General features: G+C 43.4%; 6 protein-coding genes, 1 long non-coding RNA gene and 1 pseudogene across 10 annotated transcripts; 4 read left to right on the plus strand and 4 right to left on the minus strand.

Annotated features, from left to right (window-relative positions):
• Positions 1 to 2,574: 2,574 nt before the first annotated feature.
• GLYATL2 (glycine-N-acyltransferase like 2) lies at positions 2,575 to 8,431 on the minus strand. Its single transcript, XM_006214908.2, is given in 5 exon segments — positions 2,575 to 2,983; positions 5,546 to 5,726; positions 5,820 to 5,946; positions 7,149 to 7,256; positions 8,354 to 8,431. Coding segments are annotated over 5 exon segments (903 nt in total).
• Positions 8,432 to 9,675: 1,244 nt separating this feature from the next.
• Positions 9,676 to 22,796, plus strand: LOC102543924 (glycine N-acyltransferase-like protein 1). Its single transcript, XM_072970727.1, is given in 5 exon segments — positions 9,676 to 9,691; positions 21,934 to 22,075; positions 22,187 to 22,193; positions 22,382 to 22,633; positions 22,635 to 22,796. Coding segments are annotated over 5 exon segments (579 nt in total).
• A 12,809-nt stretch (positions 22,797 to 35,605) lies between these two features.
• Positions 35,606 to 46,470, plus strand: FAM111B (FAM111 trypsin like peptidase B). Of its 3 annotated transcripts, none has more exons than XM_006214907.4 (4): positions 35,632 to 35,719; positions 36,555 to 36,605; positions 37,470 to 37,579; positions 44,220 to 46,470. In XM_006214907.4, the coding sequence occupies exons 3-4, from the start codon at positions 37,505 to 37,507 to the stop codon at positions 46,338 to 46,340; spliced, it is 2,196 nt and encodes a 731-aa protein (XP_006214969.4). In that variant the 5' UTR covers positions 35,632 to 35,719; positions 36,555 to 36,605; positions 37,470 to 37,504; the 3' UTR covers positions 46,341 to 46,470. The 3 variants fall into 3 exon arrangements, with proteins under 3 accessions (XP_072826110.1, XP_006214969.4, XP_072826109.1); XM_072970008.1 differs by having other exon boundaries at positions 35,652 to 35,719; positions 37,473 to 37,579; XM_072970009.1 differs by lacking the exon at positions 36,555 to 36,605 and having other exon boundaries at positions 35,606 to 35,719.
• A 7,989-nt stretch (positions 46,471 to 54,459) lies between these two features.
• On the minus strand, positions 54,460 to 56,317 carry LOC140698786 (uncharacterized). The gene is made up of 3 exons (XR_012076743.1): positions 56,178 to 56,317; positions 55,891 to 56,045; positions 54,460 to 55,075 (listed from the first exon to the last, which is right to left on the minus strand). It is a non-coding gene; the product is annotated as an uncharacterized lncRNA (long non-coding RNA).
• FAM111A (FAM111 trypsin like peptidase A) lies at positions 54,940 to 67,065 on the plus strand. Of its 2 annotated transcripts, XR_012076742.1 has the most exons (4): positions 54,940 to 55,045; positions 55,897 to 56,057; positions 58,430 to 58,546; positions 67,009 to 67,065. XR_012076742.1 is itself a non-coding variant. In XM_072970010.1 (3 exons), exons 1-3 carry the CDS (start codon positions 56,519 to 56,521, stop codon positions 62,451 to 62,453), a joined length of 2,112 nt encoding a protein of 703 aa, XP_072826111.1. In that variant the 3' UTR covers positions 62,454 to 63,449. The 2 variants fall into 2 exon arrangements, 1 of the variants encoding a protein (XP_072826111.1); XM_072970010.1 differs by lacking the exons at positions 54,940 to 55,045; positions 55,897 to 56,057; positions 67,009 to 67,065 and adding exons at positions 56,519 to 56,752; positions 60,693 to 63,449.
• A 10,847-nt stretch (positions 67,066 to 77,912) lies between these two features.
• Positions 77,913 to 110,770, plus strand: DTX4 (deltex E3 ubiquitin ligase 4). The gene is made up of 9 exons (XM_006220302.3): positions 77,913 to 78,158; positions 86,179 to 86,902; positions 93,057 to 93,118; positions 93,485 to 93,646; positions 95,408 to 95,469; positions 96,386 to 96,538; positions 98,688 to 98,849; positions 103,211 to 103,300; positions 106,931 to 110,770. The coding sequence occupies exons 1-9, from the start codon at positions 77,948 to 77,950 to the stop codon at positions 107,162 to 107,164; spliced, it is 1,860 nt and encodes a 619-aa protein (XP_006220364.2). The 5' UTR covers positions 77,913 to 77,947; the 3' UTR covers positions 107,165 to 110,770.
• Positions 110,771 to 111,006: 236 nt separating this feature from the next.
• LOC102531256 (macrophage-expressed gene 1 protein) lies at positions 111,007 to 115,198 on the minus strand. The gene has a single exon (XM_006214906.4). The coding sequence runs from the start codon at positions 115,105 to 115,107 to the stop codon at positions 112,954 to 112,956; it is 2,154 nt and encodes a 717-aa protein (XP_006214968.2). The 5' UTR covers positions 115,108 to 115,198; the 3' UTR covers positions 111,007 to 112,953.
• A 13,022-nt stretch (positions 115,199 to 128,220) lies between these two features.
• On the minus strand, positions 128,221 to 129,268 carry LOC116285515 (NADH-ubiquinone oxidoreductase chain 5-like; annotated as a pseudogene).
• Between the last annotated feature and the right edge of the window lie 3,428 nt (positions 129,269 to 132,696).

The following is a 132,696-nucleotide window of genomic DNA, read 5'->3' on the forward strand; positions in this document are numbered from 1 at the left end:
TGGGGGACTCTCTTACATCCATCTTTCACTGGTTACCTTAGATTTGGATGGCTTATTTCAGTTGTATTCTCTGAGAATCCAGAGTGTCTTGGAGTTTCTAAGGTGCCCAGATGAAGATGTGATAAGTGTCAACATATAAATCCAAATGATCTGTCATCTCTTATATGGATTGAAGAAGGATTATGGGAGATATGAAGGAATTTCTGCTTCCCTCTCACTTCTACATCAATGCGTACAAGTCTATCCCCGTCTTGGTTGGTCACAGAGCCAGGATTCCAAGCCAAATGAACATAAGGAGATTATAGAGAAAGAGCTTCTCTAAGGAGGCAGCATGTCTGTTCCTGTGTCCCCAGGTCCTAAAACACAGCCTGGCACCTAGTAGACATCCAACACATTTTTATTAAATAAACTTAAAACATTTACACTGATATCAATGACTGTCACTTATTAAGAACTTGTCAGGTACCAGGCACTGTGCTGAGCAGTTCATACACCAAACAACACCCAGGGCAACGTGACTGCTATCTCACCTCTGAGAAAACTGAGACAGAAGTGGCTTATTCAAAATGATTAAAAACTAGGTCAAGGCTTGCAAATGTAGGTGACCCCCCGCTCAGTCTAATATAAAGAACTCTCCTCCACCCTGCTATCTCCACACAGGCTCTAGAAGACATTTCCCTCCTTCTCTTGAAACAAATTCCTGCAACTCTTTCCCTGATAATCAGCTCTTTTCAGTTCCCTTGTGGTTCCATTTTTCTATCATATCTAGTTTTTCTTTGTCTCTCTGTCTCTGCTTGCTTTTCTTCAGTTTTTAAAATCCTTGTCTTCAGCAACAACAAAAGTCTCCCCTTAACTCTGTCACCCTTTCTAGATCCTTTCAAAGCCAAAGTCCTTGGATGGTTCTGACACAGTGCCCCACAATTTGGCTTCTGACCCCATTGTTTTACTTAAACTTGTGTCTGGGATATTAATCCCTAGAACTTTCCTATCAGTTCTGTGTATCATTTTATAATTTGCCAAATAGTCTGAGAGACATTTGGTTAAATTCTCCTTTATAGGCCTTAAATTTACTCTCTATTTAATGATTTTCTCCCTCCTCTTTGAAAAAAAAAAACACAACTCTGGTAAGTTGTCACTGTTATACACCATTTTTAAGTAAGTCAAACAAAATTATCTGTACCCCTTTCATGAAATAAACACAAAGACACACAAGCAGTTCTCCTCAAGTTTGTAGGAATTTGCAGATGAAACACCACGTGATCGTATTAGGCGATGGGGTCTTGAGGGTTAAGATGAGATGAGGTCATGAGGGTGGAGCACTCGTGAATGGGATTTGTGCCCTTATGAGAGTCACGAGAAAACTTGCTGTTTCTCTCTGCTCTCCACTACAGAGCACACTGTGAAAACACAATGAGAAGTCAGCAGTCTACAACCTGAAAGAAGGCCCTCACCAGAACTTGACACTGATCTTGAACTTCCAGCCTCCAAAACCGTGAGAAATAAATCTCTGTTGTTTGTCAGTTGCTCAGTCTATGGTACTTTGTTAGAACAGCCCAAAAGGACTGAATTCCAGCAATAGGAAGCTGTTTATATCTCCACACAGTTTTTCAATCACCCCACTTTTCAAATTACTTGAATTTTCAAATGTAATACCCACATATGCGTCTTTCAAGGGTCAGCCAAGGATTTGGAGGGAGCTTGATTATAGACTGTGATACTTCTGCCAGATGCCTTCCTCCTTTCGGGACACTCTCATTCAATATGCAGTGGTTAGCAGGCATTTGGTCCTGTCCATAACGTCCCTATGATATTTGGTCCACACCAAAAAGTCCTTGATATTCGGTCCTGTCTAAAACCATTTGGCATGGACCAAATTCTTATGGGCACTTTGGACAGGATCAAATGTCCTGCAAGGGTAATGATAAGTTTCTTTGTAAAAGGGAGGAAGAGGAAGATTTGAAGACATAAGACAAGGCTATGTGAAGATGATAGAAGTTGAAGGAGAAAAGGTAGTATGTGATGCAAGGCCAGAAGCCAAGGAATGTGGAGAGCTTCTGTAAGCTTGGAAGGCAACGGAATGATTCTCCCCTAGACTCCAGAAGGAACCGGCCTTGCCAAAACTTTGATTTTCATCCCATAAGACACATTTCAGATTTCTGACTACCACAAATATATATATTTTTGCTTTAAGCCACTAAATTCATGGTAATTTGTTACAGTAGGATACCAGAGGAGACAATTTTCAAAGCAGACTTTTTATTTTCAAATATGTCTTCTTCAAAGAAGAAAATATTACTTCCAGAGGGTTATCTTGGCACTAATGATTGATATTGGGTAATTTTAATTCTGAGATATTTGTCACCGCAAAGGAAAAGTATGACACCGAAGGGTCAAGCTTCTAATTTTCTGTAATATGGAGGAGAAGGAAGACCAAAATATTATACAAGTGTGGGCTTAAGCAGTGCATAAATCCCAAATCATTGGATGGTTTTTGTGCTAATGTAAATTACTACGTTTGTCTGCAATGATGTTTGTTCACTGATAAGAAAGCCTTGAAATGGACAATGGCGCCAGTCAGCAGTACTTCTCTGGGGTGCATTTCCACTGATGCCAGCCACAAAGACAAACCTTCCACCCAAAACTTCCTACTGCCTCTTGAAGTGTTTCTTTCCCTTCTGCCACATGTAAATAAAATGGCATATTTTTCTGAGCAAGATAATTTGCATAGTGATAACCTATTTGAAACATGTTGCCCTGGCCTCGATATTTTGGCACAGTGTAACCCATTCTCAACTCACAGGACTGTTCCATCACAATCCAAGAGATTTGGTGCCCCTCTGGACCCAGCACACCTAATCCTGGAAAATTCTGGAGACAGTGCTCAATATATTTCAAACTTCTCTCATTTTTTCCAAAGTCCCAGTGCTCATTTACAAGCTGTGCATGTGAGACATCCAAGAAGATGTTCGTAAAGTTTCCTTCCCTGTCCAGAAAAAAAAAGTGCATTTATTCAGCCAACATTTACAAAACATCAGTATTGCAGAAAGTGAATATGAAACCATCCCTTTCCTTAAGGATCCCACAGCCTAGAGAAGGAAACAGAGGCACAAACACACAAAATACAAACACATGCTACTATTTATAAGTCTGCTTCAAAATCTTCCCAAATAACTGAGAGAGAAAAAACCCTATGTACTTTATGATCCATTTCATAGCAGAGAGTCAGCAAGATATAGTATAATATATTTCAAAAAAGTCCAACCAAATACCTTAAGAAAGGAGACAATGAGCATATGTTCCTAAAAGAGTGAGGATTACAGGCAGAGCAACCCTCCACATGGCTGAATTTTCTTTGAAAATCCATGTATGAAACATGAGAATTTTGTAGGTGATTGAGAGGTACAAACTATGTATAAAAAAGATAGGCTACAGGGACGTATTGTACAGTACAAGGAGATATAGCCATTATTCTGAGGATCAATGAAGTATGATCTATAAAAATGTTGAATCTCCATGCTGTACACTTGAAACTAATAGGATCTTGTAAATAAACTATACTTCAATTTTTAAAATGTGGATTTTGAATTCTACTCCACAAAACATACAAATACGCAGGATAATATTTCTTTCAACAGATATTTCAATCAAATGTACATCACAGGCAGATGAAAGCCATGTTGCTCTCCTGGCTTCATCTGTCTTAAAGCCCATAACCACATAGCTCTACAGAAGCACAAAAATGCAGTTTAAGAAGCATGAATATAGGAAAAAGAATATTGGGGGTTTTGGTGGTAACAATCAGGGTTTTAGTCCTGATTCACTCCTTGGACAAGTCGTCTGACTGAGTTTTCTCATCTGTAGGAAGGGGTAGAGGGGGTTGGGGCAAGGGGAAGAACTCTAAGAAGTTTTACACCTCGTTGAGGAGGAAGCGTTTTCAGCAATTTGTCAATTTCAGAGTCACTCCATGTTTGCTAGTGGTGCCATCACCGGGTGCTAAACTGTCTACTCATGGGTGAGGCATTCTGTTTTCGCTGTCTTGAATGCTTGATCCTGATCCTGGCCCGACTTCCTCAAAGATCTTGAGCAACCTCACCTGCCTTCTTCCTGTAGTATAGTCAAACCCAGAGTGACAAGACATCAAGATATGCATTTGGGCTTAGAGGAAAGAAAGAATCATCTTAGGACAGACACTTCATTCCAGATTTCCAGAATTATAGTATCAAGTATTATTTAATTTCCATTTAGTATTTTTCCCTGTGCATATGTTTCTCTTAAGATACTTGTAGGAACACAGTTGAACCAAAGCAGGATTTGAATATTGTTGACTCTCCTGGCTAAGTCAACTGTATGTATCTGAAGTGTATTTAGATATTTTTTCTGAAGTAGTGAAATAATTATAAAGCATAAATGGATATTAATGGGAAATAATTATTTCTTTTTTCTCTGGTCTCCTATTACACAGTTACCTTCTCTAGAGGTAGCTAGTGATGCAATATATTTATGTAACCTTCCAGAGGCATTGCATGGAATTTTTCATGTGCATATACTATGATGGCATACTGTATACGCTGTTCTATCCATCTTGTTGTTTCACTTAGCAATATATTTTGTAGTTCTTTATTTATCGGTTCACATAGAGCTGCTTGTTAAAGTCTTGTTAATGACTGCATATTATTCCAGTGTTTGTATTGTACCATAATGAATCTATCCATGTCCCTACTGAAGGACACTCAGGTTTTTTCATGTTATACTATCATTCAATTACGCTTACCATTCAATTTGGTGATATATTTCATTTAATACACATATTTTTATCCAACCATTTCCATTCTAAGAATCCATCTTTCAGTAATATACAACTTGTATAATGATCTATTTCTGAAGACATTTATCACAGAATTTTTGTTATTAGGAAGAACTGGAGATAAAACAAAAGAGTGTTAACCTGGACATACATAATTGTACAACTCCCTCTTATGGAAATCTATGCAGCTGTGAAAATAAATGAAACATACCTGTGTGAGCTTACAGTGAAAACGTATATAACATATTGCTGAGTGAAAAGAGTAAGTTGCAGTACAGTATGTGCATATATTGTAGGAAAAAAACTAACAAAACAGCTCACACATACAGAGTGCTAGAAGCATACATAGCAATGTTAAGAATATTTACATGTGGACAGGAAGATTGAGGGCAATCCAAGTGGGCAAACTTTCACTTTTTGCTTTGTACACTTGTATACTTTGCATAGTATGTTGTATTTTTGTGGGGAAAAAATGAACTGTTTCAGTAAAGATGTTTTCAATGCCCAGTATCTTTCCAGGAGGACTCTTGTGAGGTCTAAGGGAGTTAAAATATGTCAAAGGACCCCCTTTAAAGAAGTCCCTGCCCAGGCTCAGCCAACATTAGCTAACATCATTCTTTTCCTTTACCCAACTTCATACGCCATTATAATTTAGTCTCAAATCCTACATTTGCAAGTCTGGCCCTTAGGGCAACTGAGTGATTCTATCAGGAATTTAGGGAGCAAAGGGTAAAATCTCACCTTCTGTCTTCCTCCATGTTAGGCATTTTAAATAACTTCATCCAATCCAGCTTGTCATCAACTGATGTCTTGAGTTTCACTGGTTTTTCTGCCATAAAGAGCATGGTCTTCATGTAATCCACCTGCACTGATTTTGAAGCTGAAACTTTTCGTATTGCGTGACCCAAGCTCTCTTGGCAACCTGGGGGGAGAAGAAAGACAGGCATTGTGTCACTCCTTTCATATCTGCTATGAATTAACCAGGATGTCTTTGCCTTTAATTCAGACCAGTTACCTTGGATCGGGAAGGCTTGTTCCCAATTGATAACCTGGGGGCATGCCAGGACTTCCTCTAACTTGTCAGGAGCTTTGGTGAAGATGTGGTAAGTGTTGGTGTAATAATCCAGATCATCCTTCATCTCCTGATGTAACAAATATCAATCATATTTAGATTGCACTACAATTTACAAAATGTTCTTGGACATGTCTGGAGTACCAGAGACTCATTTGTTTGATACCCTATTTTTTTGGTGAGAGGTGCAGAAAATGTCCTTGGAGTCCCTGATAGAATATATCACTATTGACACACTAAAGGTTGTTCCTTTCTGATGGTGCACTAAAGTCAACCGCCTTTGGGAGGGTGGGCCAGTAGCTCCATTGTCTGGGATGGAAGGTACACCAAATATAGTGTGTACTAAGGGTCTAAAAGAGAGGAGGCTTAAGGTGTGGAGAGAATTACAGGAGACAGGGTTGGGGTCAAGACTGGATCCATGAGGAGGTGATGCCTAAGCTAACACTGACCCAGCACTCTGGCGCTGGCATAGTGATTGGTTCTTGGTGTGCACGTGAAAAAGGGGGACTTTTGGAAAGAGCCAGAGCTCACCACAGCTCCTGGAGTAGAGGGTTCAGTCTGCCACCACAGGCCTGTTTCTCTTCTGCTGCTGACACTCCTCTGGGGGTGGTCACTGCAGGTGATGGGTTCTAATTCCCCAAATTACTATGTTAATGGATAAGTGGAGTGGGGTGCTATTAAAATATTCCTACTCCAGGAAGTAAGGGATTCAGTGCTTATACTCTGAAAGATGGAGAAGGCATTCTTATTAAATATACAGGACTTATCTATTGTTTAACAAACCTTTGACATAGTAATTTTTGTCAAAGTCACTTTTTTATTGTTAAGAAAGCAGCAGTCTTCCCAAGGTCATACATCCCCAAGGTCAAACTAATCATTTGGCAGATGTAGATCTCAAACCCAGCACTGACTCAGGTATTACTGGAGTATGTTTATTTAATCACAGGGGAAGAAAAACTCTTCCTAACCATTTCCAGCCATAGGCATCTCTGTTGAGGTGTATGCCTATGATCAGAATCTTGATGGAAAAGAACTGATCAGGTGGGATTCCAATTCTGTTTACAAATCTTGGATTATTGTCTATGTGGTCTACCCCCATGCCTTATCTCCTAGTCTTGCCCTCTCCCTAAAGCAGCCTCCCAAGCCGCCCTTCCAAAACCTGTATGAATTAGAGGTGTCAAGGGTCTTCTCCCCAGCCCCCCACTTCAGTTCCTGCATTCCCACACAGAGAACATCCTGGGGCATTCAGCATTCAGTAGCTAGTGCTCTCACCTCTTTCTGAGGTCATGTAATGACTATCTGATAATCTGGCCAGGCATCCACCAGCACCTCCATGTTGAATGGGTTTTTATTTTTAATGTTGAAAATAGCACCATATACCTACAAGAGCAACAGAACAAAACAGGGGAGGTTGAAATTTTCCTTTGAGATTGAATCTTAGACATGGCATGGAAAATAAAGCCAGGAGTTAGGAGGACTTGACAGGACAGAACAACACTTCCAGGATGGGTCACTGGACTATTCATTGGAAGACATACTGCAAAACAGCCCAGGAAGGGTACACAGAAATCCAAGCTAATGACGAATCATTACACATTGGCTCTCCTGACATTCATTCATTCATTTTTAAAATTCATACAATTTTCCCTATTTCCAAATTTAATACCATGCCATTTATTTAGCACCTATTATGTATCAGATTTGTGTTAAGTATGGAGAATTCCAAGGTGAATACGAAATGGCCACTGCCTTCCAGTTAAATGTAGATGGACAAAGAGATGCATGGTCTAATCATAGCTGGGCACATGTTCTGATAGCTGTATGCATATGGTGGTGTAGGGTTCCAAAAAAGAAATGTACCACCTGCCTAGGAAGTGGTGGGAGACTTAGAGAAGAAGCAACCCTTAAAGCTGGTCTTGAAGAAGTAGTCTTTTCCTGAGGAAATAAAGAGAGGAGAACAAGTAGTTTCAAGCAGGAGAAAAAGCAGGAATGCTTGAAGGTATTGGCGGTTATAACACAGCTGCTGAACTGTGAGGGGCTCAATGATTGTAGCAGGTGTTATCTGGAAGGAGGACGTTGTGAGATAAAGAGGGATTCTGTGATAAACCTTTGTATATCCAACTAAGGAGTGCAAGATTTATGCCTTGGACATGAATTGCTATTAACATTTTAAAATGAGGGAGTGATACGATCATATTTGTGTCAGATGAATGAGGCTGGTCGCCAAGCTGCAGGTGACCAACAGCCTGGAGCAGATAAGGAAATCTACTTGAGATTGCAGTAGAATTGATTCAAAAGATGTTGAAGAGCCCAAAAAAGAAGCAAGGCAGTGGGCTGGATACGGATATTAAGATTGTCCCTGCGGAAGGAGTCTGACTTCAGACTTGTACCTCCATCTAGCCAGGAAGGTTCTGAGGCCTGAATCTATCTTTTTCACACCTCAGCCCTCTTCCCCAGGTCTCCCCCAACTCCCTCACCTTGGTGGACTCAGGGATGCTCTTTTCCAAGGATTCATACAGAATCTGCAGCTTCTGGGGTTCCTGAAGCACAGACATCCCTGAGGAAGATGACCTAAGGAAAGAAACACATAAACAAAACACCTGTAGAAATGAGGCAGATGATGTCCAGGAAGAGAAGGAAGGAGAAGTCACCTAGGACGCCATACATTGCCAGAGACAACGGCTTTTAGAAATTATCTAATCCAAACTTTTCATTTTCATACGTGAGAATCTAAAGCCCAGAGCTGCAACTTGACCTCAGGGCTCCTTGGATCTCTTTACAATTTCACAGTAAAAAGTTCCATAGCATATCTGGTGAACATAATCTCCCCACGCCCATCTGATTGAAATCAGGCCAAGAATCTGAGAGGCCAATGTCTTCAGCTCTCCATATGCAAATGAAGAATAATATATCTCTTCAGAAACGTCCTTGGGGACCCTCGAGGCTCCCAGGCATTAAAACTCTTGCTGGAATGTTGCTATAGCATTAGTTATATTTCCAGCCATCCTGAAGGAATACAATTTTCTGGAAAAGATCCTAAAGACCATATCGTATGTAGTCTCTTTTTCCTAAGGACCAATCATAGGAAGAAAAAATTGTTGATTAGTGGCGATACTACCCACGTACAAATTGGCAAAATCTAGGAACTGGAATTATATTTTAGCAATCTTAAAAACAGAGTAAACTTTCTTATTCAGTAATTCCACTTTTAGAAACTGATCCCAAGGAAATAATAATAGATATCTAAAAGATGTAATTACCAGGAAATTTATTGTAGTATTATGGCACTGTAAACTTAGAAATGATGCAAAATCCATTATAGAGAAGTCATTAATGATGGCATTTCCAAATAATGGATTACTAGGCAGCTATTAAAATGATGTCTTCAAAGTGTATTTAATGACACAGAAAAATATCTGTGTTACAAAGCCGAAAATATATATAATCCCAAGTTAGTACCCACCTCTAATTCTTTCTGAAGCAAAGTAATATATAAATGATACACATATGAACTTTCTTCCGGTCTTGTACACATAAATATCTGACTATATATAAAATTATATAATATATATTTATATTGCATATACCAGATTAAGGTGTATATGATACTTAAAGACATTATATGAGTAGCCATATTTTCTAAAACTCAACAAATACAAGAAATTTCAAGTAATTTTGATGGCTTATAGACGAGCCATCAATTTTTTTTCTATTGTAACAATCCTGAAAAATCCAACACTCATTGTGTGTTTGTATGTGTAGCCAAAATCAAGACAAAGGGAACACAATGGTTAAGAACATGGTCTTTGGAGTAGGTAAGTAAGTCACTTTATTTGAAACTCTCTGAGCTTCACTTTTATTTTTTTTTGAGCTTCATTTTCTCTATCTATAAAATGGGCATAGTAATACCTCCTTTTAGGCTGTCCTGAAGACTACATTAAGTCACAAAATGTATATGAAATGTTTAGTACAATGATAGATTTTATATATATATATACACACACACACACAAATATATATATACAGATATATATATATACACACACATTTATATTTCTGAGGGAAATTCTGGAGACCCTCAAATCCAATCCAGGGGACCATTCTACAGGACAGGAACATAACTGAAGAAAACTGCAGCTCCAAAGAAAGTGCTATGTAGTAACTTGCCCAAATAAAACTATTAACACAAAGTCAACATTTTGAGGCAAACCACAGCTCTAGAACAAATCAGTAGTTTGCAGTACTGTCTAGGATGATGGGTATACTAATCAAAGGGCAGATATTTATTTTGTAGGATTTTTATAGCCTGTTTCCCCAGAAGAATGTCATATCCTCAGAAAGTGGAACCATGTCTTATTCTTCCTTGTAGTTCAAGCATCAAGCACTTGACATGGCAACGAACTTTTGTTCACTGAATAAATGAATGAATGAAATCAATGAGGCATGAAGATGGGGCCCTTGGGAGACTTTTTCTTGAAGACTGCTTATCAACTTTGCTCTGATTCCAGGCTCAGTCAGCTTTCTGAGGAACGTGTGGCTACTAATAGATGCATTCAAATAAAGAAGAGAATGTCCAACAGTGTGTTGCACTGAGCACCTTATATTAGATATATAAGATGTATGGGGATTTAAAAGGGATAGGAGAAAGATTGTGCATAAATTTTGTTCACTGCTGCCACTTGCCATCATCCATTGCACATGCTCTCTGCTGTATTAGAGTCAATTGCCCTCCATGGCAGGACCCTGGCTCTGCTCCCACCAACTGGAGAGCTCCCACCTCTTTCCAACTTACCCTGAGGCCTCCAGGCAGTAGAATCCTTCTGGTTTAACATGATCAAATAGATACTCTATTATAATCATCTATAAAAACATGTTGAAGAATATAGATATTTAACAAGATCAGAGAGGAAGAAGGGCCAACAGAAGAGACTGGGAGAAAGTGGTGAAAGAATAGTGTGAAAAATGAGAGAAGTATCTTGGAAGCCAAATGGGAGAAACTGTATTTAAAGGAGGGAGTAACCAGAAGAGTCAAATATTGCTGAGAAGGTAAGAGAGATGAGTGCTAAAAATGCCAATGCATTTTGAAGTTAGAAAATGATTATCGATTTGGTGAGAGATATAACATGGGATGATGGAGAAAGAAACCAGGTCAAAAGGATTAGGGATTAAATGAAATGTGAGGAAATGAAGATAGATCTTTCAAAGAGCTTGACCACAAAAGGAAGAATATGAAAGTATTGAGTGGGGAAGAAGGGTGCAGGAGCTCAAAGGAAGACATTTCTTATTGTGTGAGAGAGTTAAGCATATTAATGCCAATTACAGAAAACCAGGTAAGATGGACAGTAATTGAAGGGTCAATTGATATGACAGAAGATGGTAAAGGGAAAGAAAAAGAGCTAAATCCATTGACCAGGCACTGTTTCAAATCTCTTATGTTTATTAATTCATTAATCTTAAACCATATCTCTCAGTGTAGGTGTCGGGATTAGTTTGGACAGGAGAAATATCTCTTCTACAAGAAGGGGAAGAAAGATTTTAGTTTAGATGTATGTATATGTGTGTGAGTACTTGGGGTTAGAGAAAAGAGCAAGAAGATGACAAGTTATCTTCAGATGTCTATTTTATGGAAGAAGTAGATAGAATAGCAAGTCATCTTCTGGAGGTGAAGAGGGTGAGGGTGTGTCAGGAAAGTGTGGAGAGAAAGAACAGGGTGTTGTGGGAAATGGTTAGGGTTTGAACGGCTTTGGATGTTAGTGGGAGAAAGTACAGACCAGGAATACATATAGGGACCAAGTGCAAGTGGAAAATTATCACTTGGGTGTGGCATTCATCCACATGTATGAGCTCAGCCTCCAGAGACTAGAAGCGGAGAAGACAAACTGAAACAAACTAAGGTTAGATTTTTCCAGGCTTAGAGTAGCGGAAAAGATAAGCAGCAAATTATTTGAGAAAAAGGAATGAAAGACTTAAAACTAAATGTGTAGGATCTAGGAGAGAGAAAGAAGGGAGTAAAGTAGGAGTCCAGTCAAATGGGAAAAGATGGAGAGAGTGTAGGTTGAAACTACTTTTTGAGGTCAAAGAATAGCGATGGCTGATGGACAGGGAGAGTGTATTCAGAGACTAGGAGACTAGAATCAGAAATTAGGATTTCAGTGGTAGATTAATTCTGGAGAGATGGCTATTAGTTTTCAACTTCATGTCAGTGGAGTAGGAGCCAATATGGGACCGGAAGTTGCAGGTGTCAGAGACATCACCAGGATGTGGCAGGAGTCTGATGGAGACAAAAGTCTACGAGTCAGGTGCCAAATCTATCAGTAAATAGAGGAAAATTTGCAGAAAGCAACTGGAAAAATATAACATCATCTTAGCCACATGCCCCAGCACTCAAAGAAAGAATTTTTCTAAGCAAATGGACAAGTAACACTTTTCAGAATATGACTGAAGACCAGGACAATGCTAATTCTTACTTTTACTCACAGTATTACTTTGGGTGTCTGGAGGGTGGCGGGGAAAGCTACTTGTGTTATCAATAAGTTATAGTTCAAGGAAAGAATCTGGAAAGCTTATCAGTTCAAAATAACTCACACTGGCTTTGTAGATTTTTAACGTATTTTCCGGATAAGGGACCTACAGTTTCTTTGAGGAATTGGTTCTCAGCACTGACATACTGGTAAGCGCTCTTTCCAAAGGTTTGCAGAGGGAAAAATTAATTAACAAATGCAAAGTATTTAGCACCAAGATCATAATTAATTGAAAGACTGAGAAAAAAACCACAAGACTTGGCTGTCCAAAACAATTCTGCTTACCTGTCTTTGTAGACTTGACTTCACACCACCTTCTGCAGCTAGTTTGGCAATGGAGCAGCTTCTGTAATCACCACCTTATAGTTAGTTCTAGTCCAGACTAAACCCCAGCTGATTTAGGCTGTCACTGTTTAGCATAAAGCTCCAAGTTGTGGGTCCCTATAGAGCAAACTGGAGGTTCTGCCCATTGACATGAACGAAATCAGAGACTTTCTGGACCAGAGGAAGACCCTGAATGTGTTCTGTACTGAACAGCTTCTACAATTATAAGGAGTTTCCCACTGAAGCTTTTGATTTATCCAATATCGTTTGTAGCTGATTGGTTATTCCAAAGCAATAATAATCAGGTAATTTAACGAAGTGGACAGAAATGGCCCAGCTGCAGCATTATTCAAATAATATGTTTGGGGAAACAAAAGACTTGGATAATTTGACTTCACTGTGAAATGCTCAGCCTCGTACCATCAAACCTTTGTGACCTGGGAAAAGCCAAAAATGCCTCAGGCAACTGAGCTTCATACACCTTGTCCTTGTTGTTGTCAAAAGTGAAAGGGACAGATGAGGGAAGGGGGACTTTTTAAGTGGGCACAATAAACAATTATTGGACATAAGTTTAGGAGGGAATGGAATATGTTTTGGAGAGGAATAGACGTGAAAATTTTTCCCAAAATGTGCTCCTCACACCATCCACATCAAGATCATCCGAGCTTGCTTGTTAAAAATACAGGAACTTCCCCAAATCAATCAAACCAGGGTCTCAAAGAATGCATGAGAATGTGTATATTTTTTTTAAATTACCTAGAAGAGTCTGATCTACATTAACATTTTGGAGACATTGAAATAGAGGAAAGTGACAATAAGTTATCAAAATTTTACCCACTTTCTGGAACGTTATAAAGCAACTTCACAAATTTTAATCATTCATGAAATGAGAAAAGCAAGAGTTAATCGCACACAAATAAAGAAGATACTGTTGAGAGAGAATAAATGCCTTCCTCGGGGTCACAGAGCCAGCCAGCAGCAGTGCCTTGAGCTGAAGCCAAAGACCAGATTCTTTGAACGAAACCACGACTGTTCAGTGAGCAATTCCTTACCCTTGGCTAGTTTATATTTTCTTACAAATCTACATTCGCATCAGGCAACGTATCAAAAACCACCAGTGAGAATTTAGCACTAATTAACATGTGTTTGTTATATAAGGCATTGGGTCTTACAGTTTTAGCAATTCCATTTTTTGAACCAAAAATGGTTCACACAATCTATGAAAGAATTTTTATATATTCGTGATTTTATGTGATTAATTTGTTTACAAAGTTGCATATCATTGTGCAATCTATTAATCCACCCTCCTTTAAGAAAATGTTTGTCTATGCCTAAGTTTTCTTACATGGTTAAGATCACCCTGTGAGTAGGTGAGATCACACAACTTTGTATATGACACTAACTATTTTCAAAGAGGTACAACCACATTTAAAGCCACCAGCTTCAAGTTCCTCCGGTTGAGCAACCCTCACTGAGTGTTCAGAGGTGCAGGATCTGCTTACTCGCCGAAGCTTCTGAATTGATGCTCCTTTGGACCATCAAGAGAAACTTTGTTAGGAATTTTGACAGAGAGCAGATATTTTATGAGGGCCCCAAGCCATGTGTCCTGCTGTGACAGAAGCCAGCAGAGAAGACCCTGGCCCTTGAAAGACTCTCTATGTAAAAACTGTCCCCAGGTTTGAGCATAGGAGGATGTCTTGGTGAATCCACAGTGAACAGAAACCAGAAATTTACTGCCATCTGGAAGAGGTGTGCAAGCATGCAGTCAGTCTCAAGATAATTCTTAAGGAGTTAATTTTAATATAGGTCAGGGGTAGAGTGACCCTATGACTTTTAAGTCCCTCCAGAGTCCTAAGAGATCTCACAAGAGCAAGTCATCTCAGGATCCTTAAGGATTTTATAGGCGAGTGCTGACTGCCATCAGATGGGCACTCCTTCGTAAGGCAGCTACTGCATCCCAGTTTCTCATTGCTAAGGGTCCATGAAGGACTTCAGTATGAAAGGAGAATCCCAGAGGCCCCTGAGACATTGTGCAGAGAATGAGGCTACACCCGCCTCCCACAGTCACCCAGCCTTGCAGTCCCAAAGCTCCAAGAGAGTCAAAGCCTCCCAGAGGTCCAGAGCTGGCCAGTTCATGGCCATTCATTGTGGTACTAGGTATAGTTTAAAAAGATACAGACTAAAACTTGGTTAAAAATTACAGTAGCTGTATTATATAGCTTTAAAATGTGTACATCTTATAAATTCATGCCTATGCAACAAAAAACACCGAGTGTTAATAATATGCAGTGCCACTGTTCTGCTCACAAGGTGAGCACAGGAGTTGTAAAACATTCATTCAGAGTGGGCCCTCGGCAGCATATAGTTTATGGTGAATTTGCTATTTCAGGTCCATCAGAGCCCCTGTGCGTGTCACCTTATTGGGAAGTGACTCGAGAAAACCAGCTTTGGGACCCTTTGTGGAAGCAGGGCCACACCCACCCTCCACTCCATTATCACCCCATGATGGCCCCGCAGAGCCCCAAAGGTTGGAAGGGAGTTCAGGGCTGGCCAGCTCTGAGGGACCAAGAATCAGAGGGGAGAGAGGTCACCTGGGAACGCAGCCCAAGGAGGCCCAAACTGAGTAGTACGGACGTGGCACCTGTGAAAACAGAGTCCACTGCCACCGCTCAGAGGCTCTGCATTTTTTCCAGAGGCCAGGCTGCTGTGAGTGTTTCAAAAAGTTGTCCTGTGATGAAAAGCAAGTAGAATGGGACAGATATTAGAGCCACACTGGGCGCAGAGAGCCCTGAGGCAGGGGCACAGAAAGGTCCATCCTTCTGTTTTGACCCAGAGGATAGAAAAATGCATGAGGAAGGTTGAGCTGGAGTCCTTCGGAGTGACAACTGACTGTCAGTTGGCAGGCATTCCTGAGGGAGGAGGCTTAGGGGTCTGGGTTGAGCCCTAGCCCTCTGTACCCCTTGGGCCTGGGCTGAGCTCCAGAGACTCCAGAGCTGACTAGAAAGCTTGGTACGAAGGAGGCTGGTCGGGCCAAGTGGTCAAAGGAACTGAGGCGTTCAGAAGCCCTGCAAATGGGAGGGGAACCCATAAGGAAGCTGTTCTCCTGGCCAAGATCCTGAGACAGTGTGTGGAGGAAACCCAGGCAGCTTTGAGGCAGTTTGTAGGTACTGAAGTCTTTTAGACAAGTCAGTGATGGGTATTTGCAGAGTTCACAGTAAGAGTCATTGGATTCTGAATATATATTGAAGGTAGAATTGCCAAGAATTGTGAAGGTTTAAAAATTTTACCCTACTTGCAAGCAGTTTTCTTAAGAAGTTCACAGTCTACAGAAGAAAAAGGACGAATTTGTGAAAAGCAATGACTATCACACAGGCAGTAGTCACTGAGAAGACTCTTCTTCAGAAAACTGCGTACCCCTTGAGTTAATAAATAAAAATGCTAAATATATGAAAGGGCCATGGTACATGCATATGACAAAAATTGAGAAGATTGTAAGATAGTGCAATTTATTTTGGGGAGTACATTCATTTAGCCTAATTCCATAGGATCCCATGTTCCTTTTAGTATTAAAAGTCAATCCAATTGTCATGAAATTATGACTGTTCTTTTAACCAAATCAGCCATTATACATTCCTTAAATTTTCCTTCAAAGTATAGAGCAGATAGAAACAGACCCTGCTGCTGTCACCTTTAGCCCTAAGCTTTGATTCCAAACTGTATTTTAAAGTTGGGCTATCTTCCTTTATTCATGTGACCAAATTCCACATTGCCTTGTAGTGCTACAAAAATTTAAGTTTGCACACGGAAATTTTACTCAGAGGCTATCCATGTAAGTGTCCCACAAACATTAGGGATATTATCTAAAAGAATGTCAAAATTCTCTTGAAATCTGAAATATTTAAGGATGAAATAATCCATTGGTGGAAGTGGGATGGTATCGATGAAACAAGACTGGTTGTACGTTGACAATCTTTGAAGCTGGGTCATGGGTACTTTGGGGGGGTTATTATGCTTTTTTACTTTAGTGTAACTTTTACATTTTTCGTTACAAAATGTGAAAACCAATTAAAAGAACTAAAAGTTCATTAACTTCCTTACAACTTTGGAGCAGTAGACTAGAGGAGACTAGAACTAACACTGGACTAGTCCTTATATTTAACTTGGCCACTTACTAGTTGACTTCAGGGAGGCATAGTCTTTCTACTGAACTTCAGTTCTTTCATTTGAAAAATAGGGGGTTCACCCTGCATCTAAGTCCAGTGGGAAGATAATTTAAAGTACAGGTGTTTAGATTTTACCCAGGTGTAATAAATAAGAAACTTTAGGGGTGGCATGCAGGAGAATTTATCTAGACAAGATTTAAATATTTGTTAATTTTTAATCACAAAGGTAATATATGCTGATTATACAGGTGGAATGATCTAGTGTTGTTTTAAGAAGGTAATAACCTCTCACCTTCCCTCTTCTCTTTTCCCACCCCTTGAAGTAATCAGGGTCCTTGCCTATACTAACACATACAGGGGTATTTGTTATCTCTTCTTTCTTAAGTTTTTGATTTGCCTTTAACATGACATGGACATCCCTTCGGATCAATTAATATGGCACTAACTCATTCTTTTAGAAAAAGACTCACAGACATAGAAAATAAACTTATGATTACTGAGGTCTGTCGGGGGAAGGGATGGGAAGGGATAAATTGGGAGTCAGAGATTTGCAGATACTAATATATATAAAATAGATAAACAAGTTCATACTGTATAGCCTGTTGTTATTTCAAGATATCTAAAGATATTGGCTATATCTTGAAATAACATGGTTGAAAAAGGATATGAAAATGAATGTATGTGTGTTCATGTATAATCAGAGCATTGTGCTATGCTCCAGAAATTGACGCAACATTATAAACTTACTAGACTTCAATAAACATATATATATATATATACAAAAAAAAAACCCCAAGTAATATTCCATAGAGTGAATGCTCTGTAATTTAGTCAGCCATTCTCTGACTGTGGGATTCAAATTGCTCCCAATTCTTTGCCACTACAAACAGTGCCTCAGTAAACATCCTTGTACACACAGATTTATATCCTGAAGCATTTCCTTAATAGAATTGATTCCCAAAAGTGGTATTACCAAGTCAAAATACATGTCAATTTTAAAATCCAGTAGGCAATGTTGGATTGCTTTTTTGGCCAAAACATGGACAAAATTTTATTTCTATTAGCAGTAAATGGAAGAAATGTTTCCCCACTTTCTCACCAGTACTAGATGTTATCTTTTTTTTACATTTATATCAAACTCTTGAATAAAAAATGGCATCTTATTACAGATTTAATTTGCATTTCCCTGACTGGTGAGATTGGACATATTTTCCTATGTCTACCAGTCATTTGGAATTTACTCCTGAATTACCTGCTTATATCTTTTGACCCTTTTAATACTGAGTTATTGTGTCATTCTTAAAATTATATAAGAGTATTTTGAATATTAAGGATACCAACATTTGCAGGTATGCTACAAATTTGTTCCCCAGTTTATAATTATTTTTATTTTATCAGAGAAGCTTTTGAAAAACATAGATTTTTAATTTTCATGTAATCAAATATATTATCTTTTTCACTATGATTTTTGAGGGGTTTTTTTAATTAGGAAGATTTTTACTACTCCAAGGTTATACAAATATTTTCTTATTTTCTCTTACAGCAGATTAATTTTTACTTTTCACATTTCAATATCTTTAAATAACATTAAGATTACTTTATGTCTTTCTTCCATGTGGCTAGCTAATTGTACTATTTATTAAATAAATAATTCCACTGAAACTTAAAGACCTCTTTTGTTATATGACACATTTATATTTTTTTAATCCATTTCTGTATTTGTTTCTAGTCTTAAGCTATTTCAGTGCCTTTATGGTAAGTTTTAATATTTCAAAAAGTAAATCTCCCTCCACTGTTCCTTTTTTCTTAATTTCCCCTTTTTCCTTATGGACTTATGAGCTCTATGGACACACACTAATTTCTCCAGTTCCCTATCAATTACACCAACTACCTATTGCAATCATGATTGGAACTGGATTCACTTTTTTTTTCTTTTTACATTTTGTTATTGAGTTATAATCATTTTACAATGTTGTGTCAAATTCCAGTGTAGAGAACAATTTTTCAGTTATATATGAACATACGTATATTCATTGTCACATTTTTTTTCACTGTGAGCTACCACAAGATCTTGTATATATTTCCCTGTGCTATACAGTATAATCTCATTTATCTATTCTACATTTTGAAATCCCAATCTGTCCCTCACCCCCCCACCCCCTTGGCAACCACAAGTTTGTATTCTCTGTCTATGAGTCTGTTTCTGTTTTGTATTTATGTTCTTTTTTTTTTAATTTTTTTTTAGATTCAACATATGAACGATCTCATATGGTATTTTTTTCTTTCTCTTTCTGGCTTACTTCACGTAGAATGACATTCTCCAGGGACATCAGTGGTGCTGCAAATGGCGTTATGTTGTCAGTTTTTATGGCTGAATAGTATTCCACTGTATAAATATACCACATCTTCTTTATCCAGTCATCTGTTGATGGACATTTAGGCTGTCTCCATGTCTTGGCTATTGTAAATAGTGCTGCTATGACCACTGGGATGCAGGTATCCTTTTGAAGTATGGGGACTGGATTCACTTTTAATTGAAAACAATTGTGGAAAATTGACATTTTCATGCTATTAAATCTTTTCATCTGGAAATGTGATATGTATCTCAATTTTCTCAGTTCCCACTTCATACTGCTTGGTAAAATTTTAGCATTTTCCCTTGGGTAAGCCAAATGACTTTCCATTAAGCTTATCCTTGGATATTTTAAACTATTTGTCCCTACTGTTGGAATAATTTTCCCTTTTCCATTTCTGAGTATTATTATTTTGTTATTGATTTTTATTTGTGTTCTTAATTTTCAAACATACCACAAGATTCTTTAAGATCTTGCTTGTTTATGTGTTTTATTTTTGTAAAAGTCTTTTGGATGCTGTGAATACATAATACAGACATATCTCAGAGATATTGCAGGTTAGGCTTCAGACCACCGCAATAAAGTGAATATCACAATAAAGCAAGTCACATGAATTTTTTGGTTTTCCAGTGCATATAAAAGTTATGTTTACACTATTCTGTGGCCTATTAAGTGTGAAATATCATTATGTCTTAAAAATGTGCATGCCTTAATTTAAAAATACATTATTGCTTTTTTAAAACATTTTTATTGAGTTATAGTTATTTTACAATGTTGTGTCAAATTCCAATGTGTAAAAAAGAAGGAGGGAAGAAGGAGGAGGAGGAGGAGGAGGTAACAAAGTCCCTAAAAAAAGAAATACATTATTGTTTTTAAAAAAATGCTAATCATTATCTGAGCCCTCAGCAAGTCATAATCTTTCTTCTGGGGGATGGTCTTTCCTTGATGTTGACGGCTGCTCACCGATCAGGGTGGTAGTTGCTGAAGGTTGGGGTGGCTGTGGCAACATCATAAAATAAGACAACAATGAAGTTTGCCACATTGACGGATTCTTCTGGTCATGAGTGAATTCTCTTTAGCATGCAGTGCTGTCTGATGGCATTTTACCCACAGGATTTCTTCCAAAATTGGAGTCAGTCCTCTCAAATCCTGCCACTGCTTCATCAACTGAGTTCATGTGATATTCTAAATCCTTTGCTGTCATTTCAGCCATAGTCACAGCATCTTCACCAGGAGTGGATTCCATCTCAAGAAACCACTTTCTCTGCTCATCCATAAGAAGCAACTCCTCATTCTTTTAAGTTTTATCATGAGATCACAGCAATTCAGTCCCATCTTTGGGCTCCACTTTTAATTCTAGTTCTCTTGCAATTTCCACCACATATGCAGTTACTTCCTCCACTGAAGTCATTTTTGAATGATTGACTGACTGATTGATTTCCGCTGAAGTCTTGATGAACACCTCAAAGTCATCCACGAGGGTTGGAATCAACTCGTTCCAAACTCCTATTCATGTTGCTATTTTGACCTCTTCTCATGAATCATGAGTGTTCTTAATGGCATCTAGAATGGTGAATCCTTTCCACAAGGTTTTCGATTGACTTTGCCCAGAGCCAGCAGAGTGTTCAAGTGAAAGGAAGAGTCACATGCTTCTCAGTTTAAATAAAAAGTTAGAGATGATTAAGCTGAGTAAGAAGGGCATGTTAAAAGCTGACGCAGGCTGAAAGCTAGGTCTCTTCTGCCAAACAGTCAGCCAAGCTGTGGATGCAAAGCAGAAGTTTTTAAAGAAAATTAAAAGTGCTATTTTGGTGAACACAAAAACTATAAGAAAGTGAAACAGCCTTGTTGCTGATATGGAGAAAGTTGTAGTGGTCTGGATAGAAGACCAAACCAGCCACAACATTCCCCTAAGCCAAAGCCTAATCCAGAGCAAGGCCTTAACCCTCTTCAATTCTAGAATCGGTAGCAAGTGATCCAGAAGAGCCAGCTGAGATGATTAATGAGGGTGGCTACACTAAACCACAGACTTTCAGTATAGATGAAACAGCCTTCTTTTGGAAGAAGATGCCACCTAGGATTCTCATAGCTAGAGAAGAGAAGTCAATGGTTTCAAATCTTCAAAGGACAGCCTGACTCTCTTGTTAGGGGCTAATGCAATTGTTGGCTTTATGTTGAAGCCAATGCTCATTTACCATTCCAAAAACCTTGAAGAATTATACTAAATCAACCCTGCCTGTGCTCTATAAATGGAACCACAAAGCCTGGATAACAGCACATCTGTTTGCAACATGCTTTACTGAATATTTTAAGCTCACTGTTGAGAACTACCACTCCAAAAAAAGAGAGAGGGAGAGATTCCCTTCAAAATATTACTGCTCGTTGACAATGTACATGGTCATTCAAGGGCTCTGATGGAGGATGTACATGTCTGCTAACACATCTCCCACTCTGCAGCCTGTGGATCAAGGAGCCATTTCTTATTATTTAAGAGATACATTTTATAAGGCTAAGCTGCCATGGATAGTGATCCCTCTGATGGATCTAGGCAAAGTCAGCAAGTGCTCTAGTTGATTCTGATGTAAGCTCAAGTTTGAGAACCACGAGACAATTGTACTGAGTTATGAATCAGGTGGGAGCAGCAGACACAGAGAGCTCTGAATCACCAACAGTGTTGTTTTCTTACCTCTCTTTCCAGGTTGTCAAGAAAGTTCAGATGAAGGGACAAGAATAGTTGCATTTTCAAAGTCAGTGAGAGCAAAATATCTGAACTTAATCCTCTAAGGAACAGAAGATATCCTGAAGCTCAGTGTCTCCAGTAAGAGCAAACCTGGAAGCGGGCCGCCCAGCTGCTGAGTTTGAGAGGTACAAAAAAACATGGGATCATCAACCCTGTGGCTTTTCTTTAATATTGCTACTTCTTACACATTTTTGTAATTCTCATAAATTAGTTTCAGAGTGAGGAGAGGACAAATTCATTCACTGGAATGAATAAAGGTTGCCAAGAGTCCAAATAAGCAATTTTGCAAAGGTGGGTATTTAATCAAGGAAATGAGTGCCGGGAGCTCTAGTGTCTGGATGGTGTCCAGAAATGACAAGAATGATGATGACAGCTTTGTTTGTTTTGTTTTGTTTTGTTTCCACAGGACCTGAACTTGAAGCTTTCCCAGCTGGATGCCTCTCATCCTGGGCTGGTGAGGGACTGCTGGAAACCAGGTCACAACAAGAGGAAGTTGCCCTACCTCCAGGGCTGCATTCAGACCCTGCTTGCGTGCTATCACACGGGCCACCACAGACCCCACTGCGTGCTGACCGTGGACCCCGCTAGTGAAGCGGGGGTGGCCTACTCCCTGGATGGGTACCAAGGCGAGGACATCCTGAGAGAGTTGGTGGCGCATTAACATAAAACATCTGCATCAGGAGATTATTCTACTTTACCTCTCTGTGCTGGCAGAGAATGAAAAATTCCAAAGGTCCGTGATGTGGTCTGGTTTCTTTGTGGCGGCCTGTGTGTGGCACCAGTGGACCTGCTATCCATAGAAGTTAGTTCCATTTGTTTAAACGATGAAGCTGTTTGGCCATCTTGGGAAGGTCCTTTCTTAATATTGAAGCAGATGTCACAAAATAGCCTTCTTTCACCCACAAATGTTTATTGGGCGTTTATGGTATGCCAGGAACTCTTCTGACACAAAGATGTGATGTAAAAAGACTCAGCCACAATCCTGAGGTGCTGTAAGGTTTGCAGGGATGTTGGTGGTAACATAGTCTTTCAAAATGTATGACATTAGGAAGGATGGGGTTACCAGCAAGCAAGTGACTGTGAAGCCTGGGCCAGTTTTTACTTCTGAGAATCAGAACTCTTTATGAAACTGGATTGATAGACTCTACGATCTGGATGATGAGTGAAGGACTTGGATAAAATGGTTGATAGGGTATCCTTGGTCTGTGTGGATGGTTTCTTGTAAATCCACTTGCTGTTTGTGGATTTTTAAGACACAACTATATCACAGAATGGAAGTCAGCCTCATAGTTTGTGACTAGCAAAGTATAAAAGGTGAAATCCCAAACCAGTGGCTTCTGGGAAATAACTTGACCCACTCACACAACTAGCTGTCATCATTGCCATGTGGGAAGTGGAATCCAGAGGATGGAGTCTGATGGATGCCGGGCCTCCCAATACAGAGGTGTTGTTCTCTGTGATTCCTTCCTGGTCTCCTTCGCTGGTCATCCCTGAACCATCGTGCTGGGTAAGGCGTTTCCTGTGAGTCTGGGTGTTTGTTCAGCTCCACATGTTTGCATCAGGAGTAAGATCTACTATCAGGAGAGTTCTGGGAAGAAGTAATAATTAAGGTGAGGGCTGAAGAGTGAAGATGAGCGAGCCAGGCAAAGAGGTGGTGGGAAATTCCAGATGAAAGGAGAGAACGTGTTCCAGGCACAAGCAGTTTATAATCAAAATCTTGTGTTACTGACTCAAAATCTCCAATCCAAAAAGATAATAATAATCCACTTCAGGAACAGCACAGACATAACAATGGTCTCTTTTGGCTTTTCTCCTGCCACTGGAACATGAGCTGTTGTGGACAATGCAACTATTGCATAAAACAAGAAATCTTAACAGAGTTGGCTTTCAGGGATTAACCAATGCCAACCCCCATCTCCCTATATAAAAGTAAACCTCTACAGAGTTTAATGCTTATATTTGTTATGATTGTAAAGGATGCAGTTCCAGCAATTAAAGAATCATGTAAGTTAAGTAGCTTTTGTAAAAATTTCATTTCACCTTAGAAGAATGTGGTAGGTTTGTCACTCACACTTTAGTATAAATCAGTCCAATCAGATTGTTACACTCCTAAGACCTGGCTGATTGTTATACTGACTAAATGAAAGTATGGCCTGAGAAAAAAAGGAAATATATCGTTTTGGATTTTGAAGGGTAGAGAAGTCTTTTAATAAAAAAATAAAATAAAGTAAAGAGATTAGTGTTATATGAAAATAACTCTATTCTGGCACTCAAAATTCAGGAAACACAGAAGATGAAAGAACAGAAAGCAAATAAGATTTGCCTATTTTGAAATGATCCTTCAGGCAGGTCCTTTATGCAGAAGATGATATTCATCTAAGGCTTGAGGCTCACACCACCTCAGCACAGTCCAATTAAGACAGTGATTCCCAAACTTGATTGTGCATCTGAATTAAAGCAACAAAAAAACCATGGGTAACAGGAAAGAGGTCATAAATGTGGGAAAAATAAGCATATCATTATCAATAATCACAATTAAAGTGAGTGTGTTAATTTTCCTATTAACATGCTGGTCTCTGATATATTGAGTTAAAAACAAAGGCAAAGAAGCACGTATTAAACTGCTCAGGCTACCATACAGAACGGCACAGACTGGGGAGCTTAACAACAGAAATTTATTTCTCCCTGTTCTGGAGTCTGAGAAGTCCAGCATCAAGATGCCAATGAGGTAGATTTTATTCTGAGGCTTCCTCTCTTGGCCTATTGGTGACTGATATCTCACTATGTCCTCACATGGTGGAGAAACAGAAAGAAGGAGAGAGAGGGGGCTCTGGTGTCTCCTATTCTGCTCAGAAGGACCCCAATCTCATGGTGGGGGGGGGTCCACCCTCATGACCTCATCTAAACACAATCACCTCCCAAAGGCCCCACCTCCAAAAATCATCACATTGCAGGGTTAGGGCTTCACCACATAAACCTGGGCAGGAGAGGTACTCAAACATACAATCCATTATAAGGTACATGTGAAACAAGCAGCATGTGAGGGTTAAAAGGGTGGAAAAAGATACACTAGACACATGTGAAGCCGAAAGCAAGTTAGTAACATCAATATCTGGAAAAAGGAATGAACATCAGATAAGTACAGAAACCTCCTACAGGAGAGGCTGTGGATCTTCCTACCAACACAAGACAAAGAGAGATTAGTCTATCCACAGTCACAGTGCGAGAAGTCAGGGCTCTTTCCTCAGAAAGCAAGAGATCAGTTAGTTTTTGTAAAAAAGTCAGATTTATAATGTAACATTTTTTATGAGTTCTGATTATCTAGTTATCAAGTGTTTGAAGACTGTTCATCTGTTTGTCTGTTCATAGCTGATCTACAGGGACCCTGGGCAAGGGGAGGGATGTGGGTCCACAAACTGAGTGCTGGAAACTTGTTTCTAAGTCTTGTTTGTGCTCCCTCCTTGTAGCCATCAGCTACCTATTGGGCAAGATCTGTCCGTCAGCCCTGCGCAGACACTCACCTCTTTAGCCTGTGGATAAACGCCAGCACATGCATGCTCCTTAGGACAAGCAGGGGTGTGAGGATGGAGGAAAGACAGGAGTTTACTAGATATCCTAAGCCACTTCCCACCGACTTCTTACTTCTGTCATGCCCAAGCTTGAAGTATTGTTTTGTTGTTCTTTACAGTTCCTATGCCCACAGCAATCTGCCCCCCTAAGTGTTTCCTCTATGTTTACCTGTCTACTTAAAATTTCTGGCCCAAAGACAGTATTTTTTTTTGGAGATTTATTCTGTTTTTATTTCTTTCTATTTTTCCCATTATTTCGTATAATTATTGGCGTGAAGAAGACAGACTCGTGTTTGGTTCACCACTTTGATCTTCCCTCTCTGCTCTTTCTCCCAGGCTGGTCCCACCCTCAGTCCTTCGTGTTTACCTCCTACCCCTGCCCATGCAGACAGGTGACCCTGGGCCAGTCCTGCTTTCCCATGGACTTGAATTCCGCTGAAATAGTACCCGAGTCTCAGGCTTTACATATCAATCTTCCCCTGACATAGTGAGCAGTCTTCTCTTTCGCCTTCAGCGAAGACCTCGGCCCAGGAGGTGGGAAACACCAAAACTGATCCCGGTGGACTGCCTCTGTGCGCCCTTTCAGAGTCCTCTGGACGGGGAGAGGGAGTAGGTTACAAGGGACCTTTCCACCCCCTTTCCTTACCCTGGAGGAGCACCTGTTCCCACAGAGGAAAATTAGGGACAGTCCAGCAGAAGCTCTTCACAGCCAAACCATGCCTCACCTATGTGCCCCGGGCGGTGGTGATGGTGGGATATTTTTAAAAATTTAACTATGATGCCCAAGAGCAATAATAAAAATATTTAAAACTGGTAAGAGCGTCAGCATTTTAGAGGAGTTTGTCTTCCCAAGGGCTTACTCCAGACCTGGAGATCTTGACAACTCACTAGTAGCCTAATGGCTTCCCACCTGTCTCTGCCCCAAACCACACACATACATACACACACACACACACACACACACACACTCACACACTCTGTGCTAGCCTCTTTTGTTCCTGATCTCGTTCAAACTTAGTTCAAATTTTTAGCTCTCTGTGTCCCAAACTCATGTTTTGTAGGGTTTTTGTGAATCCCTTTTTGAGAATACATGGACCTCCTAAAAAATGTTCATGAGAAAAATATCTAAGGTAAAACTTTTCATTTCCAGCCAGATCAACCAATCTCTCATGTATAAACACCAAACTGCTTAGTTGCTGGGAAAATACGTTGAACGAGAGTTTTTATGCTTGTTTAGTCTTAGATTATCACTGGAAAAGTCTTGAGAATGAGGTGAAAATTAACTTATTCCCCCTGTATATGCCTTTTTCTTTGAAAATTGTACCTTGTATCTATTCAGAAAACATTTTTTCAATGGGGATATTGCCTCCACAAAGGAATCTTTTGAATTCACTTATTCATCATATTCTTTTTTTTTTGGCTTTTTATTTAATCAATAGTATTTTTCCTAGTGCTCACACTTGAACACAAATTCTCTACTATTATGTATAAGCAAAGTACCAGTTGTTCTCCCTCTGCTTCCACTTGCATCCCAATAAGAGGACGTCTTTCTAAAAGATCCATCCTCCCTTTCCTCTCCCTCCGTACATCCAGAAGGGTGTGATGGGTGAAACAAAATGCCTCTCCTCCTCTACCGGTGGTCTCCCTGAGCCAAACCTTGGGTGTTTCAGCTCCAGATATCATAGAATTTCCCTTGCAGTCAGTCACTTCCATTTAAAGAATCCTTCTTTAAAATCTTTATTACATGTTCCCAGAGAGTCTATCACTGCCCATTTAGATTTAACTAAATAGATCAAATCAGCCAGACTTCTGTTCACCAGTTTGCTGTCCTTTTTTTCCCGTGTTCCTATCTGAGATCTCTCTATCTATTTGATGTTTGGTTAGAATTCTTAGTCTACTATTTTCTACCTATCAGTATGTTAATGATACAATTTCCAAAGTCTTTCAAATCCACAGTATCTGTCTTTGACCCTCGGGGGATGGATGCCCTGTGACCCCATGTTTTAGACTGTCCAAATTTTTTATTTTTTTACATTACATAGGAAGAAACAGAGGATCATAGAAAAAAAAGGTAACCTGTTCAAGGTCACACAGCTAGTAAGAAGCAGTTAACTAGCAACTGGGGTGAAAGAGGCTCAGATTGGGATTAACAATTAAAATCATGGGATGAAATAATAATTAACCCAACTTCGAGTTTATACAAATGTAAAATACTGTGCAGAGCTGGGCAGAGGCAAGGCTGGCCTGGCTGTGCTCCATGTCAGGATAGGGAAGTTGTTGTATGTCTGTGCACTCCACTTTATACTTTTATATCCCACTTCTACTCCACTTTGCTGTTCACCCTAGGTCTTCAGGAGTGTGTGATTGGTTCCCATTCTCAGGGCAGCTGGAATCCACTGATTATAACACATATAATAAAGATTCTCTACATTCTGGATAGGTTTCTCAGTATGCTCTTTTTACATCACACAGAATCTGGCCACCGTGCAAGACTGCTCATTTATCATTAGTTCAGAACACAGCTTGGATAAGAAGCTCCATCTGAGATCAATTCCTAGGCGTCCTTGGCTCTGGTGTACAGGAGGAAAGCCAGAGACTGTGGGGACAGGGTGTTCAGTCATCCCATTCCTCCTTTCTTCAGAGGCAAATCCAGTTATGGAGATTAGGTCTTCTGGCACCTAGCCCAGAATACGTTCTGCAATCCCACAAATGTCTAAAGTGAGAAGGTGCTGAGAGAGACAAAAAGCGGAGTCTTTCTCTGATATTTCACTGAGTCTCACTGGAGGCCTTTGTGGATCAGAAGTTTACCTTCGCTCCCTGGTGAGGGGAAGGGACTGAAAACGTGCTATTCCTCACTAAAAACCAGGGTCAAGAGAAGGGTGCTAGAGATAACCTGGGGAGAGGGAAGCACTGGGTATCCTAGCCCTTAAAATTGCAAGAATGTAGAACCCCAGAGAGGCATGAATAAACAGTCCCCCATCTCCCCTCTAAGCCCATCCCAGTCCCAGGGGATGGCAGGGCAAGGCATGTTCCCTCTATCCCCAGCCCTTTGGCTTTGTTATTTCCCTTTTGAGGTCCCCTTCCTGCCCCTCTTGCAGCTCACATTCTAAAAAATAATCCTATTTACTATATGGTGAAATGTAGTATATGAAAAAATGGGGTCAGGGGACAGAAGATGACAAAGGAGAAGAGGACAATATTTTATCAAAAGCAGTCAGGGAAGGGTTCTCTGAAAACCTGGCATTTGACAGAGATTTGAAGAAGGAAGAGGGAGAAAGTCAGGCACATACCAGTGGTGGAGGCTCCAGCCAGAGGAAGCCCTCCAGAAAGTGTCCCAGATGGTCCACTGGGGTGAATGAAAAAAAAAAATTTCAACTTTCATTTATATTTTTATCTAAAACATGAGAAATGAAATGTGCCTAACATTTAGTATATTAATTATAAAAATATATATATGCATATATAATATAAATAATACATATGAGGTGGATGATTAATTTGTTAAAAATTATAGGGGTGAGAAATTAAAAGTTCAGAGACTGCTATGGCCTAAGGTCTCCAAAAAGGCAAGGGTAGATTTTATCCATATCTGTATCTTCAGACCCCGTCATATTATCTGGAACAAAATAGGTTTCAATATTCTACGTATATATGTTTTTTAATCTCCTGTGAATAGTTTTTCTATCTCCTTTACTTTTTAGCGGAGTCGTTTTTTGTTTTGGTGGTGGTGGTGTTTTTTGGTGTTTGTTTGTTTGTTTGTTTGGAGGGTTTTTTGTGTGCATTTTGAAAAGCAACGAGGCCTATGGCTCGCAGGTCCCTAATAAGTGACTAGACGAATGGATGGTCGGATGGATGGATCCACATGGGTAGAAGTGGTTCCCCGGAACTGCAGCAGCCGCTGCACAATAAAACACCTTGAGCATTGATGTCTGGCAGGAGTTAAAATCACCCAAAGACTGCCCTTGGGCAATTTATTCACTTCATTTCCTGATCTGTGAAACAGGAAATGGATTATATAGAAGGATGATGAAAGGCGGCAACCCTACCCTTCCCACCTGTTTTCTCTCTACTCTCATCCCCACGCAGTCAGCCCGGGAAAGAGCCACTAGGACAATGACAGGTAGCCCGCTGGCCTTGCCCCCACGATGCCTTTTACCAAAACTACAAGGACCCGAGTGATGGAGAAATGAGTTTGCCAGGTACAGGTGGAGTGAGCCTTGAGAGTTGGGGAAAAAATGAGCCTACATGAGCTATGGCAACCTTGGACTAACAGGGGTACCCTAAGGGGGCACGTGACGCAGCATCTGCCACCCCCACCTCTCCATTCCCTGCACAATTGCAGCCCCCTAAAGGGATGGGAAGTTCTTAGGGGCCAAAACACAGAAGTTGGGCAAACCACGACATGCTGCCATTGGCCGTAATGACTGTCAATCCTCATCCAGCTCCGCTTTTCCCCGCCTCCTTATCCCTCCCTGTTCCTCAGGCTTATGTTCTAGCGCCATCTGCAGGCAGCAGGCGGAACTTCATCCGCCCTGGAGAATCCTTCACCCGCAGAGTAACTCGCCGCCCCCGGCCCAGCTGGGCGAGGTTCTTCCCGGCTCAGCTCGCGGGCCCGGGCGGCCCTGGGAACAGGCCGCCTGCGCGGACCTCAGTCCCAGGAGCTGTGACGGAGACTTACAGAGGGACAGGCTGGGGCATCGGGGAACGGGACTGGAGGGAAGCAGGTCCGGGAAGTGCTGGGGTGAGCTGTGGTAGTGGAAGCTGATTAGAACAGCAGGGATGCAATGCCTTGGGGTTAAGGTCACCGTGCCTGAGTGGTTGGGTAGTAATCCCGGCGCTGCTAATAGCTATGTGTCTTGAAGCCAATTGCTTGACGTCCCTGTGGCCACAATTTCCTTTGAAATGGGGTAACTGTAGATGCCTCCTTTGCTTGTTACGAGGATTAAGTTAATTAATATTTGTCAACTACTTAGAGTAGTTTTGATCAATGAGAAGATGGTCACCAGCAGCATTGGCATCACCCCTTGAGAAATGCAGCTTACCTCTCCCGCCACACGCCAGCCTCCCGGGAATCAGGCTCGCACGGGAGTTCAGCAGTGTTTCCGACCAGTTCTCCAGGGGATACTGACGCTGCACAAACTGCGGAGCACTGGCCTGAGTTTCTCAAGCAGGTCTGTGGATGCCTCGACCTGTTAAAAGGCGCAGATTACTGAGCCTCACCCCAGACCTACTGAACTTATTCTGGGATTGATTCCCAGAATCTGCGGCTTTTAAAAGATACCCGAGCAGTAAGTTAGAACACAGATGGACGGGGCAATCACAAACAGGCAGGCCTCTTCAATTTACAGATAGGGAACCAAGACCCCCCAAGAGGCAAGGGAACTTGCCTAAGGTCTCCCTGAACAGTCCTAAGAAGCTGTGAGGCTCTGAGGTTAACCTTCTCCTGGACACCCTTACCCCGGCCCCAACTAGTCCTGTGGCCTCTGGTAAACTCTCCTGTTTCCTAATCTGTGAAATGAGGGCCAAAGTCACATCTGGCTTAAGGGGAGACTGCGAAGATCAAAGGAGACCCAAATAAGCCCCCACTGGGTATACAGATTGAACCTAAAGTGTTCATCCATCTCCAGGCCCTAAAAGCCGAAATTCCTACAGGTGCCTGGAACCCTGTAGGTCCAGTTTTCTTCTGGGAATTCATTTGATAAAATAAGTCTCCTTAGAAACGTGAGTCACCAGAGGAGGGAATTCTGGAAGGCAGTCGTATCTCTAGGTCTCCTAGTTTGTCCTGAGTCCAGCTCAGTGCAGTCAGGAGCCATCCCCTGAGCAGAGAGATGCGCACTGCCCCGGGTTTCCGAGTCCAGATGTGCGATTGAGCTTCAGGCCACATCCACCTGCAGCACAATGTGTATTTCTTTTACTGGAGAGAGAGAAAAATCTCCCACGTTGCTAGTGGCATCTTTCTGGAAGCTTCTGGTGTCCCAGGAAGGAAGGCTTTACCCTCCCGTGAGCACGTTGTCTTCCTGGTATAGGGTGGACCAAGGGCCTCCGTAAACAGGTTAGCTGCTAGGTCTTCAGAGATGACCCTGTACGGTTGCTGGAAATTTAGAGACCCCACTCCCATCCTCTCCTAAAAAAGGGGGACAACTTCCAAGCAGAAGTGAGGTGGGCCCCCTGTGAACTCATGGGAGAAGAGAAGCAGACCATCCCTGCTGTGTTTTTGCAGATCCCAGGGCCAGATCTGGAATAGGATCCCCTGGCCCTTATCCCCATCTCCTTCCTAGAGGCCAGTTCTCTAGCCCTCCGTGCTGCTTTTGCCTTTGTGCATCTGATGACAGTTCCCCTCTACTCTTCCAGAAAACTCCTACTCATCCCTCATCCACAAGGTCAAATCTAAATCCTCCCCCACCCCCTTACTCTTCCCATGTAGAGGCAATGGTGTCATCTTTGCTCCCAGAACATGCTGTTTGCAACTCTAAATATAGAAATCAGTCCACTCTGTTAGGATTTTGGGGGAGTGGTAATGGGAGGAGAGACATCTTTCAGGGTTCATGAAAGAGTCACTATCCAAAAGCACTGGCCTTGTCCCCTGACTCTTTCAAGGCTTGGCTTTAGGATTTGATGAATTCCCACCTCTCCAGAATATGTGAGTGGTCTTTACCTCATTCTGGGTATGACAACAGTAAACTAATCCAAACACCTGTGACTTGGCCAAAAGTATTCTTGTCACATTTATAATAAAATGCAGACTGCTTACTACACAGGGCCAAAAAGGTGCTTAATTCCAAGGGACTGTGCATTGTGTGGCCTTTTCAAGGGCAAATGCTCTGTCCCCGGGGATGCCAAACAATTTCAACAGCATCATTCATCTAAGCCTCAGCTGAAAATGAAGTTTCCCTGATGGCTCAACAGAGTCATTGATCACTCCATACTCTGTCACTGCTGCCAAGGCACAGTGGGTTTGCATCAAAGCTCTCAGCACACAGCCTTAAAAAGGAAAGCAATGCTGGACCTCAGTCATGGACCTATAGATCCTGATTCAGCCAGCTCTAGGTTGTTAGTTGTGTGTGTGTGTGAAGGTCAGTTTTACACTTTACACAGAAATGGAAGACTGAAGACTGCCACCTAAAAAGGCATCATGGCAGATAGTCCAAGAATACGGTCCAGTTACTGTTCCAGTGGCCAGTAAATGAACAGGGAGCAGAAGCATCTGCACTTAGCTAGACTCAAGGTGCAGGACACTCTAGGATTCACAGGAATCGTGTGCTGGTGGGATGCCATTGCAAATGGGCAAAAGCCCATTGGGAAGTAAAAATACAAACGTCACCTAAGAAACCGAGGATCTGGGGAAACAAGGCAGGCTTTTTCTTTATCTTCTGCTGAGATATCTCCCTCTGAAGTATTTTTTCCTTTTCACTTTCACTGCACCTCAAATATACTTCCCAATTAACGGCCAGCACCATGACCGTCATAATGTAATAGGGAAGAACAAATCTGACTCCATACTGGACCTATCTCTTTTACTTTAACCTTTGTATTCTACTGTTTTTGCTACAAGTTAATCACTAAAGGGATGTTGTCTATAGATTAAATTACACATAATGGCCCGTCTCTGGGAACTCTGGCTCCCAGGTAATGAGTGTTCAGCTAAAATACCTTTGTTTAGTTCACAGGAAACATCCTGACCAGGCCCACATGTGAATGGCTGCAGGAAGGAAGAAATTAACACTTCCCCTCTGAAGACTGACTGGAAACATGAAATGTTTGACTTTACCCCCTCCTGTTTTAGTATAAAAGAAGCCTGAATTCTAACTCTGGCAAGATGGTTCTTTGGGACACTAGTTCACCATCTTCTTGGTCTGTTGGCTTTCTGAAAAAGTTTCTACTCCTTGCCCCAACAACTCATCTTTCAATTTATTGGTCCATCATGCAGCGAGCAGTAGGAGCTTGGACTCAGTAATCACAAGTTCAACCTTCTCTGTCTCTGTCTCTCTCTGTGTGTGACTCTTTCTGTCTCTATGTCTCTGCCTCTCTCTTTTCCATTTTGTCTATGTTATTCCACCCATGTTCAGTCCCATGTCCCTTCCTGACCCTCCCTGGGTATTCACTATCATTTGTTGAATGTGACTCATTTCACTTCACTCCTTATCATTCAGCTGGAGTGAATTAGTATTGCTAAGTCAACATGTCCAAAGTAGAATTCACATACACATGCACGCGCACTCACACACACACAGTAGTAGCAGCAGCCTCAGCTCCAGCTCCTTCCTCAGATTTCCCATTCCAGTTAACAGAGACTCTATCCTTGCTCAAATTGATCAAGTCAAAAGCCCAGGCATCATCATTGAGCTCTCTTTCCCTCCTGTTTCCCCATGCATAAACAAAGCTCATGAGATTGCCCTTCAAAATAAGTGCAGAATCCAACCAGCGTTCACACCTCCACCACTACCACTGGAGGCTGGGCCTCCCACATCTTTGGAAAGCTGGGCTAGCCTCCCCCCAACCGCTTTCTCCTCTTCCATCTACTCATGTCTCCTAGAGTTTTTTGTCCACAGAGCTGCCAGTGATTTTTTCTTTTTTAATAGTTGGGTTATGTTACTCCTTTAGTTCAAACTCTCTGTTTAGAATAAAGGTGCTTAGAGGCAGTGGCAAATGCACGTACTCTTAAAGGTATGTTCCTTAAATGCCAGGCAACTTCAGTAGTGCCATTTTCTACTGTCTCTTGCTTTTAGTAACTTTTTAACATCTCCAGAGTCTGCAAAGAAAAGAGAATCAGCAAGCTCCTTGTGCAGTAATTTGTCCTCCATCTGTGTATGTTGGTACCAGTCACGTGTACCGCTTAAGGATGACTTGAGGAATAACAGTGATTTGATAAAACTATCATAGTTTTTCTCTTCTTTTCTTCTCGCTTTTTAATAGTTTTTACTATACTTCTAAAGTTTCTCTCTCCACACCCTACAGAGCACCTGGAATTTAAGCCGATTATTGTTTCTCTGTATATATTTTACATTAAGTCAAATGAGGAAAAGCTTTCATGATTATTCCAACACCATCGACTTTTACATAAATGCTTGTTTTTTGCTATTTCAAAAGAACTGTCACCATCACAACATCAATTATATTGTCCCCTTCTTTGAACAGCTTTTCAAAAACAGCACCCAATACTGAAGGCATCCTCTCCTCTCCAATGTCTTAAACAGTAAGATGTTTCCTCAAGCCCCTCCTTTGGTCGTCAGTTTGGAGACCCCCAAATCTGCAGCCCTCTCCTCAGGACTGTAAAATTCTGCGTATATTAATGCGCGTCCTGGGAACCAGGAGTGCAGGTCCTGGCCTCTCCCTCCCGGCTGGAGAACCTTCAATAGCCTCTAGGCGAAGCTGGCTGCTTTGCCGAGGGACACCAAGTCCGCTGCCTGCTTTGGACCATTTCACGCTCTGGAGCCTCCGCCGGGAGGCTCACCCCACAGCTGCCGCTCAACTCACCCTGCGGCGGCTTGAAGGGCTGCAACCGCCGCGCACCCAGCACCCATGCCCGGGCTGTTCGCCCTGAGGCTCGGGCTCGGGGGTGCGCTGCTCCTGCTCGGCGGGGCCGCCGGGGAATCAGACCCACCCCACCCCCACCCCCACCCCCACCCCCACCCCAGGGAGAGGCGAATCCTCCGGCTCCTCTCTCTCCCGCCCAGCGTTCCCTCAGCTCCTCTCGTCGCGACAGAGGACGCAGGTGGGCGGGAAGGGATGGAGGGGAATGGTTGCTCCGAGTTTGTCCCGGAACGAGGAATCTGGCTGTGGACCGAGTGTGGGGAGTGCGTGGATGCGTGGGACCGAGGCGGGATCATCGCGACAAGTAGGGCGGGTAGGCGGGCATCACAGCCCCCCCCCGGGGGGCTGGCCTTGCGACCCACGGGCGTAGTGGGATTCACATCCATCTTTTCCCGCGGCCCGACTCGGCCAATCGGCTTCTGACGCGAGTGAGTCAGTGTCCAATGAGAGCAGACAATGAGCCTCCTACCTCGCCGCCCATTGGCCAGGTCCTTGGGAGGATGGGCTTTCCTTCTTTCCGATAAGATTTCCTGAAAGGGCCCGCCAAAAGCCGTCATCGCCGAGTCTTGAGGACTTTAGTTCGGAGATCTCCGGCACCGGCACCGGCACCGGCACCAGCACTGTTGGGCAGATTCTCCGCTTCTGTGAGTGGCTCCTCTTTTCTCTAAAGAGACATGGAGTTTTTAGGCGGTGGCTGTCAAGGGCACTAGTTAGAAGGATCTCAGCCCAGAGCCAAGGCGGTTTTGGCGGGGAAGGAGGCAGAAACAGCTTTCCATTGTAGGGCGCTCCCTCCCTACTCCCAAGATTCAAAGGCCAAGAATTTTAGCCCTGGAATGACACTTTGAGATAGTCTAGGTAGCTGTTCCAACCAACGTGTTGTGCACCTTTGGTGGGAGAAGGGTGTATAGTAAAAGTACAAATCCCATACATGCAACCCCAGACAACCTGAATCAGATCTTTGAGGATGGGAATCCGATATCTTTTTTAAACAAACTCAGAGAGGGCCATTTTCAGAAACAATCAAATTTTGGTCTAAACCAAACTCTTTAATTTACAAACGAGGAAAGCGAGATTCCTAAGAGGGCTATAGGGAGATGGTTTGATATTTCGGGGTGGGGGTGGGGTTCTTTCATGGCCCTAGGTAGTTCTTCCACTGCTGCTCTGATCAGGTCCCAGCTGAACACCTAAGGGGAACTGTCTTCATATATCCCGAGTTCTCTCTCCGAGCAGGTCTCTCCCTTCTGTATCCTTTAAACTCCTGCCACCTGGATCTCTCGGCTCTCTCTCTTCCAATCAGGAGTTCTGCTGGCTCTTCTTTGCTGCCCACTCCTTGCACCTTGGCCAGGAATCTCTCAGGGCAGTCAGGTGGAGGCATCACAGGGTGCACCTCATTTGTCTCTGCCTTTAACTGCATGATGTCCAGTTCCTTGCAAATTATTGTTTATTTATTTTGCCTATTTTGTCTTGTTTTGCTTTCAGACTGGAGGGGTAAATCTGGTCCCTGTTACTTTATTTGGGCAGAAATCCAAGGTAATGGCTGTTTTAATGTTCTTGTCTACTAGTCCTGTCCTCTGTGTCACTTCTGGATCTGTTTCTGGTCATTAGTTTCTCTCCTCATTATGAGTCATATTTCCAGCTTCTTTTTATGCCTGGTAATTTTTTATTGGATATCAAGCTTTGTCAGCTTCACCTTGTTTGAGTGCTAGAAATGTTTATCTTCCCATCAGTATTCTTGGGCTTGTTCTAGTGTCCAGTTGTGTTCTTTGGAAACAGTTTCATCCTTCCAAGACTTGCTTCCAGTCGGACCAGAGCAGCCTTTAGTCTAGGGCTAATTTTGTCCCACTGTAGAGGCTGAACACCTGATAGGTTGTGAATTATGAAGTTTTCTAGTTTGGCTTTTGGGAACAGAAACTATTCTCAGTCCTGTATGAACCTCAGAATTATTCCATTTTCTCCCTTTGGGTGGTTCTTCCCCTGCTTCCAACATCATCACACTCATGCACTGACTGAAAGCTGAAATTTCAGGGTTACCTGCTACAGATCTCTGACACTCTCTCCATCTGGGTAGCTGTAGCCTTCTAGTACTCAGCCCTACAAACTCCAGCTACCTAGGTCTCCTCTGACTCTTAACTTGTCTTCTCAACTCAGGGAAACTGCCAGGCTCTGCTTGTGTCTCCTTTCCCTGAGATGTAGCCTGGAAACACTTCCCAGACTGTAAGCTAGATGTTCCTAGCTTACCTCTGATTTCCCTCTCTCAGGGATCAGAGATCACTCTTCTGCTCTGCCTGATAGCCAGTATGTGAAAATTTATTATTTCATATATCTTGTGTTTTATTGTTTTAGTCATTACAAGTAGGAGGGTAAATCCAATCCATGTTTCTCTGTCTTGGCCAGCAGTGGAATTGAGTTACATTCTCTCAGAACTCATTATGAATTCCGTGAAGGCTGAAGAGTCATCCAGTGCTATGGAAAATGAACAGAGTACCAGACCTGAAATTTCAGAGGTATGTCCACTTCTTAACGACTCTTTGCTGGAGCAACACTTCAACCACAGTACTATATTAGGATCCTGGAAGGGGACAAGTGCATAAAGTATAGCAGTTATAACCCCTTCTCTTGTGTTGTTTAAAATACACTTTGGGAGATCATACATATAAGTGTTTGTCTAAAACAAAATGATAGTGTATGAGTTAACAAAGCAAAATGTACCTTGTTAGACAACAAGGTGACTAAGAGTATAGACACTTAATAACATTGGAAATAGAGATGGGCAAAACTAATAATGTAGTTAATGTTCACTGAGAAATTACTGTGGACCTGGAATTCGGCTTGTCACTTCCTACGGATTATCTCATTTAATATTTAATACAACTCTGTGCAATAGATATTATTATCATCCCTACTTTACAAATGAAGAAACTGAAATTCAATTTTCTTAAAGTTGCAAAAGTAATGGACTTCAGAGCAAGGATTTGAAAACCCAGGCAATCAGACTTTAAAACCCGATTTGTAACCAACACACTGTTTTACTCAAAATATTCAAAATGATGATACTAAATCAAGATTTAAACAAGTGCTTTTAGCACAGAGAAGAGTACAATTAAGCACTCAAGAAATTAAGGTCCTGTCTTTTGAGAAAGATCTTAAAGAATGAACAAAATTTCACCAGGTAGATGAATCAAGCATGAGGAATAATCTGAGTAAGGCCATGTCACATGAAAACATATTTGAGGAACAGTAGAGCTAGACTTGATGGTATGTAAGGAGAATTCAAGAATGTGGTAGGCAAATTACTCTAGGAAGATAGTTTGGTACAAGATCACAGTAGGCTTTGTATCAGTGAGAATGTTTTATTTTGTCAGGGGAAAAAATCCTATAATTGTGAAATAACAAAATGTATTCATTAGATTAAAATCAAATAAAATTTAAAATTAATTTTCTCTGTGCACTCTCCATATTTCAAGTGCTCAGTAGCCATATGTGGCTGATGGCTGCCATATTGGACAAAGCAGATATAGAACATTTCTGTCATTGTAGGAAGCTCCACTAGGCAGTGCTGCTCTAGATTAAGGAACTCTGTGGCCTTGCTACTCAAAGTGTGGTCCACACACCAGCAGCACTGATATCACCTGACAGATTCTTAGATCTGCATGATCTTCATTTTAAGATACCCGAGGGATTCATAAACACATTAAAATTTGAGAAACACTGTTCTAAAATAAGGTTCTACTGATAGAGTCTGTGTGGTGAAATTCATCAGGCTTATCAACATTATTTGCTAATATTTATTTAGTTTGAAAAGCTTTGTTTCAAAAAAAAAGGCATTTTTAACCCCTTGAGGAAAAATATAGGGATTCATCGGTTCACGCAGCTGGAAGGTGCAGAGTACAGCTGACCTTTCATTTAGCAGGACACAGTATTTTCAAGGACTTGTTTATGTTTTCAGTGTCTGTTGCTGTGCTTCCCATGTACCCCTCTGGCTGGCTTTCTGCATAGTGACATTACAGCTGCAGTAATTTCAAAGTTCATTCTTCATTATCCAAATAATGAGTCTACCCTGTTACCCTGAGGCAACTTCTCTTTGCTATCTAATTTTCTTAAGTTGAGTAGCTCAACCATTCCTGTACAAACCTTGTGACTAAGGAGGCACCTAAAGCAATCAAGATCTATTCCTGAACTGGCATGAATTCATTTTTGTACACATTTATGACTGATAAAAAAATGGGAGAGAGGAAGAACAGCTTTTTGGAAAATAGCTGCTGTATCTTTTACTTTCTTGACCTCCGTGTTTAGGTATTTGGATTTTATTCTGTAAGTAAAGAAGTATTTAAAATTCTTCTCGTATTATTTACAAGGAAAGATTTAAATTAAACTTTAAGTTAAATATTCATGTTAAAATGTCTAGGGCTATGCTGTTCAATATGGTAGCTGTTAACCACTTGTGGCCATTTAATTTCAAGTTCAGCTTAACTAAAACTAAATAGTGAAAAAAGTGAATCCTCAGTTGTACTGACCACATTTCAAGTACTCCATAGCCACATGTGGCTTCACTTGAACAGCGAAGATGTTGAACTTTTCCATCACTGCGGAAAATTCTATTAGATAGTACCAGTCTAGGCCACTCACTTATAGAACAGAACTACAATGTAAAACTTCCAAACTGTCTGGAGGAAAAATGGAATGATGTGTGGAAAAGGGAATCTAAAAGAAGCAATAAAAAAGGAGAATATAAATCTAGGAAAAGTGGAAAAAACAGAATGTACACCAAAAGCCAATAGAAATGAATACCAAAAACAAAAATTTGATTATCTTTAGTGGTTGCATGAAACACTTAAACTTTTATCATTATCTTTTAATTTGTTTATTTTATATACAGTAAAATTCAGTGTGGTTTTTTGTTTTTTGTTTTTTTTGGTGTATAGTTCTGTGGCTTATGACAAACACCTACAGTCATGTAACCATGGCCAGAATCAAGAGACAAAACAGTTCCATCACCTTAAATACTTCCCTTGTGCTCATCCTTGTCCTCCACCTACCCCAACCCCATCCATATATCTTCTTTGGTCAAGTGTTTATTAAAATAGTTTGCTCATTTTTATATTGGTTTGTTTAATTTCTTATTGTTGAGTTTTGAGAATGCCTTATGTATGTTGGTAACAAAAATCCTGCAGGAAACAGTTTGTTAAATAATCATTAGAAACATTTCTTTTACAATCAGTGAGAATAGAGGAATGCTCATTATTACTGACTCTATTTAGCTGGTGATTACATAATCATCATTACATCACACTATACTGCTGATTCTAGCCAGTACAATAAGATAAGAAAAATAAATAAAAATACAGTTAAGAATTGAAAAGGAAAGAACAAAACATATTTGTAAAATAGTCACAGAAAATATGATTGCCTACTTTGAAAACAAAAAAGATCTATAGACCACATATAGAAATGATTATAATTTAGCAAGTTGGCTAGATTTTAAGGTTGATATTTACAAAAAGATGGATTTATCTTGATCGGTAATAATCAGAAAGCATATATCACAAAAATTATTTTATGATGTCTAGAAAAATACCCATTACTTAAGAATAAATGTAAGAAATGATTTGTAAGTCCTTTATATACAAAATTATAAACTTTTGTTAGAAGATATGAAAGGAGACTTAAGTCAATGTCAAGATATACGATATTCATGACTAGGAAAACTCAATATTATTAGAATGCCAGTCCTTCCCAAATTCATTTATTGATTTAATATGAGCCCAATTAAAAGTCCAAGAGTTTCTTTTTTTTCTTTTTTTAACCTTTCTCTTTTTTGCATATAGGAAAACTTTTTTTACTGATATATAGCTGGTTTACAATGTTTCAGGTGTACAGTAAAGTGATTCAGTTTTATATATACATAATATATAATATATATATGCATACAAACACCTATTCTTTTTTAGATTCTTTTCTATTATAGATTATTACAGGAAATTGAATATAGTTCCCTGTGCTATACAGTAGGTCTTTGTTGTTTATTTTATATATAGTTGTGTGTATATGTTAATCCCAAACTCCTACTTTATCCCTCCCCTCCCACCCCTTTCCTCTTTTGGTAACCATAGTTTGTTTTCTATGTGAGTCTATTTCTATTTTGTAAATAAGTTCATTTGTATCATTTTTTTAGATGATGTAAGTGATATCATATGATAGTTGTCTTTCTCTGTCTGACTTATTTTACTTAGTGTGATAATCTCTAGGCCCATCCATGTTGCTGCAAATAGCATTATTTCATTCTCTTTTTATGGCTGAGTAGTATCCCATTGTGCTTGTTTGTGTGTGTGTGTGTGTGTGTATACCAAATTTTCTTTATCCAACAATAATCTGTTGGTAGACATTTAGGTTGCTTCCATATCTTGGCTATTGTAAATACTGCTGCTGTGAACATTGGGGTGCATGTATCTTTTTGAAGTAAAGTTTTCATCTCTTCTGGATATATGACTAGGATTGGGATTGCTGGATCATGGGTAAGTCTATTTTTAGTTTTTTAAGGAACCTCCATGCTGTCCTTCATAGTGGCTTCACCAATTTACATTCCCACCAATAATAAAAGGGTTCCCTTTTTTTCACACCCTGTCCAGCATTTGTCATTTGTAGACTTTTTGATGATGGCTGTTCTGACCAGTGTGAAGTGATACCTCATTGTAGTTTTGATTTGCATTTCTCTGATAATTAGCCATATGGAGCATCTTTTCATGTGCCTGTTGGCCATCTGTACAACAGTTTATTTTTCTGGTACCTAACAAGATGACCAAAATTTAATGGAAGAGCCAATAGCCAAGACATTTCTGAAGATAAAGTGTAAAGTGAGGGAAATTTGTCCTATGAGACATGAATGCTTACTATAAGGTTGTAGTAATTAAGATTATTTGGCACAGATGTGGAAAAATGTACCACTGGAACAGAGCAGAGAGAAGAACATAAAATCTATGAAAATATATTTGTATTACTTTGTTAGGGCTTCCATAACAAAATACCACAAACTGGATGACTTAAACACAGATGTCTGTTGTCTCACAGTTCTGGAGTTTCAAAATCCAGAGTCAAGTCATTAGTAGGGTTGGTGCCTTGTGATCTTTGTGAGGGAAGAATTTGTAGGCGGTCTCTCTCCTTGGCTTGTTGATGGGTAACTTTTTCCTGTGTCTCTTCATATTATCCTCCCTCTGGATGTGTCTATCTCTGTCCAAATGTCCCCTTTTTATAAGGACATCATTCTTATTGGATTAGGGATCAACTCTATCTCAGTATTACCCCATCTTAACAAATGACATCTACAACAACCCTGCTTCCAAATAAGGGAATTTTCTGAAGTACTGGGAGTTAGGACTTCAAAATACAAATTTTGTGACAGGACATAGTTTAGCCCATGATCTTATATGGCAAAACTGGCCATACCAATCAGTGGAGAAAGGATGAGCAATTCAATTAGTAGTCCCTGTAGGAAAAGCAAGCCACAAACTCAGAGGATATATGTTTAAAACATATAGTGAATAAACAATTTGTGTCTAGAATATATAAAGTACTTTCAATAATAAAAGGAAAACTAATCCTTATAGAAAACTGGGTAAAAGTCATGAACAGTCAGAAGTACGAAGAAAGGGCTCAACCTCATTAATAATTCAACTACCAATAAGATACCATTTCACACTCACAAGATTGGCAAACACTAAAATGTTGAGCAATGCCAAGTTCTGATGAGGATGTAGAGGCATGAGAACTCTCATTTCCCACTGGTGGAGGTGTGGGATGGTACAACCATTTTGTAAATAACTTGACAGTATTTAATAAGGGTGAGAATGCATATATCTTAAAGTTGAGCAATTCAGCTCTGAAGTCTGTACCTGGGAGACCCTCTTGCACATGTGCACCAGGAAACACATTCAAGGATATTCATAGCAGAACTGTACCACTATTTTTAGTAGGAAAAAAAACACTTTGGAAACAACTGACATGTGCATAAGCACTTAATTTCTTCAATGGATTCTGTTTAACTGTGGAGGTGAATGTAAAACTCCATCAATGAGAATGAATCGTAAAAGAATAGTGAAACAAATTGCAGAAGACACAGTCAGTAGGATGTATTTATGTAAAATCAAAAACAGACAAATCTAAAGAGTGTGCTACTTACACTTTTACTACATTGTATGTATGGCCCTAAAGAATGTGTTGCCATCAGATTATCAAAACTTTTTCCCAGGCTATTGCCAACTGATTGTGTGCACGTATATGTTTTGAATATACATTTGTGTATCTACCCAATCCTGTGATTTATTAATCACTTCAGTATCTTTCCTTAGTGCTGTTGAAACCATGTACAGGATAGAAACTAAACAGTAAATATTTAATGGGTCTTTTTGAAAGGTAATGTTTTATTTTTTTTTTAATTTTTAAATTGAATTACAGTCAGTTACAATGTGTCAGTTGCTGGTGTACAGCACAATGTCCCAGTCATGCATACACATACATATGTTTGTTTTCATATTGAAAGGTGATGTTCAAAATGTCCAAAAGATACATTAAATAAGTCCAGGTTTATTAGTAAGTAAATAAATGTAAATTTAAGAAACAGTCAAACTAGATGGCATTTCCTCTCTCAATTGCCAAACATTTAAAATACTAGTACTGAAATCCTTTTGAAGAATTAACCATAATGTTGACCTCCTTGGGCAACAGGGGAGAGCAGGGAGGATGAGTTGATGTGACTTTCCTAGAAAGCAGTTTGCCAGTATATATGCTGTGAAGTGCATTTATAATCTTAGTCTTAGTATTTCCACTGCTGGGAATCTAGCATAGGGAAATATTAAGACTTCAGACAAAATGTCTTATGTATAGAAAAGTTTGTCATATTTAGAGTGGTAAAGAACTGGAAACAATCTAAATAACAAAAAAATGGATTAGGTATTATTGTATAGTGGAATATCATATAGCCTCTCAAACTGTGTTTTCCAAGGTTTTTTAATAACATGCAAAAGCACCAGCAGATTGCTCAGTGAATAATAAACTCATGTGCAGCCCAGCATAATGTAATTTTATAGTTAGAAAAACATGAAACATTATTAAAGCTGAATCTTATTAAATTTTAATCTTTCTTTTTTGAAGGATATTCTTATGAGGCAGACATGTTCTGGCACACCTGCTGATACATCTCTGTCCGAAACACAGGAGTGCATCAGCACCATTAAGCTTGAGAGTGAAGTCAGTAGGCATGAAACATCCCCTGAAACTCAGAACCCACACTGGAGCACCAATGAAAAATGTCATTTCACCTTTTCTTTGGAGGAAAGCTCCAGGAAGGCAGACCGTAGTGTGTTTACGGCACGTGGTGGACTCAATGAGAATATCTACTCAGCTCTGAGAGATAATGACTTCTTCTGTGAAAGGATGATGAATCATTTAAATAAGAACATTATTGTTGATGGAGAAAAAAAAATACAAGGATATGTAAATTTAGGAATGCCTCTCAGGTGCCTACCTAGAGATTCCCATTTTAAAATAAGGTTTGGTCAGAGTAGGAATAACCAGGAAAATGGTGATCAGATATTACGCAAATGTGAAAATCCAAACAATGAATGCATTCTTTTTAATGTTTTTGCCATTGGGAAGACCCTAAAGAAAATTGTTCAGATCAAGGAACTTCATGAAAAAGGAAGTACACTTTGTATCTATGCCTTGAAGGGTGAAACCATCAGAGAAGCCCTGTGTAAGGATGGCCGATTTCGTTCTGACCTGGACACATTTGAATGGAAATTAATAGAAGATTATAACAAAATTCATGGAAAACAGTCCACAGTGGATGAAATATCTGGAAAAAAATTAGAAATGGAAATTTTTAGAAAACGATTTATCAGGAAAGATACCCATAAAAATATTAAACAGGAAGACGAAAATGCCACTGATGAAATCAGTCCACAGGATTTGATACAGTCTAAAAGCAAAGCCCATGAACCAGAGAAAGATGGAGAGACTGAAGGTGTAGGACACAAAACAGAAAAAATTCTCCCACTTCAAAGTCTAGGGCATGATATTAAATATAAGACTCATCCAACAACTTCTAAAAATAAGCATTCTTATAATAATCGTTTCAACAAAAAATGTAGAGGGGGGACCTCACAAGTTAGGCAAAGGCCCCATCTGCATATGCAATATGTTATTAATCAGTTTATCCAGAGGAAGGCAACAAATCTCTGGCTAAAGAATTTACAAAAGTTGGACCAAGTTATAATGCAACAATATCCAAATTTTAATCAAGATGCATGTTGGATGAGGCAGTATTTTTGGGAAGAACGGAGGAAAACAAAACAGTCAACGTTTAAACAATTCAATTGGTATAAAAAGGACTTTGGAAAAGTGACCAAAAATTCTACTTCAGTCGTAACCTGTGAACATCTTATTCATCTTAGTAACTCAGTTGGTTTCATGAAATGGGACAATAATGGAAACACAGGCAATGCTACTTGCTTTGTCATCAACAATGGTTATGTTTTCACCTGTCGACATGTTTTACATCTCATGGTGGGAGAAGGCACACATCCAATTCTGTGGCCAAATATCATAAGCAAATGTGCAAAGATAACTTTCACTTATAAAAAGTTCTGCCCTCCTCATGTTGATTGGTTTTCCATTGAGCCGTGGTTTGCTGTGTCGGATGAAACTCAAGACTATGCCGTTTTAAAACTAAGTGAAAATGGAAATGGATTTCCTCCAGGCCTATTTGGACAAGTTTCCTCTGAACCATCTAGTGGTTTGATCTATTTAATTGGTCACCCAGAAGGTCAGATCAAGAAAATAGATGGTTGTGCTGTGATTCCTTTCAAGGAACGGCTTGAGAGGTACCAAGAACAAGGTCCAGATACGGTTGCCGCTTCCAATGCTTGCCCTATGTTTACCCAGAGAAGTTTCCCATCTGCGGTTTGGCGCACTGACACACTTAGTTATGATACTTGTTTTTCTAGTGGGTCCTCTGGCTCCCCAGTGTTTAACGCAGATGGTAAATTGGTTGCTATGCACTCCTTTGGGCATTTTTATAAACGTGGAGGTTGGGTTTATGCCCTTATTGAATTTGGCTATTCTATGGATTCAATCCTTAGTGATATTAAACAGAATAATGAAAGTTTGTACAAAGAATTAAGTGAAGAGAAAAATGAGAACCACAATGAAGAGAAAGGTAACACACAAGAGTCGTCATTCCAAGGTCATCAGATTGAACCCATGGAACATTAGGGAAAAGATGCTGCTTTCAAAAAAATATGCCAATAATTTTAAGTATTTGTGACTTTCTTTAACGTATAATGAATATTACTTCTTAATCAGAAAACTTTCAGAGAATCATGTAGATGTACAAAACACATATTAGAGCTCAAATAAATATTGATTTTTTTTCTCATTGGCTTTTTTTTTTTAAACGATCTCAAGCCTCACTTAAAATACTCAGGTTGGGAGGTATAAACTACTGGGTGTAAGACAGGCTACAGGGATGTTCTGTACAACACAGGCAATACAGCCAATATTTTATAATAACTGAAAGCATAACCTTTGAAAATTGTATAAAAATGGAAAATAATCTGAAAAATATATATATATAACTGAATCACCTTGCTGTACACTGAAACTAACACAATATCGTAAATCAACTATACTCAATTTGAAAAAGAATAAATATTAAAAAATTGTATTAAAATTATAAAAAAAATTTAAAAAATACTTAGGTCACTTCTACACATACAAATAGTTGGGTATTTGCCATTCTAAATGCCTAGGATGGTACATCCATTCCCTTCTTATAACTGGTGAAGTGATTATTGTTCTCTGCATAACAAGATAATGGAGAAATAAACCTTTAGAGTTAAGGAAAAAAGATGTATCCTTCTTCTACAACCCCAAATTCTTTGGCAATCATACTTTTTCCCCCTGCTAGGCCACTGTGACATCAGCCTCTAATGTAACAGAAAAATAGAAAATCCAGATTTTCAGTTCTTTCCTCTAGTGCTTCCTTTCTCTGGCAGATATAAATGACTTGCTTAGTCTCTATTCTCAGCCTCTCATGTTCAAAGTCTAGAGAGCTAACTGCTAAATATCTCCATCCATAATTTGCAACCAGATTTCTCAATAGAAACCAGATTCCTCTAAATAGATGCACTTGCATGGTAGTTGGAAGATAGAAATAAAATGGGGGCCATCTTCTGCTCCATCTTCTGGCAAACAAAGTCAGAAAAGTGAGTGTCTAGAGGTAGTAGTGCTGGCCACAGTGTCAGTATCTAGTCATCAGCTTCATGACAGCAGGAGTAACTGCAGCAGAATCAGCACCCAGAATTAGCAGTGCTATGCCTGGTCATTGACTTGGATGGGGTGGAGAGGCATTTGGAACAGCTTTCTGATTCCTGGATGGCAGCCAACAGGTCGTGTCCTTGAACTCAATAATTCTGATGTTGGCCCCTTGAATCCTACTGCTTTTATCATCCTAAAGGTTTTCCAGCACTACCCCTTCTGTTAAATCTCTGATATACCCTCCATACCAACTAGCAGTTGATTGAACTGTCCAAATACACGATGGTCTCTCAGCCATGCGAAAGCCAGAAATCTGACTCAGAGATATTGTTGGTTCAGAAACCCTACATCTGCCTGTCTATTAGAAAGGATGTAGAAACAACTGCTGAATTTCCAAAATAAACTAGTAGCTTAAACGAGAGAGGCTTATTTCTCTCTCATGTGATAATCTAAACATATAGTCTTCTGGGGTTGTGGGAGATGTGGGTTGTCAAGATACTAGGTTTCTTCCATCAAGTTACATTACACCACAATCCTCAACATGCTACATGGTCCAGGATGATTGCTAAACTTCCAGCCAACATGCCTACACCACAGCTGGGGGTCAGAGGAAAAGTGCACGAGGAGCGTATACCTCTTTCTCTTAAGAACGCAATCTGGAAAAACTGCGTTTATCACACATGTTCAGACCCATTGTCTACCAACTTGGTCACATAGCTCACTTAGCAGAACATCAGGCTGTGAAATGTAGCCCTGATTCTGGATGACCAGATGCCCAGCCTAAATTCTATTACTTTGGAAGAAAGGGAAAACGGATATTGAGTGTTGGTACCCAAGTAGTCTTAACCACGGTCCCACCCGTTTAGCCCCTCTATTATCTATATATATACCCTTCTTTCTGCATATGAAGCACACCTACCCACTCCCAAGATAGTCCGGGATTTCTGGGTAACATGCACTTCTCTGCATCACATCTGAATGCAGCTCTTCATGGTCCAGAGACATATCTGCCCATTCCCTCCCCCAACTTATTCTCACACCCAATATACCATAGTGGCGTATGGCCAAAATCCAATAACACATTTTCAGTCGGAAAAGGGGAGAGTGGAAAATACAGCAGTTACAATCCCACAGCAATTATCAAATCCTGTTCTGCAGGAATTGCTGGGGTGTCCTATTCTGGCAGGGAGGACAATTTATGGTTAACTCAAGTTGAACTCTTGGTTACAGCTCATTGGAGTTCAAACTGCCTTGACTGGCTCTCAAAGCCATAGATTTGGTCCTTCAAGGTGTTCTTTTCTGTCCATTGTTTCCTGTGGCAATTTCCTTCTCTTTTTAATGTCTAGTTCTATTAAATTTGGACTTAGGTACAGTAAAATACATCCTTCTTGGTGTACAGGTCTGTGAATTCTGACTAACATATATTCAAGTAACTACTACCCAGTCAAAAAGCGAAGCAGTTTTTTTATATATATATATATATAAAATATAACTACACCACTGTCAGCATGCTTGCAAAAATTTAATGATAATTTCAGTCAGGATATATCTTTCCCTGACTTCTCTATAATTTGTTTTAATTTTTGTTTCGCATCTGGATCATACAAATCACAATTCAAACAGTCTCCACAATGTATTTGGTTGTGTGAGTCTCAAGTCACTTTCAATGTGTATGAGCGCCCTTTCTCTTTATTTTTTCCAGACACTTACTTTTTGAAGAAAGTGGGTCATACGTGTCCTGTAGAACAGTCTACATTCTGGACTTTGCTGTTTCATCCCTATGGTGTCACTTTATGTGTCGTTGTAGTCCTTGTATTTCCTGTAAACTGGGGTTAAGTCTAGAAGGTTGATTATGTTCAGTTCAGCTTTTTGCCAAGAATACTTCCCAGGAGGGGCCAAGAGGTGCTGGGGCTTCCTCTTTCATCTGATCCTTTCCGGGGGGCCAGTATCTGATCCTTGTTTGCATTAGCATCTTGAAACTTAGTGTATGTCTCACTGGCTTCCTATAACTGAATGCTGAAGGCAGACTCTCTGCCAAGTGTACCACTTTAAAGAACTAAGTCAAAATCATTTTCCACCTCTTTTTATTAAGAATCTTTAATATCCACTCCCACAAGTATTCCCTGGTTTTTGACGGCAGAGTTTAGCAAACCACAAGTATTCCCTGGTTTTTGACGGCAGAGTTTAGCAAACTCTAAAAATTCTTTCTGCATAAAACACTTTCTCACATATTCTGCAAATCACCCTCAGATCAGAGTAAATGTGTGTGAACCAGTGTGATGGTTCATGTTTTTTGTCAACTTGATGGGGCCACAAGGTGACTGGATATTTGGTCACACATTATTCTAGGTGTTTCTGTGAGGCTGGTTTTGGATAAGGTTAACATCTCAATCAGTTGACTAAGTAAAGCATATTGCCCTCCCTGGTGTGGGTGGGCCTTGTTCAATCAGTTGAAGGTTTATTCAGGGAAATACACACTCTGTAGCAGAGTGCCATCCATCTCACTCAGAAGGCAAAGCAGTAGATACACATTCTATTGGCAGAAGGCAGGCCATCTCGAAAGGCCAAAGAGAGCAATGACCAAGAGGTGCAGGGTTGTTCATTTTTATGGGCTCGGTAACTTCATAGGCTAACAAGTGGGAGGATTATTCCAGCTACTTTGGGGAAGGGGTAGGGATTCCCAGAAATTGGGTCACCGCCCACTTTTTGACCTTTTATGGTCAGCTTAGAAACCCTCATGGCACCTGTGGGAGTGCCATTTAGCATACTAATGTATTACAATGAGTGTATAATGAGGCTCAAGGTCTACTGGAAGTCAAATCTTCTGCCATCTTGGTTCTATCGCTGTGGCATTCCTTCAGTGATTGTGCCCTCACTCCTTCCTTCCTGTCTCACCAGCAGGAGCATGCCCTTTTCCTGGCTAGGGCCAAAGCCCAAGAGAGGCAAACAGAAAGACACAGTGGCTTCTAGGTCCAAGCCCAGCACGTTTTGGTTCTATGTACATTTTGCTGCCCAAAGCAAGTCCTGTGGTCCAGCCTGATGTTAATCAGGTGAGGAGGAACTGCAAAGTCACGGGGCAAAAGGTGTATATACAGAGATGGGTGGAGACTCGAGGACAATTTCCCACACTCAACATCCAGTTCTCTGAGGACATTCCAAAATAGATACGAAAAATAGAATTAGGGTTCTCCAAATCCCCAGGAAATCAAAACAAATGTTTTCAAAAGCAAAATTTCATAAAGCTCTACAAAACTTTCTTTTTAATCTAGAAGACTTTTTTTAAAGATTTTATTTTTTTATTTTATTTTATTTTTATTTATTTGTTATTGGAGGTACTGGGGATTAACCTAGGACTTTGTGCATGCTAAGCATGCACTTATCACTGAGTTATAACCCCACCCACCAAAGTTTTAACAGCAAACATGTATATTTAATGTGGAATGTATGTGCATTTTAATGTATTGAATAGGCTATGAAATGTGTCCTAGAAAAGCACTCTGCTTAGAATCTACATTGTATTAAACTGCTCTGGGTCCATGAATGTGTGCATCATATTCATCCAACTCTGTATCCCCAATTTCCAGCACAATCTCTCATACAAAGCAGGAATCAACATGTATTCTAAACAAATGAAAGTGTGTTGGAAATTATATTATGTGTGGACCTTTTCCATCTTCCCTGTTTGAGAGCAGGGCTCTTGTCAACATTTCACCTTTTATAAAGTCCAGCACAGGGCCTTGTAAATTGTAACTGCAAGTTTATGTGTTAATAAATGATTGGATGACTGAAAAAAAAAAAGTAGAATGAGGTGAGCCACTGTGACTTTTATGCAGTGAAATATTAAAAGCAACCATGTTCCAATAAAAAGACTTTGGCCTTTAGTTTCAGATGGGAGTTTAAATCTTCCTAAGAATGTTTCTGGGCAATTATTTGCTAATCCTCTGATTTGTGAAGTGAGGGATACGAGATCAGACTTTCCCCACAGGGTTATTGAGAATATTAAGTGAAACAGGCACATACATGTGCCAAGAATAAGTGATGCTCCCAGCAGTTCCCCAGGAGATGATATTTGCCTGTACATCCTCTGGACTCCTTTCATGGACAGACTGTAAGCATCAGCCTGTCAATCAAAGCAGTCAGACAGCCAAGGTGGCCTTTGCCAAAGAATCCCACATCTCTCTCCCCTTTTAAAAATTACAGCATAAGTAATTAACAAGAAAATTTTAAGTGCCAAGAACAGTTGTATTTTGAACTTGATCACATTTTGCCTTATCAAACAGGTATTTATTCACAGTGCTTTCAAGAATTAAGAATGAGTGAGAACAACAAGAAACTTGCATAGGATGCACATGGAATTTTTGTTTACTTAATTGTTGTTGTTTTTACAGAACAGTCATGGCTTTTTAAAATAAACTCTGAATTAAAATGGAAAACAAGGATCTTTCTGTATGATACAATCTTTTCCTACAAGAAGGCCTTGCCAAAATAAATAAATGAATAAATAACAGTAAAAAATACAGATAAGGTTATACTTTTGCATTTTTTATGTAATTTCTTCTATGTTATCTAATTAAGATCTTCTAGCCAGGGTTTTCTATTCAAGAGTGGCAGTAAAAAAAAAAAAATGGCAGTAAACATTCTACAAATAGATCAGTTATCAAAGAATAATTATACCCAAGGGTATTGTTGTTGATATTTTTCCCATTTTAAAATTAGCCATAGAATATGACTGATTGATTAAAATTAATGTTTATAGACCACAGAGTCATATAAGCCTAAGAAAAGCCAGATTGGAGTTATATATACATGTTTTCCAAGGAGTCAGATAAGAGTGTAAACTTTGACATAACAATAGGATAAATTTCTATAGCAGAATAATAAACACAGGAATTATTTATACAAATCGTACTGTATTAAGTCCATTCTGCTCTTAACTGTTTAACTACATAAAAGCCAGAGGCAAAAAATAAAGTGGTATATATGAATGTGGATCAAAATTCATCTCATTCGTTTTATGTTTGACTTTGCCTGAAAAAATTAATTTCTTCCCATCAAGGAAGACGTTTCCCCCAAAATAACTATTTTCTGACTGCATATTAAATGTGGAGGAAAATAACTCTTTGGGGCCAAATTTGAGAAAGCCTTGTCCTCTGTAGGTCTGGTCTAAGAATTTTGAAATAGCCTGTTTGATGAAGCATTGTCAAGGAACCTAAACTACTTTTTTTTAAAATAGGAGTATCATAGTAATTATAAACATTCTGGTCTCTAGAAAACAAAACCAAAAAAAAGTCAAATTCAAATAAATGTAATAGTCAAAAATAGCTTTTTAAAACTTGTTTGGTTTGTAGTCTTGAGAATGTGAAATTTCTTGATTTAGATCTCTCTAGCTATGTTTTGTAACTTTGAAATTAAGACTTCACTTTGTCTGAAACTTGAAGAAAAAAGCAATAACCAAAGTTTGCTACCAAAAATGAAGTGTCAATCTTAGTTTTTTTAAGGTAAAGAACTTCAGTAATATAAATCAAGAAAATGGAAAAGATATAGGGATAATGGGGAAAATGTGACAGTAATTGTTCATCCAAAAAAAAGTTTATTTTCCTGTTACCTGAAGCCAAAATGCGTTTTATTGCAAATATATTTAAGGTTTAAGAATTATTTATTTTATATCCTTTTCCCAATAAGACAACACATAATCTACCAAATTTACATAAATTACATTAAAAGATTTAGGGGAAAAAGAAATCTTGCTACATAGTAGGTTCGATTGCATAGATGTTAAAGGAACACATTTTATACCCACTGTAACAGTAACTTTTTATTATCTTCTTGGGCACTAATATTTCAATAAACAAAATTTATGAGCATGCTGAATTCTTAACATCCATGTCTTAGAAAGTGTTAAGCCTATTGTCTGTTAAATCACTACTTTGTTTATACATTGAAATATACAAAAGGGGAAAAAAAAACCGAAGAAGAAAGAAGGAAGAAGGGAGGGAGGGGAAAACCACAGGAAATAATTCACATCTGCACAAACACATTCTCACTTGACTAACCACTTGTATTTATTGCCATCCTTGGTCTTACTACTCATACTAACTCCACATGCAGTGGCTTCCACAATACCAGTGTCTGTTCCAAAAAGGATGATTTCACTTTTCTTCATAGCTTTCTGAGATCCACTTGTTAATTTCCAAGAAATATCTCACAAGTCTATCAAATATGAATAAGTCAGATAGAATGATAGGATGCTGTTCAATGTTTGCAAGTCACCAGGATAGCTCTCCAAAACAGGATAACTCAGATTGTTCAGCATTTCAACTCTAGTATTCCTTACTACCTTTTACATGTCACTGAAACGTTTGCTGCTTCAGAATCCACACTGAAGAAAAAAAAAAAGAATCAGCCAAATACTAATTGTCTGGTGATTATTGCATGCACTAATCTTAGGGATGTAGAAACCTCTATAAAGATTGAGAATGATAGTAAGTGCTGAAACTTCCGTACAATTTTTTTTTTTTGGTCGTTGCTGCCTTTTTAAATCTTATGCTGTCCAAACTCAGAGAACCGACGTTAGAGGAAGCAATAACTACTTCGGATGTATTGTTTTCAGATTAAGGCCAGTTCCCCCAAATTACCACACATATTGTAGTTACCAACACGTTTCTCAACCCTATCACTTTATATACATCATGTATTCCTCTGTCAAACTGCATAAAAGTTGTCACCGTTGAGACCTCGAGCCCTTCTCAAACACAGCACGTAATACTTGCACGTCTGCCCTCCATGCAGATCGTTAAACAGCGGGTTGCCTTTGCAAGCCCTTTCCAGTCAAGTTCTTTGATTGTCAGCTTTGAGATGCACATACCTGGAGTTCACAATATTTCCTTTATCTGGATTGTAAACTTCTGCGTTTGGAGAACCGATTTATGACGAGGTCGTTCACTCGGCCTGCATTCGCGGCTTCTTCCTAAGTGTCAGAGTGGTAGGGCCAGTCCCAGCTGCTGGGAATGCCGCCCCTCTGGGAAGGGCCCAAGTCGCCCCAGCCCCTCCCTCCCCACCCACCCGCAGTGCCTCCTCTGCGCGGGAGCAATGCAGAATGCCGGGCTAGTGTCTCCACGCCTCCTCCCGACTGCTGGGCACCCGGGAGCCAGGTTTCTGCCCGCGCACTCCGACTGGTGCAACTGGTTCCCGCGCTCGCGCGCGCGCAGAGCTCAAACCTCTGCAGCGGCCCCGCCTCCTGCGTTTCTGGTGTCTCCCGCTCCCGCGTCCTCTCAAAGCCTAGATCCCCGACTCCCCTTCCCCGCGCCCGAGACCCTTCTTCCGGAACTCTTTCCCTTATTCAAGACTAGGAGGAATGAAGCCGGCACTGTGGGCAGTGCGCAGCCTGGTAGCGAATCCCGCTCTTCCCGCGTCCAAGACCTGCGGCGGGCAGGTCTTTGCACACTCAGCGTTTCCCGCGCTCCACTCCGCGGCTAGAGCGCAGCCAATCGGCTTCTGCGGCAGGAGAGCTGCTATCCAATGAGAGCAGAAGGACGCCAAGATCTCTGGCCAGATGCGCAGTTCCCCCGGCAGTTTCCCCGGAGCGCGGCACTGCTGGAGGCTCCCTTAAGCCGCAAGCGCAGACCGGTGACGGCTCGGTTCCGGACGGACTCTTGTCTTAGGTGAGTTTCACCTTTAGTCCTGGGGCTTATCTGGAGTTTTGGGAAAATTCAGTGGCTGAGGCACAATTCGAAAAAAACTTCAGGATTGGGTAGAGGGGGTGGGGAAGGAAAAAAACCAAAAAACAAAAAACATCGTCCTGGATACTGTTGTTCCCGAAAGGGGAACTGAGATCTATCCCTGGACGTGTAAAAAGAACAGAGTAAAGTAAAAGGACGTGTATTACTTTTGCTGTGCCCAAGGTTAGACGTTGTAATTTTAAAAACTGATGGGTCTTGTAAAACCCAACCTTAACTTCGTAAAAATGTGTCCTAAGATCAGCCTCTCTCTCTGAATTCTGTGTATAACAAATCATGTCAAATGTGTTTTCCTGGGTGAGCCTCTTTCCAGGATAAAATATTCAAAGTGGCAAATGATTATGTTCTCAGGCAGGTTCACATAACTTGCTAACTACATTTTATTCACTGTTTTCATCAAGGTTAATTTGCTGTTTCAGGAAACTTTTACCCAGTGACATAAAAGCTGCAAATATCTTTACTGTTTATTCCAGTAACTTATTCAAAGACCCAAACATTCTTCAAGAGAAAACATCAAAGTACAGTTTACATACCAAGACTTCCTGAACCCTTGCCTAAGCATCCTTGCCCTGTTACAGGCACATCCTAAACTGTCACCCAGTACTTCCTTTACCCTAACCAATCCCCCACATTAAAGACACAACTTAAACCGTACTTCCGAATCTTAACAAATAACTCAACCTTGCTGTCCCCTCTGAGACACTAGCAAAATCCTGTCAAGTTCTTGCTCTCCATGACCTCTGCAAGCATTCCTCTTAGCTTTGTCTTACCAACAGGTTGCTCTGGTGATATTTCTGGGAGCCAACAGTTGACACTTTTGGAGGTCTCAGCAAGACCTAGGCAGTTTCTGCTGCTGCAGCAACACCTTCAAGCCAGAATCACTGTGTGCCTCTGAGGTCCCTGCAACCTTCTCTTCCGGCACTCTCTGAACGCAAAGGTAGAGGAAGTAAATCTTATATTAGGTTGAACTCCAGTTTCTCTTTGTTAAACTCCCCAAGTGATGAGTTTATTTTGCCCCTGGGAGTAAAGAAACCTTTTTAGGAATCCTTTTGCTTACCTGATGCAAATTTTTAAAGCTCTTATGCTTGGTGAAAATCTGCCTTAGCAGCAGCACTACAGAGTGTCCCTATCCTTGTCACTTGTGGTTGTACTTGTGTAGAGGAAAAAGGTGTACGCTCCGCTAAGTCGGCTTCTCCAGCCAGTCCTGGGGACGAAGACGTCCATAAGGTTTTGTTTCAGGCTGGAGGGACCGTCCGAAACAACCGCAGCATGAGTATTTCACTCTGGAGTCCCCCCAGCAGCCAGGTTCCTGCGTCCCCAGTTGTCCGAAGAAAAGAACCCAGAGAGATGGCGGTGGGGAGGAGTGGAAGGGCGTAGGCTGGAGGGAGCCGGGAGAAAATGAAAACGAAAGCCTCCAAAGGGCCAGAGGGCGGGGCAGTTCCTAAAAGTCTGGCGGGCTTTTCCAACCTTATCCCCGCCTCCCTCCTGCCTGGTCGGTCGGAGCCGAAGTGGGAGCGCTCTCCGTGGCCAGCCGTGTGCGGAGCTGGGAGGCGGGCTTCGCTGCTCGAGGGCTCGCGCGCGCCGGCTGCACCTGGGCTGGGCGCTGGCGGAGGGCGAGGCGCGCGCGGCGCGGTGAGCGCTCGGCGGGCGGGTGGAGGAAAGGGGGAGGGGGAGGAGGGAGAGAAAGAAAGGGGGGACGGAGGAGGGGGAGAAAGGAGAGGAGGAGGAGGGAGGGGGAGGGAGCGGGGAGAGAATCATTTCTCATTTTACAAACAGGAAACTAAGGCTCAAACAGGCTAAAGTGAGTTCCCTGAAAGCTCGTTCCCAGGAAATGACGGAGACGGGGCTCCTGCTCCATTGTCAAATTGTGAACTGAATAGGCGTAGTCTTTAGGTAACTAACTTGACTAGAAATTCGGGAACTAGAGCTTATACTGAACAACAATGTGCAGAAGTAACCCAGGAGGTGAACATTCTAGAAACAACTTCTCTGTTGTTTTCAACAAATCAATGATTTTTCTAGAATAGAAGAGACTCAAAAGACATAATAAATAAAGACAACGTACGTGCTTCAGTTGGATCTTGGTCTGAATAAATTAGTATTGTGATGGTATAAGAAAAAGTCCAAAATTTTTAGAGGTGGAAAGTGATAATTAAGCTTAAAATGGCATGATGTCTCTAACTGTAAAATAATGTAGTAAAATGAAAAGATGGTGTAAATTTGCACAAGAAAAAAAGAATAAGCACATTGCCCATGTAGTAAGTGATATGTGATAAGTATATGGAGGCTCATTATACTATTCTCTTTTTTCTCTATTTGAAAACGTTCATAATCAAAAGTCATCAAAAATATTCTCTTTGGATCTTTGTGACCTTCAGTGAATAGTGTAATCTGTCTGGGTGTTCAAATTCCTTATCAGTGAAATGGGGCTAATAATATACCTGTCTCCCAGGGTTGGAAGAATTATATGAGGTGGTTTATGAAAAGCACTTAGAATGGGACATAATTCCTCATCTGCACACACCATTCATTCACTGAATGTATCTTTGCGGAGGGCTTGCCCTGTGCCAGGCTTTGTGTTAGATGCTGGGATCCTGAAGACAGATGGGTGCTACCCTCCACGGCTTTCGTTCTAGTGGCATTTATCACTGTTGAAGATTTCACTCTTTTATTGACATTGTTCATTCTCTTCTGGGGAGCCATCAGAAGAAAGATAGATGGGGAAGTACCTCTTTAAACAAAAAACTAAAGCTGCAACTAAAGTTTCTCACTGTCTTCCCACTTAAAGTTTATTTTGTCTTCATGGTCCTACCCAGTTCTTTTCCCATCTGTTTCCCTATAATTATATCATCCCTGTATCATCTCCATCTTAAATGGAGGCCAGATTTTCACATCAACGTATCTAGAAAACATTTTTTGAATTTTCCAACTGGTCGATCCATCTGTAGGGTATATATACCTGCATTTGAATTGCATCCCTGCCATGTAGCCCTGGCCTTGGGCAGGTCACCTATTTTCTCTGAGTTATACTTTGCCCATCTGCAAAATGCCGATATACCTACGTGGTATATAAGCAAGCACTGGAAATTAGAGGTAATTTTTGTAAAGTATTTAGTATACTGATCTATATGGTTCAGATCATTATAATTAGTGGATAAACTGTCTACATGCTATACTAACATCTCTGAGGAAAGCGATGCTGGAGGGGAAGGGGAAAGGCAGGCTATGGGGTCCCTGTTAATCTGATCCTCTGTACAAGTAATGGTAGCTATGAAGATACTGCTGTAACGTGAACCTTTTGGAAATTAGTGTTTCAGCCAATACACAGACGTTCATCTTCAAGCCATCATGAGCTCTAAGAAGCAGAGGCCACAGAAGGACTCATATGAAAAGAATAGCAAGAAAATTGAGCACTACTTTTCTAAGGTATGTTTATAAATACTGTTTATGGAAGATACCAGTATTAGGCTCAGCCCTTCTTGACACCGGGCTTTACAGTTCTTCCTGTCAAGAAATTATGTCATTTTTCTTGTAGGGAAATTACATAGGGAACAGTAAATAAGTTAAAGTCTGTCTCATCCATTTTATTCTTCTTATTTTGGTGGGATGATGGTACGGAGGAATTTTAATAAAATTCTTAGCCATATCAAAGCAGACTTTGATAAAATCTGTTGTAACACCTTCTGAACAACAACCAAAAAATCAGATATAACATATTACAGTAAACTGTGGAATAAAAGCAAAATTAATACTATTTCATGACCTGAAAATATATACCATCCCAAACATGGCTGATCTATTTATTCAGTAACAATAATAACCTACATTTGTATGGTGCCTTACAGTTTATAAAACAATTTTTTTAATGTTTTTTCTTACCATAACCTTGTCAGGCAGTTAGGGAGGGTTTTATTCTCCTCAATTTGTTTACAAGGAGAGAGGGGGACTGAGTTGCTGCTTAAGGCAGAAGCGGAATGAAGACTTGGACTAGTGTTGACTGACATTAAGTTGGGGCTCTTTCTACTAATGGGGCACTGTTATCCTATCAAACCAGTATCTCCTTTCCTGAGTCTTAAAATACTCCTTGAATTAATCAACAAGAAGGCTGAGAAATGGTAAGCACTTGAAAATGCAACTTAAAAGCCTTTAACTTTTCTCTTACTCTAGTCCTAACTAGAACATGTGAGTATTTAGAAAAGCCGAAACCAACCTAGTTCTGTTTCCCTCTGCCCTACTCCATGACAGAGCAAGCTAATTGCCCTGGTCCCTCTTGAAAGTGTCTACATCTGCCCGAGAATCTCTTGACTAGTCAGAAATCCATTACAGTGTTCCGATGGGGTGTGTGACACTTCTGACAGCCTTAGGCTGAAAGGATGGTTTTCTGAGAGTCTGTGTGTATGCCCAGAGTACATTTATACTGCCTTTTGTTCCTTCTTCTCTTTTGTTTTGGCGTTTCGGGATCCAAAATATTAGTACCGTTATGAAGAAGGAAAATAAAAGTTAACCTATCTATGTGCCAGTCATTGTACTAGGTGTTGTCACACATGATGTTACACTTAATCCTTACAAGAATCCTGGCATTGTTATTCCCATTGTAGCAAGTGTCCTCGCTGGCACATGAACCCGTATCTGTTGATGCCTGTGCCATAATGAATATGACTTGGGGAAAACATATCTTTTAGACATAGGAAGCAGATGCTCTTAAATTTTTATTGAATTTCTGCTATTCGATTAACCCTCCCCTGTAATTCCTCTCCCTTCCCCTACTCCTGGTTTTTAAGATAATGCTCTATAAAAATAGGAATCATGAGTATAAAACTTACAAAAAATGTTATATAGTCTAATGGAAAAAATACTGGAGTACTGATACTCAATTTATTCATTGGTTATTATGTGACCATAGGGAAGGCACTTATAAGAAAAACTTTCTGTATCTCAGTTTCTCCATCAAAAGGACAGAGACGCCATATTTATTCCTCCTCACTTTACAGAATTTGGGGATTAATTAATATAATAGAGAAAATAGAGTTCTTTGCCTGATAGATGCTAAGTGAATCAGAGTTTTTATTATCAGAAATAACTATATTATTGTGACCAAATGATTACATAACTGATGATGGTTTTGTCTAACATTTAATGCCTGAAAATAAACCATGGTTACTTATTCTTGCTGAGTTTGGTGCTTTAAGAACACATCACTATGCTCAAAAAAAGTAAAACTTTTATAGCTGAAAATAGTAAACAAGACCTGAAGTAACACTATGAGAGAGCTGGCAGACTTTTCAGCATCTCTGTTTTTGATGCACCTGGAAAACATTTGTCTTTTTCCTCATATTTCTCAGGAAAAAAAAATGCACCAGTGTAGCAGTATTAAGAGCTTGTCTGACTGATGAGATGGGAAACTCAGCTTTTATTTTGGATCCCAACTCAGATTCCGATTTAATTCTATTCACTGGCCTTTTGAGATTGGCTCTGAGTTTCACAGATAAATTTTGTGAATGGCATGCTCAAAAGAAAAACAAGAGACTTAGGGTTGCATTGTAGCTTTAAAGTATGTAACATTTGTGTTTAGGTCAATGAAAAGCAGGAGAATAATCCCAGTACTTCTCAAATGAAGACGGACTCTAGAAAAAGTTCAGAGAATACAGCCAACACCCAGGCTGAAGGACCCAAAGGCCAGACTGTATCCCAAGATAAGACAATTTATGTTCACTTGAATGTAAACCTCAAGAAAAACAAAAAAATGCCAGTTGCGCTCACGCATACTAATAAGGCTAGCTTATACATGGCACTCAGCACTCTCGAGACTGTCAGAGAAGCAATGGAATCTCATCCAGGCCAAGAAATGCTGGTATGTGACAAAAGTGGAATTGAAGGATACTTAAACCTTGGAATGCCCCTGAGCTGTTTTCCTGAAGGCTGCCAGGTGGAAATCACCTTTGCTCCATGTAAAGCAAAGCAGGAAGAGGTGAAGCAGGTATTCCGCCAGCACAACAACATGTCTACTGATGACTGCGTCAAGTTTTATATTCACCCAGTCGGGAAGGGCACCAGGAAAAAGATTGTCAAGTGCGGGCAACTTCACAAAGATGGGTACAAACTCTGCATCTTTGCCTTCAAAGGAGAAAGCATTAAGAAGGCTCTGTGTGAGGATGGCAGATTTCTTCCCGTTCTGGAGAATAATGATTGGAAACTCATTGAAAACCTGAACTGCATTTTTGAAAGCTCACAGAAGGTTGATCACCTGGAGGGCAAGCTCTTTCAGCTTAGTGTTGAGAAGAAAAGCGTGGCTACTGTGGCTACCATGGCTACCGTGGCAGCAGCTGCTCAGAATTCAGAGTCAGAGGAGATAAACCCCTCTGGGCTGATAGAAGAAATTGTCGACCAGTACCCCAGTTTGAAAAGAGAAAGGGAGAAAATTAGAGAAAACTTTGAGAAAGAGAAGCAAATAAGAAAGGGGAAACAATTATTTAAATTGCATAAAGCAAACTTTGGGAAACTGACCAAAAACTCTACTTTGGTTAAAGTCCACAAACTTCTTTCTCATCTCAGTAATTCAGTTGGGTTCCTATCATGGGACAACAATGGGAATACAGGTTGTGCCACTTGCTTTGTCTTTAGTGGGTTGTACATTTTCACTTGTCGGCATGTAATAAGTGATATTGTGGGGAAGGGAGTAGAGCCAAGTATGTGGGCCCATATCATTGGTCAATGTGTAAAGGTGACATTTGTTTATGAGGAGTTCCTAGAAAGAGAAGAGAACTACTTTTTCGTTGAACCTTGGTTTGAGGTATCTGATGTAAATCTTGATTATGCTGTTCTCAAACTGAAGACCTATGGACAGCAAGTGCCTGTGGGATTATACAATGGAATCGGTCCTGCACCACACAGTGGGTTGATATATATTATTGGCCATCCAGATGGGCAGGCAAAGTCTACTGATGCTTGTTCTGTGATCCCACAGGGTCAGCGTGAAGAGGTGTATCAGGAAAGTCTTCAGGCTAGGGAAGCAGAGAGTTATGGTCCTGGCATGCAGTATATCCATATGCACACTCAAAGAAGTTTCCCAGAAACAAGTCGAGAGTCTAGTTTGATCACTTATCACACCTCGTTTTACTTTGGATCTTCTGGCTCCCCTGTTTTTGATTCAAATGGTTCATTGGTGGCCATGCATACTGCTGGCTTCCCTTATATCTACCAAGGTGAGTTTTCTAGCATCATTGAATTTGGCACTACTCTGGAATCCATCGTCTCTGATATCAAGGAAAACCATACAAAGTGGTATGAAGAAGTATTTACAAATCTGCAGGAAGTAGAAATGGTGAGTGTTTAGGATGAGGAACAGTGAGAATTCAGTCAGTTTGCCACCTTTAAGGGAATTACCTATGGAATTGTTATTCCATGAGCAATGACGATAGTTTTCTACCTTCCACAATGGTCAATCTCATAAAAAAAATAATAATTAATGTTATCAACCACTTCCTATGCACCAAGCATTTTTCTAAGCACGTTAAGAGACTAGTCTTAACAACTCTATGATGAACTAGACTATTATCCCTGTGTTTTCTCTTGCAAATGCCTGTATTGTGGCTGTGATAGCTGCCTCCAGTGCCGCTGGATAGCCACCCAGCTTTATAGCACCTCCATACTAGGGACACCTCTTGCTGACTGCTTAGGGCACGTTGCTGAAGAGGGTGGGCAGGCCATGTGAGATTGTAAGAGCTGTTCACAAGAGAGGAGGTAGAATGTTGGAGGAGGTAATCAAGAGGAAGTAACCACTGGTTGACCTTCGAGCTGGACCCGGGCAGTTGGAGGCACTTCTGTCCTTGGAATGTACACTTTGCCTACCATTCCCACAGTGAGAGCTGTTCCAGGGACATAACCTTGACTTTGAAATACTATATGATATCACTTGTAAATGGACTCTACAAAATAATACAAATGAATCTATATACAAAACAGAAACAGACTCATTGACATAGAAAGCAAATATGGTTCCCAAAGGGGAGAGGGAAGAAGAGAGGGACAAATTAGGAGTATGAGATTAACAGATACAAACTGCTATACATAAAATAGGTAAGTAACAAGGATTTACTGTATAGCACAGGGAATTTTATTCAATATCTTGTAATAACCTGTACTGGAATGTAGTCTAAAAAAATAGTCATATCACTTTGCTGTACACCTGAAATTAACACAATATGGTAAATCAACTATATTTCAATTAAAAAAAATTCTGGCAAGAGGGTGCAAAGATCTACCCATCTTATGACCTCTTAAGCCAAGCTTATATGTAAGTTCCCTTGCGTATTAAACTGCTACCTATCAATCTGGAGTGGTCTGCCTCTTTCTTTGGTCTCTTCTTGCCCTCCGTGTACAGGGGCAGTTTTTGATCTAACAAGCTTTGCCCCAACCATCTTAAAAGTAATAGGCGCCTATCCCACTTCTGGGCATTTATCTGGAGAAAATTCTAAGCCAAAAAGATAACATGCACCCCAGTGTTCACAGAAGCACTATTTACAAGCACTATTTATAGGCAAGACAAGGAAACAACCTTCCATGTCTATTGATAGATGAACAGATGAAGAATTTGTGGTAGATATAGACAATTGAATACTACTCAGCCATAAAAACGAATAAAGTAATGCTATTTGCAGCAACATTGATGGACATAGTGATTATCATATAAAGTGAAGTAAATCAGACAGAGAAAGACAAATATATGATATCACTTACATGTGGAATCTAAAAAAAGTGATGTAGATGAACTTATTTACAAGCCACGACTAGACTCACAGACATAGAAAACAAACTATGGTTACCAAAGAGAAATGGTAGGGGAGGGATAAATTAGGAGTTTGGGATTAACATACACACACTAGCATATATAAAACAGATAGACAACAAGGACCTACTGAATAGCACAGGAAACTATATTCAAGATCCTATAATAACTTGTAATGGAAAAGAATCTGAAAGAGAATATAAACATAATATATGTATAACTGAATCACTTTGCTGTACACAGGAAACTAGCACAACACTGTAAATCAACTTTATTTCAATTTAAAAATGTAAGATGCTTGATACCATGCTCTCTGTCTCCTGCTCACTCACGACTTGGGATGTAGGACAACCCTTCCTTTGGCTTGATGCTCCTTACCCCAGCTTCTAGGATCTGTAAATAAAAAATCTTGTGATTCCTTTTCCTTTGTGTGGGTGTATTGAAACCATGCCCTCGATCCAAATGACCCCATGAGTTTCACTTGCCCACAGTGGGAGCTCGGATGCTGAGGGAGCTACCTGGTGACCCTGTGTGGCTGGTTTGTGCCCCCTCATTCAGCAAGTTATCATCTACTTCTTCTTGATTCAATATACCAGCTCCAGCTTCCCAACACCCTTGGAAAGATGCAGTTAAAGTTCCTCTGTGTCTTTTCATGGTTTCATAGCTCATTTGTCTTTATCACTGAGTAATATTCCATTGTGTGGAATACCATTCAGTGGAATACCACTGTCTGTTTGTGCATTCATCTTTTGAAAAATGTCTTAGTTGTTTTGGGGTGATTATAGCTAAAGCTGCTATAAGCATTTGTATACCAATTTGTATGTGAATGTAACTTTTCAACTCAATGGGTGGAAATACCTAGGAGGGTGATGACTGGACTTTATGGTAAGATTACGTTTAACTTTGTAAGAATTTGCCAAACTGTCTTCCAGTGTGGCTGTACCATTTTGCATTCCCACCAGCAAAGAATGAGCATTCATATTGCTTCACATCTTCACCAGCATTTGGTGTTGTCAGTTTTTTTTTTTAATTTTAGGCATATTAATACTATTGGAATGCCTGATACTCTTCAGGAGATTGTGGGATTTATTCATAAACTGGGGCTGTCTTGGTGATCTAGCATATATATACATAATTATAGTATCAGTCTGGATTTTAATGGAAAAATACAGCCACTATAAATATTATAAGAATAAAGTAGTTAGTTAGGAATTGGGGCTTATATGAATACAGACAGAGTAAGGGAGGAGAAGATCTGTAAAACTGCAGGAAGAGGATGTCAGCCTAAAGCACAGGAAGCCGAGGAGAACCTGCTGACTGATGTACGGAAGTCTGAGAATTTGCATATCTTGTCACCATGACGTGGTCAAGAAGTCATGCAGTCACGGTAACGATGAATCAGGGAGTGAGTTTACGCTGAGTGCCACCCAGAAGTTTACAAACCGAACAGCCAGAGGAATTGAGAGAAGGGAGAGGAAGTGGATGAGGTGGTGTGGGAAGGCTGAAAGCAGGAGATGGGACTCACCAGCAATTGCACTGAAGGATTCACTCCATCAATATTAATTTACGTGTTGGGCATCCTGTTACTGTTGTCCAGAGAATGGAGAACAAGACAACATGATCCCTTCCCAAAATCCCCTTTTCTGTCTAGGTATCAACCAGTGTTACTGTGTGATTTGATCTTTACAGTGTACAGCATTCCCCAAGGAGCACTTCCTGGACAAAATTCAAACAGCATAATCATTGGAGTAAGGTATAAAGTATAAAACAGAACAAAACAAATACTATTTCTCAGTCTCATTATTTGCAGATTCTGTATTTGCAAATGTACCTCCTCCCTAAAATTAATTTGTAATCTTCCCCCGCCCCAAATCCACACTGGTGCTTTTGGTCATTCACAGTTGTGAGCAGAGCAATAAAATATTTGAGCTGCCTGATGCATCCATTCCCAGCTGAGGCAGAACAAAGCCCTGCACTGCCTTTTTTCAGCTCTCATAGTGTAAACAAGTAGCTTTATCTGCTGTCTATTTATTACCACGTTATTGCATTTTTGTGGTTTGTTTTTTTTTTCTGATGGTGGTGTTTTTGCTGCTTAAAATGGCCCTCAATCATAATGCTGAGGTGCTGTCTAGTGTTCCCAAGCACAAAAAGTTGTGATATGCCTTATGGGGAAAATAAATACATGTGTTAAATAATCTTTGTTCTGGCACAAGTTACAGTGCTGCTGGCTGTACATTTCATGTTAATGAGTCAACAACAGACATTAAATAAGGCTTTTTTTTTAAAACAGGAACACACATCAAACAAGGTTCTATACTGATTGAATGAAAATGTTGTGACCAGAGGCTCACAGGAATCTAGCCCTGTGTTTCCCCAAAGAGCAATGTTTCAATATTCCCTAATTCAGAGTTTGCAGCAAATTTATGGAACAAAACTGCCACAAATAATGGACTTGACTGTATATATCATTTCAAATGTAATTGCAAGTGTCTGATCATCACAGGAACTTAGATGATTGACTGTGTATTTAATGATTTCTGACATACTATCTCAGTACCTATTAGACAAGTAGAGTAGGTACTATTATTCCTGTTGCCTGTGTGAGAAGGAAGAATAACTGAATTGCTGTCCAAATTCCAGGGCAAAGACTGAAACTGAAGTCATGAAATATAGTTTATTGTTCTTTCTGCTAATTGAGCTTGTTCCTCAGACCATAGCACCCCTGTGTCCGATTCCTGTGTCTAACATCCACCCAGATCGCTTAAGAAGCACGGTAAACATCTCAAAATGCAGCAAATGCCCTTTTCTGATTCTCCTTTGTTCTACCTTCGAAGACCAGGTAGTTAGAAAGTCCAGCTTTGGCCTGGATTTATCACCATCTGTCCTCCAATTCCCAGCTGTAGAGCCAACCCACAATCACATGCTCGCACAGATCTCTGTTTGAAGTGGGACAGTGGGCTGAAGGGACTTGTAGTGAGTTGAATTGTGCCTCCTCAAAGGTTTGGCCAAGTCCGAAACCCTGGTACCTGTCAATATGAGGTGAGGTCATCCTGATGAATGGGGTAGATCTTAAATCCGATAAAAAGTGTCTTTATAATTATAGGATAAACAAAGAAGGAGCGATCCATTATGGAAGTCCACATGGTGATGGAGGGAGAGAATGAAGTGCCACACCTACAAACCAAGGAACGCCAAGGGTTGCCGGCAGGCGTCGAAAACTAGGAGAGAGACATGGAACAGGGCTTTCCTCAAAGCCTCCAGAAGGAACCAGCTCTTCTGGCACTGATTTCAGGCTTTGGACTTTGAGAACAGTGCTGTGAAAGAATCCATTTCTATTGTTTCAGCCACCAAGTGTGTGGTCATTTGTTACAAACCTGATGGTTTAAAACTAGACATCTCTCTCTGCCTCTCTCACAAAGACATGGAAGGCTGCCCAGATAATCCAGGATAATCTTCCTATCTCAAGTTCCTTAATTTAATCACTCGTGCAACTTCTTTGCCAAGTCAGGCAACATTCACAGGTTCTGGAGATTAGGACATGGGTGTATCTTTGGAGGCCATTATCCAGCCTACCACACAACACACACCAGGATGAGGATGACTTGGGAAAGTATACCTTTAAGACTGAGGGATCAGATGCTCTGTTTTCATTTAGTTTCTATTGCTTAAACTTGATCTTTTAATTCTTTTTTTTTTGAAAGCCAATCTCTTCCACAATATAAAATTTATGCAGGAAATCACATAATCTAATGGGAAAAGTAATAAACCAAGAATCTGGGGTTTGATTCTCACTGTATCCGTTGGTTATACGTGACTTCAGGATAAAACCGTCTTTGTTCTGTGCCTCAGCTTCCCCTTCGACCATTAGGGACCATATTTGTCTCTAATCTTTCACTGAATTATTGGAATGAAAAGTGACGGATAAATTCAAGTTGTTGATTACTAGCAATAAACGATACTATGCTTAGATGGCTAGCTAACTAATTTTTCGAAGTACATTTTGGAAGATAAAGGACAATATCCTGGTGGGATAGGTTCAGGGATTTGGGAAGATGCTCTGGGATCTGGTCGCAAATTCTCTCACCCAATTGATGGATGAAGTGGAGTAAAGGGGTGCAGTTAAGGTCCCCCCACTGACCTACTTGTTAATGAGTCTGGGTGGTAAAAGATAGAATTAAAAGAAGTCACCCAAGTGATTCCTTGTTGTTACTCATGATATTCATCTCCTCTGGGGCAAGAGCAGGAGGGGTTATTTTCATGACAATGGGGCAGCAAGCCTCATGGCCAGTACAAAAGCCATGTGGCTCTAGCCCCTGAGTGAAGGAACCCCCAAAGTTGAAATAGATGGTGTCATCCAGCAGGCCTTGCTATTTGGTGTCTAGCTTTGAGTAAACTGAAACAGAAAGTTCATTTGGTTGAAACCAAACTACCCACCAGCCACTCAAAACCAAAAGCAAACACACGTAGTCATTCTTGTCTCCCTCCCTTCCTCTCTACCTCAACCTCGGAGGCTTTTGGAGACAGTTGAGCTGGCCCTGAGACCTCTTTGTCCCCCAGGGAGACCAAAGACCACACACACTTGTGTAACTAAGTTGGGAATTTCAGGGACGAGGAGGACTCAAGCTCACAGACGTGTTAAATTCAGGTACCCAAGTCACTTTCCAAATCACTTCTTGCCTTGTCCTGTGATAGGAAAAGATTCTGGACATATCTGGTCAAAGGCACCGAAGACTGAAGGGATGGAGCTGAGGCAGCATGTGTGGAGGCAGAAAGAGATCCCTGAACTTCACTCTCACCAGACACTGAGAAGTACGTGGGAGAGGACCTAGCACTGGCACTTGGTCAGCAACCCTGGAGCAAGGGGCCGAAGGAAGAAAGGAGACTGACAATTAAGTTGCCTCTCCTTTACCTCCACTGCCCTCCCTTCTGAGGCTAGCTAGCTTTTCCCCACCACCCTGAACGTTCCTGAGTTCTGATAAAATACATTTTCACATGTTAAGATATAGGGAAGTCATTCTGGCTTATACATGAGTTAACTTGAATTTTATGCTAACCAAAGTGGCCTAATTTGTAGCCTACCAAACTTACGTCATACATCTACTTTAATTATTAAAGAGGGCATGCTGATCAAAAGTAATGTCCATGTTAAAAATAAAGATTAAAGGCCCTTCTTCCTGGGAAGCCAATGCTGGTTCTCCTTTCATGATAAAACTCCCTTCCCAAGTGCCAAGGCCATACTGGTCTTTATTTATTTATTTTTTAAACTTTGAAGAAATGTGTCCTTGACTTGTTTAATATCCATTTGTTCTGACAAGATATAAAACTGTGCTTCTTGGAGCAGCTTCCTGGAGTAATTTGGGAAGCCAGCTTCTGGGCTAGTCCTCAGTTTGGCTCAAATAAAACTCTTTTCTATTTTTGTTATTGACTGTTTATTGATTGTTCTCGTCAACATTACCTAGATGGCAGCCGTTGTAACCCTTGATTTGTGTTGTGGTCCTATAGGAGGAAAGGCACCTAATTCAGTCAATGGAGTTTAGGCAAGATCCAAGGTGATGGAGGAGATGATGCAGACGAGGCCCTCTGGATGGACTCAGCCTACAGCTGTTGTGGGACTGACGCGTTGTAGGCCTGCACTCCCATCTCACAAGCACCAGAGGGTATTCTCCTGTTCAGGAATTGCTTCATGTGGGACGTGTAGATTGTCCCCAGACCACTTTCCTGAACCCTTTGGATATTCCAGAAAAATAGTACAGAATCCCAAAAGGAGAAAGGGAAGTCTCAGCTTTCCTTAAAGGCTAAAATTTAACCTGAACACGTGGAAGGGCCGTTTCCTGCTACCTCATCACCACCTGCCAGATGTTGCCACCAAATGCATACCCTCTAAATAAAGAGAGCCATTAACTTGAAGCTAAATTAGTGTAGAAACTGACCACTGGATCCAAGGAGGTCTTTTCCATCTGGCATCCCCTTTTTGAGGCTGGTCAACTCAGACTCAATGACTAACAAAGGAAGGATCAGAGACATCAGTAGTCAAAAGCAAAGGTATTTTCATGAGCTCAGCGAGTCCGGCCTCAGCATTATCCTGAATTTTACATGAAAAAGTGGCAGTTGCTTTTCGGGGGGATATTTGATCTCCTGCTTCATCACCAGGACATTTCCTCCCCCCAGAGAGGGGTCAGCCTATCACCTCTGATAGACAGAGTGAAATCAGATCACCTTCATCTAGTCAAAGACAAAACTGACTCGAAACTTTAACAGAATGTTAAAGCTCTGTCTACCTCTGGTCTAGGCCACTTCTGGAGTTTAGCTCTCCAGGGGTCTCAGCTGAGAGCCTGGGGCGTTTACTAGTGCCCCTTCCCTTATCAAATTCTGAACTGCAATTTTTATCTCATCAGCACCATCAGTCTTTAGGAAACTCTGTTTTACTTTTCATCTGCTTTCACCATGCCCACTCAATCTCATACTGGAAGTCCTAGCTAATGCAAAAAGACAAGAAAACGAAGTAAAAGGTATATTAATTGGGAAGGAAGACATAAAACTATCTTTGTTCACAGATGATAAAATTATCTATGTGCTATGTAGAAAGTCCCAAAGGATTAACAACAACAACAAAAACTCCTGGAACTAATAAGCAATTTTAGCAAAGTTGTATGGTACATGATTAATATACAAAAATCAATTTATTCCTTCTGTATGGACCAGCAATGAAGAATTGGAATTTGAAATTTGAAACATAGTATCATTAACTTTACCACTCTCAAAAAAGAGAAATGTTTAGGCATATATCTAACAAAATATGTACAAGATCTATATGTGGAAAATTACAAAGCTCTGATAAAAGACGTCAAAGAAAATCTAAGTAAATGGAGATATGTTCTATGTACATATGTCAGAAGGCTCAATATTGTCAATTCTTCCCTGCTTGATCTATAATCAATGTAATCCCAACCAAAAGCCCAGCAAGTTACTTTGTGAATATTGACAAACTGATATTAAAGTTTATAAGGAAAAGCAAAAGGCCTAGAATAGCCAACACAGTATTAACAGAGAAGAATAAAATTGGTAAAAAGACACTCAAAGTCGTATGTTGTTTAAAGACAGCAATTTAAAACAGCAATAAGATACCAAGACCTATGTTCTATGGGTTCTGTGTCAAAACCTATAGAATTTAAAACATCAGGAGTGAATTTTAATGTAAAATGTGGACTTTAGTTAATAATAACGAAAAAGAATATGAAAAATAACATATATGTGTATGAATGAATGAATTGAATCACTATTCTGTTCTCCAGAAAATTTTTTAATTATAAAAAAATTATTGAAGTATAATCAGTTCATAATGCATCAATTTCTGGTGTGCAGCATAATGTTTCAGTCATACAGATACATACATGTATTCCTTTTCATATTCTTTTTCATTACAGGTTACTATAAGATATTAAATATAATTCCCTGTGCTATACAGTAGAAACTTGTTGTTTATTTTATATATAGTATCTAGTATCTGCAAATCTCAAACTCCCAATTTATCCCTTCCCACCCCCTTTCTCCCCTGGTAACCATAAGTTTGTTCTCTATGTCTGTGAGTCTGTTTTTGTTTTGTAAATAATTTCATTTGTGTATCATTTTTTTTAGATTCCACAAGTGATATCATATGGTATTTTTCTTTCTCTTTCTGGATTATTTCACTTAGAATGATGATCTCCAGGTCCACCCATGTTTCTGCAAATGGCATTATTTTATTCTTTTTTATGGCTGAGTAGTATTCCATTGTCTATATACACCACAACTTTTTTATCCAGTCATCTGTTGATGGACATTTACGTGTCTTGCTTAGTGTAAATAGTGCTGCTATGAACCTGGGATGCATGTGTCTTTTCAAATTAGAGCTTCCTCCAGATATATGCCCAGGGGTAAGATTGCTGGATCATATGATAAGATTATTTTTAAGATTCTCCATACTGTTTTGGATTTTGAGGAATCTCCATACTGTTTTCCATAATGGCTGCACCAAACTACATTCCCACCAACAGTGTAGGAGTGTCCCCTTTTCTCCACACGTTCTCCAGAATTCATTGTTTGTGAACTTTTTAATGATGGCCATTCTGACTGATGTGAGGGGACACCTCATTGTAGTTTTGATTTACATTTCTTTGATAATTAGTGATATTGAGCATTTTTCATGTGCCTGTTGGCCATTTGTATGTTTTCATTGGAGAATTGCTTGTTTAGGTCTTCTGCCCACTTTTGGATTCAGTGAATTTGTAATTTAAAATCTCCTAGGAAAGAAATCTCCAGACCCAGTTGGTTTTCCTAGAGAATTCTATCAAACTCATAAAGAGGAATTAACACCAATTCTATGTATTCTCTTCCAGAAAAAAAAAAGAGTGTGGAACACTTCTTAACTCATTTCATAAAAATAGTATTATTCTGATACTAAAACCGTACAAAGATGGGGAGGGGAGAGAGACGGAGGGAGGGAGGTGGGGAGAGCGAGAAGAACTAGAGACCAATATCATTCATAAACATAGACCCAAAAACTCTTAGCAAATAAGATTCAGCAATATTTTTCATTTATTAGTTTTTGATTCATCAGCAAGCAATATTTTTAAAGAATTATGTGACATAAGAAAGTGGGGTTTACTCCAGGGATGCAAATATGGCTCAAGATTTGAAAATGACTGTAATCTACCATATTAATAGTCCAAAAGAAGAAAAGTCACATGATCATATCAATCGATGCAGAAAAGGCATTTGATAGAACTCAATATCCGTTCATGATTTTAAAAAATGACTGCCAGAAAAACAAGAATAAAGAGGAATGTCTTCAACTTGATAAACAACTTTTAAAGTAAGCATCTAGAACTAATATCATACTTAATGATGAAAGACTGAATACTATCTCCCTAAGATCACAAACAAGGTAAGAATGCCCATTCTCGCCACTGTAGCCAACATAGTACTGGAAATTCTAAGAGCTGCAATAAGGCAAGAAAAGGAAATAAAGAGCATAAAGATCAGAAAGGAAGAAATAAAATAGTCCCATTTTCAGCTCACTGGAAAATCCCAAACAATCTGCAAAAGGACATGTAGGCCTATCCCTGGCATTCGTGCAAAGTCACAAGATACTAGATCAACATACAAAAATACATACCATTTCTACATGGCAATATACATGTGGACACTAAAAAGTACAATGCCATTTACAATCACTCCAAAAACATAAAATATTTAGGTATAAATTAAACAAAATCTGTACTGGACATGTCTGCTGAAAGCTACAAAACTCTGACATAACAAATCAAAGATCTAAATGGCTAAGCATACCATGTTCATAGAACTGAAGTCTCAACATAGTAAAAAGATGTCATTTTTTTCCCAAATCGATGTACACCTCCAATGCAATTCCTGTCAAAACCCTAGCAGGTATTTTTGCACATATGGACAAGATGATTCTAATGTTTATATGAAAATCAAAGGAACTAGAATGGCTAAAACAATTTTGAAAAAGAAGAACAAAGTGGGAGGAACAAGTCTACCAAATTTATAAAAAGACATTATACAGCTTAAATGTGGCGTTGGTGGAAGAAGAGACACAAAGATCCGTGGAAAAGGATAGAGAAGCTAGAACTAGACCCACAGAAATATGCCCAACTGATTTTTGGGAAGATGTAAAAGCAATTCAAAGGAGGAAGAATAATCATTTCAACAAATAGTGCTGGAGCAACTGGACATCCATAGGTCAAAAAAGAAGAAGAAAGATCAACCCAAATCTGACTCCTTATATAAAAATCAACTCAAAATGGATCATAGATTTAAATATAAATTGTACAACTGTAAGACTTTTTGGAGAAATATTCAAATCCTAAGGCTAATGAAAAAGTTCTTAGAATTGACATGGAAAATAGAGACCACAAAAAGAAAATTTGGTAAGTTTAACTTCATCAAAATTAAAAGTGTTTCTTTATGAAAGAACTCGTGAAAAGGGTGTAAAGACAAGCTATGGAGTGAGGGAAAATACTTGCAAATGACATATCTAGCAAAGGATTATTATCTGGAATGTATAAAGAAATCTCAAACTTCAGCAATACTTAGAATTGTCAAACCTCAACAGTACTTAGAATTTCCAGTACTATGTTGAAAAAAAAATTTAATGATAGAAGGTATGAACAAACATTTTATCAAAGAGGATATATAGATGGCAAATAATCACGTGGAGAGATGTTAAACATCCTTGAGGAAACACAAATTAAAAGCACAGTGAGATAGTGCTCCGTATCTACCAGGATGGCTAAATTTTTTAAATGATGTCCACATCAAATTCTGGTGAGAAAATAGAGTCTGGATCACTTGTACATTGCTGGTAAAAATACAGCATGGTAAAACCACTCCGGACAACTGGCAGTTAAAAAAAAAAAAGTTAAATATATGACCTTGCAATTATACTGGCAGGCATTTATCACAAAGAAATGGAAACTATGTTCACACAGAAACCAGTACATGAAGGTTCATAGCAGCTTTATTCACAACAGCCCAAACTAGAAACACCCCTTTGGCCTTGGATGGTACAATCAGACCATGAAATACTATTTAGCAATAAAAAGGAAGCTCTTGATACAGACAACAATCTAGATAAATGTGTAGAGAATTAGGCTGAGTGGGAAAAACCAAACCCCAAAGGTTACACACTTTATGATTCATTTAAATAACATTTGAGTTGAAAAAATCGTAGAGAGAGCGAGCATATTAGTGATTGCCAGGGTTAAGGACAGGATAGTAGAGGCGAGAACTGGATGTGACTATAAAAAGTCAACATCATGGAATTTATGGTAATAGAAATGTATATTATATACTTTTGTATACAAAATGTATATTGCACAATATATGATATATTGTATGAGTAAAGAAGAATTGTAACTATTCTATATCCTGATTGTGTCAATATCAGGGGGTGATACTGCACTACAGTTTTGTAAGGTTAGTTTTATAAGATGTTAAAATTGGGTAACATGGGGAAAAGGGCACGTGGGTTCTCTCCGTCTTATTTTTTACAGTTGCGTGTGAATCTACAATTATTTCAAAATGAAAAACTTAATTTTAAAAAAAGGCAACACAGCTTCCTTCTGACTCTTCTGTGTCATACTCATTTGGAACCCAGTCTTTATGCTGTGAAGAAACCAATTAGCAAAAAGCCCATGGAGAGGTGCTTGGGCTGGTAGCCCCAGCTGACAGCCAGCATCAAGCCACTAGACATGTGAATGAGCAAGTCTACAGACGATTTCAGCCCCAGCCATCCTTCAAGCTGCCTTGAGCTCCATGTGGAGCAGAGACCAGATGTCCTCATCAAGGCCTCCCCAGATTACAGATTTGTGGGGAAAAATAAAGGCCCTGCTTCATTTTACAAATTAATCAGGCTATATACAAACCCCCTCACAGGGCATTAGGCATTTTTGTTCTGCTTTAACACTCTGCCATGTTTGACGCAGCAGATACAGGAAGAACAGATACAAAAGCAGGCTGGACTTAGACAGAAGCCAGCGTCTTCCTGCCTCCCAGGCATCTCCAACATTTGTTAATTCCTCTCTTACCAGGTTTAGGCTTTTTCTTCCTGGGAATTTCTGGTTCTGCTGGTGGGATGCTGTTTTCCTCCCCGACACTTTCAGCATCCCCCTTAAATCTTTGCTGATAGTTTCTGGATCTGTACCTTCCCAGACCACAAGAAAGTTTCTAGAGCTTTCAAACTCTTGATCATGATTGGAAGTAAAAATAGCTCAATACAAATGTACATTACCTTTTCTTTGATTCTACTTCGGTCCTTCCAGAACTCTGCATCCTCGTTTCTCCCTCCCTTTCCCTCACGGTGAGGCACTTTCACATTGTCGCATACCTTGCCTCTTACTGCACCACCTCTTTGTCATGTAACTTGTGTTATAGAACAAGGTATTTGGTGTTTTCTTGTTTGTTTTTTTTTTTTGGTTTTTTGGTTTGGGTTTTTTTTAACCCAACTACATTTTGAATACCAGTTTCCTCTCTCCTTCCTAAATACGTAACTGGGGCAAATGGCTCAAATTCCCTAAGCCTTGTCATGTATAAAATGGGAATAATGATGGCTCCTGAATTCACTGAGGTATTCTTAAGTCCTTTTCCTTTTGTCCTTCAAACCCTGAAATTCTGCGTTTTAACGAATGGTGTTGATTGAGTTGGATTAGGAGACTGGCCTCACAGGGAGAGGTTTGCTAGAGACTCTGGAGGTCATCCTGGGGAGATTTCTGGGCAAGGGAACAAACAAGAACAAAGCGCTCAGAGGTAACCTTGAGCCTGGTGCTTTCGGAGGCTGGAAGAGCAGGTCTGATCCTTTCTCTTTTATTTTGTACTTAGAACTTGGTGAGGAGAGAGGTAAGGGTAGAGAGATGAAAAAGATTTGGAAAGTACTAGAGATGGGAGACAGGAGAGGTGTGATTCAAGACAGAGCAAGAAAAGGAGAGGGAAAGCAAATCTTCCAAAACAAAAGAAGTCGTGTGATACTAGGAAAGAAAATGACTATTTCAGAAAGTTTCATCACCTCAGTTCCTAACACATCATCTTTTATTTTTCCATATCCTATCCTGGATCTTGGTCATATGAATTCATTGTTTCATGTGGCTGCAACTTTAGCAAATCAAAGTTTGGGTTTTCTGGCAAGATTTATATGCAGTCCCGATGTCAATCTACCTTGTTAGGCAGAGCTCACCTTTGTTAGGTTATTTTCCATGTTAACTGCTGACGATCAAATTAACCAAGTCTAGCTTGTGTCTGTCCTAGTGTCTCATTACTTGGGTCATAAAAGCCTGCAAAATAAACCAATTTAGCATGTGTCTTCTTGATTCTAGTAACGTCTAAGCAGGCCAGAAAAATCACATTTGTTCTGTACATAAATGGAATTAATCCATCATTTCTCAAATTGCTACATCCCTTTGAACTGGGTCTCAGCAGAGGCTGGAATTGAGCAGTGACTAGCTTGTGGCCAGCGGCCGGCACTCCTCGCTTTGGGCCAGCAGGGGGCGTGTGAGCTCCAGGGCACTGGCCTGAGTAGTCAGGGGGCGTGGCTCGGCATCCTTGACGGACAGCTAAGGATATCGGCGAAGATGAGGTAATACGGACTAGAGCTAGAGAGGTTGCCGTTTTGGGCACGGGTGTGTGCGGGTGTGAGTGTGCAAGATACAGTGTGTCTCGGAGCTCGCGCTACAGACATCGAGCTCACTGCATTAAACAAACAAAAAAAAAAAGAAAAGAAAAAAGAAAATTCCATTTCTGGGATAGAGGCTGCAAAGTCGCGGCCGGCGACAGCCGCAGTCCCGAGGCCTTGTCCTGGCGGGTCGCTTTTCCGCATCTGGGGACTGGGGAAACCCTGCAGGCGCGGGTTTGCCCCAGCGCCAGGCTTGGGAGGAGGGATTCATTCTGGAAACGACTGAGCAGAGCCACAGGGAGGGGGAGCTCTCGCCCAGGCGGCGACAGCGGAACGTGCGGCAAACGGGTGGGGAGGGAGGGGAGAGAGGGGAGGGGAGCCCGGCGTGCCATTCCGAGCGCGATCGCGCGGCGAGATCCCACCCCGGTGTCTGCAGAGCCCGAGGCGCAACTGGTGTGAGGGCTCGGTCCTCGTCTCGCGCTCAGCCCCAGCTCGCGGCCGCCGGGGCTCCGGCCGCGCGCCCGCCCGGTGGCTTTGCAAGGCGGGGGCCTGTTTGCAGAGAGCCGGACATTTGCATGAAGCGGCTCGACCCCACGGAGCAGCGGCAGCAGCGGCGGCAGCGGCGGACCCCGGCGGCGCGCGGTCGGAGGCAGGCGGCCCCGGTCTCCGGGCCCCGGTGGATGCGCGGCTGGGGAGCGGCCCATGGGCCGGAGCTGAGGCTGCCCGGGGCGTCGGGGCGCGGGGCGGGGGGCGCGGTCGAGGCCCGGAGGCGGCGGCGCAGGAGGAAGCGGAGGAGGGCGGGCGCGCCGGGCCCGGGAGGCAGGCAGCGCAGCGCCGCCGCCGCCGCCGCCGCCGCCGCCGCAGCCCCGGGCTCGCCATGCTCCTGGCCTCGGCCGTGGTGGTCTGGGAATGGCTGAACGAGCACGGCCGCTGGCGTCCCTACAGCCCGGCCGTGAGCCACCACATCGAGGCGGTGGTCCGCGCCGGCCCCCGCGCCGGGGGCAGCGTGGTGCTGGGCCAGGTGGACAGCCGTCTCGCGCCCTACATCATTGACCTGCAGTCCATGAACCAGTTTCGCCAGGACACCGGTGAGCCGGCCGCCCCTGCCCGCCCGCGCCACCTCCTCTCCCTGCCCGAGACCTCCCGCCCCGCGAGCCCACCCGGGCCCACCCAGTCCGCACCTCCCTACAGTGGTGTCACCAAGAGGTGGTGGTGGAGGGGGGCGCTTTACTCCCCACGATCCTCTTAAGATACCCCCTGCAATAAACGTCAGTGGTTTGGATATGCAAACCGAGCTTGAAGCCGGCCCCTCAGAAACCCCCCTCACGCCCCCTTTTAAGCGCTCGGTGGCTCCAAGTCCTCTCTTGTAGAAATTCTGGGGCCGCCCCAGCCCACAAGCAGTCCTAGCTGCTGGGAAAGGCTTCCTGCTCTCACTCCTCACACATCACATGGGCTGACCCTGTTTTGCCTCTGGCACCCGTGGGCCCGCCACCCGTCCTCCTGGTCACCCACCTCACTGCCTCCGCCCCTCCTGCGTGGGATGCCTTCCCACAGCTGCATCCTGGGAGTGGGAACTGGGGGGAGGAAGAAGGGATTCCCTGGACGCTTCAGCTGTGGTCTAGTACAAAAAGGGATGGGCCTTCCTGGGAGGAGAGACAGAGCTGGGGGATTCCAGGGCAGGAAACGCCCTGGTGGCTGTGGCATTGGTGGGTGCCTCTGCTTGGGCACTCCAAGTGCTGAAGCAACAGGCCAGAGCAGATGGAGAGAGGAGGGGGAGGGACTCCGTTCCGGAATGCCTGGCAGGGAAGCCACTCCTTTGTCCGCGATGAAGAGGCGGAGGCGGATTCCTAAGGAGAAACTGTCCCCAAGCTTTCTCCTCAAATGGTCCCCTAGGGGGGGACACTAAACTCCTGTCTTTTCATGAGAATCAAGTCACCACTGTGGCCACCACAATCCCACTTCCCAGCTGGCTGGGCTTTCCAGGTCAGAGCAAGGAATAGAGCCCGCAGGTTGGAGGTCAGGGTGGCGGGTCATCGGCAGGGCAGAGCAGATGCATCTCTGCTTGGCCCAGGGAGCCCAGGGTTAATTGACCTGGGACAAGTCTGTCTCTCCAGTAGTCTCTTCACGGAGGTGGGCCGTTGTTTCTGGAATTTTGGCTGGGCTTTCCCAAGAGTGTGACTGGAGAGGCCTGGAGAGACAGGTGTGGAGAGGAGGGACCAGAGAGGATGACTGGAGAGTCCCAGAGGGTCAGAGAACAGCTGTTTGAGCCGGGCATCTCCGCCTCCTTGGAAAGCCCCCACATCCTGTGGGCTAATTAGGATTGTCATGGGAAAGGGGTATCTTTCCACACTCGTGTCCCCATCTTTGGTTATAACTCCCAGCAACCTTTTTGCCAAGGACTTTGCAGACACTTGGCCGATTGAGTAACGCTTTCTGCGGAAAGGATTCCAGAAGTGTTAGCATCTGGAGGGGCTTAAACCTTGGTGGGAAAGGGAGGGAGGTGGAGCTGAGAGAGACAGGGAGGAGATGGGACTAAAAAAGGAATGTGGGGAGATTGAGAAAGAGGATTAAGTGTGGCCGAGGGGGGAAGGGGATAAGGTAACTGTAATTTTAGATAGACCTCCTCCAGGAGGTGAGAGCGGAGGCATCAGACTGTGGGGAGGGGAGCCTAGCCCTGCAGGTGGGACCAGAAAGACTTAACAGTCAAGACACACACAGGGGATTCCAGTCCTGCTCAGAATAAATGGGCAGGTATTAACTTTTCTGTTTCATTTGAAATCTCAGCAGTATATGGAAAGGCTCCTCGGTGACCTAAAGTTCCCAGCCTTGTCCCACATTTGGGAAGGGGGAATGTTTCATTGGGGTTTAGCGGTGTCTGTGGTGGGCATAGGACCTAGGAAGGGTCTTGGACTGAAGGGCTCTTTCGACAGATAATGAAGTGCTGGAGAAAACTGGGTTGGAAGACGGATGCTACCTTCCCCCAGGACTGATCACTCTTTCCTGAGGACAGGCTGACCACTGCCTGCTGGTCAGCAGTTAAGCCAGAGGCTGGGGCTCCTCAGATTTTAGACCAGGCTGGCCCTTGATCATTTAAGAAATTACCCCAGGATGTGTTTTGCCTTCTTGCCTGTCTCTTGAGGCATGTGATTCAGACTTCTTTGGTTCCATCCACTGGCCAACGTGTACTGAGCGCCTCCATCCTTAGTGCCAGGCCCCGCGCTGGGTGCGGAAGGCACTGGGCTGAATTCCCAGGAATGCTGGGTCTGTCAGGGAGCTTGTCAAAGTAGAATAGAATCTCTGGGTCTCTGGGCCCGGAGAGCCCCCTCCTCTCCCTTTTCCACCAACAGACACACAGTTCCTCTCAATATAGCTCATTGATGAGGCCATGACAGGGTAGGAACTTTAAACCACGGGCTCCCAGGCAACCTCGGCCAAGCCCTGGCAATGTTTAATTAAATTACCCTCCGTCCCCAAGCCGCAGTTTGAAGCTGGGAACCAAAAACATCCCCATAAACAAAGAAGAGCTGTAAGTCCCCTGCCCAGAGGCGATTCCTCTCTCTTTTTGTTGCCTCCTCTATGTGGGGACATTTCCTGACATGGGAGCATTGTTTTTTTTCAGAAGTTGTCTGCCCTGCTGCCCAGTAAGTCCTCAGACTCTCCACTCCCCTGGGCTCGGAGTTCATTCCAGCCTGTCTTTGGGGAGATGGCTGGGAGGTTGCAGGTCTCCTTTGCCTGCCTCTGTGCGCCCTGGGCCCTTCTCCTTTCCCAGACCGCCTCTGAGTCTGAGCATATTTGCATCCTATGCTGGTCTCCTCTAGACATTCTGGGCTAGAGAATGGGGAAGAGACAGGGCGAGATAGAGGTGACTGGGTCTTGGCCATTTCCAAAAGCCTTAGTTGGGTCCTCTCCACCCACGATCATTTACTTTGACTGGGCTGACCTGTTTATCTTGTGGGGCAGTGGCTGGAGCGCTGTACTTTCCCATCGCTTTCCCCCGTATCTTCCAATGCACCTGATCACTTCCATTTTCAGGGCCCCACAGCAGGATGCGGGGAGACCCGGACCAGCTGTGGGAGACATGACTAGGCTCTCACTTTAGACCCATTGACCTACTTGGTGACCTTGAGCAAGCCCCTTGACTGCTCAGCCCTCATTCTCCTTTGTAGAATGAAGAGCAGCCTTAAGGCTCCTTCTGGCTCCTTTCCTCCCATCATGCAGATGGGCAGGTGAATGGGTTTGGCCCCTGCACCCGTGATGATGCTAATTAGAAATGACATGGTGTGAGGGAGGGTTCTTTCCAGCTCAGAGTTTTCTGTGCAATTGTTCCCTCTTTTATGTCTTCAATGCAGTGAAAAGAATCAGAGGGAGAGTAATTAAAGGGTTTGACAGAAGCAGATTTCCAGTGCCCCCCTCTGATAGTACTCTGACCCTGTGTGAGCACTGGAGTAGTGGGGGCAAGTGTCATGACCACACCATAGCTACAGTGAGAAGGATGCACCAATCACATTGCACACATTGTCTGGCTTAATCCTCAGTCCTCTTATGAAGGACCCATTGTTCTCATTTCATAGGAAAGGAAGCAAGTTGAAAAAGATTAAGTTGCTCCAAGTTTTACAGCTAATCAGTGGCAGAGCTGAGACTCCGAATCGAGTATCCTTTGTTCGATGAACACTTACGGACCACCTGCTCCATGCAGGCACTGCTCCAGGCATGTGGGATATAGCAGTAGTAAACCATCCAAGACTTTGCCTTCATGGAACATTCTAGGAGGGGTGCAAGGTGCTGGTAAGAGAGGCCTGGGGTTTCCCAGGTGCAGGAATGCGGTGCTGCGTGGACATGGGTGAAATGCCCTGGAGACCTAGGGTCATGCCTGGAAGGTGTTAACCCTCGTTTCCCAGGAGCCTGAGCAACTTGGGTGTTTGGGATGTAGGTGTCTGAGTTGCTGGGAACATTTTTTTCTCTTTCTCTTTCTTCCTCCTTAGTCTGTGAAACTCTTTATCCCTGGTCCTTGGGTCTCTGCCCCATAGGAGCAAATGGATTTCCTCAGATCATCTGGCTCAGCATCCTGATTATATAAAGATCCAGAACTGGCCCATACCAGATGGAGTGGCCTCTAAAAATAAGCAAAGAATATACTCCCACCATCTCTCTTGTCCCACAACTTCTTTGGTTCTGGTTTTTAACTAACCCTCTAGGGCTGAACAAAACTCAACATCTTTCCCTTCTAAAAACCAGCTCTTCCTCTGGACACTGCCTCTGCTTGTGAAATGGTGTCAACATTTTACCACCTGCTGGTGGTCAAAGCCTCAGGAGTCTATGACTCATTTTGTCATTCTTTTTGGACGCCCAGCATTTACAGGCACATAGAAGTTGAAACTTGAGTGTGAGCAATAAACACTGCAATTGTTTGCATGCAGATCCCCGGCCCCAACCCGTGGAGACGCTGGCCCTTAGTTCTGGGGGGTGTTACCAATCCGTCATCCCCCAGGAGATTCGGAAGCAGGTGATCCTGGAACCTCACTTGGAAAGCCTTCAGCCACTCACGGTCACGTCCTACCCATTACCTCTCTGTAGAGTCCCTCCAGGCTGCCATCTGCTTTTTATTTTTGCAGCCAACACCCCCGTTACTTCTGACGTGGAACTAATTAACAGAGCAGCTCTTGTCTCCACACTTCTCTGCGTCACAGACCTCACTGGTTCCTCATTGCCTACAAATAAAACCCATCACAGCCTGGCGTTCCGGACCATCTCTGCCCTGGCTCTAATACACCTTTCTGGGTTTACCTCCCTCTACGTCGCTGTTTTCCTCTACTCCTGCCAAATAGATGTACCATTTATTCTCATACGTTCCCTCTGACCCACCCCCCAACAATTCACCAGGTCTCTTCAACTGAGACGCCCTCCTTGATCATTTTCACTTGTTGAAATTCTCCTTTGCCATTCAGGTCCTGTGCTCTTTGTCATCCATTACTTGAAATGTTCTCCAAATCATTATTCATTTGTTTAGTCGAAATTTTATTGAGCCCCTGGGACATGCCAGGCATGGGGGGGATACCACTGTGAGCGAACTCCTGGATACCCACACTCGTGGGATTGGGAGCCTGGTGAGGAAAGCAGACATTCATCAAATGAATCACACAAATAAATGTGTAACTGCAAATCAAGATAAGCGCTAGTAAAAAAGGAAAAAAAAAAAAAAAGGAATGGAAACTGGACCTGGTCTGGCAGCCCAGAGAGATCTCCTCGAGGGCATGAGCTGAAATCTGAAGGGTGAGCAGTCAAGAGGATGCCAGGGTGTTTAGGGGGAGGGACCAGCCTTGTGAAAAGGCCCAGAGAGGAAGGAGGCAGTGGGGAGAGACTGCGGGAGGCCAGTGGGGCAGAAATGTGGGCAGAGGGTATTAGGGCCGGAGGAGGCCACAGAGGTTGTGGGTGGAGAGGCTCTCGGTCTTGACCTAAGGGGGAAGTTCTGGAAGGAATTTAAGCATGGGGCAGATGTGGTCAGATTCCTGCCAACACTGCATTTGTTTGACTCCCTTCTTGTGGCACAATACACTTCATAGCTAGGCATTCCCACACTTGCCTTGTTTTAGACTGTAAGCTACTTAAGAAGGGCCTGAATCTGCCTTCCCCACGGCAGCCAAAGCGTCCTGAGCAATATGGGATAAATGATTAAATGCCTTCAACCCGGCTCATTTATGAAGCCTTCCTTCCTGCCGGCCCTGCAGTAGGCATTAGAGTGAAAAGAGCTCTTTGGCGGTGTGTCTGCCTCCACCAGGGCCCTGGCATGAACAGGTGTGTACCCAGACTTCTCGAGGGTGGGCCCCGGACTGGGAGAGTGTCTCACGAAGCGGATGGCGTTTGGCAGAGGACCTGAGTGGTCAGAAAATTTTAGTAGCTAAAAACAGCAAAGGAGGGCATTTCGATAGATGGGACCTGGCGAATAGTAGGGGTGGGGGTAGTCAGGGAACTCTGAAGGATGGCAAAAAAGAGGCATCTGCCCAGGGCAGAGAGGAGGGTAATTCTGGAAAGGTGTGTTAGAGGCAGGGGATAGTTTCCAGACGTTCTGGGCCAACAGTCCGGCATATCTGGGACTGATAACACTATTGTGAAAAATGCCTTTAAAGCACGTTTATGAGAATCGGTCAACTGCATTGGCCCTGCCACCCTGGAGAGAATATAAAATCGTGCCATTTAAGTTCTCTAAACTTAATTTCCTTGTCTTTAAAAGTTGTTTCATAGGATTGCCATACGGGATAGGTGAAGGTTCTAAGTAACAAAGATTGAGCAAATAGGAGTTATATATAAATTCTCCCTCCCTTTCTCTCTCTCTCTCTCTCTCTCTCTCTCTCTCTCTCTCTCACACACACACACCACACACACACACACACACACACACACACACCCCCCACCGTATCCTCTGGACTAAACTTTCCCTATGACTTCTCCATCCCACTTAGACATAAAATAGAAAATAAATGACAGTAATATTCACCAGCTTTTACTGAGTCCTTGCCATGGGACAGGTGTTACTTTAGTGCTTTATTAGTCCTCAGATCCACACTTTGAACCTGTCTGTCTGGGACCCAGACAGATGAGGCAACTGAGGCTTAGCCACACCTCTGCTTTCGGGTCCAAAGCCTGTGCCCTTTGTTCCCCAACGAGCTGGCTCCGTAGAGTAGGCAGTGGAGGCAAACCAGGAGCCTACTTGCCATGCTTCCTTCCTTCCGCGGTCCTCCGCTCCTGCCCCCCCCCCCCATGGCCCCCAGCAGAGCGCCTGGTACTGAATAAGGGATTGTTCTGTTTCTCCCTCTTGCCTCTGAATGTTGATGTTTGGGGTCATTAAGGGGCTTGGAGATGGGTTGAGGGGCGGGTTATGACCTGGCAAAGGCCTGAATAGTCATTGTTCCTTTTCTTCCCCCCTTGAATGGGATTTTGTCCCCCATCTTGGTGTCTCCTTGTGGATTGGAGGAGGGGGTGGGTCAGAGGCCAGAGAAGGGGAGCCTTTTCCCACCACTTTGATGGACAGGGCTTAAGCTGACAGATGCAGAGATTCCAGCATCCTTGGAGCTCTCCCCGGGCCTCCCTACCCTGCCTTAAACCAAGCAGCTTCAGTCTTGATCTTAATACCCATGAAATGAACCCTGGTTGGGCACAGGTCTGAATTCAGGTTTGGGGTGAGTAGGGGAGGAAGAGGCAACAGTTACAGGCTTAGGTTTCCCTGCCAGTCCTGCGCATTTATTTCTGCCATATTCCCCTGTAATAACCTTGATCTCTTCCCTGCCCCCACCCCCCTCGACTGCCCAAGACTGTAAAAACTGAGACAATCCTATCTTTAGGAAAGTTTGAGCTTCTTGAGAGAAAGACGTTAGATAAATAGGAAGTTATTCTTACGATCAGTATTGTAGTTGTTGATGTAAGATTCCGTGCTGGACAATATGAGCAAGCTCTCCCAGCCTGAGCTTTTATTTTTATTTTTTTAACCATACACATAGAAGTACAGAGAGCCAGCTCAATGGCCACCACCCCTGGGCAGCCTCCCTGGGAAGGGGCAGAGTCTTCCTCTGTCCTCTAGGCTTCTCTGACACTGTGCTCTTAACCTCCATAGCCCTGCAGGCCGAGGCATCTACAGAGTCACAGAAGAAGAGAAATGATACTCATGAGCCTTTAGTGCATAATACAAAGCGCATGAGAGATTCAGGGCCTGGCACATACAAATACATAATTGTTGAATGAGTGAATCATACTTAAATTTCACAAAGACTCTACAAAGGAGTTTTTATTCCGTTTCTTAGGGGAGAAAAGAAGGTTATGAGGTTCTATATTAAGTGAGCAAATTTGGCTGCAAACCCAGGTCTCCCGACCCCAAACCAGTAAGTGTTCTCTTTGGTACCCTGCACTGTGGCCCACATCCTTCCCCTCAAAGCTCAGCTGCTTCCACCCTCCTGTGACTGCAGACTTGAAAACGCAGGAACGAGTCTCCTTCAAAGCTGGCCCCTCACTTGTCAGCCCCGCACGCAGTAGGACTCGTTTAGGATTGGTCTGTTACTGTAACACGACTTAGTTTCATCCCTCGCTGACCCTGACCCTCTCCCCTGTGCCCTCCGGCAGGGACGCTCCGCCCAGTTCGCCGCAACTACTACGACCCCAGCTCGGCCCCCGGGAAGGGCGTGGTGTGGGAGTGGGAGAACGACAACGGTTCCTGGACGCCCTACGACATGGACGTGGGCATCACCATCCAGCACGCCTACGAGAAGCAGCACCCCTGGATCGACCTCACTTCCATCGGCTTCAGCTACGTCATTGACTTCAGCACCATGGGCCAGATCAACCGGCAGACCCAGCGCCAGCGCCGCGTCCGCCGGCGGCTGGATCTCATCTACCCCATGGTCACCGGCACCCTGCCGAAGGCCCAGTCCTGGCCGGCCAGCCCCGGGGCGGCCGCCGCGCCCCCCGCCCCGCCCTGCTCCTGCCCGCAGTGCGTCCTGGTGATGAGCGTCAAGGCTGCGGTGGCCAGCGGCAGCGCTGGACCCCTGCACCCCTCAGCGGCCCGCAAGAACGTGGCCCCGCCGGGAGGGGCCAAGGTGCCCCCCGCGCCCGGCGCTGGGGCCAGGCCACTGGAGAGCACAGGCACCATCCGAGGCCCGGTGAAGACGGTCCCATCGCAGGCCGTCCGGCGACAAGCCTCGAGCGCGCTGGCCGGGGCGACGGCGGGCGCTCCTGCCAGCCCCCCCGGAGCCAACGGGAAGACCGGAAGGGTGGCCCTGGCGACCTTGAATCGGACCAGCCTGCAGCGACTGGCCATCGCCCAGTCCCGGGTGCTGATCGCCTCTGGGTAGGTGCCTCCGTGGCTGCCTCTGAGCATCCGCTGATCACGGGCATGAGGTGAAGAAGGGGCTGCGGACACTAGCTCCTCCGCACCTTCTCCTGAGCCCCTGGCTGCACGTGGAAGGCGGCATGACGTGGTGGCTGAGGGAGGGTTTGGCCTGTGGGGTGTGACAGACCTGGATTCCAATGGACACTTTGCCCCTCACTAGCCGTGGGATTGGGGCAGATCCCCAGCATCACAGAGCCCTAGCTTCCTCATCTCTAAATGCCGGCAGTAACATTCACGTTAGGGTTGAGGTGGAAATTAAAGGGGACTGCACTTACTAAGGAATAACCGGCGACAGTCATGGGCTCCCACCATGCTCTGCGTTTGGGGCTTTATCACTTTATGTGTCCTTACAAGAAGTCTACGAAGTAGGCGTTTTGATCCCATTTTGCCCATGAAGAAATGGGAGGTTCCCTGGCTCGCTCAAGGAAGGGCACACAGCTAACCATGGGCAGAGATGCAGGTTCAAACTTTAGGAAGTCTGAGCCCAGCTTCCGACCCCACCACGCTGCTTCGCTGACAAGCACAGAGCATGGTGTGCAGCATACAGTAGGTGCCAAGTAAGAGTTAGTCCCTCTCCTCTGGTCTCCCTGGAAGCTGGACTGGTGACTCCAGATTGGAATCATAGCCCCTATTTAGTGAGTCCTTACTACGTGCCAGGCCTTTGCCATGCATTGTCTCAGTCATTCCTGTGACAACTTGGGGGTGTTGTAGGTTCTGTTATTACTGCTTTTTATGATCTTCTGGTCTTCCTGACTGTACAGTGGGAGAGACGGGGGTCCACATGGTGCCCGCAGCCTTTGCCTGCCAGCCCCTGACTTCTTGCAAGATTGGCCTCTCACTTCTGTCCAATCTTCCTCTTCTCCAGAGGAGCCTGGCCATGCCTGCAGCCCAAGCCCCAGCCGTTCGGGATGGTTTAGAGCTAGGTTGGACACCAGAGCATGAAGGTCAGGCTGCCCAGAGGAAGGTGTCTGCAAGTAGGAGCTCAGCACAAGAAGGAGAGCATCATCTCATTCCCCTGCGTAGTGATGCACGTGCCAGGCACCAGCACTCAGCTCGGGATGAACTCCCCCCGAAGAGCCACACAGCTCATGTGTTGCAGAGTGGGGGCTGGAGCCCAGGCTTTGGTCTTCTAGTCCACTGCTCTCTGGGCTAAGCCCAGCTCCTCGTTGTCTGCGAAGGCAATTTATAAATAAATGGTCAGATGCTGGTCAGATGCCTGGATTTTCACATGACTTCCTGTGAACCTGTAGAAGCATTTGGCGGAGGGGAAGGGGTACCTACAAAACACCGCTGCTCAGTATCTCCGCGCTGTCCTACAGCAGCATCCTGGGGCCTCTGATGAGTTCCAGGGTGACTGCTGGCCTGGCAGGGGGGGCTCCTGCAGTGGGGAAGAACACGGTCTTTAGAACTTGACTGCCTGGGCTTGAACCCAAATTCCTGGCTAACTTGAGGGCAAGTTTGTTTGTTTTAATTGAAGTCTCGTCAGTTTACAGTGTTGTGTCAGTTTCTGGTGTGCAGCATCATGTTTCAGTCATCCATATACATGCATATATTCCTTTACTTGGAGGCAAGTTTTGCATCCTTTGTCTTCAGTTTACTCATCTGTACCAGGGAGACAGTCATAGTACCTTGCCTACAGGGTATGTCATGAGGATTAAGTGAAGTGTTCAGTGTAGACTTACCCCAGTGCTTGGCATATAATGAGAGTCCGGTCAGTATTAGCTGCTATGATGGTGATGATGCCGATGACGAACAGCTTCTGTGGAATGTGCACTCTGGGTTGCTGAATTGAAGTCAAAGCCGAGCAGAACAGCCCACTTCATTTCTGGTGCCCTTGACAAAAGCCAAGTGACCTCATGCCATTATTGAGGGAAAGAAACCCCAGATCGCTTTAAATCTCAATGAGGGAGCCGGCCGCTCTTTATCTCTCTTCTCTAGTCCCTCTGCCTGCCAGTAGAATCAGAGCGAGAGAATAGGGCGGAGGTCTGGGCAGTGCAATTTCAAAAGGGCTATAGAAACAAGTTGTTTTTTTCTCTGCTCTGTTTCGCTGACAAGGGAGGCCCCTCCCTACCGCTCTCTGTCATCCAGCCCTCTCCTTTTCACCTCTGCCTGCCTCCATCACCCACACTACCATCTTCTCCTCCAGTCTTTCTTGGCCATTTAATTGGCGTGTTTATTCCCTTTGTCTGAGGCTGCCATCGACCTTCTGTCGTAGAATGGCCCCTTCCCCCTCCTCTCTCTGCCCGTGACCTCTTCCAGCAACTTTCCCACGGAAAAAAGGAAGACCAGGGAGGGCGGGAGAGGTGGGATGGAGAGAAGGGTTTAGGGGGAACAAAAGATCCTGTGAATTATTCAGAGACACAAGCAGGGGGTTTCTAAAGAGGAGAGGGAAACTGTGCCTCGGAGGGGAGGGCGGGAGTCGCCCCTCTGTCGTCTCTTCCAGAATTGTGGCTCCTCTATCTCCAACGAGACCTCAGTTGCTGGAGAGACAAGACCATTGTTCTACTGACAGTTCCTGGGTTGGCTCATGACTCCTAGAAAAATACTGCTTCTCACCATGGTATCTACCTAGCTATTCTCCCATCATCAACATCCTTTACCCCCCAGCAACCTTGCCAGCTCTTCTCTTTCTCAGTTTTGTATTTTAGAGGCAGAAATTAAAACTCGCACACTCCATCACTGGGAACTGCCCAGTAGCTTGGAGGCGGTGGAGGGGGGTGTCTGCTGATTGGCCAACAAGTGGTTGAGCTGAGTTGCCTGCCTGTGGGTTGCTGATTTCTAGAAAAAGGGCTCAGGCACATGTAATTGGGTCCCCAACAGCGTGTAACCAGTGTGGACCCCATAGGCGAGTCTCCCTGGCTTTCATTTTAACCAGTAGCAGTGGGAGAAAGGTGATCAGGAGTTGCCATTTCAATAGTCTGCCTGGCACTCAACTTTATATTTTAATAAAACACTTAAAATCCTCAAGAATCTCAGAAAACTGGAATATTAAACAGGAAAAGGCTTTAATCAAGCCCAGCTCCCTCTTACTGTTGGGAAACAAAAATGTAAACAATCACCCAAATTTGCATAAGGCTTAGCTATTTACAAAGTGTTTGACCCAGATGCTAAATCCTCACAGGGACCCCAGGGGACAGAGCGTTAGGGTGCACTGTTTACTGCTGCGGTAACCCAGATATGGTCATGGGTTGCAGAGAGAGGCCTGGTTCTCCCAAAGGCACCAAGTCTGTGCAGAGCTGGGCTAGAAGGCAGAGTTCCTGGCCCCTGTGCTGGGCCCCTTCCACTGGACCTGTCTGTATTTCATAAGCAAATATCCCCTCTTCCCCAAACCCTGCTGCCACCATCCAGAGCCTACTGACAAGCCCTTCCACCATGTTGTCCCCTTCCTGGCATGACAGGGACACCCTCCTCTCCCTCAGTATTCAGAGGCAGACCCTCCCTTTCTCCAGGCCTTGCCCCCAACCCCGAGTCCTTGGCTGCCTGGGGTGTGTGCTCTGAGGATTGGACTATTTCCTGGTTAACCAGATTGGGTGTGGAAACCTGCCAGTCCAGTTTGTGGGAACAAAGGTGGCTTTTGTCACCCAGATCACAGCTAGTATCAGCCGAAGTAGGGGCCTGGGAGACGCTGAGGGGGAAAGGCAGGTGCGGGGCTGGGCAGCACGCGCTGCCCCCTGGTGGGGAGCCGGGGAACAGGTGCAGAGAGGGGATCCTTCACTCCCCGCCTCCCCAGAGGCCAGGAGGAGAATCAGCCTCCCTTGGGGGACCCAGGGTGGAGACGGCGCCTTGGATCACCAGGTACTGGGGTGGGAAATCATCAGGAAGTCTCTCTGGAATCTCCTAACCCAAGACTCTCACAGATAAGTTTTACAGATAAGGAAATTCAGGCTCAGAAAAGTTAATGGACGTTGTGAGGAGTTACTGGCGGGACTAGGACTTAAACCTGGTTTTTCTTACTCTTCCTCCATTATACCAAGCCTGGCCCTGTCGGGATGGTTGCAGAGTCTGGAATCAAGTCTGTGCCTCTTTTTCTTGGTGACTTTCCTTTGTGTTGAATTCAGCCTTTCCCTCCTCCCATTAGGATTTGATTTATCCTGGGGAGAGTTTCAGAGGAAAAGTTGCCTTTGGTGGCCTGTTGAGACCCAAACACTCCCACATCTGTTATTTCCACATCCTTCCCACAAGCCTGGTGCACAAAACATTATCCCTGGGAAAGGGCAGAGGCCCCCGAAGATCCAGCATGGCCAGGCACGCACCCATCCTTCCGGGCATGAGGGGAACAGACAGACTCACTGCTCAGCCTTGAGGTCCTGTTCCAGCTCTCCCCTCTGAGTTGTGAGTTTATTCCTGACCCTTGGAGCAGCATGTTTTCTGTCTGCAGCCTGGGGTGTTAGAAATATTACGTAGACACAAGAGCACAGCATAGTGAGTGGCTAAGCAGTGGGCTCTGGATCCAGGTTTCCCGGGTTCAAATCCTTAGCTGTGTCATCTTCATCAAAGTTGCTTAACCTCTCTGTGCTTCAATTGCCTCGCTTACTAAAATGGAGTTAACAATAATAGCACGTCTTGTGTAGGTTATTGGAAGGTTTAGATGGATGTATAATATATATTCTGAGTTAGAACTGCTCTAATCTTCTAAGCAATTATAACACATGGATGAAGGGCAGTGGGCTGTCTTGTTCACTTTTGGGTCCCTGGAATCTAACAGAGTATCTAACGCAAAGTAGGGCTCACTATGAATGGATGAATAAACAAATAATAATAGTAACAATAATTAATAATAATAACACTAATAATAAACACATGCTTTTCTCCTTCCCCCCTACTTTTCCCAGCACCACCCTTCCGCCATAGCAGAACTGCTGACTTCTCAGGCTGTCTGGCTCCTGGAGTCATCTGTGACCCAGCCCATCACACTCTCCAAGCCTACATCCCCCTTCTGAACCCAGCTGTGGAAACCAGGGTGGCGGGGCGGGGGGGGGGGCAGGGCCTAGCCCCCAGCCCCATATTTTTCTAATCAGCCTGGTGGGAGGTCCTGACTTCCCCAGGCGGCTGTGCTGCCTTCTATACAGGCTGATTCGAGTTCCCCAGGGGAGAAGGACAGAAAAGGGAGGAGGCTTTGCCTGAAATTTATATGTCTCAGGGAAAAGGAGAAGTGGCAGCTGTTAGGGCCGTGGTTTCCAGATGCTGGACGGGGGATCGCCTGCATCTGTATGCTCTCAGCAGAAGCTTGTAAACGTGCAGATTCTCGTGTGCCACCAACAGTGCCTCTGATTCAGGCAGGGTCTCTGCCTTTTCAAAAGCTTCTGAGGTACCTGTTATGTCCACCCAGGTTTGAACTCGCTTCTTGGTTTTTTACATTCTTCAACAAATAGTCATTGAATGCCTACTAGTGTCAGGCTTGGAGTGGAACAGACAAAGATATTTGCCCTTGTAGAGCTGAGATTTGATGATGGGCAATAAGAAGCAACAGCTTATTTGAAAAGATTGTAAGTTCCACGGGGGGAGAAAAAGAAAAAAAAAAAAGACCAGGGTAAGAGCACTTGGTGGGCATGTCCCAGGGTGGGATGGAAGGGTGGGTAGCAATATTAAACAAGGTGCTCTCTAGAACATCCCTGAGAAGGTAACATTTGAGCCAAGACTGAAGAAGTTGGAGGAGGGAGCCAAGCAGGTATCTGATGGAAAAGCATTTCAGGCAGAGGGAACAGCATACGCAAAGGCTCAGAGGCAGGAGTGTCCCTGGCAGGTAGAAGGAACAGCTACAACACAGTTAAGACGTGAGTCGCATCAGGGGAGGCCAGAGAGCTGGGGGATCGGGGTGGGGGTGTTGGCAGCTCCCGCAGGGCTGTTTAGACCCTGCTAGGACTTTGAGGGACTGAGAAGCTGGTCTGAGTTTTGAGGTTCTGGGTTCTGAGTGGAGGCGTGACATGGTCTGACAGGTCTGAAAGGATCACCTCTGGCTGCTTGGCTCAGAACTTACGGCATCTTTAATAGGGATAAGTCATTCCTGTAAGAAAGGGGAACTGCTCAGTGAGTGAAGTTTTAGGGTTCCCAGCACTGGCCCATTTTGTCCCACTTGTCCAAATAATGATGCATCTGCTCTTTCCTTCCCCAGGGTCCCCACCGTCCCAGTGAAGAACCTCAGTGGGTCCAGCCCTGTCAATCCTGCTTTGGCAGGTAAGAGAAGCCCTGGGCTGAAGGTAGGGAAAAAAAAAAGAAAGAAAGAAAGAAAGCAATGAAATAGGTGGTGAGCATTTGGTAAAAGGGAGAGAATTCGGATGTTGATGAAGACAGACGAGAATTTGAGGAGCTGGGTTGGAAAGGCAGAAAGAGTTTGGGGAGAACTGACCGTGAAAAGCAAAGCTTGCTGTGGAAGGTGAGTGAATGGAGATGTTTCTGGTAAAAGGAGAGGCTAAGGGGAGAATCTATGAGGTAAGAGAATGCTGGTGAAACAGAGGCGAGCAGGCTCCTGCAGAGGGAGGGTCTGGGGGTGTTGGGGGCTGACTCTTCAGTCCCTCCTCCCTTGTATCCTTGTCCTTCCAGGAATCACTGGGATCCTCATGAGCGCCGCGGGGCTGCCAGTGTGTCTCACCAGGCCACCAAAGCTGGTCCTCCACCCACCCCCCGTCAGCAAGAGCGAAATAAAATCCATCCCAGGGGTTTCCAACACAAGCCGCAAGACCACCAAAAAACAAGCCAAGAAAGGTACCAGCCTCCTTATCTAAAGGGGTCCTGGGGGGTCCCAGACCTCGCTCCCAGTCCTGGCTCTGCCTCCAGGTCAGACCCATGACTTGATCGTCTGTGCCTTAATCTTAACCTGCTAAGTGTGCCTAACTAGTACCTGTTCTGATGATCACACCAAAGTGAACTGGGTATGGATCAGACAAACGCCTTGAGAAATGCAAAAATGCAGCGCAAACATACAGAAACATAAAAATAGGAGTGGGGCACAGATAAAATACGTTAGAGACAAAGATCACTCGGGCACTGGAACCAAAAGAGACTGGAATCAAAGCCTAACTTTGTCGCTAGCAAGTCATGTGACCCTGGACAGTGTTTCTCACCTTTACAATAGGGTGAAAAATACTGCTTACAGTGGGTACCCAGCAGGTAAGTCCTGGAAAGCATCCATGCCATCTGGGAAGTAGCCACTGTCCTCGCGTCCCTCTGGAGCCTCCAGACACTCTGGCCACTCGAAGCCCCCTTCAGGACTTCCTTCCTACCTGCCCACAGTCCCCCCAAGGGGTCAATGCCTGCGCCTACCTGGGCACCAAAGAGCCCACCTCCGCTCTGTGGCTGGCCTTTCTGGTCGCTGGTATTGGCTGTTAAGTGCTTTGACCATCACCCCAAGCCCCCACCCTGTAAACTCGTTGTGAAGTTTCAGTGGGCTCACATGTGTACTGTAACTTAGCTCACGGCCCGGCCAGCCACAGGCTGTCAGTTAACAGGAGCTTAATTCTTAGGAGAAACAGGGCTGTGGGCAGGAAGGAACTGCCTCCACACTTTTGGCTGCTGCGAGATCCACGTCCTCAAACTTTTGTCCTGGTTTTCCAGTCTCTCAGGCGTTTCTCTGCTTAAATGAACTCGCTCGCCCTGCTCCCCGTCTCATAGGAAATGACAGGGTTTTGCGCTGTCCGCTCTTCTTGTTATTATTAATAGCACATATTGGACTCTTACAGACAAAGTGCTGGAGAGCTGTCCGTCCATTAGCTCATTTAATTGTCAAAGCAGCCCTCTGAATAGGTGCAATTGTTTCCCCCATCTTCTAGGTGAGAAAACAGAAGCTTAGGGAGTTTCCCAAGGAGGCACTGACCCTTTTGTCCTTCTCTGCCTCCTTGTGAGGCTGTAGCACCCCATCCCTGCCTTCAGGCTGAGCTGCCTTCTGGAGGTCCAGTCCGCCCTCCAAAATTCCAGCCTCGTTGCACCTGGCAGGGTGCCCCTCCGAGCATCACCTTTTCCCTGGTGCTGGGCTACATCTGCTGGCAGTGACTGTGCCATCAACAGCCAAGAAGGAGCATCCTGAAAGCTGTGGCCATAACTTCCCGGTTCCCCATTAAAATGACAGCACATGACCAATCGAGGTAGTACTTAGCACACTGTAAAGGGAATACGATAAGCCTACCGAATGTTGTCAAGTGTGTAACAGTTTGCAGAGTCCTTTCATCTCACTGCATCGATTATGTGGAAGAGAAGCCCACTCAAGCTCTGCCAGTCAAAAAGGGGGTTTGCTGGGAAGTGACTGCAGGAAATAAAGGCAGGTGTGAACACCTACCCCCTCCTCAGACCCCCTCTCTCCATCTTCTACCCCTGTGTTCTTTTCTTAAATCCGAAGTGCAGAATGAATTCCTCCCCTTTTCTGCTTTAAGCCTGGCTGATAACTCCCCGCTGTCCAGCATGCCCAGCTTGACAAGGCTGTTGGACCTGCATCTCTGTCTTGGTGGCTCACTGATCATCCTGTCTCCACAGGTAAAACCCCAGAAGAAGTGCTAAAGAAGTATCTGCAGAAAGTCCGGCACCCGCCAGACGAGGTGAGTGCAGTGGGAGTGGGAGGGGAGGGGTCCACCTTCTCCATCACTCACGCATCTCCTCTGCCAGAGTTTCCTGCAGGATGCGGCAGGAGCTCCTTTCTGAGTCCTGACTGGTGCAGAGCTGGTCAGAGCAGGTGCCTGGGCTCCCAGCTTCGTAGTCCTGGGCTACAGCTGCCACTTAACCTCTCCCACCTCCCCGCTCAGCAAAGAGCTGACTGATTCTAAACTGCCTTAACGTGAGAGTCTGAATTTAAGAAAAACAGTATGATCACCTACAGGAACTGACTTTAAAATGGGCTTGATGTTGATCAGTGGTTCTCAACTGGAGATGATTTTGCAGGGCTGGAGGAGAGAGGGAATGCTACTGGTATCCAGTAGGCAAAGGCCGGGGATGCTGCTGAATACCCTGCCATGCCCAGGAGTGCCCAGGACAGCACCCAGAGCAAAGAATTAGCCTGCCCCAAGAGTCAGCGGTGCCAAGGCTGAGAAATCCTGTCGTAGACTTATTTAAATAGCAGCCTCTCCAGTACACTTCAGTGCCTTTACAAATGTTCTGCTTAAATAAAACTTGCCAGTGGGTCTGTCAGCAAGCATTTGTTTCCTCCACAAGCCACTGACGTATACCAAGAAACAAAGGTCAGACTCCCCAGGGAGATTATGATTTTGTTGGCCAGCCTAAATTAACACCTACCACCATCACGAATTATTTCAGGAATTTCTCTGTTGTGCAAAGCAAGACAAAACTATATTTAGGTTCCCAAAGGCATGTTTACCCTGGTTTGTGGGCTTTCTAGTAGAGGAGCCGTAACAGCTCGCCTGACCTCTGGGATCACGCGGGAGCCACGTGGAGATGCTTTGGCCTCCCAGGCTGGATGACGACTGATGGCCTCTTTGCTCTGTCCCCTCCCATGCTCAGGACTGCACCATCTGCATGGAGCGCCTCACAGCCCCCTCGGGCTACAAGGGCCCACAGCCAACGGTCAAGCCTGACCTGGTGGGCAAGCTGTCCAGATGCGGCCACATCTACCACATCTACTGCCTGGTCGCCATGTACAACAATGGTAACAAGGTCCGTGCTGGCCCGTGGGGCTGCCCGCCCCCATGCTGGGCCCGGGGGAGCAAGAGCTGGGGGCCTTTTGGGGGGTGCACTGAGCTCATCTGGTGGGGGAGGTCTTAGAGGCACCCCAGGGCAGCAGAAGTGATGGTCTTGGCTGTCCTCAGCAGAATCAGTTTTCCACAAGTTTATTATGTTGGCAGAATCAGTCTTTACCTTCCTTTTGGGCTCTGCCACCCAGCTCCCCTCAGTGTCTACACTGGGTGGTGGCCTGAGAGGTGTAGACTTCTGCCCCTGCGAGTCCTGAGAGCAGTGGCCCATGACAGTGGGCCCGTGGTAAGTGTCCACTCCTGCTGGCCTAGATGGAGTTCCCCAACACCCTTCCTTCCCCCAGGGCTGGTGATCTTCAGTTACAGTTCATTTTCTTTGAACAATTCCAGAGCACCTTTGATTGCCCCTCTGAAAGCGCTGGAGGGTTTTTAGCCAAAGGATAACTGGAAGTCTCTTCCCATCCACTGTTGGAGGAGGGCAGGCTGTCTGCGGGGCTCGCTTGTCCACCAGGGCCCGTGGGGTGGTGCTCCCCACTGGAGCTGCTTTCCAAGAACCTAGGAGTGTCCTTAAACTCTCTCCTTAAAACGCCCGAGCTTTGTCTAAGCCTTTGACTTTTCTCATGTCCTTTCCGATGCCTGGAATAACCTTCACTCCCCATCTGCGTGAATTCGAGTTCTACTCATTTCTCCAGGCCCCGCTTGGATTGCATCCGAGCCTGAGATTTTTGTGATATCCTCCAACCTCTTACTCATCCAAAAAATATCTGGCCTTCAGGGGCTGCTCTTGTTGTGGGAAAGAGTAAAGGCAAGAGAGGCAGCGGACCCAAGCTCGAACCCCGGCTTCGTAGCCAAATGACCTTGGACAAGATTTTCAGCCTCTCTGAGATTTCATCTTCCATCTGGAAAATGAGATGAAGCAACCCCTACTTTACAGGGCACTATTATCGTTACTATTCAAAGTGGTACCTCATTGTGCCATAGCTGCATTGTTTTCCTTCATCCCTATGTGGCCCTACGATTGAAATTCCCATAGTGCTGACCTTGGGCTCTTTCTCTGTCTCAGAGACCACATGCTCAATTATTGATGGACCCTGCATCTCTGTCTCCCCTGTTCACTTAAGGATTTTATCAGGACTTTGCATTTTAAGAGGTTATTTTGGGTTTAAAGGGGTTTCTTAGCACAGTCATTCCCTTTTTGACAACTGTATTCAAGACTAACCTAGTAGCTTTGCATTTATTTCCATGGTGCTTCAAAAACATTGAAGACACTATCCTTTATTCTCTTTTGCCCTAATGAATCTTTTGAAGCATGCATTTCTTATTTTCTTTATGCAGAAGAGGGGAGAAAAGGGCCCAGAGAGAATTGGAATGACTCATCCAATGTCACGAAGCAAGTTAAGGCCAGAGCAGAGAGCGGGACCCTGGTGTCTATCTCCCAAGCCTTGGATTCCCATCCTTTGATCATATGAAGTAACCTCTGTTGCCCTGAATCCATCTGTTCCTTTAAATGAGTAGAGCTTAAATTGAAATGTCCTTAAATAGCCCCGCAGAGGATGCCAGTCTTCCCGAGGAGACACAGATGTCCTGGAGAGCTCTGGTCCCAGCTGTGTGATAGCGCTTTTTGCACACATCATTCCCTGCCCACTCATGCTTTCCTTTTCCTCACTCCCTTTCTTTTGTGAGCCTGGGGATAGGATTTACTGTCCAGACTCCCCACCCTGGCTCTTCTCCCACCTCTCCAAGCAACACCTTACTAGGTCCTGCTACCAAGCCATGACCCCTCCCATCACTGTCTCCAGAGTCTCCCACTTTCCCCTCCAACAGAACCCTGTGTGCAGAGCAGAGCCTGGTCTCCTCAAGGATGTGGTCTCTCTCGCATGTCCCTTAGCACGGAGCATGGGGCTGTTGTGGAATTTTCCTTCTGTCACTTTGGAGAAAGCTTCAACTTTCATGGCTGAGGTAGCCAGGCAGGCGGGCAGCTAGGGTCTGTTACTGGTTTAGGAGCATTTTGTCCCCCACCTCCGCCCTGTGTCTCTGGTACCTTTTGGGGTCGGGTGGGGAGGTCCTTACCCAAACTGTTTCCCACACTGGTCACTCCTGCCTTGTCTCTTCAGGATGGGAGTTTGCAGTGTCCAACCTGTAAGACCATTTACGGGGTGAAGACAGGTACCCAGCCTCCAGGGAAGATGGAGTACCACCTCATCCCCCACTCCCTGCCTGGCCACCCGGACTGCAAAACCATCCGGATCATCTACAGCATTCCGCCCGGCATTCAGGTGAGCCCGTCCTTGGCCACTGGCGTCTATCGTTTTTAAGTTGAAAGGTTTGCAGGTAAATGTCTTTAGTCCATTCAGGCTGCTGCAACAAAAGACCACAGACTGGGTGCTTTTCTTATTTAAGAAACTTTATTTCTTAAAGTTCTGGAGGCTGAGAAGTTCAGGGCCCAGGTGTCAGGAGATTCGGTGTCCGGTGACAGCGCTCTTCCTGGTTCATAGACCACCTATTCACTGTGTCCTCACAGGGCAGAAGCGGTGAGGGAGCCTCCCTCAGAATTAGAGATACTAATTCTGTTCATGATGGTTTCACTTTCATGACCTAATCACCTCCCAAAGGCCCCCTAATACCATCACAGTGGGGATTAAGTGTCAACATGTTAGTTTGTGGGGAACCCAAGCTTTCAATCTATAGCATTCCACTCATGGCTTTCCAAAGTTCATATCCTTCCTGCACAGAGTATATACATTCCATCCCTAGAGTTCCAGAATCTTTCTTTTTTTTTAATTGAGGTGGAGTTGATTTACAATGTTGTTTTTGTTTCTGGTGTATAGCAAGGTGATTGAGATATATATGTATATATACTATTTTTCATAAAAAGCTATTACAAGAAATTGAATGTAGTTCGCTGCGCTGTATAGTAGGTCCTTGTTGTTTATTTTGTATATAGTAATTAGTATCTGCAAATCCCAAACTCCTAATTTAGCACACCCCACCCTTTCCCCTTTGGTAACCATGAATTTGTTTTCTATGTCTGTGCCAGAAGTCTTAACTCATTCCAACATCCATTTTAAGGCCTAAGTCAGAAGTCTTTTCCAAATATCATCCGAATCAGATATGGGTGAGACTCAAGGTATGATTCATGCCAGGGTGAACCCGTGAAACCACACCAGGTATGTGGTAGAGCCTCACCAGACTCCGAATCACCTGACACCTTGATCTCGCACTTCCCAGCCTCGAGAACTGTGAAGAATGAATGCCTGTTGTTTAAAAGCCACCTAGTTTGTGGTATTTTGTTAGAGCAGCCTGAGCTGCTAAGATGATGTTATGCTATGAAAAAAATCCCCTTCCCACTCTAGTCCCCCATGTACCCAGCCTCACCCTTCCCCTCTCTCTTCCACTGTTCTCACTTTCTTAGGTATCCTTCCGGGGTATCCCCTCCTCCCGTTTTTACACAAAGGGTGACATATCACGACACACTGTGCTGCACCCTGCATTTTCAATGACAGTATAGTCTGTGGCTCTTCCCGTATCAGTACAGAGAGAGCTTCCTCCTTCTTTCTTAGCTCTGCATAAGAATCCATTGTCTAAATGAACCATCATTTATATGCAAACAGTCTCCATTTGATGGGCATGTGGATTGTTTCCAATCCTTTTTTTTACAACAAGTAATGTAATGAATAATAACTTCGCACGCGTGTGAGTGTATCTGTCGAATCATCTTCTAGAAGGGGAAGTTTTTTTGTTAAAGGGTATTTGGATTCATAATTTGAAAGATAGTCCTTGACTTTTGTAGGCATTTCTTTCCTCTTCTGATTCTTTGAAAGACAGTTGTAAGGAACAGATCGAACAGTTTTCTTGGCAGTAAATACCAGTATGTTCCTTCCTTCACACATTGAAGCTTTTTCTGAATATTCTAGGGTGCTTATGGGATTCATTTATTTAGCAAATGTTTATTAGTTTATCCTCCTTTCCTCCCTCCTCCTTGCTTTCCTCCGTGTTGTCTTTTATTTCACAAACGTTTGAGTGTGGACTGTGCGCCAGGCATGTTCAACCAAGTCCTCAATGCCCTGAAGTCCCCATTCTAGTGAGATGAGGAAGAAATAAAACAGGGAGATGTAACAGCTTGTGAAAGAATTGAACACAAAAACATGATTCTTCTTCGAGGGACTTACCAACTAGTCAGGCAGAAATAAATACACATCACTAAGCTCCAGAGTGAAAACTGATGTGCGTCATTGATAAAAGCTGTGGGAGGCTGTGTGGACAAGGGCAACGCAAAAGACATTCAAAATCCAATGGACCTGGGTTCAATTCCTGGCTCACTCTTCCTTAGCTGGAGATTTTGGACCTTGACAACTTGACCTTTCTGAGCCCCACTTCTGCGTGTGCACAGCTGGGAGCTTAATCTACAGGGGTATTTGTAAGGATGGGCAATACGATCATAGGTGCATCTTGTGGTCCCCAGGCACAGTACCAAGGTGCTCAGTACCTGGTCCCCATCATTATTGAGTATCCTACTTGCCAGGGTAAGGATGAGAGCCAATTCTGTCTTTCTGGTAGGGTCAGAGGAGACTTTCTGGGGCAGGGCACTCGCTCATAGAGCCATGAAAGACAGCATTTTTAGTTGGAGGACACAGCAGAGTTGCAGAGAAGAGAAAGTGGGGTGTGGAAGGCCCATAAGGAAGAGTGACATTTGGTTAAGACTTGCCAAAGTGGGAGAGGGGAGGAGGGAGCATGAAGGATGTGGAAGACAGATGAGGCAGTGAGGAAGAGCAGCCAGGTCATGGAAAGCCGTGAACACTAGGGTGAGGGCCGTGGACTTTCCTTGACAGGCTGGGAGAGGGAGGGGCTTCCCCGAAGGTTGCTGGGTATGTGGTTAGGATTATGGGAGGTCGTGTGATTGGAATTATGCTTTACGAAAGCCAGTCTGGCAAAGGAGTGAGGGATGACTGAGGGACCAATTAGGAGACCACTGCGATAATTCAGGTTCCAGTCATGGGGCCTGAACAAGGGAGGGGCCAGGACAAGGGAGAGCGAGATATGGTGGGATGCCGGGGCAAGTGAGACTTCTGGAATGACCCTAGGGCTGCCAGGGGGAAGGTAGGGACATGAATGATAATTTGGGCATCCTGGCCTTGTGGGAAGCAGGACAGACTGACGTGGACAAAGGTTGGGGGTGGGGCAGCCACCTGGAGGGATGTTCTTTTTTCAAAGTCTCCAAGGCTGAAGAATGGGGAGCCTGCACTGGGGTATAGAGGTGTCTGCATGCTACCTCTGCAGGTGCCATGGAAAACCCAACTTGTGCCAAAGGAAATGCATCTAGGCACTGTCCTTACAGCCCATAGATCACCCCTGAGAGCCAGCAGCAGGACACTCAGCGCCACGTCCATCCCCGGAGGGTCCAGGGACCACTAGCTGGGGCTGTCGTGAGGAGTGAAGACCTTTAAGCTCTGCCTTCACTGCAGAGAATGATTCTCAGGGGGAGAAGCTCTGAGCGGGGCCGAGGCAGAGTCGTGACTGCTCAGCTTGGCAGCCTGCCGGGTGCACACAGCCTGGCTGGGCCAGTGCCAGGCAGGCGTCTGTGTTGGCGGCACCACAGGCAAGTCCCGGGCAGGAGAAGAGCCGGCAGAGCCGTGGTCGGAATCAACCCTTGGTCAGGCAGCCTGACTTAGAAACAGCTGTGGCCACGGGGATGGCGTCTACGTGGAGTGATTTCACACGAATGTGAAATTCACAACTGTCAGATCCTGGGTCTCCCGGAAGACTTTGTTGCCTCTTTCCATTTCCAGCGATCTTTCCCTTCTCTGAGACCCGCTTGTATTTATCATGCTGCTCAGTTTGCAAAATTGTAGACGGTTCTGAACCAGGCTGTTAAAAAGATTTGTAGTCACATAATTATTAAATCGTTTTGGAAATTTTGTCCATAACAGGATGCATTTACTGATCCTCTGTGTGGGAGCTGTGCCGGGAGTGATGTGGAGTTATCAGTATTATCCTGACTTCGTTTGGAAGGGATTTTAGAACAGGGTTTCACAGACTCGGGGGGAACCAGGGAAGCTCAGAAATTATAGACAAACGTTTGTGTGTAGAGGGGGAAAATCTGTGCATTGTTACTGGGAGAAAGCCCCTCAGTTTTCATGAACTTCTCAAAGGGGCCTCTGGACCAATCCGAACTCTGATTAGGAAGCCTGGTTTTTGACTGAATTCTGCTTCAGTTTCTTTCCCACCCAGTGTCCTGAGACCAATCCTTATTGTTAAACAAAAAAGCAAACCAAAACCCCATGAGGACAAAGGAGAAAATCTACAAGAATTGTTCGGATAATTCTGATGGCATGGCTCATGGCTCACAAGCACTTGTGTTATTCTGAGTAGTTTAGGGTGGGGAATTAACACCCCAAGAGAGGGCTCTGGCTAACACAGCTGGGAGGCAGCTGCTCCGGGTGCAAATCCAGGTCCAGGGACTCCAGAATGCATGTGTTAAACCACTTCACCCACCGCAGTTTGAGTCTGTTCTCTGTCTAGACTCTGTGGCCATGATGATTGTCATCATTGTTTGAATCAGTCACAGCCTGCATCTCCCCCACCCCCCATCAAAAATAGTTTGGAAAACGCTCTTTGCTCTCTTTCTTTCTGCTTCCAGGGGCCAGAGCACCCAAATCCTGGGAAGAGTTTCAGCGCTCGTGGCTTCCCACGACACTGTTACCTCCCGGACAGCGAGAAAGGGAGAAAGGTAAGAGTGGGCTTCCAGGTAGGGCCAGCAAATTTGCATCTGTGTTGGGGCCCCAAGTTTGCTCCCTGTGATGCTGAACAGAACTGTGCATCTCTCTCCAGATGCACATGTAACAAAGGCTTAGTCGAGTCAACTAGAGATAAGGGTGGATATGAGTAGAATTTTATTTTCGCAGGGTGGTGATGGCTGGACGTTCGGCTTTTCCTCTCCCAGATTTTACAGGCAATAATTCATCTATTTTAGGATCCTTCCTCTAGGAAGGATCAGGTCCTGGGACAAGCACCAGTGCAACACCTAGGGGCCTTATATAAATGCAGAACCTCAGAACCTGCTTCATTCTGACAAGATCCCAGGTGATCTGACAGCACATCAAAGCTCGAGAAGCACTGCTCTGAAGCATGATTTCAATTTGTGGGATTTTATTGATTTACTTTTTATGAATACTTTGACTTTCCACAAAAGAGCAGAGGGAAAAATCACCGGGTTTCTGGATTCCTGGTGATTCCCAATTAGGCTTCAGTTGTTCTATGAACTCCAAAATTAGAACTAAAATTTCATGTTCATTTTTCTGTGGATAAGCCCAGAAAATCACTGGATTTTCAAAAGATTCCCTGATCTCAAAAAGGAAAAGAAGTGTTGATTTCTTGGATAAGAGGTGCATCTTAGTTAGCTTTCTCTAGGTCAAGCTGTGTAACAAACAACCTCTAAATTTCAGTGGCTTCCTTTGACCAGTGTTTATTTCTCATACACTTTGCTTGTTAATGGCTATGGCTTGGTTGCTGCTGGGGATCAGCTTTCATGTGCTCCATGTGGCTTCCTGTTCCGGAATCGAGGCTGAAGGCACATCCCTTCTGAGGTCCAACCTCTTCCCATAGGAGGGGGCAGAGGGCCCCGAGAGAATCCCAGCAGAAGCGTACCATCCCATTGAAGCTGCTCCTGGAAGCTTGTTACTTCCGCTCACCTTTCACAGGCCCCTGGCAAGTCATGCGTGAGGCAAAGAAGACGAGGAGAGGGTTGGTAGGGAGGCCCCTCGGGTCCCATGGCCAAGGGCGGCTATAGTCCCTCACGGGGCAGGAAGCAGACAGTCTGGAACAATGAGAGAATCAACCACGTCATCATGAAGAAATGCCCAGTGCAGTGTCTCCAGATTAGGACTCATGGTCAGTCCTGATACCCATTTGCCCTGAACAGCCGGATTCCTAAGTCTGAGCCCTAGAACTGCAGTCCCAGCTCCTGGCCAACTGCTGGCTAAATGTCTCCACCTCTTGCCAAGAGCTGCTCTTCTGCCAGGCCTCCCTCTTTATGTTAATGACATACCCTGAATCCCTGGGACAAAATTGGACACATGAACCATCTTGGATGCGGGCTCTGAACCGCCACATTCTTCCCTGAGCTGCCCTCCAAACCACTTGAATCCTTTCCTAATCCCGCCGCCACCCGCCTCGTTATCTGTCACCAGAACAGTGATCCTCAAACAGTTTCTAGCATCACATCTCCTTTGTTTAAAAGAATTAAAGTGGCATCAATCAATGATACTTCTATAAAAGTGTTTTTAATTAAAAACTTTTTAAAAAGAAAGAAAGTGAGAGAAAACAACAGAAAATTGTTTGGATGGCTTTGCCTTCCTTCTTCACAAGGATAGTCTCAGCTTAACATACGAGACCTACTGGTGTGGTCTGAGGCGTCCCCTCTCACTAATTCCTCACCCTCATCCTTCATGTCTGCCATTCCCAGGCCCTAACCTTGGGCTCCATTGCCAAGCAAGGTAATAAGAGCACGGGCTTTGGAGCCAGACCAGCGTGGGCTCAAATCCTCATTCTGACATTATCAGATGTGTGGGAACCGACATAATGTTTCCTTAAGCCTCAGTGTCTTAATCTATAAAAGAGTGGCGATCATTCTATCTGGGTGGACAAGATGCTATAAGAATTAAATGCAGCTAGCATTGACAAAATGCTCAATGTGATGGCAGCAATTTTAATTATCCATGAGTTGGGGGGTATTTATTGACTGTGTCTGCATGTCCTTCTCTACTCGTATACCTCAAGTCCTCCCCTCTCTTTGAGACTTGGCTCAGAAGCAGCCTCCTCCACGAGCTCAATACTGAGCCCCACTGGCGTGTCAGTGGAGTAATGACTGAGACCAAGGACTAAGTCAGACAGCCCTGAAATCAAAGCTTTCCCCCAGCACCTACCAGCTGTATGACCGAGGCCAGCCTTTCATGGTCTGAGCCTGTTTCCTCTTCTGCAGAGAAGGGATAATGAGCATCCTGTCTTATCCAATTATTATAAACACCACAGTGCCTGGCACTTGGTTAAGTAAAGACTCAGGAAATGGTAGCTCTTAGTTTCAATATCTGCTATTCTTATTGCTATAAGGATTCCCCACCTCTGGCTCATACCATGTTCACAGTCATTCAGTTTTGAACCCCACGCATTTTTATCAGGTGCCTTCTTCATGCTGGTCAGGGTGTCTGGCATTTGTCTTACTCAACAAATATTTTGTTTAATGTAGCTGAATGACAACACTCTGCATCTTTAACGCCTCTCTGAGTCTCACTTATATACTAGAGGCCATAATGGCACCTGTCAGACCTGCCTCAAAGGGAGGTTGTGAGGACCAGATGAGAAAATAGATATGAAATAGCCTGGAAGAGGTCAAAATGCTTCCACCATGTCCCTGGACAAATATCTCACAACTTTGGCTAAGTCAAAGCTACATTCAGTAAATTAATACCACATTCAGTTGGAGGTGGAGGAGGTGGAGGAGGTGGAGGTGGAGGAGCTGGAGGTGGTGGAGGTGGAGGTGGTGGTGGAGGAGGTGGAGGTGGAGGAGCTGGAGGTGGAGGAGGTGGAGGTGGAGGTGGTAGAGGAGGAGGAGGAGGTGGAGGAGCTGGAGGTGGTGGAGGTGGAGGTGGTGGTGGAGGAGGTGGAGGTGGAGGAGGTGGAGGTGGAGGAGCTGGTGGTGGAGGAGGCGGTGGGAAACACGGGTCAGAAGATCTCAGGTCATCAGTGCCTTGAATTCCTAGAGCCTATCTTTTAAAATGCAGCTATGATGTTGGTACCTAATACGTGTTGAGTGGATGTGCCAGGCATTACTGCCCAGGTGCTTTTCACCTAATGCCCTGTAAAGTGCTCCAAGCATTTAGAGGTAAATTGTATCACTGCCATTTTATATGTAGGGAAATTAAAGCCCAGAGAGTGATGGAACTCGTCCAAGGTCACACAGTTAGTAGGTGACAGAGTCAAGACTTAACCAGCAGGTCCATGACTCCACTTCTAAATCACTTTCTTTTATTATTATTATTATTATTATTATTATTATTATTATTAAATTGAAGTATAGTTGATTTACAATATTGTGTTAGTTTCTGGTGTACAGCAGCATTATGTGCAATAGCCAAGACATGGAAGCAACCTAAATGTCTATCAACAGATGACTGGACAGAGAAGATGTGGGGTATAAATACAATGGAATATTACTCAGCCAAGTCCCTTTCTGTTCACTGTGCTGCTTAGCGAATCACGACCCAGGAAGGGTTAGAACCCTTGGGAGGACTCTCAGCCATCCAAGGGCTAGTCTCTGACCCACACTGAATGTCGGGCTCTGATCTCCTGCCTTTTCTCTTAGGTCCTGAAGCTGCTGCTCGTGGCCTGGGATCGCCGCCTCATCTTTGCCATCGGTACGTCCAGCACCACGGGCGAGTCAGATACCGTCATCTGGAATGAGGTCCATCACAAGACAGAGTTTGGCTCTAATCTCACTGGCCATGGCTACCCAGATGCCAATTACCTGGATAATGTGCTGGCTGAACTGGCCGCCCAGGGCATTTCTGAGGACAGTGCTGCCCAGGAGAAAGACTGAGTTGGCGGGGCTTTGGGGTGGGAGGGGCCGCGGGGACCACAGGGCCAGAAGTGGGGAGAGTCAAGATGGAAGTGAGTGCCGTGCCCTCCTGGCTCCCTTGTCTCCCCTCTTGCCCTGCCTCCATCCCCCCATCCCCCGGCCACAGAGGGGAGCTAGATTGAATAAGATGGTGTCATTCACAAACCTCATCCAACACCAAGGGGACATGGGGTGAGGGCCATCCTCGGTCTGTTCCCATGGAGTTTTCGGTGCTGGGTAGGCAGGAAGCCCCTCGTCCCCCGAAGCAGGGGCATGGTCAGCACACCTGGGGCGTGGGCACTCCACACCCTGGCCTTGTGAAGCTGGAGGTTCAGTGCCTCCGCTGGCTTCCTGCTGCTTCCACTCTGCTTTGAGAGCGGAGTTTCTGCTTTTCTCTCCTCCGCTGGAGGTGAGAATCTCTCACTGTGCAAGATAAGGGTGGGCAAAGGGGTGAACCGTGAAACTGCTGTGACATCAGAAGTCGATGCCTCTGTGGACAGCGAGGGAGCACTTCTTGCCAAGAGGGTCCGGGCAGCCGGGCTTCTGGGAGCATGGTCAGCTCTCATCACAGTCCTGGCTCCCTGGGGCCCTCCCTCTTCCTCACACCTTTGACCTGTCCAAAGAGGCATCTGATTCTCTTGTGTGAATGGATGGACTCTGGGATTCCTCTCTGGGGCGGCATCCCCTGATGTTTCCAGCCCCTATCTGATCAGACCAGAGCCTGCATCCACTTAGCATCTGAACTGTCCTCAGGGAGAGGATCCCATGGCCTTCTTCCCAGCTCATCCCAGACCAGCGCAAAGATTCCATGAGTTTCATCAAGTCACTGTGAGTGGAGCCCAGGCTGGGCTCTGTGCCATCTGTGTATGTGCGTATACATGTGCGTACGTGTGTGTGCGTGTGCACGCCGCTGGCCCAGGTTGGTGGAGAGTCCCATCGTGTTTTCACGCTCTGTTTTGCAAGATGTCAAACCTCAGTTCTGATGGGGATGAAACAGCCAGGCTGTGGTCCCTTGACCTGCCTCACCCTTTGCCAACCCATCCCATTGTAAACTTGGACACAGCCAGAGACTTGGGGAGAGGTGGAAGGTGAGGGCTGGACTGACCCCTTTTTCTGCCTCTTTCAAGATCGGCTCCGAGCCAGTCTCCATCCAGTCTTGTTGCTACGAGGGCTTCAGTCTGTCTCCTCGAGCATTTGCTAATCAGAGCCTGGAGCTGGTGCTGAGCCCCCTCATCACCTTCACTGATCACAGGCCGACCCAGAGTGTGAGGGAGACTAGCTCATCCCCAACAGGGGTGGGACCACATTACGTTCCAGTCCATCCTGCTTCTGGGTTGCATCCCAGGACCCTGTCTGATTCTTCTCCGACATTCCTCTTACCTTCATCTCCCTCTAATGAAGGAACTGGGGGTCAGGGCGCAGAGAAGGAGGATCAAAGAAGGGAAACCCAAGTCTCCCTTTGAAAGTGGGTTCTTTGAACTACGTGTTTGGGGGAAGTTCCTCTGGATATCAATTTGAATTTATATACCTCATGTTTGGGGGGTTTGACGTATATATATATATATGCATATATCTAAATAATATTTGGAAGGTTTTGGATGCTAGAAAAATGGAAACAAAAGAACTTTCCAAAATGGTACTTATGTTATTCTGAGAGCCGGCTCCTGTTGGCATTCCTGTGGCCAGTGGGTTCCCAAGTGTTACCTAGCCCCTGGAAGCAGGCTGAGCTTCCTCCTTTAACAAATGGCCCTGGGGATGTTGATCAGCTATGGCAGAGGGTGCTCTAGCAGGAGGAATTGTTCCTGTAGTATTGGTTCCGGCCACTTCTACCAGACGGCAGCCATTTAACTCACCAGCAGACCAGGAGGTTACACTGAGTGTTCGCCGCACTAGGGGGCAGTTTCCTGCCACAGTCAGGAAGGAAACACCCGAACTCAGTGGAAGAGACATCCCTGCTGTGTTTAATGCCAAGCCCATGCCCTCTGCCAGGCTACCACGTGCCAGAGATGCTGGAGAGCCCCTCTGTAAGCTTGGTACCATCCCCACCTTCACTCAGCATCCTCGCCAAGGACCCACTGGCCTCCTCACTCACAGGAGATAAGGAAACAGATTGAAGGTCAGTGGATAGACACAGAGCTGTGCAGTAGGAGGTGGGGAAAGGAAGGAGAATGCCTTGACAACTGGCAGTGGGCAATGGGGAGAGACTGGTTTCCCCGCTGCAGGCAGAAGAAGGTGTGGGTGGAGAAGAGATCTGCCAAGAGCAGAAGGAAGAGGACGCAGGGAATGCGTCGGGCAAGCATTGTGCCGGGGGCAGTACCACTTTGAGAGTTAGTCTTCATACCTTCAAGCCTTTCCCCCTAGGATGCTGGTAGTGTCGGTGCCCCGTGTCTCTTCCTCTCTGAGGATGCTCGGTAGGGGCTGCCTCATCCTCATGCTGCTCTTCTTGGGGGTAGGACCTTCTGGGCAGAATGGGATCTTGGATTTCCTTTCTAACACTGTGCCAGGCAAGGCGGGGGGCATTCCTTCGCTCGCTCGCTCTCTCATGCCAGCCTGGAAAGGTAGTCTCGGGTTCGGTGAGAACCCTACCAGCAGAGGCTCTGTGCATCCCCCACTCTGACACGGGATGCTCTCCCACCGGAAGCCCTGCTGTGTTCCCCGCCCATGCAGGGACGCCCATGCCTTTCCTTTCATCGTCTTAAGCACCAGCAGCCTAGTTCCCCTTTCCTGAGTCTCCAGGGGTGACACGTGGGATTGGAGACAAACCTTGTTATAGGCTCATCCCTGAAAAGATGAACTGTGTATGTGTAGTTGCATGTGCCTTTGTGTTTTCATCCCCCCACCCCTTCCCCCTTTTGTAAAACTTGTACTTCTCTGTGGTTTTATACTTGGTCGGAAGTACTCGTCCTGGTATTGCACTGTTTGGGCATGAAAGGATTGGAGGAAGGTCCCGTGTGGTACAAGAAAGGGCCTTGTCCTCTTTGCTTGTCTGTGGTCACTGGCATTTGATGGGGAGCGGGGAGGGGTTGGTTCTGGGAGAGGGCAGGTGAATGTCCTAATGTGAATCTTTGTAACTGGTGTGTTTTGAGGTCCTTGCTGTGGCTCTGTGGGAGGACATCGCCACCTGGTGCTCATGAGGTGTATGTGCAGAACAATAAATGGCAAATGAACAACCACAAACTGCCGTTGTTGCTAACCTGCTTTCTGTAGATCGGTGCACCTACCTGGCAGGCATCGGGGTACTTCCCCGAGTCAGCAAGCAACCACAAGTCCTTCCGCTGAGTGGAAGAGTCCCTTCTTCTAATTTTCTTTCACCTTTTTTCTACCCACACATTTAACCAAGTAACCTGGCTTGACTTCTTGTTCCTCTAAAGAAACATACCATGTGGCAAGGGGGAAATGCAAGTGAAACTGTAGGGGAAAGACCATCTTAAAAACCATGAATGTTTGCTTCTTAAAGTTCTCTTCACCTGACGACAATATCATGTATGTTTCAATAGTTTACAGGCTGTTGTTTTTCAAACACATGTTTAATATTGATCATCCTGATACTAATGAGAACACAGAAATAAAATGCACTTGCAAAGCCTCGTTTGTCACCCAAATGCATCTCTGTTCCTGAAAGTCTACGGAGTGTGGTTTTCTTGGAAGCCCGGATTTGTCTTGGGCAGACCCCAGCCCGAGCGACACGGTCAGGAAAGCGGGACTCAGAAAGCAGACGCTGTGAACTCCCTCATCGGGGTTCTGACTGTGCAAAATGACTTGATGAATGTCAACCGCAAACCCTGTGCTTCTGGTTTCCTACGGATGAACAGTCAGACGGAGCGTCCCTCAAGTACACGTTTTAATGCATATTTATGTGCAATGTTGTTAGAAATACAAGTTTGTGAAGAGCTCTCTGTTTCAATGGGCAGTTAGCGCATTAAAAGCCTGGGAGCTTATAGATATACTTTGTCTCTCTGACTCAGTGGTCTTCAAAGATCTCATGGGGAAGTAAGTCAGCATTGGCAGGAAAGTGGTTAGCTTGGCTAAAACATACCCACAAAACACCCAGAGGTTAAGGTTAAGTTTTAATGCTTAAGAAGAAGCAGGGATAAGTTGAGAGGTTGCAGAAATCAGTGTTCCCGGCTGGGAGCAGGGCTCAAATTTTGTGAATCACTTCTCTGTATCACAGTGGGAGATGGATGAGTAAACCTCCCATCTTCCCGCAGGCGGGGATGCTTCAGGGTCCTCAGAAGAAGGACCTAGGAGAACATTCTTGATGGTGAATGTTAATGAAGAAAGGACAGATTATCTAATGACATTTGATTTGGTGAAGAACTATGTAACTTTTTAAAGTGTTGTGGAGGAACATTAATAGATTCACCCTAATTGTTACAATTAGGTGAGGCAGTTATTAAAACTGGGCAAAGCCTCAAATGCCAAGTAACAGCCATGCATCCTGCTAGATGTCCCAGGGAGGTCAGCCTGGAACTGAAATAAATGCGTCACAAGTGATGTCGGATGCCTTTTTTGCTTCATGTAAAATTATTGATTTGATCATGTCAGTCCCCTTTCTGCAGGAAAAAAAAAAGGCAGGGTACATAATTGGTAAAAATACTTCAACCTTCACTGTTGAGGTTTTGGGGAGGAAGGGGTGCCTAAGTGTGGGTTTACTTTGACTTCTTGGAGTTTTCCTTGTATCCCACTCCCAGAAAAATGCACGCCTCTTGTTGGAATGTGGGGGTGTGTGGGCGTGTGTGTGTGTTCAGGAGTGTGTGTGCACGGGATGGGGGGGTGGAGAGGGGAGCGGCCATCCACGGAGGAGGAGGGCTTTGTACCTTGGTAACAGAACATGAAATAGTAATGCCTGATATACCCAAAGCTGTAGCTGCTCCCTTTGCCCCATTTACGATGAGCTAAGGGGACGAAACCAGGGAACTGGTTGTGGGTAAGAATTCCTATCTCCCACGAGCACCAGAATCTTTTCCAGTTTTCACCATTTCTTCACTCATTCCTTGTCTCCAAACCATCCCTTCTCCCTTGACCTCCTAATAGAAGTTCATATGCTGTATTAATATTTTCTGAGGACTTTGTGATACTAGTATGAAGTCCAAGAGGGGCCTCGTCTAAGTAAGTCTTAACTGTGGAGAAGCTGGACCAGGTGGCTTGGAATAGGCACCATCTCTCCCTTCGGCTGATGCTGAGATGACCCATAGGAAGCGACGCAGTCCGCTGACGGAGATCCATCAAAACTGAAAACCATAGCCAAGTGGAACTTCCCGTGTCTCCTGGAGGCTGACAAAGCCCCAGGAGACACGGGAAGTTCCAGACAGCTTAAAACATACACACATATACACACAATGGTGGGAGAGTAGCACTCAAAGGAAGACATTCTTATAGCTCATGAATTGGAAATCTTAGCTGACCTCATATTAAATGCATTGCCTCCAAATCCAAATGTCAACCTTCTCCCTCCTCCCTTTTTGCACATATGCATGTAGGTGAAGATAATTAATAATGCAAGGTGAGAAAAGACACTCCCTTCATGTTTTAGTCCCCAAGGTGACTTGTGCTTAAAAAAAAATCACAGCAGCTCTCCAACCCCTCCCCAACCTTGTCCACGTACCTCCATTCATTTCCTGGCCCAGAGACATAAGGAGGTCACAAAGTTACACCTGCTTTCTGTTGTGCTTGAACTTCAATACTTAGGAAGGCAGCAGTGGAGAAAGGAAAAAGAAAGATGTGCCAGACGTTCTGGCTGGAGATGAGAGAAATGGTTTCCTGGGAGAAATCTAGGCTGGGCTCTGCTCCTGCTCTTGGTCATGGGTGTCTCCAGCCACTGTGGTGCCTGGGACAAAACTCTGCCTCTCATCCTGCAAGGTGAGGTAGCCCCTCTTCCTGTACTTCCGGATGCCAAAAATGGCCAAGACCATGACAGCTACCAGGATGGCCACGACTCCCAGGGTGATCCCGGCTGCTGCTCCTCCGGACAGGCCACTGCCATCCCCGTGGATGGTCTTCATGGCCCTGCGAAGCTCGAGCGGCTCTCCCAGCCTCCACAGGCGGGTCTGAGAATCTTTAATCCAGGATCTTGCAGTCTCACTATTGGTCACTATGACCGTGTTGGTGGCCACCTGACTCATGAGGGGTGGCCGACAGTAAGGTGGGAGCCTAGCAGGGGGCAGAGACCCTCCCGTAAAAAGCCCGGCCTTGATGCAGTAAGACACTTGGCACCCATCGCTGATGAGGGCTAGGTGCTGACTGAAACCCCCGGGACATGTTTTTAAGGAAGGTGCCCGTAAATCTCCAGTTACAGCAGAATCCACCAAGGGATTCCCAATGGTACAGCTAAAGAACCCACCAAAGGGGACTGAAAACCTGTATCCCATCTCATAGTCCTGAGAAGCACATACCTTGAGGTTTTCAAAAAGTCTCAATGGAAAATAGCCAGCCGGGCAGGACTGTGCATTGGTCAAAGGGTTTATGCTCTTCCCACTAAAGAGGCCCCCAAAAAGTAGTCCTGAGTTTTCTGCTACTTGGCCTCTGGCCACGCACCAAAACGCCCTAAATTCAGCCTTCGCCACTTGGAACACATCTTCACACACCGTCTTGCAGAAGATGAGGAAGGTGCACTTCCGTGGACATTCCAGGTGGTTATAACCCTCCTCGTGGATCTGGGATAGCAGGTGGATTGGGGAGTAGCCGGAGGGGCAGGAGAAATCGCCCGTGAGTGGGTTCTTCTGCTCCAAGTTTTGGCAGAGTGAGACAACCTCATTCCCTGAGAGCTGAGTGCATTCCTGATAAACTCCGCCAAAGGAGAAATTGGTCATTTTCCCCTCGCAAGAGCCATCATCAGTGTTAGCCTGGAAATTGAAGTTGGGCGAGTTGAGATCCGTGCATCCAGGGTAGGTGTTAAATGCATAATAGCGTCTCACAGCAGTTTCCACCGTCTTAGACAACTTTCTCACCAAGGGCCCCGGCAAGTCAGGCAGCATGTCAGGGTTGATGAAGAAATACAGAGGCAGGCCGGCGCGGTCTACGGCCACCAGGTGGTTGGTGATGCCCTGCTGCCAGGTCTGGAGGGTGATGCCTGGGTAAAAGGGAAGCCCTCCAATGCTTTGCACCCTGGAGTTGGTCCGGTTTGAGAGGTAGTTCTTGGTGAAGGCATTCTGCGAGGTGTAGTTCTCCTCAAATTTGAAGTTCACAATGTTTAGGAAGGTGATTCCCGCAGATGCAGTCACAGCACTGTGGCTGCTCTGGCTGTCCTGGAGGAAGGAGGATCTGATGTGGTCCTCTTGGATGAGGGCAGCTCCGGCATCCACGCTGGTGATGACATGGGTACCATAGTTGAGGACCAGGAGTTCTGCCAGGTAGGTGGCCATCCGCGTCTGGTTGTTCTCCAGACGATCAGAAATGTCCATGAGCTCCTTCTTAAATCCCAAGCTTAGTTCTGCATCTGGGTTGATTTTGACTGTGTAGACCAGGTTTCTTACTTGAACCTGGGTAGTTACAGCTTGGTCCTTCACCTGAAGGGTCTTCATCCTCTGGAACTCAGAGGAGAACTTGCCACTGACTTTGGAAAAAAGAGACAGCTCCGAGTTGATGGAGTAGGAGGTGCTGCTCTGGTAATTCACCCAGGACTCCAGGATTTTTGAGTTTATCTCCAGGTTGCTCTGTTTCTGGGGAATTGTAAATATTTCATCCGGGATGATGTACTGTCCGTCTTCTGTGGTCTGGCAGTGGGTGTAGGACAAGCCCATCACCCGTCCCATGTCCACATTCCGCAGATTATCCCAGCCACCTCCAGGTAAGACTCCCAGAACAGGTAGTTTTAAGGCATTCTTGCATTTTTGAAAGCCAGCCTCATCTGTCACTTCCAGAGGCATGTCCATTTTCGCCCATGCTGCCACTGCCCAGAGAAGGACAGCACCCCTGAAGCGGTTCATGGCTCAGAGAGCCCCAGCCGAACACACCAGTCCTAAGCAGCAGCCAGAGAGTTTGGGGCTAACTGAACTGAGTTACTGAAGCAGAGTTCAGCAATTCTCCTAAAGCCACCAGTTCCCCTTTAGGTTAATCTCATTGTAAAATGGGGAAATGAGAGTTGATTGGAAAACCTAAGGTCCCTCAGGACTGAAAAAAACTGTTGTACTAGATATGCAAACATAGCCCTAGATCCTTAACAGTTAACCCCCCTAACTGCCCCTCACCTCCCCCAGCCCCAGGCCGGTTACTCTGCAGTGGTCGTGGGCACTCAGAAATCTAAGTGCCACCACACACTGTACTGTCACCTCCACCAGAGCTTTCCATCTCTGAAAGAAAGCTTTGGTTTTGTTCTTTGTTCACTCTCTTGATGTTTCAGAGTTTCCCTGACTGCTCGCTCTCAATATTTCAGTACTAGTTTGCTTTTACTGCGCGCAGAGTTGGCAATAAGTTGGTGCCTGCTAGGATAACTTTAATCTTTTTATTCTGTTGTTAAGTGGATGTAACCAGTACAGGTGCATAGAAATGAATGTGGCTCTTCATTACTCAATTTTTCTTAAAGCAACAATTCATTTGTTATGTTATTAGGAGAAGATAATTTCACGAATGTGCTTTTGTGTATAAATGCTAGATCTATTAGACCTCATTATTTAGAACAGTGTTTCCAGGCCCATTGATCTAGGACCAGGATTAATGGAAGCCCATCTCTATTAACTCTTTGGGACAACTTGTGTACATCTTATATTTAGAGGTAGCCAGGGAATCTAGAGGTTAATGGAAGTTCCCAATTGAACCCTTATGGCTCCCCAAATCCTGCATGAACCAGATGAGGTGCCAAGACTGAAAAAGTCATGTTTCAGTTCACAGGCAACCTGCATGCCTTCTGGAAAGAAGGTTTCAAGGAACTGAATTACTGCTGATTGTCACTGATGCAGCTGACAAGTCTTTTCAGATATAATGAGGTCAGTTGACAAGTTTCACAGGCTGAGCGTCGCTAGTGTTCTGTAAACCCAGAAACACTGTATTCTGGGTCTATTCATGCTTCAGTTATCATGCTCCAGGGAATTCACTTACACTCAAGAGGGATTAATTAATGAACCAGTATCCAGTTTATACTTGGCTAGAGAAGAAAGCCTCTGTACAGGATGTCCTGGTTAATTTATAAAGCAGTTAGTTATAAATTTATAGCTCAGTAGAGTGATCCTAGAATTAGAACAATCAGAGTTGAATGTCCTTGAGAACTTTCATTAAGTCTGTTGAAATATCCACATACATCTCTTGAAACGTTTTCAGGACATGGCTCATCAGAATCAGAAAACTCACTTACATGCTGTTTTGAAGACATGCTGGCAATTTCCAACTTTTTGTGTTTGCTTTAATAGATCCTGATGAGCCCTCACTCTTTTTCAATGAGAATAAAGCAAGATGAATATAGATAATTCTATATTTAGGTGTTCCTAGGTCTCTAAATACCCAGTCGTTGTCATCTGTTGGCAGGGGGATTGTGTTTACTTTTTCATTTATTTTTCAGAGGAAGCACTGGGGATTGAACCCGGGACCTCGTGCATGCTAAACATGCATTCTACCACTTGAGCTATACCCTCCCTCCCATTTTTTTTTGAATAGTCTTCCTCTTCATTTTTATCATAGCAAAAAAATTGAAAATTGCTAAAAGAGCCAATGAGAGTGAAATCATATAGCATGCCTATGACAAAATATTTTACAGCTTTCTTAATTACATTTTCAAACAATTTTAATAACAGGTGAAATTCTTAGTCAAAATGTTAAGTGAAAAAAAAGCATGATATCCATTCAACATGACCTCAACTATATACAAATACAACTAGCATAATATATACCAACCAACTCATTGACAGTAATTATATCTAGTACGTAGGCTTTATGATTTAAATTTTTTCCTCTTTTCTGAGTACTTTGAGTTTTTCAACAATGAGAATGTTTTGACTCATTTGACAAATTTTCCTTGAGAATCTAGCCAGTACCAAACACAGGGATGGGTACTGGGTAATTATCACTTTTTTACTCAGAAAAATAAGCAACAGAGAGACATTAAAAAAAAGGGGGGACCCAAATAGTTTTGAAATTTCCATATACCTGAAATGATCCAAAGCCTATGATTCTGTGTTTGCTGTGCTTGGTGCTCAAGGAAGTTCTTTTTTCAATTTACAGGGAAACAATAACAGAGGAAGTGCAAATGTTGGGAATTTCAACTTAACTTGAATTTGCATGCCACTGGCAGGAATTGTTGCTCATAATGATCAGGTATGGGGAACCGGCCTGCAGGAGTTTGACCATAGCGGTTCACCCACTCATTTTTGGCTTTCCTCTGCTCAACCAGCAGTGTCTTCTACTTTTTCTTGTACTGAAATACATAGACAGCCACCTAAACTCTCTAGATGGCCACTCCCAGAGCTGGTGTCTCAAATTTCAGCTTGGGTCTCTAAAAAGAAAAAGGCAACTTTTCTACAAAAGTTCTGCATATGTGTTATGAGGAGAGTGGTTTCACTTCCTCCAAAAAGAGGCAAGAGGGAAGTCCCACGTCTGCTTTCGTTCTCAGTTTGAGCACGTGCAACCTTCTGACAGCATCTTATGCAGAGCCAAGCCATGATTCACATCTGAGGTTCAGTTCTGGGTGGGCTTGGAGCCGGTCCAGGTGTTTCCTTCTTCTGTGTTTCACCTGCAGTCTGAAATAGGAACGTTCGGCCGTGTTTGCAGGGACCATTCTCCTTCTTATTTTTAGCAGGGATCTAGGAAACTGGACTTAGCAGAAGCCTAAAAACTGACAATCACATCGTCCCTAAATGGGTCAGAGAACTAAGACTTTTAAAGATTCTGAGGGGGGAGGGTACAGCTCAGTGGCACAGTGCATACGTAGCATGCACGAGGTCCTGGGTTCAGTCTCTAGCACCTCCATTAAAAAATAAAACAGATACAGCCAATCACCAGTGAAATTTAAACAAACTGAAAATAAAGATTCTGGAGCACCTTGGTTCTGGGAAATCCAAGAGGCTATTGGTAACCAAGTGACAATATTTTCTTTTTCTGAACAGCTAATTGCTAACCTGATGGCTTGAGAGATTGCTTTGCAGTTCCTTCCCCTCAGAGACTGCTCTTCCCATCAGGACTGCCTGTATCCTGACCACAAAAGCCAGAACACAGTGGTTTCTTGATTCCCTTTCATCTGGTGGGTAAAAACAGACGGCCCACTTGAAATTCTGCACATTCCCATTAAATAGGCCAGAACCGGGCGGCCTCGGCCATTGTACTTCTTTTCTCTACTAACATTTGTCCCTCACGTCTTTTTTTTCTTATTCTTTTTCTCCTCATCAACTTTTCCCTTCCTGCTCTTATTTCTCTTTGCCATTTTCATATTTAGGTCTGGAGGACACAAGTCTGTGATTTGGGTGCTACTTCTACCGCACTGAGGAAGGAAATCTCGATGTGGCGAAGACTTCCCCAGCAGGCTGCCACTCCCCTAGTCCATATCACGGCAGACATCGCCAACCAGACACACCATTAACTCCCCCTGAGGCTCTGAGGCTGCCTCAGTGTCATTCTCAGCACGGATTCCCCAGGACATTCTAAAGGAAGACTGTTTCATCCACCCATTAAATAAATACTCATTGAGCATCTGTTTGTCAGGAATCCAGTGTAGGCACCATTTTTGGAGTAGCCATTGTCAAATTTAATGCTCATTTAAGAGTCTGGTTGACCTGGTGAGCTCTTGGAACCACTGATCCCTCTTCATCTACTCCCCAAACTGAGCTCCACTGGGACTGAGCAGTTAGGACCAATTCATTCCCCGTCCCCGTCTGCCTTCGGGTTTCCTAATGGCACCAGTCTAACAGGAAGAGTGCCTCTTGGGTTCTCCTTCAGCTGAAAACAGCTGAACACAGAGATCTTTGCCCACAAGAGAACTGGAATACAATGGAATTTCTCTCATGCCCCTGTTTCTTAGTCCCCAAGTCTTTCCTGTCATGTAACTACCCCTTTGAGGAAGATTTGAACAAAGAAAGTGACTGGGTGGCCTCTGGCTTCTCTGGGTTGACTGCTGGCGGAGCTCATATTTCTATATTTGTTTCATGATTGGGTAACACGAAACCAGTCTAACGTTTAATCTTTCCCTCTTTTATCACAGGATCTTCAAGTGGACTTTGAGCAGAGATAAGTAAAACTTGCCCCCATTTCTCTTCCTACCTGAAATAGCCATGAAAACAAGTGAGTTAAGTGAGGTGGTTTTTTCATCAGGGAATTATGTGGAATTGGGAGCTTTGGGTCCTCCACTGAAATGTTCCTACTGTCTTTACTACCTTTTTTGGTGGTCTAAATGTGAGATTAATATCATGGGCTGGGTTATGGGTCTGTTCAGCTTCTAGACTTTGTCCAGCTTTGTAAAGTCACTCAAAGTATCTCAACAGCTAGACTGATGAACATGGTTGTGAAATAGAGTTTTCAGAGATGAAATGCAGGCAACATCCTGGCTCCAGACGTGACTTTGGATAAGTTATGGAGTTTCCCTCAGCCTCTGTCTCCTCAACTATGAAACACAAGTAGCATCTACCTCCATGCGGTAGATGAACTTGCTAAGACTGAGACAGGAAGGAAGAGGGCAGGGCACAGACATCAAAGGAATGACACAGCATTTACCACCAAGATGGCAGAAAATTCAGCTCCCAATAGGCCTTCAGGCCCCAAATGGTGGGATATTTGACCTCCAGTGGACTTTGAGCTATATTATACACATTGTAATGTATTAGCATGGTGAACGACACCCACAGGTGCCATGACAGTTCTGAGGCTAACCATGAAAGGTCAAAAAGAGGTCCAATTCCTGGGGATCACCACCCCCTTTCCAAAGTAGTTGGAATAATCCTCTCACTTGTTAGCATATAAAAATTAGCAACACCGTGCCTCCTGGCATCTCTTGCTCCCTCACCTTCTGACATAGCTGTCTATGAAGTGCGTACCTACTTTTACTTTAAACTATGCAACCAACCCCACACCTCTTGGCCTCTCTCTTGCCTTCTGAGACAGCCTGTACTCTGTCTATGGAGTGTACATCTCCCTAAATAAATCTACTCTTACTCAACTATGGCTCGCTCTTGAATTCTTTCCTGAGCAAAGCCAAGGACCCTCACTTGATGGGATGCATCCCAGGGACTTGCCCAAGACCTGGGACATGGCCATCCTCTCATACCCTGCATTTTTTCCTGTATCAAGAGAAGTGACTGCAACCCTCCATGTAAAGCTCCATGTGACTCAGGTAGGAGCTGAATGTATATCAGTTTTCAGCTCTACTGAACTCATTGCTTCAGGCTTCAGGCTGACTTGGTAGTTAAGCCGTATTAGAGCATTTCAGGAGCTTGACTTTTTTCTGGTCATCCACTTGACAACATGGGGTATCATACTGACTCAGAAGGACCACCTGAATATTTTTAAATTTTTTATTTTTTTAAACATTTTTATTGAGTTATAGTCATTTTACAATGTTGTGTCAAATTCCAGTGTAGAGCACAAATTTTCAGTTATACATGAACATACATATGTTCATTGTCACTTTTTTTTTTTGCTGTGAGCTACCATAAAATCTTGTATATATATATATATCCCTGTGTTATACAGTATAATCTTGTTTATCTATTCTACATATGCCTGTCAGTATCTACAAATTTTGAATTCCCAGTCTATACCTTCCTACCTCCCCCTTGGCAACCACAAGTTTGTATTCTATGTCTATGAGTCTGTTTCTGTTTTGTATTTATGTTCTCCTTTTGTTTTTTGGGGTTTTTTTTAGATTCCACATATAAGTGACCTCATATGGTATTTTTCTTTCTCTTTCTGGCTTACTTCACTTAGAATGACATTCTCCAGGAACATCTATATTGCTGTAAATGGTATTATGTTGTCGGGTTTTATGGCTAAATAGTATTCCATTGTATAAATATACCACTTCTTCTTTATCCAGTCATCTGTTGATGGACATTTGGGCTGTTTCCATGTCTTGGCTATTGTAAATAGTGCTTCTATGAACATTGGGGTGCAGGTGTCATCCTGAAGTAGGGTTCCTTCTGGATATATGCACAGGAGCAGAATTCCTGGGTCATATGGTAAGTCTATTCCTAGTCTTTTGAGGAATGTCTATACTGTTTTCCACAGTGGCTGCACAAAACTGCATTCTCACCAGCAGTGTAGGAGGGTTCCCTTTTCACCACAGCCTCTCCAGCATTTGTCATTTGTGGACTTTTGAATGATGGCCATTCTGACTGGTGTGAGGTGATATCTCATTGTAGTTTAGATTTGCATTTCTCTGATAATTAGTGATATTGAGCATTTTTTCATGTGCCTATTGATCATTTGCATTTCTTCCTTGGAGAACTGCTTGTTTAGGTCTTCTGCCCATTTTTCAATTGGGTTGTTTGTTTTTTTCTTATTAAGTCATATGAGCTGCTTATATATTCTGGAGATCAAGCCTTTGTCAGTTTCATTTGCAAAAATTTTCTCCCATTCCGTAGGTTGTCATTTTGTTTTACTTATGGTTTCCTTTGCTGAGCAGAAGCTTGTAAGTTTCATTAGGTCCCATTTGTTTATTCTTGCCTTTATTTCTGTTGCTTGGGTAGACTGCCCTTGGAGAACATTTTTGAGATGTATGTCAGATGACGTTTTGCCTATGTTTTCTTCTAAGGGGTTTATTGTATCTTGTCTTATGTTTAAGTCTTTGATCCATTTTGAGTTTATTTTAGTGTATGATGTAAGGAAGTGTTCTAGCTTCATTGATTTACATGCTGCTGTCCAGTTTTCCCAACACCATTTGCTGAAGAGACTGTCTTTATTCTATACATGTTCTTGCCTCCTTTGTTGAAGATTAGTTGACCAAAAGTTTGTGGGTTCATTTCAGGGCTCTCTATTCTGTTCTATTGGTCCATATGTGTGTTTTTGTACCAGTACCATGCTGTCTTGATGACTGTAGCTCTGTAGTATTGTCTGAAGTCTGGGAGAGTTATTCCTCTAGCCTCTTTCTTTTTCTTCAGTAATGTTTTGGCAATTCTAGGTCTTTTGTGGTTCCATATAAATTTTATTATGATTTGTTCTACTTCTGTGAAATATGTCCTGGGTAATCTGTTGGGGATTGCATTAAATCTGTAGATTGCCTTGGGTAGTGTGACCATTTTAACAATACTGATTCTTCCAATCCAAGAGCATGGGCTATCTTTCCATTTTTTAAAGTCTTCTTTAATTTCCTTCATCAATGATTCATAGTTTTCTGTGTATAATTCTTTCACCTCCTTGATTAGATTTATTCCTAGGTATTTTATTACTTTGGGTGCTATTTTAAAGGGGATTGATTGTTTACTTTCTTTTTCTGTTGATTCATTGTTAGTGTAAAGAAATGCAACTGATTTTTGAACGTTAATCTTGTAACCTGCTACCTTGCTGAATTCTTCAATTATTTCTAGAAGTTTTTGTGTGGACCTTTTAGATTTTTCTATATATAGTATCATGTCATCTGCATATAGTGACACTTTTACCTCTTCTTTTCCAATTTGGATCCCTTTTATTTCTCTCTCTTGCCTGATTGCTGTGGCTAGGACTTCCAAGACTATGTTGAATAGGAGTGGTGATAGTGGGCAGACTTGTCCCAGATTTTAGTGGGAAGCTTTTGAGTTTTTCACCATTCAGTACTATGCTGGTTGTAGGTTTGTCATATATAGCTTTTATTATGTTGAGATATGATCCCTCTATACCCACTTTGGTGAGAGTTTTTATCATAAATGGGTGTTGAATTTTATCAAATGCTTTTTCTGCATCTATTGAGATGATCATGTGGGTTTTGTCCTTTCTCTTGTTGATGTGATGTATTACATTGATTGATTTGTGTATGTTGAACCACCCTTGTGTCTCTGGGATGAACCCCACTTGGTCATGACGTATAATATTTTTTATGTGCTGTTGGATTCTGTTTGTTAATATTTTGGTAAGGATTTTTGCATCTATGTTCATCAGTGACATTGGTCTGTAATTCTCTTTTTTGGTGGTGTCTTTGCCTGGTTTTGGTATCAGGGTGATGGTGGCTTCATAGAATGATTTTGAGAGTATTCCCTCCTTTTCAATCTTCTGGAAGAGTTTGAGAAGGACTTGTATGAGTTCTTCTTTGTATGTTTGGTAGAATTCCTCAGTGAAGCTGTCTGGTCCTGGACTTTTATTTGTAGGGAGGTTTTTTATTGCTAATTTGATTTCATTTCTAGTGATTGCTTTGCTCAAGTGGTCAGTTTCTTCTTGATTTAGTATGATTTAGTATGTTTCCAGAAACTTGTTCCATCTCCTCTAGGTTATCCATTTTTGTTCCATATAGTTTTTCGTAATAATCTCATATGATATTCTGTATTTCTATGTTATTTGTTGTAATTTCTCCATTTTCCTTTCTTATTTTGCTTACTTGTGTTCTCTCTTTTTTTTTTCTTTGTGAGTTTGGCCAGAGGTTTGTCGATTTTATTTACTTTTTAAAAAAATCAGCTTTTGGTTTGATTTGGTTTTTTTCTATGTTTTTTTAAATCTGTATTTTATTTATTTCCTCCCAGATCTTTATTATTTCCCTCCTTCTACTGCCTTTACGGGTTTTTTGTTCTTCTTTTTCTAGTTCCTTTAGCTGGTGGGTTAGATTGTTTATTTGAGATTGTTCTTCTTTTTTGAGGAAGGCCTGTATCGCTATAAACTTCCCTCTTAGCACTGCCACTGTTGCGTCCCATAAATTTTATGTGGTTGTGTTTTCATTTTCATTTGTCTCAAGATACTTTTTAATTTCAATTTTGATTTCATCATTGACCCATTGGTTTTTTAATAGCATGTTGTTTACTCTCCATGCTTTCCTTTTTTTCTCTTTTGTTTCTCTGTAGTTGATTTCTAGTATCATGGCATTGTCATCAGCAAAGGTGCTTGAGATAATTTCTATTGTTTTAAAGTTGTTGAGGTTTCTTTTGTGCCCAAGTATATGATCAATCCTAGAAAATGTTCCATGTGCACTTGAAAAGAGTGTATATCCTATTTTTAGGAGGAAATGCTCTGAAAATATCCACCAAATCTAATTTTTCTATTGTATCATTTAATTTCTCTGTTGCCTTATTTATTTTATGTCTTGAAGATCTGTTTAGTGATGTTAATGCAGTGTTAAAATCTCTGACAATGATTGTATTCCCATCAATTTCCCTCTTTATCTCTGTTAGTTATTGTTTTATGTACTTAGGTGCTCCTATATTGGGTGCATATATATTAATGAGTGTAATATCCTCATCTTGTATCACTCCTTTAACCATTATAAAATGTCCTTCTTTATCTTTTTTTATGGCCTTTGTTTTCAAGTCTATTTTGTCTGAAATCAGTACTGCTACACCTGCTTTTTTGGCTTTTCCATTTGCATGGAATATCCTTTTCCATCCTTTCACTCTCAATCTGTGTCCTTCTTCCTAAAGGGGGTCTCTTGTATGCAGCATATTAAAGGTTCTTGCTTTATTATCCAGTCTGCTACTCTGCATCTTTTGATTGGAGCATTTATTTCATTAACATTTACAGTAATTAATGATAGATGTGTGTTTATTGCCATTTTGAACTTATTTTTGCAGTTGATTTGGTATTTCCTCTTTGTTCCTTTCTTTTTCCTTTTGTGGTTTGGTAATTTTCCTTTGTATTATCTTGGGTTTTATTTAGTTTTTGTGACTCCCTTGTAAGTGTTTGGCTTGTGGTTACCTTTTTTTGTAAATCTTTTAACCCGTTAATATAACTGTTTATATTAAACAGATAGTAATATAACTCAAACCCACGCTACTGAAAGCAAAACATTTTAAAAAGAAAAATAAAAAATAATCTATATTTCCTTGCTTCTTTCTCCCACTCTTAATGATTTGGATGTCTTCTTTTACAATTTTGTATTTATTCTATTTGTAATTAATGATAGTTATCACTTTTCCAGTTATGATTTTCTCACTTTTGTGACATCCTGCTTCTTTTCTATTTAGAGTAGACCTGTAAATATTTCTTTTAGCATGGGTTTAGTGTTGCTAAGCTCTTCTAGTTTTTTGCTTGTCTGTGAAATTCTTTATCTCTCCTTCTATTCTAAAGGATAGCCTTGCTGGATTAAGTATCCTAGGCTGCATCTTTTTTTCATTCAGGACTTTGAATATATCTTGCCACTCCCTTCTGGCCTGTAGCGTCTGTGTAGAGAAATCAGCTGAGAGCCTTATGGGGGTTCCCTTGTAGCTCACTCTTTGTTGTTCTCTTGCTGCCTTTAGGATCATTTCTTTATCCTTGACTCTGGCCATCTTGATTATGATATGTCTTGGTGAGGGTCTGTTTGGGTTCTTCCTGTTTGGGACCCTCAGAGCTTCCTGTACTTGGATATCTGATTCCTTCTTTAAGTTTGGGAAGTTTTCAGTCATGATTTTTTCAAATACCTTTTCAATCTCCTTTGTTCTTTCTTCCACTTCTGGAAACCTTATTATGCATAGATTGGTGCACTTTATATTATCCCATAGGTCCCTTATATTGTTTTCATTGTTTTTTTAATTTGTTTTTCTCTCAGGTGTTATGATTGGGTGCTTTCTGTTGTCCTGTCTTCTAGGTCACTTATTCGTTCCTCTGCATTATCTAGCCTGCTTTGTACAGCCTTTAGATCAGCTCTCATCTCAGCAAATGAGTTTACCAATTCTACTTGGCTTTTCTTTATAGCTTCAATTTCATTTTTGACATATTTTATATCTCTAAACACTATCTCTTTTAGTTCCTTCAGTACTTTGATCACTCCTTTTTTGAAATCTTGATTTAGTAGGCCATCAACATCTATTTCATCGATCGTTCTTTCTGGGGATTTCTCTTGCTCTTTTAATTGGGAATGGTTCCTCTGCTTCTTCATCTTGCTCATATCTCTGGCACTGTGGCTTATGGTGTATCAGTTATCAATTGTGGTCCTTAAGGAGTTTATTTATTTATGTAAAGCCTATGCAGGAATAAATCTTTAAAAAAGAATTTTAAAAGAAGGTAGAAAAAAAGTTTTGAAAACAGTGTATAATCAGTAATAGAAGAGCAAGTTGAAGCAGAATAGCAATTGAGTTGAGACATCTTTTAAAAACCTTAAAAAAAGGAGAAAAGGTTAAAAAAATTGAAACCTGTGTATAGTCAATAACAGGAGATCAAAACCAAGAGAAATAAAAATAAAATGAGGTGGATTTTTTTAAATAATAATAATAAAAATATTTTAAAACAAAAATTTTAAAGGGATTAAAACTGTAGACATATACAATTGTTTAAAAAGTAAAGATTAAAAAGGTAATAAAAATAGAACAAGCAAAAGAAAAGATTAAAAAAATAAAAGGTATGTGTTCTCCTGGAGATTGTGCACTCTTAGTAATTTTATCGAGAAGTCTTTCTGTCTTCGCTCTGTTTTGCAATCTCAGCTTGCTGTTTCCAGAGGCCCTCCATTGGCCCCCTTGTCTGTGCTGCTCCCAGTGCCTGTCTGCAAGCAGATCGTACCCCCTCCCAACATTGGGTCAGGTGCTGCTCTCCTTCACAGTTGTTGGGTGGATCACTCCCCCTCCCGATGCTGCAGTCGGGAGAGGTAAGCAGGCTGATCGCACCCCCTCCCAGCACCGCTATCAGGTGCCGCGCTCCTGCCAGGAAGGCAGGTGGCCACCCGCCCTCTCCCAGCGCCTGTCGCTCCCCTGCTCTGTGCAGCTGCCCGCTCCGCCTGGGGTTGGCGCTCCGTAGGCGGGCTCGGGGAAGGCCGCGGAACAGTCCTGCCCCTGCTCTGCGCCAAATCTCAGTTCCTTGTTTGTCTTGGCAGTGCGAGTTCTCTGAGGTACCAGGGCAGAAAGAACCTATCTACCTCAGTCTATAAACAAGTCTCAGTCCTGCCTAAGAGGTTGCGGAGCCCCCAGGTGCAGATTCAGGTTTCGGCCTCAGCGCAGTCCCCGCCTGGGCGCGCACAGGAGGAGACGGCATCTGTGGCTGCGCCCTGCCTCTCTTCTCAGGAGAAGCGCCACGGGTCTTAGGAGACAACGGCTAAAAGTGCCCCTCCCCCCAGGGCACATCAGCAGCATTGCTTTGCTTTATTCTTTCGTAATTTATGGAGGGCCTAGGTTGCTCTGCTCTGTATCCCCTCCCAGCCACGGCGCACAGCCCCCTGCAGTCCCCCGGGGCTGTTTCAGTGCAGCCGCCCCAGTCCTCCGCCTGGCTAGGGCAGCCTGGCCCGGCCCCCAGTTGCCAGCTGGTGTCACGGGCTGGGTGTTGCAGGGACACTTTGTGCCCGTTTAACTTATTTCTGTCAGTCAAGGGGTGCTTGGGGCAGATCTGAGCCTCGGAGGCTCCCCCTCCGTCCTGCTGGCCTCTCCGTTGGAGAGGGGGAGGTTCAATGAAGGAGCGCTAGTCCTCCTTTGCCGCTCCCTCCCTGGGAGCTTTTTCTTCTTTCTTTTTTCCTTTTCTCTTACCAGATTCTTGGTGTCTTTGTCTTTTGAAGAGGGTGATGTTCTGTTTGAGTTCACCAGGTGCTCTGGTTGGCTAGGTGGGTCCGTGGATGTGAGTTTTGGTGTATTTGTGGGAGAGGGTGAGCTATGAGTGTCCTTCTACTCTGCCATCTTGGCCCCTTAATTCTGAATTTTTTTTATTAATATCCCAAAGACATGCATCTCTTTAAGGAAAACAATCTAGTAGCCATGCCATCTGGATTAGTGACACAGGTAAACCAGAAGTGATTGGTTACTTTATCAAAGAATTCATCCCAGGAGTCTCTTAGAATGAGATTAACAAGCATTTTCCATAAATGGCCAGTAAATTTGTTAGGCTTTGCAACCAAATGGTCTCTGTGATAAGTACTTAACTCTGCCATTGTAGTGCCAAAGTCGATGATACGTAAATGCATGTGTATGACTGTGTTCCAATAACATCTCTACAAAAATAAGTGGGGGCTGGATTTTGCCTGGGGTCTGTAGTTTACTGACGTCCAATTTAGAATCATAAACTTACAGAATCCCATTATTGGAAAGGACATTCCCTCTTAGATGACACTTGAGCCTCCTCTAATACAGTCTTACAAAGTGGTCATAAGAGGCGATAAGAGTAATAAGTAGGGCCCAGGCACTGGTATACGAGGTGTTAGTGGCTTCAATAATGAGGTCTTTGGAGTAGAAGCCTGTAAGGAATGAGATTCTTGTCATGAGGAATGAGGGTCATGGTGCCACCAATGAGGAATGTTGTGGTGAAGGGTATAGATTTAAGTAATCTCACTATTTTTTGAATATCTTGTTTGTCATTTCCACAGCATATAAAGAGTATTGCTTTAAAGAAAGTGTGTGTGCAGATGTGAAGGAATGCTAAATAGGGTTGGTTAATACCACCTGTTAATATCATAAGGCCTAATTGGCTTGAGGTGGAGAAGACAATTTTTTAATGTCATTCTGCATAAGTGTACATTGTGGTAAGTAGTGTGGTCGTTGCTCTTAGGCATAGTGTCATGGTTTGGGTAGTTTTGTTACTTCCTATTAGGGGATAAAATTGAATAAGCAGGAATACACCTGCTACTACTATTGTACTTGAGTGAAGTAGGGCGGATACAGGAGTGGGGCCTTCTGTTGCTGAGGGGAGTCAAAGATGTAAGCCAAAATGAGTGGATTTTCTGGCTGCAGCTAGGAGAAGTCCTTTTGGGGGTAGGTTGGAGGGGCTTTGAGTGAACATAAAGATCTGTTGAAGATCTCATGTATTTAAATTAAATAAAAATCAGGCTATTGATATGACAAATCCAGTATCTCCAATGCAGTTACATAGAATTTCTTGGAGGGAGGCTGTGTTTGCATCTGCTCGGCCATGTCATCATCCAATTAATAAAAATATAATCCCAACTCCCTCTCTTCTGTGGTGAAGCTGGAATAGGTTATTGGTGGTGACAAGAATTAGTATTGTAATAAAGAATAAGAGTAGATATTTGAAGAACTGATTAATATTGGAGTCAGAGTGTGTCTACCACATTGAGAATTCTATAATGGATCATGTAACAAATAGTGTAATTGGTACAAATACTATTGAGAAATCATCTGTTTTGAAGTTGAGGGATACTTTTAGGGTGTAAACTGTAATTCAGTGTCAATTAACCTCCGTTTGGATGCCTCTAGGGCAGGGTGACTTCCTACCCACCATCTGTGGACAGTTCTAATTCTTGGGAAACTGTGGCTTCAGCCAAGTCCAAATGGTCTGTGTGATCCACTGGTTGAAATCATACTCCCGTGCTGTGGCCACTTGACAGTGATGCTGTACACCAGATGCAAGCAAGAGAAGGTAGGTGGCTTAGAAATCTGGAAATCTGAGAGAGTGTAACTAGGTCTGTCTTGTTTAATGACTAATGAGAATGGATAAATACCGCAGTGTGAGGGCCCTAGACACCTCCTACTAGGCCAATTACTTTTTCATTGATGAGCCATGGGGAACTTCAGGGGTTTCCAAGGCAGGGACTGTGATAGATAGGGTACTTGGTGAGCTATAAGGAGAAACTATTTCAGTATTTTCAGAGCTATTCACATGAATGCCAGCCTTCCCTAGAAGAGCATCTGGAATCCAAAAGGTAGTCAATAAATATTTGTCAGAAAGATTAATGGATGAGTGTAAAAGCTTTGCAGTCTTAGAATTCTACTGATGAGTTTCAAAAATAGTCAGTGGTAGAGACCTACAAGCCCCAAGGTGACAGGAGCAAAAGGACAAGACACTCCATTCAGGAAGGGCATTTGGATTAATGATGCAGGTAAACCAGAAGTGACTGGTTGCTTTATCAAAGAATTCATCCTAGGAGTCTCAGAATGGGATTAACAAACATGTACTATAAATGGCTAGCTAATAAACTTTTTAGGTTTTGACTGAAATTTGATCTTGAAGCTGACAAGAATCCGCATCCCAGAAACTATTTTATGCCAGCCTTCTGAGGCTTGTCAGACAAAAAAAAGTTAAACATTATATGGTTCCACTTATATGAAGTACCTAGAATAAGCCAATTTGTAAAGACAGAAATTAGAATAGTGTTTACTAGGGGTTGGGGCAGAGAGGAATGAGGCGTGTGAACATGCAAGAGAATTTTGGCAATGTGTATTTATTTGGACTGTTGTAGAGGGAAACTCAGATTGAAGAGTTGCCTTTTGAGACTCAGGCAAAAATAAACTAAAGGCAGGTACTCAGACCTGAAGTCTTCTGTCCAGGTGCTGAGCAGTGCATGTTTTTTATTCAGACTGAGCTGCTCCCCAAATTCTCCAGGCTAACTCTTGCTTGCCATTCATATTTCAGTTTCAAAGTGATTTCTTCCTAAAAGCCTCCCCTGAACTCACTGGCCTAGGTTGTATCAAATAAATTTATGGGCATCTTTAGATTTCTTCAGCTGCACCGATCTCTAAGCCCTCAGCTCCCTACCCAGTGAAGAGTTCTGGGTGGTCCTCCAACCCCTCACCTCCAAGACCACTTGACCTCTCCTGGGAGGAGGTGTGGGCTCTGACATATTCTCCACTTCCCCATAGCTCGAGTACTTAGGTCCAAAAAGAGGAGAGTTGCCAAGATTTAGCAGATGCAAATATGGGATGCCCAACTTAATTTAAATTTCAGATAGACAACAAATAACTTTTTTAGTAGGAGTATGTCCCAAGCAACATTTGGGGCATACTTACACTACAAAAATTTTCAATGTTTACCTAAAATTCTAATTTAACTGAGTATCCTACATTGTACCCGGAGATCCTAAACACCACTGGACCCGAAGAGACTTCCGCTCCTTCCTCACTGTTGAGCTCCGATGAAGCACTGGGCCACGGAGTGTGGACTATGGCTTCTCCAGTGGTTAATCAGAGGATACTGGATAACGCAACCCAGAAATACAGAGGACTGAAATTCCATGTGCCAGTGAACACTGATGAGTTAGAGACGGGAGATAGGAGGAATCTGGGAAATACTTTGCTTTTTCTTTCTCCATCCAGTGGACCGTTTTGAGGACTGGTGGTTTCATGTGCTCTGCCTGAAGACATTACACAACAACTGTCTGTGTCTCTTCCTTAAGCTGTGATCAGCTCAGTAATAAACCCCTTAGATTTGCTTTGTCTCCTTTGCTGCCTTGTCTCCCCTTTCCCCTTACATTTCCTGCCCTGGGACTGTACCTCCAATGAAACATCAATTAATTAACATTATAATGTCCCTCCTATGTGCTCTGTAGCATTCCTTGCAGTTATCACTGGCTACTTTCATGGACTTTTTGTGTGACTCTCTCCTCTGGTAAACTATGAGCTCCTTATGGGAAGGCTGTGTTTTTCTGGTTCGTCACTGTATTACCTGAGGCCAGCGCAGTATCTGGTACACGGCAGCAGAGGCTCGATCAACACGTGTTACTATTGAACAAATAAACAAGTGAATACAGCCGGCAAAGCTGACAATAGTTCTCGAACATTCCCCTGGTAGATCAGGCCTTGAGTGGTTGGGAATGAAGACTCAAGCTGAAGCAAAATTCTTACAGGATGTTTGTTTCCATTGACACTAGTCTGTTTGAGCATTTACTCTGAGCCTAGCTTGTGCTACTTGTATTTCTTACTGTAAAATTTAATTTGCTTTTCTGGTCTATAAGTGTATCCTTGGTGAATGTGGAATGGTGTGGTCCTAGTGTCTTACATAATAAATGAATTATAAGAGCCCAGGGGGAGTGTTCCTATGTGCCAAGAACTTCTGCCTCATTTATGTCTGACCTGGTATTTAAAGCTCTGGTCCGGCAAGACTGAACCCATATCTGCTTCCATACCTACTTGGTCTCCATCCCTGCCAAGCATCTTCACCCAGTGAGGCTGGCCTAAAGACACCTGCTTTCTCCCCATTCCTTTTCCCTTTCTCTCACCCCAGCCTTACACAGTGTGCAGGCAAGTCTTAACTGGAGGTTGCAGCAGAGACTGAGAAGGAAGAAGGAATTATCAGAGAACTGACTTGTCCCAATTCTGATAATACTTCCATCATGCTGAGAAGGACTTCTATCAAGAGACGGACTAAGGAAAATAGGGGAAGAATAGGAAAGAAAGACGTTAGTATAATGAAAAATGAAGATAGGAGGGGTTTACTTAAAAATTCTAATTATTAGAGAACTAAATCTGAGCTTTGCTAATAATAGTCAGAGCCCGGGTTCTGGGTTTTCCCAGGTCCTGAGTAGGACTTTTCATTTCCCTTTCCTCCTAGTTCTCTCTTGAAGATAGGTTCTTAATTTCTACCTTAGGAAATTAGGGCATCATGGGGCAGTAAAAGTAGCAGAGGGCTAGAATTCTGGAGACCTAGATTCTGTTCCTCATTCTGACACTAACCTGCTGGTGATCCTAGCCAGGTCAGTTCCCCTCTCTGAGTCCCTGTTTCCCCGTCTGTAAAATAAGGTTTGTTGAGATCCTTTCCAGTGTCTGCATGATGCATGATGCTTGAGTCTGCAATACAGTGACAACCTGCCTCGGCTTGAAAGCTATGGCTGTGATCTTTTACCAGAGGAGTCTGAGAACATTCTGTTC

This window comes from Vicugna pacos, chromosome 10, assembly GCF_048564905.1.
Source record: "Vicugna pacos chromosome 10, VicPac4, whole genome shotgun sequence".
Classification (NCBI taxonomy): Eukaryota; Metazoa; Chordata; class Mammalia; order Artiodactyla; family Camelidae; genus Vicugna; species Vicugna pacos.

Excerpts from the sequence above, each read along its gene's own strand:
- FAM111B (XM_072970009.1), top strand. The coding sequence starts at position 37,505 with ATGAATTCCGTGAAGGCTGAAGAGTCATCCAGTGCTATGGAAAATGAA. Across the intron at positions 37,580-44,219 it reads CCAGACCTGAAATTTCAGAG|GATATTCTTATGAGGCAGAC; the intron begins GTATGTCCACTT and ends TCTTTTTTGAAG.
- FAM111A (XM_072970010.1), top strand. The coding sequence starts at position 56,519 with ATGAAAACGAAAGCCTCCAAAGGGCCAGAGGGCGGGGCAGTTCCTAAA. Across the intron at positions 56,753-58,429 it reads GGCGAGGCGCGCGCGGCGCG|TGTTTCAGCCAATACACAGA; the intron begins GTGAGCGCTCGG and ends TTTGGAAATTAG. Across the intron at positions 58,547-60,692 it reads TTGAGCACTACTTTTCTAAG|GTCAATGAAAAGCAGGAGAA; the intron begins GTATGTTTATAA and ends ATTTGTGTTTAG.
- DTX4 (XM_006220302.3), top strand. The coding sequence starts at position 77,948 with ATGCTCCTGGCCTCGGCCGTGGTGGTCTGGGAATGGCTGAACGAGCAC. Across the intron at positions 78,159-86,178 it reads CCAGTTTCGCCAGGACACCG|GGACGCTCCGCCCAGTTCGC; the intron begins GTGAGCCGGCCG and ends GCCCTCCGGCAG. Across the intron at positions 98,850-103,210 it reads GCATTCCGCCCGGCATTCAG|GGGCCAGAGCACCCAAATCC; the intron begins GTGAGCCCGTCC and ends TTCTGCTTCCAG.
- LOC102531256 (XM_006214906.4), bottom strand. The coding sequence starts at position 115,107 with ATGAACCGCTTCAGGGGTGCTGTCCTTCTCTGGGCAGTGGCAGCATGG.